Below are 141,211 nucleotides of genomic sequence, written 5' to 3' on the forward strand. Positions count from 1 at the left end.
TGTGCGGTAAAGTCTAGAGGAAGAGATGCAAGGAAAAGGTAAAGAGGACATATTATGCTCTTTTTCAGGTTCATAATTGTATTGTTTGCCTCTACTGTGATGTGTTTTTAATGCTTTAAAGTTCAAACCATGCTTTATTTTTCTCATACTGCACCTCATTTCACCCTCTGTCTAAAACGAGAACCGCTTAGAGAATTGTCGGAAAGTGTCTCAAATTTTTTCCCGTTAAATGTAATTATAACATTAAAAGAGAGCGGTTACATTATATAATAATTTGCCTAAATAGTCCACATTAGCCTTCATTTGGTAAAATGCAGAAAGAGCTAATGATCATTAACAGAAAGCAAGATGCCTAAATGATTGAATACAGCTCCAGTTTCAATATTTCAATTCATTATAGTATGTTTTGGGGTTTTTAATACATTTTCTTTTTAGCAATTAACATTATAAATGCATTTATGTATCACTTATATAAATGGGGTTAGGGAGTTAGTTTTTTTTTTTTTTTTTCTAAAAAGGTTTGTGCTAGGGATATTAACGTGAACACAAGCTAAAGTTCTTTAAATGCCCTGAGCAATACATTACAAAATAAAGTATTTGTTGCGTCCATAACAGACCAAAGTCAGAAGAATGAATTTCCAATTTGGGAATGGTGACCATCCGATGAGTGACAACAATGCACCATGTGCATCAGATACATTTTTTGTCCTAAATTAAATAAGGCACGTCTGCGTGTTTCTAGCTACAAAAAACATCACTGTACTGCATTCCTTCAGAAAGTATAATAGAAGCAATGAATGCTCAAATTATTGTTATTGTAAAAGTGTCAACATGAATTGACCATTGTGGTAAATTGAGTAAATTGCTAAAACAACCTAAGAGATAATAGTTAAAACATATTTTTTTTGTGAAATAAATACATTGAGTGTATAAAGAGGAGTTCAAAAGCAGTGGCCTTTCAGAAGCTAAAAAATTGCTTTAATATCTATGTCTGTTCCACTGCGTACAGTGAAATTGGATCATTGTAATCTCACAAAAGGCAAGGAAAAGCTACTGCTGCAATATTTCATGAGAAATAACTACATTTTCAAAGCGGACATCTTAATATCCCCTGCCATTCTACCCTGTGGAGAGGATGTAATCTGTTCGAAGCCTACGCTGTGATCTCATCAAAAACTAATAAGCGGGGCACTGCTTTCCCGACTAATGGGGAAAAGCTTTATCCTGTGGGATAAAGAATGGAAATGTGTTCGGAGGCTGAGCGAGGGGACTGACTTGACGACGAAGGGCGAGCGAGCCTCGGCGAGGATCTTCCTCTCCGAGTGGATGTGCTCCTGCTGCCTGTTGTCCACCACATGCTTCTTCTTGATGACTTTAAGAGCGAAGGTGACGTCCTTGCCCTGCACCTTCACCTGTCGATGGAAGCACAGGGTGGGATGTCACAACAGCAATCTTTTTCACTCATGTCAACAATAAAACAGGTTTTGGTTGCTATCAAAATATTCTGATGAACTTTTAATGTTAGGGATGAGGGTCCAAACCTACCAAAGAAAATGTTCTGTGTAAAACTATATCATTACATTTTCAAAAAGTCATAATGAGGCCTTGAATACAGCTGATTTGGGCCAGTGTATGTAAATAAACACATCTGAGTCCGGGGAGGGGTGTTATATTCTGGCAATAAATTGTAGACATAAATCGACAAGGGAAAAATTACATTTAAAAGAAAAACTCAGATTATACATTTGCAGGAAAAACTCAGTAATTCTGTAAAACTGTAGTCGAAGTTATCCGCATCTTTAATGTATGAGTCATTCTCTGGAATAATTGTTTCATTTCTCTATGCGCAAAAGATATTAAAAAGCCCTACTACTCACTTGATTTATAACCTGAGTAAAAATTGTCCTTGCACGTCTCAACCGCACATTTCAAGTATTTTTCAATACAGCACAATGTATTTCTTTGACTTATAATAATAATAATAAGAGATTTATTTTGTTAGCGCTTTTACAGGTCCTCAAAGTCGCTTTACAAAGATAGTGAAAATAAAAGAACAACAAATAAATATAGTTAAATTCATATTAAAATCAAGCAATACAAGAACAATCACACATTAAAAGCCAGATTGAAGAGGGGAGTTTTTGTGAGTTTTTTTAAGGTGTTGAGGTCAGTGCAGTCTCTGATGGGTTGTGGGAGTGAGTTCCAGAGGGAGGGGCAGCAACGGAGAAGGCTCTGTCCCCCCAGGTCCTGTGATTGATGTGGGTGGGGATGGATAGGAGGTTGGCTCCTGATGATCGGAGGCAGTGGGAAGGGGTGTGGTGGCGCAGCAGGTCTGTGAGGTAGGGGGGGGGGGGGGGGGGGGGGGGCTGATTGATGAGGGCTTTGTGCGTTTTGAGCAGGACTAAGGAAGTTGATTATTTGACGGACGGGGAGCCAGTGGAGGTTCTGGAGGACGGGAGTGATGTTCTCGGGAGCGGGTGTGGGTGAGGAGGCGGGCAGCAGAGTTCTGGATATGTTGGAGTTTATTGAGGAGGTTGGATGGTATACCGTAGAGCAGGGGTTCCCAACCCCCGGTCCGCGAAATAGCTGTGAGTTTATCGTAATATTTTCAGAATTTTTATTTTTGTATTTTCGCACCTATACCAGTCATATTATTTCATCCAAAACATAAAAAATAAATCAAAATTGGTTAGCATAAGGTCTCAGCCTCTCGTGCACCGAGAAAGTTACCGGTGCGCCAATAGGAAGTGGAGCACAAAGGAGACAACCGTTTAATCGCAGACTGTTATGTTTATGTGGGGAAATGGCAGTGCATACATTATTTGAGATATATTTCGAACTCGGACTTCATTTTAAAGATCAACTTCCAGGTTAAAGACACCTGTGAATAAATGTGTAGGGAAATGATGAATACACTAGATTTTCAAAAAAATATACAGAAATATAAACTACAGTGACATCTGGCGTCGTTTTTGTAAGAAATGTTCACTTCCGCATAAAAAAGCCAATCAGGAATCTCCCGCCCGCCCCCGGCATACAAAGCAAAAAAAAGCCCGCTTCTTCAACGAAGTAAACTGGATATAAACTCCCCAAACAGTTGAAAACCTACCACTTTCACCAACTGTCTCTGCCACCTCCCGCCATGTGTAACGGAGTTAAAAATGTGTTGACATAAATATAGTTATAAATTACGATTTATAATGGGTTGTGAATTTTATTTTTATGAGATTGTTTACTTTTGATGTTTTTGAGTTATGTTTCTGGTGGGAACACTTTCCCGTTGCACATATTTTTCCCTTTCCTGTATGTCATTTCCGCTTTCCCCTCACATTGAAGTGAGTGCTGCGGAGGGTAAGCTGTGCTGGGAGAGGTGTTACAAATCATTGCGGTTTTGTGTGATGGACCGGCTGTTTGGGTTGATGGAAGTGATGTGTGTTGTTGAGTGTTAATTTGGGTACCTTGTTGACTCGTTTTTGTTTGGTTTTCACCGTAGCAAATTGTATTTTTTTAGTGATATCTGTGGTGTGGTTTTGGCGGGAATTAGACGCGATCTGCGTCATTTTCTTTGTTTACATGTTAACCCTTCCTTTCTTTTCTTTTGTAAAGATGTGCAGCGTGGATTTAAGGAGGATATTGTGTTCTGTTCTCAGGTATGTTTGTGTTTGTATTTTTGTGTGATTACTTGATAAGATTTTCTTGTTAATTTCTTAATCTATAAATACTAAAGAAGACATTGAAGTGAGTGCTGCGGAGGATGTGCAGCGTGGATTTAAGGAGGATATTGTGTTTTGTTCTCAGAATAAACGCCAGAAAAGACACCTAGATGCTTCGCTGTGTTTCCTGATCGATAACAGGTCGCTTACGGTTGTGACCCGTTACACTGGTGCCGTGACCCTTTGGATCGTCAGATCAGCTTGATGCTCATCGCCGCGGATGCTGTGCAGATATCCTGATCTTCACTCAAGTTTACTGTGTGGTTAGTTTGTGAAGGAATGTGGATGTAGGGTTCATGTTTTACATTGCCTGTCCTTAGTGTATTACTCAGTGTCTTTCCATGTATGCTTAATTCATTTTATTTAAAAGTTAAACACAACGCTAGTACATTTTATGATCAACAGTCTCGACAGTGAACATGGAAAATTCATTTTCAAGTCCTATTTTGCCAAAAGGAAGAGGTGCTTGGCTTAGTGACCTTGCTAGTAGTAGGGAAGTGGGACATTCAACAGCTAAACCGGATGGTTATGCTGAAACTGGGTTGGGTCAGAGCCCTGGTTATACCCCTGCTAGAGTGTCCGTGAGGGAGGGTCCATATACTTCCACCCCTGGTAGTGATGTAGAAGCCATTCATCATCTAACAGACATGGTAGGACAGTTAGGAGCACAAATCGGTGATGTCAGCTGGTGTTGTAAACATGAATACTGATTGTAATGCTGCTTCTGTGAATAACACTACACAATGTGAGACTACAGTACATGTTAAACCTGACAGAGAGTTACAGAAATTCAAAGGTGACAGTACTGACAAACTCTCAGTCCACGACTGGATTGATGTTATTAAGATCTACATCAGAAAACAAGGTGTTCCGGTGCAGGAACAGTCTGAGGAAATAATTAGTCATCTGATGGGCAAGGCCAGAGACACTGTGAAGATTGCCCTGCGCAGTAATGCAGCGCTTGATGTAAAGAATAGACCAGAACTGATATATGACATTCTTCTTCAGTATTTCAGTGATGTTTCCTCATGCCTTCCCCTTGCAGACTTTTATGCCACAATGCCTAAGCACAGAGAGAGCCCAGTAGATTACTGGATAAGAGTGAACAGAGCCGCTGACCTAGCCATTGAGGGCCTGCGCAGACAAGGAAAGCAGACAGAGGACATGAACAATGAGGTGGCTCTCATGTTTGTTAAGTACTGCCCTGATCCAGAACTTGCCTGTGTTTTAAAGTGCAAACCAATCCACAAATGGACTTTGCGTGATGTACAGCTGAGGATTGATGATTACCAGAGGGAGATAAGAGCTAACGGCAGGACTGCTAATGTCGGTCAGTTAAAAAGTCACACTGCCACTGTCACCTCCGAGCAGCTCAGTTCACTAATGGAAATCCCAGCAGTACCTGAGCAATGCCAGGCTCCAAGCCCTATGTCCCTCTCTCCCCAATCTCAGCCGCATATGTTTCACTCCCCTTCCCCTTCCTCATCTCCCGTACCAGCTGTGTCCGAGCCCCGCTCTGCTGCATGTTATGCTCCGGTGCCAACTCTGGCACAAAATCTCCAACAGTCAGAGGAGAAGCTGCTCTCTAGGATGGTGGACATTTTTCAGGGAATGATGGTCAAAGTACAGCAGCATGATACAGCCCGTCCGACCCAAGCTGGGAGGTTTCACCCCAGCTCAAGTGGCAAACGTTCCAGAGAGCCTGCCTGCAAGGTCTGTAATGATGCTAGCCACACAACCACTTCACATTGTATGTCTGAAAGACTATGCTTTGGCTGTTTTGCTCCTGGCCACACCAGACCAAACTGCCCCACAAAAGGCTCCCAGTCTCAGGGAAACTAGCGGACCTGTATTCTGAGGGAGGAAGTACAGGTCATGTCACTAGCTCCCACACTGATGATATGTCAGATGCTGAGACTGTTTACAATTCAGTAAAAGACTCTTGTGATGGCTCTGTTGTTGTCTATCAGAATATCCAGAGGGTTGATAATAGTGACAGTCTTTTCTACACACCTGTTATGATGAATGACACTGTGATTGGTGGCCTGTTGGATAGTGGTTCGATGGCCTACAGCAGGGGTTCCCAACCTTTTTCACCCAGGGCCCCCCCAAATGACTCCTGTTGGAATTTGCGACCCCCCAAAACTTTGAAACTTTAATTATTGCTGTTGCCGATCTGCCCCCCTACCCGATCTGTACTGCGCATGTGCGAGATGGTCTGCCATACTGGACAACTCCGTACGGCAACCCAACTAGGACACTTGACACAGTGGCGTTTGGCAAAGCACAAAAAGAAAACAAAAAAAACCGAGAGAGATGAGTTATTGTTATTACAACGTGACTTCACTATTATTTAACAACTATTTTTATTGGGTTCTTTTATTTGGGGTTAAGTACATTGTCAGAATAAGTGAGAAATGGATTTAACTTCTGTTTGGCAGCTATCATACTGAATAGATATTTACTGTGAATGTATGCAAAAATATATGGCATATAGCTGTGTATCAGAAGTTAAATCTATGTCTCACTTATTCTGACAATGTACTTAACCCCAAATAAAAGAACCCAATAAAAAGAGTTGTTAAATAATAGTGAAGTCACGTTGTAATAACAATAACTCATCTCTCCCGTTTTTTTGTGTTCTTTTTCTGCTTTGCCAAACGCCACTTTGTGAAGTGTCCTATTAGAGTTGCCGTATGTAGTTGTCCAGTATGGCGGACCATCTCGCACATGCGCAGTACAGATCGGGCAGGGGGGCAGATCGGGTAGTGACAGCCGTGCCTGGTAACAGCGGTTACCAACCCCCCCCCCCACACACACACACACACACACACACACACAGACACACACACACACACACACACACACACACACACACACACACACACACAGACACACACACACACACACACATTCAAGTTTAAAAGTCTCAAAAATGCTACAACTACTGTCACAAACTGGATGAATGTGAAGTATTTTGTTAAAGGAGGATGAAAGCGTAATTAAGGAGCACTATAATTGGAGTGACTTTGATGGTTATTGGACTCAGGATTAATTCATTTGGATGCCCGCTGTATGAAGAAATTAAAGGACGACGCAAGTGGAAACAATTCACAAAGGGATTCAACTGTTTAAAACACATGCTCAAAGTAAGCCGGATTTTCGCGATGTGTTTATGTGGATTCAAAAATCGTAAATAATCTACAAAATGGAGGAGACCGATCTGATCGGAGCAACTGTGACAAATAATCCAACTGAAACCGACAATTTACGCGCAGAAGAAACATTTCTATTAAAGAAAAAAATGATACATTTCTGTCTTTGTATGCTTTTATTAGCTACTAACTTGCAAAAGTATGCATCATCATTATTTCAAATGTCGAAGAACAGGACACTTCAAAAGAATAGACTATGTCTAATAAATAAATGGTAATATGGTGGCATAGGCCTGTATAAAACAAAAATGAAAAACTGGCATATTAAGCAGGTAAATCAAATGCTTGTCTGCCATGGAACAGGTAGCAGAGAGAAGACGAGGTTCAAGTAGGTTCATTAATGTGAACCTTGGGCTTGCACGCCCGCAGCCAGGGATGGAATGTCCGGTGTAATGTGAGTGACAGCCAGTCTAAAGTCGTTGTGAACGTCCAGTGTGTTGCGTGCTTTTGTTTTGATGGCAAGTGAGAGCCAGCGCACCTCGGTGTGCAGGAGGAGGGTTTGGTGCGCTTCATCCTCGCACAAGTCTGTGAATAGACGCTTGTTGGTGGGGCGACCTTTGATGAAATTGACTATTTTAACAACAGTTGAGAGTGTTTCGCTGAAGTCTTCTGACAGTTTCTTGCTGGCCAGGGCCTGGCGATGTATCACACAGTGAAATATTGTGCAGTGTGGGGCCTTTTCTTTCAAGTGACTGTTAAATCCCTTGTTTTTCCCCATCATTGAGGCAGCTCCGTCTGTGCAACATGCAACTAAATTCTCATAGGAAAGATTGTGGGATGAGAGGTAAGAATCCACTGCAGTAAAAATGTCCTCACCCCGGGTGGTAGTGGTAAGGTTGACTGACATAAGAATGTCCTGCTTCAAATCTTCCCCATCGATATATTGCACATAAACGATCAGCACAGCCTCATCTGCTACAGTTGTGGTTTCATCAAGTTGTATGGCAAATGGCCCCTTTCCAAGCTTTTCGAGCAGCTGCAGCTCGCAGTTACTTGCCATCTTGTCAATTCTGTCTTTCACTGTATTGTTTGACAGTGGTACAGTTTTTAGCTTCTCCGCCATCTGCGGGCCGCACAGTTTCTCAACCATCTTAATGCAAGCTGGCTTAATGAGCTGCTCGCCAATGTTGTGCGGTTTCTTTGCCTTTGCTATTAAAAGTGCACATTCAAAAGAGGCCTCGGTGGCCTTCTGTGCATCGCTGCCAGCCCTAACAAATGCTGTTCTAATATCCATTGGCTTGTTTGCCTTTGCAAGGTGTTGTTTCTTTATGAAAAAGTCCCGATCACGCCCGACTGTTTCTGGGTGCATGGTCTGTTGGTGTCTCTTCATTTTGCTGGGTTTCATGCTTTCGTTGGCTAGCTTCTCTCTGCATATCACACACTCTGGGCGGGTTTTGTCCGTTCCCTCCATGAAACCGAAGTTAAGATAGCTCTATAGGTAGGTCCTCATTTTCTTTTTGATTGCAGATGAGCTGTCATCTCCTTTACGTTTTTCAGAGATTTTTAGACGAAAAATATTCACCTTATGAAGTCGGTCGCTAGCTAGCAAGCGCAGCAAACTGTTATTATTATGAAAGCTGACACAGTAACTTCAATGTTGGCGCCAATTGGAGGAGTATCAGATGAATTTTTTGAATTTTAATTTTAGTTAATCAATTAATTTCTATATGTTATTGTAATGTAGACAACGCTTTTAGCCCCAATCATGTATTGCGTTACAATATGTAAAAAAAATGATATGTAAAAAAAAAATGATATGTACATTTTTTTTTTTTTAATTCTAAATATGATATTAGGCCTCAAATCATCTGAGGTCTGGCGCCCTCCCTGCGATCTTTGGCGACCCCCCAAAAACGCATTGATGTAGATGTGGTTCTCATTGGATGTGGCGGACTACGTGTTAAGCCTAAATGTGCGTTTGATGTGGAAATGGAAGTGTATGGCTGTAAAATTCTGGTTCCCACACTTGTAGTCCCAGGGCAGCACGATGAGTTGATATTAGGAACAAATGTCATAAAACACGTTCTGCATCAATCTAAGCTGTGTGAGTCCTATTGGAAGACTGTGTCTGGTCTTTGTCCAACTGTTGACCCAGAGACTGAACGTTTCCTGTCCATGCTGTCAGGCTTGGACCCTTGGAAAGGAGAGGAGGTTCCCTTCAAGGTTGGTTTTATGTCAGATGTAACTCAGCCATTTGTCTTGAACCTGGTTGTGAGTATCTCATATGGGGAAAACTACCCAAAAACACAGTCATTTCACCTGGCAGTACTGTCATGACAGAGCCGACATCGTCCCGCTCTATTCCCAGAGGCATCATGGTTGCAAGGCTTGTTACCGTGCTTTGGGGAGATAGATGGGTTCCACTGAAGCTTGTCAACACAACAACCAAGTCTATTCTGCTGAGGCGTAATGCTAAATTGGCTGATTTATTCTCCTGTGTTGCACTCGAAGACATGGATGTTGCTGAGAGCTTGGATATTCACCTGTCCTGTCACACGCAGACTCAAGTCGATTGGGCTCAGTAATGTTGACATTGACTGGTGTGAAGTGTCGGCGGATTGTGTTGGAAAGATGGCTGACCTTGTTCTACAGTATGAGGACATATTTTCACGTCATAATCTGGACTGTGGTGAGGCGAAGGCTTTCGTTCACCGCATTCGCCTGTCAGACAACAGACCGTTCAGGCTCCCATACAGGAGAGTGCCCCCTGGTCAGTACCAAAAACTATGCCAAGTGCTGAATGAGATGGAGGAGAAAGAGATAATCCGGAAATCAACCAGTGAATATGCTTCCCCTTTGGTGCTAGTTTGGAAGAAAAATGGGGATCTCCGCATCTGCACAGATTTTCGGTGGTTGACCAAGAGGACGCTGAAGGACGCCCACCCTCTTCCCCACCAAGGGGATTGTTTGGCAGCATTGGGAGGCAACTGTCTGTTCAGTACGATGGATTTGACCTCGGGTTTTTACAACATGTCCCTTCACGAGGATGACAAGAAGTACTCAGCCTTTACAACGCCAATGGGCCTGTTCGAGTACAACCGGTTGCCACAAGGTCTATGCAACAGTCCGGGCAGCTTCATGCGCATGATGACCAGTATCTTTGGTGACCAGAATTATCTGAGCTTGCTGTGCTACTTGGATGATTTGCTGGTGTTTGCACCTGATGATGAGACAGCTCTACATCACCTGGAGATGGTGTTTAGCAGGCTACGCGGTCATAACTTGAAGCTATCCCCCAAGAAGTGCTTCTTCCTGCGGAGAACAGTGAAGTTTCTCGGCCATATCGTTTGTGAGAATGGTGTTTCAACTGATCCATCTAAGGTGAAGAGCATCTCGAACATGACGAGTGCAGACCTCATGGAGCTGGATGGCAAGACACCGTCTCAGAAGAGGATAAGATCTTCCCTTGGGATGGTCAATTATTATCAACATTTCGTGCAATGGTTCTCTGCTGTTGCCAAGCCGCTGTTTGACCTGTTGAAAGGTGTGAAAAGAAAGAGTAAGCGGCCTAACGTCAAAGTGTCGAGCAGGAGGTTGTGTGAGTCTGATTGGACTCATGAGCAGGGGCAGTCTTTTGGCGACCTAAAGGCTTCACTAATCTGCAGTGCTGTCCTGGCTCACCCTGACTTCACCCGTCCATTCTTGTTGTCAACTGATGCATCCCTGGATGGATTAGGGGCTGTTCTGTCTCAAGTCCAGGAGGGTGATACACGTGCCAGACCCATTGCTTTCGCCAGCAAGTCACTCTCTCAGTCACAGAAGAACTATCCAGCGCACCGGTTGGAGTTTCTGGCTCTGAAGTGGTCCGTGTGTGACAAGTTTAGTCATTGGCTAAAGGGCCACAAGTTCACGGTTTCGGACGGACAATATCCTGCTGACTCATATCCTGACAAAGCCAAAACTGGACTATTGTGAGCAACGCCGGGTGGCCAAGCTGGCCAGTTATGATTTTGACATCAAATATATTCCCGGTCCGCAAAATGTTGTAGCTGATGCTCTTAGCCGTGTGCCCTTTGTCAGAGAGAGTGTTGGACACAGACTACTTGTGGATGCTTATGATGGTCTTCTCAACGAAGTTTCTAAAGTATCATGTGTTTTGGTCCGAGATGCATTCAAGTCATCTTGTGGTCACGATTCACACCGTCAAGGGAGCTGCAGTCCTAAGTCAACGTGCACACCAGTTCAGGTGCAGGCTCAGTCTGTTGTGATGGAAGATATTGCAGCGGTGTTGCAGTCGCATATTGAATGGGATTCTGGTCCGAGAGTCCGTGCTGTTGAGGTGTTGCAACACTTACCTCAGTTGGTTCCACCTTGCTCGGGTACCCTGCCATCCTATACAGAGAAAGACCTTCGAGACAAGCAACTCCATGATAGAATCCTCTCTCGTGTCTTGTTCTATGTGGAGAGGCGTCGGAGACCTTCAAGGAGAGAGAAGTTCAGAGAGCCTGTTACTGTCACAAAGTGCCTCAAACACTGGGACAAATTAGTTGTCAATGATGGTGTTTTGTACAGAGTTTCGAGAGACCACAAGACGAAAGCCAAACGTTTCCAGTATGTTGTTCCTGATTCACTCAAGACAATCGTTTTGCAAGGGGTCCATGACCGAGCCGGACACCAAGCCCAGTCCAGAACTCTTAGTTTAACACAACAGAGGTTCTTTTGGCCAAGTTTGGACAGAGACGTGAGAGATTATGTGCGTCAGAGATGCATAGTGAGTAAGACAGCTGGGCCTGATGGGAGAGCCCCTTTGGAGAGTATAACATCTACAAGGCCGCTGGAATTAGTCTGTATAGACTTCTGGTCAGCTGAAGACTCCAAGAACAAGTCCATCGATGTTCTAGTAATAACAGACCATTTCACAAAGATGGCTTAGGCATTTCCCTGTAGGGACCAAACAGCTTAACAAGTCGCGAAAGTGCTGTGGGATCGGTACTTATGTGTGTAAGGATTTCCTGAGAGGATCCATAGTGATCAAGGTGCTAACTTTGAGAGTCATCTCATAAGTGAGCTTCTCAGAGTGTCTGGCATCAGAAAGTCACACACAACCCCCTACCACCCCATGGGAAATGGGAGTGTGGAACGTTTCAACCGGACCCTAGGTGGTATGATTCGTGCATTGCCGCCTGAGGAGAAAAGTGACTGGCCAAGACGGTTACAGACCCTAACATTCATGTACAACTGTACAGCCCACGAGACAAGGGGATATGCGCCTTTCTACCACATGTTTGGCCGCGTCCCTCGCCTACCTGTTGATGTGCTTTTTAGTACAGTCTTCCATGACTCTGCTGTGATGAGTTACGACAAATATGTAGCCTGTCTTGCTGTTGACCTGAAAGAAGCAATGGAGGTCGCTCAGGCTGATGCTGGAAAGGAGCAGCGCAGACATGCACAGTTGTACAACAGGAAAGTGAAAGGCTCGACCATTGACTTTGGTGACAGGGTGTTAATGGCCAACAGGAGAGACAGAGGCAAGAAAAAGCTTGCTGACAGATGGGACTCTACTATCTACACTGTCATGGACATGAACAAAGGGACACATACATTCAGGATCTGTGACACGGTCAGTGGTCAGGAGAAAGTTATCCACAGGAACCTGTTGATGCTGGTTAGTTTTCTCCCTGTTGGAGACGGATCAGACGTTAGAGAAACATCTGAACTTGCTTCATCCGAGCCTGTTACAGATTCGTCGACTTCAGAGGCTGTCCTCGTGAGGGTAAATGAAGAGTCCGAATCTCAGGGTGGTGGAGTGTCTCCTAGTGCAGCCGGTGGGAGTCTTGATGTTGAATGTGACATGAACTCATCTGTGCCTGTTGACTGGTCCAAACTCTGTGGATTCTGAAAGGAGAACCATAGCATGGATCACAGAACTGTCCACACCAGGTCCATCAGAAGTTGATGTCTCTGACCTGCAGAGCACGTCCTCTAACCCCCGAGGCATCTCGGTTCTGCCGGATGACACTGTATCCTGTGTTTCTGGGCTTGTGACTGCTGTGGACTCTCGATCGCAAGTGGGACTGTCGGAATCTGAGACCGTGACTTGGGGTACTGACGCAGAGGTGTTAAATTCCGTTGACCAAATTTCACGAGCACAGTCTCTCCTTTCCACTGTGCAGACTCAGTTTAGAACACGACTTGGCTGGCTGGTCAAACCCGTGGACAGACTGATACAGACCATGTCCCGACAGGACGCTATACCAGTCAGGTTTAATGTTAAGTCTGTTTGAAGGTCTGCATTTCGAGCTTTTACTGTTTAAGGGTCTTGGACAGTAATATGTGTTTATTTCTATTTTTGTTTGTTTTCCGAGATATTGACTTTGATGTTACACTCTGCTGATTTTCTTTTCTTTTGTGATGAGCTGTACTACATTATGTGTAGGGGTTTTAGTGGGGGTGTATAATGCACTCTGTTACCAGTTGCTGGGTTGAGAGATACGCGCTGCTCTCATACCACTTCATCCTAAAGGGATACATTTCATGTTGGTTTGTTTTATGTAAAACCCCTCGGTGTTGTTTTTTCTGTGATGTGGTGTAATGACAGGTGACTATTATGTATTCTATGCTCATATTCGGTAAAATTCAGTGGGGGTGTGTGTAACGGAGTTAAAAATGTGTAGACATAAATAGTTATAAATTACGATTTATAATGGGTTATGAATTTTATTTTTATGAGATTGTTTACTTTTGATGTTTTTGAGTTATGTTTCTGGTGGGAACACTTTCCCGTTGCACATCTTTTTCTATTTCCTGTATATCATTTCCGCTTTCCCCTCACATTGAAGTGAGTGCTGCGGAGGGTAAGCTGTGCTGGGAGAGGTGTTACAAATCATTGCGGTTTTGTGTGATGGACCGGCTGTTTGGGTTGATGGAAGTGATGTGTGTTGTTGAGTGTTAATTTGGGTACCTTGTCGATCCGTTTTTGTTTGGTTTTCACCGTAGGAAATTGTATTTTTTTAGTGATATCTGTGGTGTGGTTTTGGCGGGAATTAGAAGACGCGATCTGCGTCCTTTTCTTTGTTTACATGTTAACCCTTCCTTTCTTTTCTTTTATAAAGATGTGCAGCGTGGATTTAAGGAGGATATTGTGTTCTGTTCTCAGGTATGTTTGTGTTTGTATTTTTGTGTGATTACTTGATAAGATTTTCTTGTTCATTTCTTAATCTATAAATACTAAAGAAGACATTGAAGTGAGTGCTGCGGAGGATGTGCAGCGTGGATTTAAGGAGGATATTGTGTTTTGTTCTCAGAATAAACGCCAGAAAAGACACCTCGATGCTTCGCTGTGTTTCCTGATCGATAACAGGTCGCTTACGGTTGTGACCCGTTACACATGCCTGGTTCCTCCGGTTTAGGTCCCGGTAGGTGAACAGAGTACAGTCATACAGAACTGGGACACTTGCCACGGCAATGATTAATTTATCCTCCATTTTATGACATATGACAAATAGTCAAGAACTGCGGTATCAGCATACACGCGGTTTGATTGGCTAGCGCTTGTACTGGCGGGAATTGCATAAACGGGATTTGATTGGCTGATGCCAAGCATCAAGCCTCAAAAGTTGAACATTGTTCAACTTTTGATGCCGATAGATGCTCGTGATGCTTGCAAAGCCATGCCACGCTCCCCACAATGCAGTTCGGCAAAGATTAAAAATCTTCTACGTAACCCCATTCAAGTGAATGGGCAAAGCGTTGAAAGCATTTTTCGATGCCTGTAGTGTAGACGGGCTGTTACGGTGCCGTGTACCGGAGGGGAGAGAGAGAGAGAGCAGCGAAGGGGGGGGTGAGATGTAATACGGTTTCCTGATAAAGCTGTGGCGAGTATGTGCTGCAGGGAGGTGGATATTGTGGTATTTGTGCAACCTGCACAAACACAATACTGCACCATGATTACAAATGGTGAAATACAATGTAAAGCTACAGAAAAATACCAGCTCACTAAAACACAACCGGTCAACGCAACTACTAACTATACCCGCGGTCAGAGAGCGGAGATGTTTATCCTTTGTGATGTAATATGACGCGTTTGACGTATGACCAGAGCTCAAAATTGCTCCTTTCCCTCTGAATTCCTGCCCTTATGTCTCGTAAAACATCAAATCCTACATTCACTTTTTTAATTGTAATTTTCAAGCAAGTTTAAGCATAAATGTAGAAAAAAAAAACCCTGCAAGATGCTCTTTAAGGACATTGCGGCCAGGGGTGTAGAGCTATTTTTTTTATTTCTAAAACCTCCTTCACTTCAGGAAATGGCTGCAGCATCAGGAGGCAGCCTCTGAGAAGTGCAGCACCAGCGCGTACACACCGCCTTCACTGTGTTCCCCACTGCAGGCTGCTACGTTTCACACACACACATCGAACGGCCCGATTATTCCCCCTATTACTCGTATGAAGGAAATGTCTGGTCACAAAGGCGTGTGTGTGTGTGTGTGTGTGTGTGTGTGTGTGTGTGTGTGTGTGTGTGTGTGTGTGTGTGTGTGTGTGTGTGTGTGTGTGTGTGTGTGTGTGTGTGTGTGTGTGTGTGTGTGTGTGTGTGTGTGTGTGTGTGTGTGTGTGTGTGTGTGTGTGTGTGTGTGTGTGTGTGGCTCTGCTCTGCTCTGCTCTGCTCTGCTCTGCTCTGCTCTGCTCTGCGTGTATGTTCGGTGTATTTGTGTGTTTCCAACAACGGCATTTGTTTTCAAATTACTATGAACAGTAATTTACGCACATCTGGCCAACTCCGTAGGTACAGTATGTGGGTGTTCCCAAAAGAAGTTAGTTTAATCTTAGTCTCGATGTAGTGCTAAATGCTGTCGGAGTGCACCGGAACGAACGCCCCGGTATGACGTTATTATGGCTGGCAAACAAGCCCAGGGGTCTCCCTGACATTTCAGTTATATCAATCTGTGTACAGTGGTCCTAATTTGTTTTAATTGTATCCTGGTTTTAAACGTTGTTAATATGTTTTGGATGCATATTGTCATATTATTTGTTTAGGCTGTTACATACAATTAGCCACTGTTGCCACCTATATTAGGCTATTATTATATTATATATTATATTAATATTTGTAAAGCGGTCCTAATTTTTTGTTTTAATTGTATCCTGGTTTTAAACGTTATTAATATGTTTTGGATGCATATTGGTATTTCTTCAGGCTGTTAAATACAATTAGCCTCTATTGCCACCTGCTGGTGAGTAAATATTAAAATCAGCCAAATTGACAACAGGTCCGCAAATTTGTTTTAATGTATCTGCCGGTCCTTGGCACAATAAAGGTTGTTTACCTCTGCCGTAGAGGATGCTATTGCAGTAGTCGAGTCCTGATGTGATGAATGCATGGTTTCAGCAGCAGAGGAGGAGAGTGATGGGCGGAGACGGGCAATGTTTTTGAGGTGGAAAAAGGCGGTCCTGGTGATGTGATTTATGTGGTGATTGAATTTGAGCTGTCTGTCGAAGATGACTCCGAGGTTGTGGATGTGAGGGGGGGAGATAGAATGTGGCTGTCAATGGTGAAGTTGAAATTCTGGATGGTTTTGTTACGGGATGGGGGGCCGATGGGAATGTCTGATTTGGCACTCTTCAGTTGGAGATAGTTTGTTTGCATCCATGCTTTTATTTCTGAGAGACAGTTGGTGAGAGTGGAGTGTGTTGTGGGGGTGATGGTTTTTGTTGAGATATAAAGTTGGATGTCATCGGCGTAGCAATGAAATTGAAGGTTGTGGCGACGAATGATTTTGCCAAGTGGGAGGAGGGGGCCAAGCACCAAACCCTGGGGGACGCCTTGGGACAGAGGAGCAGTGGAGGAGGTGCAGTTGTTGATGTTGATAAACTGATGTCTGTCGGTGAGGTAGGATTTCAGCCAGGAGATTGCAGTGTCGGTGATGTTGAGTGATGATTCGAGGAGGGACAGCAGGATGGTGTGGTTGATAGTGTCGAATGCTGCGGTGTGGTCGAGCAGGATGAGGATGTTCAGGTTGCCGGAGTCAGAGGAGAGGAGGAGGTCGTTTGTGATTTTCAGAAGAGCTGTTTCGGTGCTGTGTTTTGATCGGAAACCGGATTGACTCAATGGCTCAAAGAGGTCATTGGAGCTGAGGTGATATTTTAGTTGTGAGGCAATGGCATGTTCAAGTATTTTTGACAGAAAGGGGAGATTTGAGATGGGCCGGAAGTTGGACATGATGTCGGGTGTTAGTCCAGGTCTTTTGAGAATGGGTGTGATAGCATAATGATGGTGGCGATGAGTTGGGAGATGGCAGGGAGGCTCTCTTTAACACATTTGGAGGGCATTGGGTCAAGTGTGCAGGTGGAGTTAATTCCAACTTATGGTCACATTTAGAATAATTTATAATAATATAGACAATTAGGGCAGGGCTACCTTGTGATTGACAGGTCGCTACTATGGTGTTCACTGTTCTCAGTGCTCAAGTTACATTTTTGACCTAAATCGCATTGACTTTTTTTATTTATCCTCCTCTCTTTTTCAACCTATAATGGCCCTAATACCCCAATGTAGTAGCTTTGACAGGGTTTTTAACAAAGTGATTAGCTTTCAATATGCGTTCAAGATTCCTGCTATAACATTACATTACATTACATGTTACTTGTTAGACGCTTTTATCCAAAGCGACTTACATACTCAATGCTGTGGGCAATCCCCACAGGAGCAATTTGGGGTGAAGTGTGTTGCCCAGGGACACAACGACATGCTGACTGCAGTGGGGTTTGAACCTGTGCTCCCCTGATCCGAACACCAACGCACTAGTCCACTGCACCATAACTGTGATTTACATGCATTCATTTGTTTTGACAACTCTGTCAGTGTTGGCAAGAATAATTGTATAATAGTATAATAAAAATAATCTAAAACATTTCTTATCTTCAGGTCTTACCAGTTCTACTCGTCCAAAGCCACCGACCCCGAGAGTAGCAACGACCTCCAGCTGGTCGAAGGGCGTGGATGTAGGAAACGTGGAAACCATTTCCTTCAGCTGGATGACGTCTGAAGACAGCGGATGGCTCTGGTGGCGCGACAATGACCTTCTGAGGGGAGACAGAGAAAGGGCCTCGTCTAAACTAACCAATCACAGGTATAGATGTTTTAATGTTTTTTTCTTAATATGTTCAACTTCATCACTGCAAGTACCTGGCATGTCTCTTCTTGTCGTCACGATCAAGTGTTGCCACGTAGCCTTGGAGGTACTTCTGCAGCTCATTGAAGGTTCCCACTGTCTGATCAAATGTCCTTAAAAAACAATAACCACATGATGTCAACGCTGCAATGTTGACTTTGGTTTAACTGATGTGTCTTACTGAGATAAAGAGCATTTGAGAAGAGGGTAAGAAAGTTTTCACTGATTCCACATTGTAAGTTTTTTTAACGTTTTACTTGTTATTGGAAATAGACTGCTGGGTAATGGGAGGACATTTGGCCCTCTCATGTGTATCTCTGCCAAAAAGCTTTCGTCATGCTAATAGCTGTGGGGAGGGACAACACTTTTGTGAGTGTCCAGAAAACCACAGTTAAAATGTCAGAATACTCACTCTCTATCGATAACTAGGCACTCCACACCGTCCTCATCTGCGATAATATTAGCTGATCTGACATCATCACTGAAAAAAGACAGCAAGATGTACACACACATAAACACACATACATTTTTTTATTTTCTATGATAATGATTTTGGGATTAGTAGGTCTTTTTGCATTTAAAGTCAACAAAGAATGGCTCTGCAAAACAGTCACAGCTGTGAATCAATATGTTCAACATCTTGTATAAAAAAAAATATTTAACCTAAAATAGAGTATAAATGTATATTTGATAGCTGCAATATCGTACCTGTAATGATAGTTAAGGTGCTTAAACACAGTTAAAATGAAATTGCACACTTCTTTAGTTGTACGATTTTAAAGATTTTGTTGACCAATATCTGATTTGTTTATGTATTAACGCATATTTGGGAATTTACGGTAATGTCTGGGGCTGTTAGAAAGTGCTGGCTGTATGAGTTTAACAACAGGGGATTAAATAATAATTGTAAAATAAATTATGAGAGCTAACAATAGCGAACAAAAGCTAGTTAACTAGTTAGATGGATAGCTGATGTTTGCTATTCAACAATAGATTGATGGCTAAGTTCACTTGCCAGCTTGTTAGATAGACAGCTAACCGGTCGCTAGTTAGCTTGTCAGATAGAAGGTTTGCAAGCTAAATAGCACACTGGCAGGTTAATTGAGTTTGGTTTACAGGTTTACTTGTTTTTATACATTTCATCACTGTGAACCTTTGCAAACCTTTGCGCAGAGATAGTTATTAGAAACTGTGGACATGAGCTTAAGTGAGCCTGACAGCCAGGGGTGATTTGGTACTTTTCTTAGTTCTTCATAACGAAGCAGTTTACATCAAGACACCCTATGGACTTATTAAAAATGTGCTCTTACGAGATTTTGAACCATTTAATATGTCATCCTGCCAGCCGATATTAGAAGATGGATGTGTTACTGTTTAATCCATTCCAGTTTAACCGCAGTGTAGCTGTGAATAATCCCAAATAAAATCACATGTTGTCCGGACCTAGGCAGCCCTCAACAGTCTCACGGCATTTCGTGTTATAGTCACGACATTAATCTATTGATTCGTGTTCACCAACATGATTTTCGCATTTTTTTCGTGTCACACAGAACGATTTTAAAAGTAATGTAAATAATAACAAATATGAAGGAAAAATACATAAAAATAACAATTTTATAAGCAATGTATTTATATTGGTAGTATTTTTCGTGCCTGCACCAAATAATAACAAATAGAAGGACATTTTTTTATACAGATTTCAGTATTCTGAGGCTCTGAGCCCCATTTATTTTCCTCGCGGACGGCAAAAAAACTCCGACATTATACAATTTTAAATAAAAGGGTTAGGCTTAGGATATTGAGTAAGAAAATGTTTTTATGAACCACACAGCTTCTGATCTTCCAAGACCCGACCGGACAAAAAGACGTGGTGCAGGCACGAAATATACTACCAATAGAAAGACATTGCTTTTGAAATTGTTCTGTGTGACACGAAAAAAATGCAAAAATCGTCTTGGTGAACACGAATCAATAGATTAAATTAATTTCGTGACTATAACACGAAATGCCGTGAGACTTGGTTGCAGCCCTACAAAAAAAAAAATGTTGTTGGTACGCCCACTATAGACCCAAATATATGTGCACAAGCACTGAAAAAGGGAGTTTTTCAAATACGTTCCCTTTAAATATAGTAAGCAGGCAACGCTAATGGCTGGGTTGTGGATTTTTGTGTATTCATGTTGTAAAAACCTTATCTGTGATAACAATAAACATGACTGGGATAATGGAACAGTATCTCTAACCACCCAAAAATATCTAAAGGCATGAAATATATGACAATCTATGGTGATGTGAGATGTTTGTTTTTACCTTATAAGTGCTTTCTCTCCAAAGTAGTCTCCCTTCTGCAGCGTGTTGATAATCTGCGGGAGCTTGTGGGCCTCTGTGCTCTGGGTCACTTTCACCTGCACAACACATGTCAGCTGGATCTTTAAAGCACACTTCACTTATTCAGTCAGCAGCTTTTACAGGTGCTTTCAATTTTCTCCAAATATTTGTACATGCAATGTAAAAAGTTAGAATCCTAAGAGATTGCAATAATCGACACATTCAATTATAGTAATTGGAACATGATGGCTACGAGTGATTAAGTGGGGTTGATGATATTTTAGGTGACATTCTGTAAGATAAAACACATTCGTTGTGAGGTTTTAATTAGCTGCCTCTATTCTGCTGTATAGAGCAGCAGTTTTTTTTTTTACAAAAATCCAACAGCAGGATGTTATAGAAACTTCTCCCTAATTTGTGAGGCTTTAAAAACCAAAACGCCGAAATGATATCACAGCCATAACGGCCGGGGTGTGTTTTAGCTAAGTGCCCCGTTCGACCCAAGTGACCTTCACTTCCCCTGTTTTTCCTGGTGGCAAGAGCTCTCAGAGCGTATCCCCTCCCTTGTCAGGGGGTACGAAGGGAGCAGGGGGGTGGAACCATTTCCTGTATGAGCCCCCTTTCACCCAAACAACATGTGTTCCTCTCTGGTTTAGTTAGCTTAGCTCAGAGGAGGCGCTGTCCCGCAATGCCTCATAATGGCATTTTGAAAGTCCCCTGTGGACAACTCTGGCCTCTCTCCATCTCCCCTGGCTCCCCGGTGTCAGGTTGCTGACTGATCAGACAGACGGGCGGGTGAGTCATAGTCCCACACCCCCCAAACTCACATACAGCTTGACCAACATATTGTTTTGTTGGAGTATTGACCAAAACTGGTCTGTTAAAAAAGGGAAACCCTAACCCTATTTTTTGTGTAAGCAATTTAGTCAATTAATCAATGAGTCAATTGTTTGAATTTGCCACAAGTAAATTCCTCTTCGTTGAATTGCAGATTTGTTGCAGGATGACATGTATTCACTGTGGTTTGCAGTTTTGTTTACACAGATGCTGCAACCCAAATTGAAGGAAGAATGAAAGCAGAAAGGGTTCCAGTGTCCAGCAAGACAGACCAGCGGTATTGCTGTAGCTCCCCAGCACTCATGCTCACTGATAAGAAAAGCCTTTGGTGCTGGAGCATCATCCTTATCAGTGCAATAGAGACGTCATACAGAACTGTCTAACTGAGGCATGAGAAGATTTATTGTACTGTTGAAAGGACAGGATTAAGGGCTTGTGTCTCCAGCCCTAATGAGTGCAGAGTCTTATAACGGCTTAGAAATCTCTGCAGCCCGTGTGTAACAGGTTTTCATAACCAATGGGAAACACTGCAAAAAAGGTTTTTAAATAGCTTGATTTGACATTTGCCTTGTCATTGTGATTACTATAGCATATTGAAATTAGCATTAATTCAAAGCACTGTTGTCATTCTCCAAATGCTGCCTCCACATTGGGTAATGTTGGCCAATATTCGCAAGTGCCTTTTGAAAAGAGAGAACATTTTCGGTTTGTCTTTTGTTACGGTTAGTACCATAATGTTAAAATCAGCAAACAGTGTTGCAAGGGTAGCAACTGAGGGTGCTGACATAAGTTATAAGCTCAATGATGTGCTTGTGTGTTTGTCTGTGAATAACATACATTACCTTTCCCTGTGCGATGATGTAGAAGGTGCTTCCCTCCTCTCCCTCCCGGATGACGTGCTCTCCCTTGTCATAGTATTCCTGATGGGAGACAGGAGGGTAATAATGGGGAAAACAACAGTCAGAGCTGAAGCATTACATTGATTTAACCATTGAACCAGTTGGTCTGATTCCTGGTAGCCGGTCCCCTCGGGGATGAGAGCTGGAGTTCAGCCATCAATACTGCTCCGTCATTCAGAGCTTCTCAGCATAGAGGGGATTTTGGGAAACTCATGGGATTAATGATACATGAAGTAAAGCTCGATAGTCTGTTGATTAAGATGTTTTTTAATGTCTGTCATGATGGCCTCCGATTATGGTGATCATAGGATTTGACAATGGGTATTATCTAGCAGAAATAGCAAGAAAGGCTTTCACAAGAACAGATGGGCTTGGATTACAGGGTTTTAAAATAAAGACCTTTTTTGGTATCAGGTTGCCTTGCACATATCAAGATAAATGTCACTGGTTATCTGCTCTCAGTCATAAAGTATAGAGAACAGCACTTCTCCCCATGCTACATGATATTATAAAAGCTGGGGTAGGCAGAATATTATTGGGATCAATTTGCCATGGCAACCTTTCAGTATATTTTAATATATGTCTGACAAACCTTTAGACTTCTGGGCTCTGTTTTCAGGCCTTAGAAAAGCTAGCCAGTGACTTTGGTCAATCACAGGACATTTCAGAAAGAGTTCCTCAAGACAGTTTTTTGTCCAATTAAAGGTCCACGTTCCTATTGGCTTTGCTACAAAATGTAGTTTGATAAACAGCATAATATGGTGCAGGAGAGTTGCTTACCCAGCATCGGCAACAAATGACTTAGCTGCAAAACAATGCTGCAAGCTAGCCTCCTCAGCTACCTTAGCTACGTTAGTAGCACCAGGCTAGCAACACTGTCCCTCCATCTTTCTAATAGTTTACATTCCGTGTCAACTCGCCATGGCTACTACGGTTAATGATGGCAAAAGGCTAGCTATCTTTAGCAACATTTCTCTCCATCTCTGAAACCCTTTACCGATATTGTAGCAAGCTAGACGCTCAAATCCCAGAATCAAATCTCAAAGAGTCCGACAGGGCCTCCTTTTTTTCATCAAAGATGTCCGTTGTACTGCGCAATACAAACAAATGCATGCCAGCCGATATGACTGGAAAGTATAGGTGCCCATAGCATAAAAAGGGGTATTCTGATATATCATGTTCTGGTAAGTCATGAAATCATGTGAAGTGAAGACCATCGCATTGCAAAGTTGGAACAGATTCCCTTATTTTATATATCATATTCAAATAGTAAGAGTGTATTTTCTTCCTCGCACCACATACACTTATATCAGGCCAAAAGAAAACCCATTTTTATTGTGTTTTAATTTCATCAGTAGGAATTCAACGGTAACATAGCCTTCGGTATCAGTATTGTTGATTCCTGCAGAATATACCCTTTTCACAGAATCTGAATGTTTGTTTAACCTCAAAGAGTCTTGATTTGATGATAACTGACACCTCTCAGCCAATCAGACACAAGTGCTTCCAGTAGCCATGGTATAGGCTCAAAGACTTCGCAAGAAGTCCGCTCTCACTCGGACACACTCCAGTTGGTGCTGCTCACACTTGATGGAGAAAGACTGTCTCAATGTTTAGATAAGTTTTACAAGCATCATAAAACTGAATGAAACCTTAAAATACTCTTGAACATCGAGGTGTAGTGTGTTCTCTCGCTCATTCAGACACATATTCCTCCACTTTATGCCACCAGTCATACAGAACCTGACGCACCATCCTGACTCAGCGAGCTGCCAGATCACCTTTCCTTTTAAAGCTTTTAGGTGAAAGAAGGTGGAAATGCAGAGAATGAAGGTGACCAGGAGGATAAGTTCTCTGGGACAGATGCCAAATTTGCTCAACTGCTGTAATCCATTCGACTGTAGAGGACTTTGGCCGAAAGTGAACAAACAAATCAGAGCAACCATGCGTAAACATTCCCGGGTGTTTACGGACAAAACTCTTGACACAAGTGCCATTTTTCTTGAGCGTCCAAGCTTTTATTCGACACGTTTATGCTTTATGAGAGCCTGTTTAAACACCTGTCGGTGACAACGGAAACAAAATGCCAAGGTTTTGTTTATAACGACTGTCTTGATGACACAGTGAGTGTGCAGGAGAGCGACACCATTTGAATTTTGCCTCGGGCAGGGCTTCAATTTGGTTTACTTATGCAGAGAAAGCCACTTATGCTCAGCTGTGTGTGTGTTTTCGGTTTGGTTGCACTATTTTTGGAGACTGTCAATCGACCAGCCACATCACATATTCAACTGCACGCCTCTCACTACTTCCAGGGACAGAAACACTAAAACTAAACTTGTTTTTAAGACCACCACAGTCTGCAGCAGCCCCCAAGGTGGACTATTTGTCCTGTGTTGTCCTTGAAAGCATCTCGCTGCCTTCAAGGAGCCGTTCAGGAGCCGTTCAGCACACATGAATGATCTAAAAAGACAGTGACAGATAAGTGATATTTATGGACCAAGAAACAACATTTTAAATACAAAAGGATTTATACGTCACAAGGTCACACATTCCATACTGTATTTGTGTTCCATTTACAGTTTTTCTCGAATGCCAACACACTACAATTATACATAAAGCACAATTATTTTAACTGACACTCAAAGAGCAAAACATCGGTTCAAATCTCCAAAACTCTAAACACGTTTTCAGCTTTTCACACAATTTGCAAATCAACATGGCACTTTGTGCAAACCACTGCACACGTTTCTCCACGTAAGACACAGGAATCTGACATAAAGTCACATGTTAGCTGGTTTAAAACCCTGATATTCAAAATGCCTCACACATGGACCAATGATCAAGAAACACGTTCCACCTAACCAAACACCTGATAGCATAATTATTGGCTCATCAATCAGGATGTTAGCACTATAAAAAGACCACAGGTGAGTACTTTCTTACAGCAACAATGGAAGCCAACATGGAAGCAAGAGCAAGAGGAAGAGGAGGAGGAAGAGCTGGGCTGAGAGTGAGACGAGGAAGAATGAGAGGTAGAGCTGGAGGGAGAGGACGTGGACGTGTACAAATAAGAGTAATCTCTAATTAAATGAAAAGTTATCAACCAGGGTTTGACGATGAGAGAGGCTAGATAGAGGGTTCAGTCTAATCTAAGCCGATTCACTGTTGCCTCTGTAATCCGGACACTTAGACTTGAAAACAGGTTAGTTACCAATTTTAGCTCTGCATAATTCATGATATATCAGTGCTTATCTCTGTTGTGTGAAACGTATTTACTTCATTACTGTAACTGATTTGTTGGCATGTTGCATACTATAACTGTACAAACATCCTGCACAATGTACTGTGGTAGACTTACTGTTATGCAACACAGACACACTGACCAACCACTATATCTTTGTTTATCTGAAGGACTGAGGAACAAAGAGGTGCAGGTGGAAAGCTAAGGATTTTCAACGAGGCACAGGAAGCAGCAGCTACAAACTGGGTTTTGGCAAAAAATGCATCACACTCAGAGAGATCCGAAGCATAGTAACTATGTGCTGAGATGCATGTTGCACAATGTTATTTTTGAATAAAATATGATTTTTTTCAACAACTCATTTGTATTTCTTCATTTAATGTATTTATTTATACTCAAGCAATCTTTCTCTGCAGAAACCTCTATGTACAGAGCATAGCCCATAACAGATGAACGTGCTTTAGATTATGCTCAGCAGTAATGGATGGTCAAACGATCTAGTATTATGAATGAAGTGTGTTATATTTGGTGCTAAAGTTTGCATTTGGTAAGTGCTTACGTAGTTCTGAGTGCAGTTCTTCATTTAGCAGGAGAAATTAGGTGTTTTGCACTTTGGGTGTGTGGTTTTGTGAATTGTGTTTAGTGTTTTGAGAAACTGAGCAATTAGAAAAAATGTGTTAGCAATCGAGAAAAACTGTAATCTTAGGGCTGGCCTACACTCCAATATTTTTCAAATCTTCACAGATGTTACAACTCTGAGAGACCTAGCACATAATGATATCAAGTAGTATATTTAGTATTTGTGTCCTTAAGGTGTGTAAACATTGTCCTTTATTGTGCTTAGGGTTTCCCCAACACAAATGGATATTTAGAACATGTTAAATATTTGCGATTGATTGATTTGAAATCAGTGTGGCTGGGATGGTTGACTACGCAGCTGCACACCAAGTAAAACCTGGCATATAATCTTAATGGGGCCCTATTATGCTTTTGGGGGTTTTCCCTTTCCTTCAGTGTGTAATAGTTTTTGGTCTGTAAAGGCTAAAATTCCAAAGTTGATTCTCTCCCACTCACTTGCCCGCTGCCTGACATTCCTCCATTGGACTCCTTTGTTTACTTCCGTAAAATAATGGCATCACTATGTAACACTTGTTCTCCTATTGGCTAGCCCTCCAACACATTGTAAGTGATAGGCTTAGGTGCGATTGAAAACCTGATGGAGATTCCTACAAACACGCACCCCCCCCCCCCCCCCCCCCCCACACACACACACACACACACACACACACACACACAAACACTAAGAAACTACTGTACAGGCCAAAACACACACACCAAATACCAGGCCCTCACTGTTTGACAAGAAGCTTCAATATTATCTAGCCGATTCTCTATGAACATCTGCACCACTATTGGGTTACAGGCAACATAATCAGCTCCTTTAGAAATGACTGAATAAGTAAATTATCCCGTAGTGGAAAGTAATGGCAGTACCAATGATTGCCAGGAACGTCCTTGAAGTTTTCATTGTGAAAAGATGCTGAGAAAGGCTTTTTCTGAAGCTGACAAGCCCCGCTCTCCGCTTTCTCTTTCCCCGCTGAAATACAATGCTCATGGAGGAGAGCAGAGGCGAGCTATTCTCCTGGATTGTTCAACATACACACACACACACACACACACACACACACACACACACACACACACACACACACACACACTTGTATGTTCTCACACCAAAAGCCTGTCACTTGCACATCTTTAAGAAATCACTCGTCCCCCAGTTGAATAAACACTTTCTGGGGCCTTGGTCAAATAATTATGGTAACAATATACAGCGCCCAGCGATGACAGGAATAATATCGGCTCTGTTCATCAACAAGGTAATTTGTGAGTTCTTGCCGACTGGAGGTAAAAAGAATATGCTGACATGCAGTAATGGTATATGGTCAAATGGTAATGATATTTTGACAGCAGCTATCTGTAATGCTGGGGCTCCCATGAGCTTCGAGAGGTTTGTGAAATAATGAAGCAATACATTTAAAAGTCAAATTGTCCAAGCAGCAGAATGAAGATAGTTTGACAGAATTACTTACCACCTCGAGGCAGTCCACTATTTTGCTTAGCTTGTCTTCTGGTAGATTAGTCAAGAGTGAAACACTGACAGAAAGGACAAAACACAGGTAATGAGCATTAATTTCTGTATGTAATAAAACAAATCACCATACACAAGATGCCAGGAACCATCAAGTAATGCACAAGGAAAAAAAAGAAACATGATCTAAATTCAATCTAATATACTGTATTTGTTGAGTTTTCAATTTTTTAAGGTTACTCATATCAACAATCTTTTCATACTTGGACCCCTAAAAAGAGTTATATTCCTCAATGTTTTCTCAATCATATATCTGCTGTCCAACTCTGCAGCTCTTTGCAGCTTTTAACTTATTTTAGACCCTGGTTTTTGAGAAGAAAACTCAGTGTAGACAGGCCTTCACTAGTCACCTGAATTAACGGAGTTGGCAGTGTAGAAAGTTGAACATCCAGGCAAAAAGTAATATATTGTGCACAGGAACACAAGACTAACCACTGGCAAAAAAAAGTAAAGTAAATATTCGACTGATTAAATGTATGCAAACAAACAAGACAACTAAATGTTATTTCTTTAGAATGAGGAATTTGATCTTGACTATTAAACTATAGTTTGTATGATAAACTGATCAAGGGACTTGTCGAGTAACCAAACCAAACTAGTAATTTGCTTGACGTTGGTAGACATTTTGTACTCTAAACATCCAGTCGTTTGATGTTTGATGTTATGTTTGGATTTTTAGCTGGTATTTTTCTACAATGTCATTTTTACTTACTCATTACTTTCATGAGAACATGTTTAGTGTGTGTTATTGGTTACAAGAACTATACGAGTGATGGGACGCTAGCAGTTTTGCTACAGCTTGGGACAAACCTTCGGAGGAAGTTGCGGTACTGTTCATGACGCGTCTCAGCCGTTCTCCTCATGATGTTCTGAAACACCTCCCGGTCCAGAACCCACACCTTCACTTTGTTCACCGCTGTAAAAGCAACAAAACATGAGACCTGAGACATGGTCCAGGTTCTGACCCCACAGCCAAAAACCTGTGCCCCTGATTACTAAGTGCAGAGCCACGGCTAGCTTCAGAGGGTCTAGAAAAAGAACCAATTATTTCCTCTCCCTTATCTTTCATAGTATTTTAATTTAGTTTAATCAAAGCCCTCTATCACTACGTATAAATTACATATTGTTTTATTTTGTCACAAGGACAAAGGAGAGGAGAAAAACACTGTAATCTGTCTTGCATCTTGGTGGTGAGTCACTCCAAATCTACAGAAACTCTGAAACAGGCTTTTGTTGGTCCAAGGAAGAAGTAGCTGTGAAAGATTAACATGAACCGGTAGCAAAGAAAGGGTTCCCCTTTGTCCCACTCAAAGACTTTTTCCAGAGAGTTTTTCCAGTTTTACCCCGAATATTGAGGTCAAATAAGTGTCACTACCCTAAGGGCCGCAAGTCAATTACTTGTTTAAATATACAAACCCAGACAAAGAGCACTCACATGCTACATGGTATGCGCTTTACAAATTCCAAGGAGTTGAAAACCAATCAGAATGCAAAGCTGTGGATATCATGGAAAGCCTTTGTCAACACAACCAATGCAAAAGCTTGTTTACTCGGGTCTAATGACTTATCTGATTCTACTTCCATCACTATCAGGTGATCCATTCAAGAAGTCACTGCGACTAAGATAAAGTGTCAGATTACATTCAGAAGTCAGGATTGGATTGGGAAGATACAAGAGAATTAGATGCTAAATGGTACAGGACATAATGGAAAACAAATTATTGTTGAATACTGTGGCTGGTATAATAAAACAGGTATTTCATAATCTAAACAATGCAACCCATATTCATATTCATGAAAATGCATTGTGTGTCATAGAATCAAAATATATATATTGTTTTAATGTAGCTAACCTTAGCATAAAAGAAAAATAAATTGAAAGATGTTTTGTTTTTTTTGCTTATGTTGGGGTTCTTGGCAGTCTTCTTCTCCAAATAAAGATATGTTGTATTAGAATGCATAGTTGACATGATCTTTACCATATCATTTTAAACATTTGCGGCCCAAACCTGGAGGGTCTGGAGGCGTCCTCCCTAAGTTTGATTGTGTTCCCATATACGGCAGCTATTTGCAAAACTGTTCAAGGCACTTAATAATACCAATACCATCAGCTTGGCTATCATTTGGGGAAAGCATGAAGGTTGCAGGAAAATTGTGCTGTTGTTATCCAGCTGTCCATCCGTTCATCATTTCGAAACCTCAACACAGCAAATGTTGGGCATATCTCTTTTTCAGTCCTGCCAAAGAGGCAACCTTTGTTTAATCTTACTATTTTCAAATGACAAACTATAGGAATAAGCATTTGGTGTGAACAGCATTACTTATCTTGAAACACATTTTTACATGTTAAGTTGACAAATATACATTTCAATTATACTGGGCTGCTCTTATTTTTAAATCAAGGATCCCCAACAATGCAAAATAAATGTGGAATTAAATGTTTAGGCCAACAGAAGCACATTTACTATTATTATTATTATTATTATTATTATTATTATTATTATTTATATTAGATACGGATATCATAATATTTAGCATAATAGCTCATCTGAAGAATGGCAACACAATACAATACAAAATGTTGAAGTACAATCTAATCAGGAGAACTACAAATCGTTACCTCGCACTGATGCTGTCCGTGTGCTGTTGTACAGAATGGCTAGTTCTCCAAAAGTGGTCCACACCGCTATCGATGTGAGCAGCTTGTTGTGCTGAAACACATCCAGCTTCCCATCTGTAAACATAAAATACAGACAATCAGTTGTATTTAAACACATATTAAGAACATACACATGTTACAGGCAGAACCAATGCCATTAAACTTAAAATTAAATGTTAAATATAATATATATTAAATTCAAAATGTATATGTTTTTTTAATGACATGGTACTCAATGAAAAATCAATAACATTTTGTAAAACAAAAAAACGACAACATTTTTACGAATTTCCATGCACCTTTATTCCTGAATTACCAATCTTTTTTTCCGTTTTCTGTTTATAATGCCTTCTGTTCAACTTCAGTAGGCTATATGAAATCTTGAATTAATACTTCAGCCTTTTACTGAATCAGCTGATTCCTGCCTGCTGTTTAAAAAACTCTATTTTGCTGGGGTAAGTATTAAATACTTATTTGAAAGTAGGCCTACTGAAAACTTAATTTGCAACCATGACATATCTGATTGCGTCACAGTTGAGTGAGTTACACGTCCTTGTCCAGGGTGAGACATCTCTTTAAAAACAGAGCAGCATAACAAACGGGACATCTTGGGCCTTTCTTATTTCTCTAATTTCCCCTCCTCGACTCCTCGACTCCTCGAATCCTCGGTCCTCCCGTTGTGACCCGGAAATGGTTTTCGGCGCGCCATGTTGAAGGACATCTCATTTCTCTAAATGCACATAAAATAATCGAGGATACATTGATAGTCTTTCTAGTTGCGTATTTTTCATAGTCTTATATTTCAACAGTTTTACGACAAACTGTGACTTTTATGACATGGAAATTATTTTTTAAGATTGACAAACACTATGTGTGATTCGTGGCACAATTCAAACAGGATCGAAAGATACGTTTTTTCTCGCCATTGACTTCAATACATAATTTTTCCGAAATAAGGTCCCATGAGGTCCACCGGAAAGGGAGCGACTTTGCCTCTCTATAGACAGATGTATCGGGGGCGTGTACATTGAGGACCCATTGTTGAATTACCAGGAAATAAACATTTTGATCGCCTCGTCTGTCGTTCACATTCATATCTCCATAGGATCACTTTGATGCACATTCAGTACTCGTATGTGAGGTTGTGGGTGAGATGTCAATATCGTGACGATTATGCAGCGTCCACACGGCGGCGTGCGTTGAAGCTTGCCAGGGGGCGTGTCTGAAGCTCGACCAACAACCAATCACATGAATCTCCCGCCCCGGACACACAAGCACACAGTTTGATTGGCTAGAGCTTGTAATGGCATATGATTTGATTGGCTGACTCTTCCCTCGAAGCTTCAAAAGTTGAACATTGCTCAATTTTTGAAGCTTGAAAGCGAAGCAACGCGAGCAAAGCGAAGCGACTCTCCCACAATGCAGTTCGGCAAAGTGTGACGTCACCCCATTCAAAGTGAATGGGTTGAAGCGTTGAAGCTTCAACGCACGCCGCCGTGTGGACGGGCCGTTACAGGGAGGTATCGAAAACTACATAGTAGGTGACTGTGTGGATGCCTGTTCAAAACATTGCAAACATGAATAAATCATTTAAATTATATATTTGGGTCCGACTTTCATTTTTACATCGTTCTTAATGTGATAGTAGCTTTGATAGCTGTCTATACCTTCAGACAGCCTAAAAGTAAAACTCAAGTTGTTTATTCACAGCCCGAAAGCAGCATCAAGATGACTGGATCATCTGTGACAAGTTGTGATCAGCTCCGTCTAAATTGTGATATAAATTCTGTAGCTATTCTCCAGCAAGCAATTTTTTTTTATTAAATACCAGTATCCTTCTCATCACAACAAGACTGTACACTGTGCAGGAAAACAAATTACATGCATGAAAATAACCTTGATGCATAGCTTTGAATGAAACAAACAAACTATCTTCCATGGCTAATACTGATATGTCACAGTAACGGTAAACCATAGAAAAGTAGGTCCAGCGGGGCACAAGTTGAATCCATATAATACAGTAGTTCTATTATGCCTTTAAGCCTATACGTTTAACCCATAAGAAGCCGGACCCATTTCTACTTTTGGGAAAATTAAGGGGAACGTCATTTAGACTAAATAGACCACCTAGAACACATTTCTGACAAGTAACCCCCCCTAGTGTCCCATATCTGAAATGTGACATATATGTCACATTGAGGGTAAAGTAACTTTTATTTATAACTTAATTAATGAGGATGATTTTTTGGTTTACATTTGTTTGAACATACTTTGAATTGAAGAATAAAGAATATATTAACTAAATATAATTTAATCAGCTAAATTAACTTGTTCTGATGAGAGGGATACAGGTATTTCATAAAAAACTTGCTCGCTGGAGAATAGCTACAGAACTTATATCACAATTTAATCGGAGCTGATCACAACTTGTCATCTCGATGCTGCTTTCGGGCTGTGAATAAACAACTTGTGTTTGTGTGTCTGAAGGTCTGAAGGTATAGACAGCTATTAAAGCATTAACATTAAGACCGATGTGCAAATGAAAGTCGGACAGAAATATATAATTTAAAGGATTTATTCAAGTTTGCAATGTTTTGAACAGGCATCCACACAGTCACCTACTTTGTCATTTTTTGATACCTCCCTGTAAGCGTCACTATATCGACATTTCACCCACAACCTCACATTTGAGTACTGAATGTGCATCAAAGTGATCTTAGGAAGGCAGATATAGCAAAAGATGAATGTAAACGACAGACGAGGCGATCGAAATGTTTATTTCCTGGTAAGTCAACAATGGGTCCTCAACGTACACACCTCCGATACATCTGTCTAAAATAATAGAATGACGCCAGTTGTCATGACTCTAGTTAAACTAGACACCGGCAAGTGAAACCTAACTTTGACTCTTGTCATAATTCTCCCCTATTATCAGGTACGCACTATAGATAGTACAAAAACATAGCAAATTGGGCCAAACTATAACGTAACATGTGTAAAGAGGGTTATAAAGCGGTTGTGTGAAATATTGAGTGTGTTATTATATGTTTTATCAGCTTGGGCTGATGTGTGTGATAGCCGAGAATGTGTGTAGTAACGTCTCCATGGTTACATGAACAGACACTGCGTAGCGCGCGCTTGCCGCCATCTTGTGTATTGTGTATGCACACAGTTATATGTAATATGTTGTCTTTATCTTTTAGTTAAATAATTATGTGAGGGTTTTACTATCTTGTCAATTATATTATCTTATCAATGATATTGTGGTAATTAACGAGTGTCATGATTTAAATACAGTGTTACTAGACAAGTGTAGAGGTATGTACTATTGAAAGGTGTTGCATTTGTTGACTCTCTCGAGTAAAGTACCGGCAAGTTAAACCTAACTTTGACTCTTGTCATAATTGTCCCCTTTTATCAGGGGCATAACATATGCAATACGTTAAGGGGTAGAACATCACTGCATAAGTCACAGCGGAGGCACACAATACTGATATGAACCTGTAAATGAGCATTATAGGGCCCTTTGACTGGATGATTACATTAAAATCGACTTTTTGTTCTTTCCTGTTAAGAGTTGATAAACCAGAGGAATTTGTACATCTACCAAGAATACTTTTCACAGGCCAAAATAATTATAATCTGCATTTTTCAAAGAATAACATTAGGCTAACCTCTCAGACTGACATAACGTTTTTGATGCAAAAGAAAGCTTGCTTGATGAAGGGCTGCTGTTCGCTTTGATTTGATTGGCTCGTGGTCAAAGAAGCTGAAATTATTTGAGAAAGAGCCAAGACCAAAAAAGTCATCTGAAAAAGCTACATGCCGTTGTGGCAGGTGACTTGGTTTTTCCTACCAAAATCGTTTTTTCTTTGTTAATTTCTGACACTCTAGCGCTGCAGTCAGCACTATTCCAACTCAATAATTGGCCACTTAAAATCTATTCAAATGTAAGATGATACACAAATTTGGAAGTATCAGCATAGGGAATAGACAAAAAAAAAATCCCTCAGTTTAAATCACAATTTTCTTCTTTCATTTTCAGGATTGTTAGTAACAGAAGGCCTGTTTTTGGGAATACGTGACAATTACACCAAATGTTGTATGCTGGTGTTTGATCAAATAAATGTAATTGAAGACAGAAAAAAGTCAATATTTGGCTATCAATTTACATCAGGTTGTACATTTTCAAATCTACTCTAATATTCTCGCCTCTTTCAGCTTGGATACAATTATTTTAGCAATGAATCCAAACTCTACGGAGGCCGACAGGGGCAAACGCGCTTCAATGGCCCAAAACAATTCCATTTGGAAAATGCGCTGCAGTTTCCAAAACGATGCAAAAATCTTGTCACACTTGGCAACACATGCACAGCATTTAGATGTGCCAAGAGGATAGGGGCCCTAATCATTTTGCAGGACTTTCTACATGATGTGCTTGTTTTTCAATATTTTGTAGCAGATGAAGAGCCAACAGGTTTTAATTCATTTGATTACCACCCAGCAAGCAGAAAATGAACTCATCAGTAAAATCACCTGCTGAGGTTGTTGCTTCTTATTGGTCATTGCCTGTCAGCCACTGCAGGCCACGGACAGGAAAAGTGAAATACCTTATTTATTTCTAGCATTAGTAAACTAGTTTGGACGTACCTGCCAGAACAAACAGATGGTTCCCAGGCTCTCCCTGCTTGATGACGTACTCTCCCTGTTGGTAGGTGCGCTCGTACATACACTCCACCATGTCTTTGATCTGCTGCAGCTCCAGCCTCTTCAGGTACTGGTTCTTGTTCAGGGCGTCCGTCAGCACCCTCTTTACACTGTCATCGGCAACAACAGAGGAAGAGTTAGAAATGTGAGCTTTTACTGTGAAAATAAGTGGAGTTTTTTAATGTTGCTAAGGTCAGTTTCCTTTTGTTTTTAGATTTGTTGTTTTGCCTTTTTTTGTCCCTTAGGCAAGACCATAAACTGTATATAAGAATTGGATTTAGTCATTTTGTTGTCAGCCATTGATTTGTGGACCAAGATTTTGAAGCCTTAGCTTCAGACCATTTCAGGCAACCTAAACACCATTAACTTTGAATAACTGAAAACTCACTGTAAAGGGGTAAAGTTGTCAGATGAAAATCACAGACAACACACAAACCTGGCAAAACAATGAACGCTACCAATCACAAGGTAGCCACGTCCTAAACTATAACCTTAATTTATACAGTATTTGTATGGCAGTGTTAAACTGTGTGCTTTATATTCAGAATATTTAGAGCAGAAGGGACACGGTTTGGGGTTTGACACATTTGTTAACCCTTTGAAGTTTTGTGTTATGAGTTTTGGGCAATTGAGCTATAACGAGTTTAAACGATTGGGAAAAAAACTGTAACTAAAGGACAGTTCTCTCACCACAGCAATGTGGTGTGTTCCTGGGCCCACTGAGCCACCAGGACACCCACATCCACATTACTCACACATTTTTAGTCTGAGTGATAAATACTTCTAGTGTCTCCTGTGGAAAGATGACTACGACGATGAATCAAGTAAAACAGCGAAAACATAAAATCATCATGAGCTGTCAAAGTTCACCGCTTCGCATTTTAACTGCTGTAGTGAGAAAAATACATCAGTTCCTTTGGGGAGTTGTAAAGGGAAAAGGTTAAGAGCCATGGTTGAATGTAAACTATAGATCATGAGACCGCGTCGCTGCTGGAGTTGGGTGGTCTGTTTATCCACCTTATCGTGTGTAATGAATTATCACTTTAGGCTTCATAAAAGCAGAGCAGATGACATCCAGTCCTTTGTTTTGTTTTTCAACCCACATCCTCCCCTCCCACCTGGCTGTGTCATTACTCTGCCAGAGTCAGCAACATGTTACATTATCATTCACAGAAGATGAGTCTTCTGTTTCAAAGGGCCAGTCTGCAGGAGGGTACCAGACCTGCCTCATTTACATTAGTTTTGGTCATATAATACATGCTGGGCTTATTAGCCACAAATGTTTTAAACATGAGGATCAGTTTGAGAGGGGTGGACTCTGCATACTCACATGTATTCACTGCAGAGCACTGTATTCGTGTTGTACAATATGAACAACACTGTGACAAAAGACCAACTGACTTTCATGTCTGAAGATCGAAGAAGACTGCTCTCTGGAAATAACCTTTTGTGTTATCTTTGTATTATTGTGATATTAAATGTATGTGCACTAAGGCTACATAGCGGGTTCATCAATTTAATCTGCTGATGTTGTCTAGTTTAAGATACAGTAGAACTAGTTAATCGATTGGCATATAAAATGTCAGGAAATAGTGAAACATTTCATACCTTTTGCTAAAAGTCAAAGTTGATGTAATTACATTTATTTTGCTGTCTGTCCAAGACTTTAAGATGTTAACTTTAATATGATATACCTATGATGGTCGACAGGTGCAAACGTACTAGAACGGTCCCAAACATTTCTGTTAGGTTCAAATTAAAAACACAAATGTGCCAAGCACATGCAGAAACATCTTCACCATTTAGAAAAACTCAACATCTGAAAAAACATGTGCAGCGTTTACCCAAAGTGCTGAATAAAGGAAACACAGCAGATACGAAAGCTGCAAGAAGCTCAAGACACAATGGACACTAAAAAGGGATGCACACTGGAGCGCTTGTTGGCGTTCTGGGATTACAAAATTGGCCAGCTGTCACTGTTGATGGAAAGTTATCTAAAATGAGTCATTTGGCTTTGAAATGACCATACTTAGAAACACCTTTACAGATTTGTGTTTAATAAATGCAATATTTTTTTAATCTATCTATCTAAATGGAAAAAGGTTTACAAGCCACTAGGCGGTTTGACCTACACAAGCTTACTGTCTAATCTCTTCGTTCTTCAGAGTTCTTTCATTGTTTCAAAGCTTAGCTTCTCCAGTTATATACTTGCCACCATTATTGAGCATTTATCTTATCTAAATCATTCTTTATGTCGTTTATTGAGGCATGAAGCTTTGCAGTCCCCAGAGGCAGCATTTTGAGATCAACTTACTTCCTTAATTTGATATTCATCCTGTCGGGATGTAACATAGACCGCTGGAAAATCAATAAATAACAGCTGGGAGAAAGGTAATTGTTTTTTTTTAATGGGACGGGTAGAGCTCTTACATTTCTTTCGAATATCATGAGAGAAAAGATTACATGGTCAAAAGCGTTTTTACACCTAAAGTTAACTCCTTTCTTTATAGTCCTGGCTTTTGTGCACAGAGGCATGGTCCCATTGGAACAGGAAATGGGAAAACACAAATTATGTTTTAATATATCACTTACACTGCATTAACTTTGCTTTTCTTTTACTTTATCACCTTACCCTTAAGAGCTCATCCATAAAGGGATTATCCACATACTTATGGCCAAATAGCCTAGAGCAGGTCTGAGTAAATTATTTACCACATGAAGAAATGCATTCATTCACCCAGACATGAAATTAAATAGTAATGTTTGATTTGTGTCAGTCAGTTGTGGCACAGACCAGATGCTGACCTTGGACTGAACATTGAATAGTTTTGTTTACAACACATTTCGACAACGTCATGTCTCGCCCACCTCCGTCTCCCACCCGCCCCTACTGCTTGCACCAGGCTGAGACGGAGCCTGAGGCCATCTTGAACCTTTCATTTCATTCTCCCTTTATGTGTGTTCAACCTTCCTTAACAAAAACATCTCACCTCGCATCCTTTGATACCCGGGCCTTGTCGAAGGAGAACTTTGGCAGGCTGCTGGAGTCGTAGGTCCTTGATGTGGGTTCGGCCGACACCCCTGCTTTGGCCCCTTTCCTCCTATTGAGGGACTCCTTGATGCGAACACTGAGGTTGGGGCTCTTGTGGAAGGCTTTGATGGAGGGGGCCCTTGATGGCAGAGGTGCCGGGGCCCCGCTCTGGTTCTTCATCACGTCCTGCAGCTTGTTGAGCTGGACGCTCTTGTTCTGCAGCTCCTCGTCCAGATCAGCCAGAGCTCGGCTCTCTTTGGCCAGCTGCTCATTGAGATGTTTGATCTGCTGCTCTCTGGAACAAAGCTCCTCATCCTTCCTCTTGCCCTCTCGCTCCAGCTCGTCCACTCGGGCCCTCAGGTTGTCCATTGACGAGTATTTGAACCCATGATCTTTGTAGCATCGGCTGTTGGACGAAGAAGTAGAGCCGTCCGCGTGTTTGTAACGCTTTGATTTCATTGAACCATTCCCCATCTTGTAATCAAAAGAAACAAAATAGATCAAAGTCAATATTAGCTGAAATGATTGAAAAGTCCTTCAAAGAGGAGTACAGTGACATTTAGCATGAAATGGTATTTTTGAGGAAGCTTGGGGTGAGGTTTCACACAAAAGAGCTGACGCTGTGAGGGAAAGAAAACCAGAGAAAGAGAGGAGAAACAGCAAATCAGTATATGACGATCAATGAGTGTCGTCTCTATTTATTATTCAAAGGCAGGAAGTATTACATTACATCAACAGTCCCTCCCACCACTCATATGCAGTGGGACAGAAGCTTGGGAAGAATAAAAACTTTGTAAGAAGATTTGATTTCCAATGTCTTTTCTATTGATTTTAATAAGTAATGAAAATGGATAAAGTATTTTTTTCTGAATTTCCCATGTCACTAAACATCCATTGGACCAAAAAAAACACACAGGCAAACCAGCTGACCAAAGATCTGTTGTAAATGTTTGATAAATAAAGTAAAAACTGAGAACATTCCTATAATACACAGTTTAATATTAACAAAAACGTTGTGAAATAATTGAAATTGAAAAATAATAAATACGATAGAAAATACTCAGAGATAACTGTTTGGTCAAAAATGTCAAGAAGGAGACCCACACTTTTTGTTCTCTCAGCTCCCCTAAGTTATCCATATGCTCTAGATTCATGCAGAATGTAATGTCTCTATACGCCATTGTGAGGTGTTATTACATTATTAAGTGATATTTAAAAGCATGCTTCTGTAATGAAAGCGGGGAAGAAATGTCAGAGAACAGTCCTGTTCTTGTCGTGTGGGACTGATGCCCACTCTCCCATACAGTACACTTCATTCAAAACATTCCTGCTGGGATACAGTGAGTGGACGTCAGATCAGCCTCTTCTCAAACAATGTTCTGAACACTATTGAAAATGAATGACATCATAAATAAATCTATAGAGAGGATTATCAGCAAATTCTCCCCTTTTTTAATCTAAACTCCTTTACTAGCACTAGATATTCAGTAACAGATTCTCTGACGTTTTAAGAATATTACCGGACTATTTTTGCGCACAGGTGATTAAGAATTAGTTGTGTTAAGTTAGAACCATCTCCAAGGAGGAGCGTGCACCTGCTCCTCGCGCTGCCTCGTCATTCTCCTCCTGAGATAAATGAGTCCGTGTTCAGTACAAAGAAAATCGTTACTCACCTGAATCACTTTTCACCCTTCAGACGAGCCAGGGAGAGGATTTAAAAGAAGAAATGCCGTGTTTGCACATTCGAGCATCCGCAGAGAGCACTGTTTGCGTCCTCTCTCTCTCTCTCTCTCTCTCTCTCTCTCTCTCTCTCTCTCTCTCTCTCTCTCTCTCTCTCTCTCTCTCTCTCTCTCTTGTCTCACGCTCTATTTCCTCCGAGGCAGTGCGCGTTCACGCGAGCGCGGCAACCGGTATGATTGGCAGGTGTGAGCGATGTCGTCGCGATCTTTTAATTACCCATTTAAAATGTATAATTATAGAAAGGTCGACTGCATTTGTTAAAATAAACTTTAATAATAACCACTTTTCATTTAACCAACGTACGTATTTGTTAGTAGGAATAGCTGTTCTGTAGAAGATTGCAATAACAATGGCAATAACAATGAGTTATGGGGAGTTTATAACATTGGCCTACGTTAAATTATGCAACAAAATCAGCTTTACACAAATATGTTATATATCACAAATGAAAAAAGTATTATTACATCTTAAAAACAAAACAAAGGTCCCCTTAAAATAACCAATAGTTAGAAAAAATACATAATTGCATTGGTGAAGCATGCCAGACAAAACACAGCAGGTTGTTTAACATATAGGCCCTGGACACGTCATAATCTGAACAAAATAAGAAAAGCGTTACATTTGGACAGCATTACATGCGTGATTGGGGATAATATGGTGCAGAAATGTATGTGTGTGATGCGTTTGAGGTTTCTTATTAAGGATTAAAGATTTTGTATTTTTGTTTATAAAAAGGAAATCATAAAATGGACATCCAGGCAGTCTAGAATGTAAATAAATTAATTACTAACAGTTTAGCCAAAGTTGTTTTTTGCATTTGGTATCTAACAGGCATTACAGAGTCAGTTCACTCGTAATGATTGTTATCTCTGTGCTACTAGCCTCTGTGTTAGCCCTTAGCATTATCCTCCATAATGTAGCATCTGATTTCATTAGACTCTCTTGAAGTCATGTCAACATTTCTTAATATTCTACCCTCCGCGTTGCATTTCTCAAATTATTTCAACTTTGACCTCGATTACCAATGACTATGACCAAGGGTGTAACTTTGGTTTGAGAAGTGGGGGGGACACAAAACAGGGGGTCCTCCGCAATGAAACATTGTTCTCTATTTAATTCCATTTCCTGCCTTTCTACAAATATATATTCGGGACTATGGTGTTAACTAATCCAAGAAAAATATGTAGTGTATATAATGAGTGTGCAAACTTATCTATCCATGAACCTGTTTTATTTGTGATTACCTCACATCCGATAGGGGGGTCCGGGGGCATGCACCCCCGGTAAGATTTTTTTCTTCAAATTGAAGTTAAAGCATCAATCTGGTGCACAAATTAAGAGATTTATGGATACAACTCTCAACACTCATATGAAACAGAACTGTATATATTTAAATACTCAAAAAACCATTAGAATATGCTCACAACCAATAACACATCCTTGATATACTCCTCTCTCCTATCTTTATCTTAGCTAGTCTGCATTCTTTTTTTTAATTTATGCATATTTTATTAATCACTTCCCATTCAAACTGTGTTTTTTTTTTTTTACTGACATTGGAATTATTTTTTAACTTATTTTGAACAACTATATTAAATAGATGGAAATATTAGTTTAGAGCAAACCGTTTGAGACCCACTGAGATAACTAAAGTTTACAATCACTCAGCGAGTCCTTTACCTCCCTGAGCTGACGTTATCTCAGCCTCTCAGTCCGACAGGAGAGGACTCTCCCTCTCCTTATTGTTGAAAAAGCTTCTAATCTCCGTTAGCTCCGAGCTAGCATCAGATACTAACAACAACCCCTGTAACTCTCTCTGTCTCTCTCTGTCTCTCTCTCTCTCTGTCTCTCTCTCTCACGCAAACTGCGCTCCTGCCACACACACAAACAGACGCTCCTCCGTGACGATGACCACTTGCGTAAAAAAAACACACATTTGAAAAGTGGGGGGGACACAAACTTGATTTTGAAAAGCGGGGGGGACATGTCCCCCCTGTCCCCAGTGGAAATTACGCCCATGACTATGACTATGACTATTTTGAGTCCAATAGCAGGAGAACTATCCCTCCAAATTAAACATATTAGCTGTTTTTAATACATCTCCAAACGATATCTCCCTTCATCCATTTTAGCCTCTTTAAGCTCTGGTGCTTTCTTCACCAGCTAGTTGCTTACTTGTCAGTCTGCTATTTGGTACTGGGCAAGTATAAATTAGTTTGTTCAAATATGTTAACTAAAAACATCTGCCATGCTGCTGCTGGAAAAAGCGGGAAAACTGATGTGAACCATGGGTGGATTATGAGACAATGGGCCCCTGGTGACAGACTTGCAAAAGGCCCAACCACATGTTATCCATAAGAGCAAGAAACAGACTTTACAGTTGGTTTGCCTGTTTCTGTGGTTGTATTTTCACATATTTAAAGTACATTTACATTTCTTTTGTAGTTGTTCTGTCTCCTTGTGTGGTCTTTTCTGTGTCTTCTATCTATCTATCAAACTGAGTCTCTTCCTGGTTGTTACCTGCCTCTTTGGATCACATTTTGTAATCAGTTTAGGCCTGTTCAGTCATCCATCCATGGCCTTTTCAATTTCAGGTCAGAAAGTTAAAAAAACAATGAGCTAGTTGCACTGGAGAGCTAGGAGGGGTGCCTTGAGTTTGCTGATAAAATACTGTCACTGCTCCAATCATACTTATTATTATTATAATAATAATAATAATAATAAGTGTAATGTCTTTTAAACTGATTATCTTCCTCACTTGAGCTCAACGTTGTATGCGTTTGACTTGTTCGGACAATGTCTGTCCCAAAGATGCTGTCTTTTTCACTCAGAAATGATTAATTGGTTTTCCCAGTGCGTATGTCTGAGGCAGCCAGGCCTGCAGCAGGTTTTATTGACGGGCACAGAACAATAATGGCAGGTGGCCAATGCTGATTCATCTGCAGCACTCACAGCACAACAAAGTAATAATCCAGGTCACTGACTCCCAACCTGAATCTGAGAGCAATCGGAGATCCTGGCAAATGATCTGAGGACATCCTCTGAATGAGCAAACAGGTTCACACTCACAGAGTCTGCTGAAAGCCAAGAGAGTCATCTTTTAGCAGACTCTGTTGTACATTCTCCCAGTGGTGGGTAAGGCTGCAGCAATTTGCTCAGGGGCACTCTGAGACAGGGTGCAGCCAAATCAGCCAATTATTCCGATATGAACATGTGCTTGTCAGCTTTTAACCCTGTAGTTGGTCCTGCCTTTGTGTTGCATAATATCCTTGTGTTTACCTGGTTTTCTTTGTATTGTTGTTTTTAGCGTTTAACCATCCCACAATGCTGGCTTGCTGACAGGATGTTCCAGTAGATGGTTAGTTAAAGCTTAAGACAGGATGTTCCAGTAGATGGTTAGTTATAGTTTAAGACATTCTTTATTAAAGTCAATTATTACACTTATGTTATTTACAAAAAATCACACACCAAGGCCCAAATACACACATACACAAACAGGACCTGTACACATGCATTAGTGAAGGGGTTTTAGAGCAGAGGAGTTGCAGGGTTTGCTGCATTGCTTATCAAGAGGCGATCTGGAACCTCTCCAGTCCACTGTTCTTGGTTCTGCAACCATTTGGTTTCCAGCCAGATTGAGCTACTGCCGGCCCCATGTTCAGTCCCAGGGTAATATATGGAACCAAAATCATGATTGATTAATAGTGAGATGTTGATGCCTGGTAATGTATTTTGGAAATACTTACAATTGTTCATATTGCAGTCTGCTTTTCCATAGATTTCCATCTCCAGTTGCCACTGTGTTATTGCTGTAGCTGCATTTTTCTGTATGTGAAATGCCTGTTTTGTTGCGGTGCAGCTCAGTGGTTCATGAGATGTTAGGCTCATCAAAGTCTTTCGCTTGGTTGGGAACCACTTGTGATTTGCGGTGTTTAGCAGGCTAATAGTTATTTTTACCATACTAAAGTAGTGCATGTGGTATAACTTGTGTATCTTGCAACAGAAGAATAATAAGGATTATTTGTTCATTGATGTATCATTTTATATTAGTTTTTAAACCATGAAGACTTGGATAGTAATAGGCAACATTTTGGATTATTAACGATTTACCTTTTTCTTCATTTCACGACTGACCTGACTGTAGATGCCTGTAATTTGACGGATGCTAGGACTGTCACTCAAAGATAGTTGTAGTAATTAGGGACCGAGCACCGACAGAGTCTTAGCAAAGGGCCTATTGAAATTGCTAGGATTATTATTAGAGACCAGGCACCTATAGAGTCGGAGCGGAGGACCTATTGTAATCTGTCAGGTTTTTATTATTATTTTTCCTAATAGTAAATCTCTATTCTGAAGTCCTAAACGTTTAAAAAAATGTGGTCTGGTCAGGTCTGTTGAAAAATATGATATTTTGGAGGTCGCGTTCTCAGGGCGTCTATTAAAATATCTACAGCACCCGATACAAAGTCGCTCAGGTTTAACCTAAACATTTGAAATTTCGTAGGCATATGCAGCAACTTGAGACACACAAAAATGCCTATCGGAGTCATATAATTAACCAAATAGGAAGTCTGCCACTTGTATCCAATTTACATGACAATTACAATGTGTGGTCTACACGTGATAAAGTGAAACATACTGTTTTTTAAGCGTGGGTTACCAGTTGACACATGTGTGGTTGATTTGATGGAACACACAATGGTAAAGGAAAGCGTTTGCAAAAATATTTTTGGTTCAAATGCAAAAAATGCAGTTATCAAAGAAGCTCAAATTGTACAGTTCTTATGGGATATGTTGCTTTATAATGCATCACACTTCTTGCAATACGTGATGTTTATTCATGCGGTTGGTCTCCAGCGGTCATGGCATTTCACTGCTGCATCAACTCCCATCCGAGAAGTACCCCGACGTGCATGGTCCGTTAAAGTTGTACCTAGTAAGTAAGCTTGTTATTACTATACATATACAGTATGGAGCTTAATGACAGGTATTTATTCCAGGAAAATATAAATGTTGAATGCCATGAAGACACTATTTGCCATTCTGTCTCCAAGATCACAGATTATCACATTAGAAAGATAGGGCTCATGCCACGTGTAACTTGGAACACATAGTTAACGAACAACAGCATGTTTGCAGGATCGAAAGCCTAATTTAATCGTGACTACCTACACAATTCTCCTTTACAAGAGTAATGTATTTTTTTTACATATTTGTCTTACTTTTTATCACCTCAAATCTTTAAAAGTTGTAAGTGTCAAGTGTAATTCAGCAGCAAACCTTCTCCATTGCATTGACTTAATTTGGTCACCTGATGGAGCCAAATATACATTCTTATTTTCTGCATCAGAGCAGAAAATTCAGCCCCAACATCAGCCGGAAAGATGTTGTTACTCCACTCTCACAGTACCTATTAAATATTGATCGTAAAGAGTTTAATTTTTCTCCCACAGCATTTTGTAATGTATTCCGACTATACATTTTTTATTTACCTCTGAGAAGGCTCTGTAAATTATTTAAAGAAACATTGAAGAGCCTTTTTATTTCTTTATAGTATTATGAGATTTTTGTATGCTCTGTTTTTAATAGAGAGAAGAACTATAATACCATCAATAACTACGTTTGATTTGTAATACTTTGTATTCCGTTGAACTATTTATGATTCAGAATATCATATTATATTTACAATATATTATATTTAAGCAATAGCTCACGACAGGCCCTGGTATGCTCATTATATCACAGCTAAGGGGCGTGGTTCGGCCCGACGCGAGGCCTGAAAACAACACAAACACGTATGTTAAGTAAAAAGCTGAACCCCACAAACAGAAAACTGTGTATGAAATATAAATAAGCATTCTTAAACCATCAACTGCAGTTTAGAGAAGCAGATTTGCTTCTGTCTGGCTTGCCTAATTGACCAATACTGCTTTAAACTGAGATAAGGACCTCCAACCTTATCAACATACAGAGCCTGAAATACAGAAATAAATAGTTGTACAAAAATGTAGAAATAAATTAAATCTAATAAAGATAGTTATCCATGTATGTCCTGTTTGCTTATCAACTTTTACTTATTTATTCATACATTTACCTATTTATTTCTATATTTATTATTTTATTTATGTATTTATTTCAGAATCTATTTATTATTTTATTTATTTACTCCTGTAATAATTTAAACATTTATTTCTGTTTTTATTTATCCATTCACCTACTTATTTCTATATGTATTTCAATATTTATTTATTCGAGAATTTATTTATTTCAGCATGTATTTATTCATCTCTGTATTAATTGATACGTTTATTTATTGCCATATTTATTTATTTATGCATTTACCTACTTATTTCTACATTTAATTATTCTTAAATGTATTTATTTCAGCATTTATTTATTATTTATCCCTGAATTAATGTATACATTTATTTATTCATTAATATCCATATTTATTTATTTATTTCCTTATTTATTCCTGTATTTATTTTTACATTCGTTTATTTATTGATAATAATAATAATAATAATAATTTTAATTTTTACAGTGCCTTTCAAGAGACCCAAGGACCTTTACAATGGGAAACAAAACAACAAAATAATAATAGTCACAAGGATACACAGGTTAGATACTTAAGTAATACACACAAGCGAGAAGTTGACATTATAGACATCTAGCCTTGGGTATGAATGGTGGTGTGCCATAGGATGTTCTCATTATAAATACATGCCATGGTATTAATAAGTTAGGGTAACACTGTTCAACGCTACATGGGAAAAATATTGTATAAAATTACCAGATACTCCTTGAAGAACTAGTCTGGATCTTCATTTAGGTATATTACAAGGCTTCTCAGGATGCACTCCCTCCTGGTGTTGATGTTGTCACACTAAAGCAGGGTCGACAAATCAGGACAGAATTTAGTCAATGTGGGTGCGACAGAGCGGTTGTCTGAAGACCAGAAAGGTCGTATCAGTCGAAATGTCCCTAAGCAGGACATGGTATCTGACGAAAAATGCATTTGTACTAACCAAATCTGTGATTGCAAGGACTTCCTTTATCTTTTTCCCCTTCACTCCTCCTTTGCTGGTGAAGATTTGTAGCAGCTTGTCGGAAAATACTATATTATTACACTATTTATGCTAGGTGTTTATGCTGTTAAATTGAACATATAGTTCCACTGTAATTACCTAAGAACATACCGCATCTCTGTAGTAATGGCACCGTTTGAATTGGATCAGGTCAGTTTTTGTTTGTGTTGAACAGTTTCAGAGAAATAGCGTAACTGTAACCATAGTAACTCAATCTCACTCGTGCCTGTGTTCGCACAGCGCCAGAGGAGAAGGGGAGACGTGGTGCTGAGACCCCGCTGAGTGAACAGCGAAGGAATAAATTACAATATAATAGATTGGTGTAGATTTCCCACTTTCCCCCTGATGATCTCAATAACTCGCAAAATGTTTCACTAGTCGCTTTTTAGAAATAAAGTCGCTAAGAGGGTCTGAAAAGCTAGTAAGTCCAGCGAGAAAGCAAGCAGTGTGCGTGTGCTTCAGTGGGTAGAGTGGGTCTGCCGTAACTTTAAAGTAATTTGGAGGGGGGGGCTCTGCCGCAGCACGTTAAACCGTGTGCGACCGTTATTAACATTTTCACAGAACAGAAGACACACTTACTGGAGCCCGCTGCACTGTAGGCCAACGCTGTAAATACTAATGTATAAATTAGCTCCTGTCTCTTTAGCTTTATTACAAGTTGACGGGAGTTCTGCGTTAGCTTTAGCATTAGCCATTGTGTTGAGTGTGGAGACGATATAAGGGGGCTGCGGAAGAATAACCCAAATCTAACAAATTCAAAGTGATGACTCTTTTTCTAAAGGTTTACCTCAAGTACGAGCAAAAAGTATGCAGCATTAAAACTACTCTGAGAAGTCAAATGGAATCAAATAAGTAACTTAGGCCTACGTTTCTGCACAATTGTGGGTGCCTGCTTGTGAGTGAGGTTACCCATAAAAGACTCAGCACATATATTATCTCATTATTTAGATTACATATTTGGCAGTAAAAAAAAGACCAGTGCCTAAACTCAACTGAACTCCTACAGTCCTCCTCTGCCTGCCTGCACTAAGGCCAGGAGAGATGGACAGACCTGAGCATTATGATATAAAATGGCGGCGCTTACCTCATGCACTTTAATTACTCTTTGCATTTTTTTGCTTGGATATAAACTCAATTTTGGTGCACTGTGTTTAATGAAAATAACATTAAATCTAATATAATACCATCCACTGATCTCCATTATCCAGCAGGTATTAAATGCTACCCACATGTAGCAAGCTAGCTTCTAGCTACCAGTTATCTGGCTAGCCATAGCTAGCTTGCCGTTTACAACTAAAAACGGAGCAAAATATAAAACGGTAGTTTCAAATATTCTTGTCGATATTATGAAAAGGCATTACTTGGAAACAGGGTACGTTCTAAACTACTAGAGACTACTAAAAAACTACTAAAATACTTACCAAAGAATAGACTTTCCCCAGTCAGTTTCCACAGTCAGTGTCAGAGAAAAGGCGGCAAAAGACAGAACGGATGTTGCGCATGCGCAAAGGGGATGTGCAAAGGGGCGGTCCCCAGATGAAAACAATTCATTTTGAGTTGATCTGTCCTAAATACATTTAATAAGTGAATTGATTAAAGTAATTTGTGTTACACTAATGAACTATACTTAGGTTTATTTCTTAATTAAAAATATTTAATAAAGCGAACATTTGTTTATTGTGTCAAGTCTAAGAAGGGCTTGAATCGTTTTTATGAGTGTACAGGATGAGACGTTCATGTGTACAGTGATATCAAGACTAAATGATCTTTTGGAGGACGTAAAGCAACACACCCCACATGACAGTAGTCTTCCTCTCACCTTCACGCCCCCCAAACACAAAAGGCAGAAGAGGACCATAACACCTCTCAGTACCAGCCATCGTAGACACCCTTTTTCAGGCCGGGTGGGTCATAAAGCTGAGGTCATGAGATCCAACTACAGAGTGGACAGCTTGAACAAGATTTTAAAAGCTAAGTCCCCAGAGTCTAATGCGGGAGGAGCAGGCAGGGGTACGAAGAGGAGGATAGATGCTTTAGGTAAGAACAAAGTATATTTACTTTTGCCATCTCCTCTATATTCAAGAAAACACAGCCAATCATCCATTCCAATCCTATGTGACATGGCACAGTTCATTTCACTCCAATAGAAATTGGTATAAAAGAGACCATTAGTCTTCTCATTGTGCTTATTGCTGTGGATAGGTGTTAACTATTGTTGTTGTATTGTATCATATCAAAAGTTGTCTTCATCCAAGGCACCACCGCCAGGTGAATGTTGGAAGCTTGGAGATGAATGGAGCTGTAAAGAGGTGGTAAGTAAAACAACGTTTTTAATCCATTGCATGTGATTGATGTAGTTATAAAAAGTATATCATAAGCTGTCATTACAGTCTAAATATCTAACAGCAAAAGGAGGAGAGTCTGAGGAGGAGAGGAGATGAGGAGAACAGAGGAGAGGAGACAGCAAAAGGAGGAGAGTATGAGGAGAGGAGAACAGGAGAGGAGAGGATACAGCAAAAGGAGGAGAGTATGAGGAGAGGAGAACAGGAGAACAGGAGAGAGGATACAGCAAAAGGAGAAGAGTCTGAGGAGGAGATGAGGAGAGGAGAACAGAGGAAACAGGGAAAGCAGAGTAAAGAGCAGAGTTGAAAGAGAAGTTGAAAGCAGAGCAAACAGTAGCAGGAGAAGTAGAGCAAATGTAAAACTAACTTTGAAAAGTATCAGCAAGAAGATCAGAGTTGCATAATGTTATTTTGTTTTATTCGTTACTGTTATATTAATGTTGTATGTTAATTTTTGTATATAGGATAATAAAGATGATCTTAACCTTGAACTCGATTCATGACCTCATTTCATTATTAAAACCTTAATATGAAATTACAGACTGGATTCAAATTAGGATCTCCAAATGTGTTGATGTAATGTTTGTGATAAACTGAAGGATAAAGTGTTCCTTTATGTGTTGAGAAAATTCCCCTCCCTCTTAAGCCAAGTAAGGTGTTTAAAAAGCCTCTTGGATCAGCTGGAAAATGCATCATCACAAAGCTGAAAACAGCTGTTTCACTTTACTTTTGAAAGATACGACAGAGACAAAGCCACACATATATGATGATATTATAGAATATGATGCATTGCTGCAGATTAAACTACCTCAACGGGATATAAAAGAGGTAAACACATCTACAGCAGTAACATGCAACATACATTTTATTGCACCAGGAGCTATCTTGGGACTTTTACTGCAACAACGTTGACTTGCCTGTGAATACAAAATAAACCATAGTGTTGCTGATCTACAGTGTTGTCATTCTTCTTTCAACAGCAAGACCGCTAACAAGTATTTACATACTTAATATAGTTTAGTTTCTCGCCATCCCATACGTAAACATTCAGCCAGGTGACTGCGCTTCCGAGCCGCTCCGATTACAACCGAGCTGCTCCGATTACAACGAGAGTTAGAACGAGAACGTGACGTCATATTTACATTAGACGGATCCTTTCTAGCCATAACCTGGCGGCCGGCCCATAGGGGCGCTAGGGGCGCCGCCCCGCCTCTTCCCAAATACAAAAAAAAAAAAAAAAAAAAAAATTAGAAAAAAAAAAATATATATATATATTTCAAAAATATACATATTTTATATTTTTTATTTTTAATGAACAATGTAAATATCATACAATTTGTATCAGTGAAATGTATAATCTACAATAAAATCTTGCTTAAAATTGTGTTACGATGTCTAAAGTTACTGATAAGTCACATGTTTCCTGCCTGGCCTTGCCCTTGGCATTAGTTTATCATTACGGGGCGCTGCCCCCGAGCCAAACAGCAGCAACCAGCACGTTGCAAAAGTCTCAATAGTAAACTGTGCCGCCGAAACATAATTTCAGCCAATCAGCGCCGTCAAATATTTTCGTCACGAGAGCGCTCACGTTGGCGCCCACGTTGCTTACGTGCGTTGACGTGAGTTGTTTTTTAGACTCGTGAGGAACTGGGATAGTATCTATAGTAACGCAGTGTAGGCGGAGCCGTGACGTCATCTTCAGTGAGCTCCCCAGAAAAACAACACAGCCGTTAGCTCTTAGCACTCAGAGCTCACAGCTCTTCATATCTGTTCAGAAACTAGACAAAAGTTAAACAAGTACAAACCACATACTGTCTGTGTCATGGCGAATACAGTCGCTGGCAGTGGCGGCTGGTGGAAAATATTTTTGGTGGGGCTGTTGATATAGTGAGTAAAAACTTTTTTTTGGGAGAAATTACCCCTTAAATTGGGACTTCTGGTGATGTAATGGCCCCATAAAATCGTGGTTCTAGGGCCAGGAACAACCAGGCTGAGTCGGGCTGAGTATGCTAAACTAACTGCGGTCAAGCCAGCGTCCACTCGGGAAAACCTAGTCAAGCCAGCCCTCACGTGATATTGTGGTGCGCGAATATCCTATACATTACGGTAGAGTCAAACAAGATCATCCCTCTGTGTTTAGATGAGAATAAAACTAAAACTGTCCAGTATCAGAGACTCATTTCACTTCAGGGTGATAGCAGGACATCCCATCTAGTCACTCAGAAAAAATCAGGACATTCTGATGTAGAGTTTCAAAATAAAAGACCTTTGAAATCTCTATTGTATGAGCTATCATCCCTGTTTTTAGATGAGAATAAAACCAAAACTATCCAGTATCATAGATCCATCTCACTCCAGGGTGATAGCAGGACACCCCATGTCGTCACTCAGAAAAAGTCAGGACATTCTGATGTAGAGTTTCAAAATAAAAGATGAAGTCTCATATATGAGCTATCATCCCTGTCCCCAAAGGTCTTTTATTTTTGAAACTGTACATCAGAATGTCCTGATTTTTTCTGAGTGACTACATGGGGTGTCCTGCTATCACCCTGGAGTGAGATGGATCTATGATACGGACAGTTTTTGTTTTATTCTCATCTAAAAACAGGGATGATAGCTCATATATGAGACTTCAAAGGTATTTTATTTTGAAACTGTACATCAGAATGTCCTGATTTTTTTTGAGTGACGACATGGGGTGTCCTGCTATCACCCTGAAGTGAGATGGATCTATGATACCGGACAGTCTTTGTTTTATTCTCATCCAAAAACAGGGATGATAGCTCATATATGAGACTTCAAAGGTATTTTATTTTGAAAATCTACATCAGAATGTCCTGATTTTTTCAGAGTGACTAGATGGGGTGCATTGCTATCACCCTGGAGTGAGATGGATCTATAATACTGGACAGTTTTTGTTTTATTCTCATCTAAAAACAGGGATGATAGCTTATACAATAGAGATTTCAAAGGTCTTTTATTTTGAAACTCTACATCAGAATGTTCTGATTTTTTCTGAGTGACTAGATGGGATGTCCTGCTATCACTCTGAAGTGAAATGAGTCTTTGATACTGGACAGTTTTTGTTTTATTCTCATCTAAACACAGAGGGATGAATTTATTTTTACCGTAATGCATAGGATATTCGCGCACCGGAATATCACGTGAGGGCTGACTTGACTAGGTTTTCCCGAGGCTGTCTTGACCGCAGTTAGTTTAGCGTACTCAGCCCGACTCAGCCTGGTTGTTCCTGGCCCTAGAACCACGATTTTATGGGGCCATTACATCACCAGAAGTCCCAATTTAAGGCGTCATTTCTCCCCAAAAAAATTGTTTTACACAACAGCCCCACCAAAAATATTTTCCACCAGCCGCCACTGCCCAAGCCAATCCATTATTTGCTCATTGAGCTCATACACTGCTGCTTTGACAAGTTTTGAATTGTTTGTATGGACATTGTCATTATCAAACTGGCAAATAATAGTGGAAATATTTAGAAAAAAACAATGACATAGTATATTATGTCCAAAATGTCAGAAAAATCTGAATAGTATAATTTCTGAGTAATATGGGAAAAAAGGAAAAGTGAAAATATGACTAAAAAACTACGTTGTAAAGTATGTCGAAAATAGCAGAAAAAAAGACATAGTATAATATGTCAAAATAAAATAGAAAATAAGCCAAAGTATAGAACGGGAAAATATGCAAAAAAAGACATGGTATAGTATTTCAATAATATATTTTTAAAAAACATAGTATGTCAAACATATCAGAAAAAACATCACAGTTTAGTATGTCGAAAAATAAATTTTAAATTTTAAATTTTAAGTCAGGAAAACGGATTTGTTTCTCGTGCGCACGAGAAACGAATCCGTTTTCCTGACTTTATTTTTTTTCTCTCTCCATTCTTTTTTTTTTCCATGTCCGTGTAGGGGCTCCGTAGATTGCGGATGCAAATTATGCAAAGAGGAAGAAAAAACATTCTATCTAAAGCTAGATAACACAATCTACGTATTTACAGTATGAGTACAACAAAAGCAGTATGCATGTTGATGCAAACGACGATGTTCAGTAAACGATCAATCAAAATCGAAGGATCCAATGTATTTTTAAATGGAGCAGAAATAGAACTAGTCCCCCAGTTCAAGTATCTTGAACAGGGAGTGTCATATTGGACTCAAACTTGACTTTTAAGAAACATATCAAGAAAGTATCCAATACCATTAAATTCAACTTGCAACATTTTAAACAGATTAGACATTTTCTTAACTGTCAATGCTGCAAAGTCATACCTCCACTGTATGATTCTATCCCACATTGAATACTGTTTTACAAACTGGTCATTTGCTTGTGCCACACACACCTGAAACCCATAGAACAGCTGTTCAAGAGAGCTATCCAGGTGTTTGACAGAAAGCCACAGTCATACCACCACTGTACCATCCTTGAAAATCACAATTTCTTGAGTTTTGACAATTTTAAGTCTTTTAAAAGTATGTGTTTTTTTTTATTAATATTTACATGGGCTGGCCCCCCTCCCCTTAGGGGAATTCATCCACAGAAAACACACTGGACGCAGCACTAGGTCAGAAACCAGAGGAGACTGTGAAGTCCACCACAGAAGGAGCACCTTTGGACAAAATGTCCTCTCCATTAAAGGCAGCTCATTGTGGAATAGCCCCCCAACTGAGATACGGGATTGTCCCACTCTCAATAGTTTTAAAGGTCAACTTAAAGAATGGTTGAGCAACAAACAGACGTGTAATCACCGCTAAATAAATGCACTTTAACACAGGGGTATCTCCTCTTGCACTTTATGTAGCGCTTTTATCTTATCTTGCACTTTATATATCATAGCTGCTACATTGTACTGCCATGTGGTAAATGCTTGTATGCTGCTCATGCTCTTTCAGCATATCATGTATTTATTTTTGCTGTATATATAAATGTCATGTTCTTATATGCTGTATGTGACGGGACTACAGATGGAAATTAGCTCAAAGCTAAAATCCGGCTCATTTACACTTGTAAGCATTATTTTTTGTTTTAAAGTGTTCATCAATGTGCACTACGGTGGCTCTGAAGAAAATTAAACATTAAAATATGTTATCGATGTCCCCTTTCCCAGTTTGTTTGGGAATAATTGCGATGTTTACTATGTTTTGGTAGCTCTTAACAAAACAGAATTTTTGTGTATGACAACTTTACAACTGGTAGAAAGTTAAGTACTTTTTCTGAACAGATTTTCTTTAAGACTGTGACTCTTAACACACCATCCCCCCGAGAGCCGGACATACTCATCCCCTTTTCAGCCATCACAACAACAACCAAGGTGGATCTGTGAAATGAAACACCTCTTCCCAAAGTGGGACTTCCCTATTGAGAGCATGCGTCTAGGGCAGTAGGGTCTAAACCAATTGGCCAGATATACTAACATGCAGAACGTACGGTATGTTTGAAAAAGACTAACCATTTATCCAGTTCAAGCTGTCTTTAAGATGTGACATCCTGCTCTTACTATTTCCCGTAAAATCGTGACAAACTATTACTTATTCTTAAATTTGACCTCTTGCTGCTTGGTTGAAAATGATAGATGAAAAATAACTTTTAAAAAAAGAGTCAAACAGCGAGGGACATTATACTGGTGAAAAAACTCTCGATATTTTGTTTTTGTCTTTCTCTCCTTTTTCCATTATAATTTAGAAAAACTACATAGTGGTTTTTAGCAAAATACAAAATACAACATGCAACTAATACATTATACAATATTACGACTTTTTGCGATATTTTCAACACAACATACTTGTACCTTTTTTTGTGGTTGTAGGGCTTCAAGATATTTTGCATGTTATGCATAAACACGGTGTCATCTTTTTCTTGAAACTGACGTGTTGTCCGTTTTACAAAACAAGTTTTTCTAGTTTACAAACTTCAGCCATTCTGTTTACAGGGGGATCACTATTCACTCGGTTTTCAATCATCCTCATCACCACACTTATTAAAAAGGTATTGACTACATTCTGATCAATATATACCGAGCGTTTTGCATAGTAGTTCCCCATTTTTATTTTACTTTAAAGAAAAAGTCAATGTATCGAAAAAGAAAAAATCCCTGGCTTCAATCAACCGCAGGTTATTAGTCTTCTTCTTCTCCATCCAACTCGGCATGGATCTTTTCAAGTCTCTCCTTGAGGCGTCTGCAATTTTTGAGATTATGCAGAAAAGCCTCCGAAGCGCCTTGGATCCTCCAATCATCCGTGAACATTTCTTTATCAATAAGAGTCTGGTCGATCTCAGTAATGAAGTCGGTGAGCCAGAGTCTTTTCATTAACGCGTTGTAATTGTTTCTGAAGAAAAAATCGGGCATGTCATTCAGACAATCGTGTTGCCTCTGGCCGGGGTGACTGACTCGGCATCCGTTGCATATTTCTTCTCTGTACCGATGTATCACCCCCTCCACAATATCAACCAACACTGATTTCACTGTGTCCATAAACAGAGACGTCTTGGCCCAAGGAGCAAAATAAGCAGCAGTAGTACTGCAAGATTCGGGTGTCCAGAATGGTGGTGATGATGGTAGTCCTGGAGTTTGTTCCTGGCTGCAACTCGCTGGGGGAGACTTGGTTTTTCTCAGATCCATGGCTATTTTTCAAACTGTGGTCATAGTGGGGGTCCTTAGTTTTAGATGCTTTGCTGAGTGGAGGGAGGGACTTATTGCGTTGAATGGGGGGAGTCATCTGTAGAATTGAGAGTTTTTTCACCAGTATATTGTCCCTCGCTGTTTGAGTCTTTTTTTTAAAAGTTATTTTTCATCTATCATTTTCAACCAAGCAGCAAGAGGTCAAATTTAAGAATAAGTAATAGTTTGTCACCATTTTACGGGAAATAATCAGAGCGCAATGTCACATCTTAAAGACAGCTTGAACTGTATAAATGGTTAGTCTTTTTCAAACATACCGTACGTTCTGCATGTTAGTATATCTGGCCAATCGGTTTAGACCCTACTGCCCTATGCTCTCGATAGGGAAGTCACACTTTGGGAAGGGATGTTTCATTTCACAGATCCACCTTGGTCGTTGTTGTGATGGCTGAAAAGGGGATGAGTATGTCTGGCTCTCGGGGGGATGGTGTGTTAAGAGCAGTGTTGGGTGTAACGCATTACAAAAGTAACAGAGTTACAGTAATATATTACTTTTTGCTGTAAAGAAGTAATGTAACGCATTACTAATGAAATTTGGGTAATATATTACCCGTTACAATGCTCATTAACGCAGTTACAACACATTTTAACCCGAAATTAAATGGTGTTTTGTTGAATGTACTAAAATAGCGAGACATTCCGACACCAGACAAATTGTGCGGGTAGATTAGTAAACCTGGTGTGTTTCACACCTTTAGGCTTCGCGTCGGGATCTTTGGGGCAGTTAAATGTTATGCACCCTCTATTCAAAAAAGAGAACAGAGCGAAAAATACAAACAACAAATTGTGTCCTGCTCCGCTGCGCGTGCATCATTTCAAAAGTGCTTCCACAGCAGTGACACACATCTGTGGATAATCAAATACGAAAATGGTTAAAGCAACCATCACTAAACGCCGGCAACACTGCATCTACTGCAGACAGTAGCAACAGGTCAGATGGGGACATCACGTTACCCTCCGTTGTGGACACTAGCTTACTCCCGCCTGACTCGCCGCCCTCGCCCCCGGAGCGGCAGTCTTCGTCGCCCGAAACTACGCCGCCCCACCGCGGCCCGCAGGTGGCAGGATACCACGGCAAAACAGAGCCTGCCCAGGTATGTCTAAACAAGTACCCGCCTGTACAGTGGGGTTAGGCGGTCATTTTGCAGCTCGTGGTATACAAATGGACAATGGAATATTCATGTGAAAATAGTGCCATATTCTGCCATGCCTGTATAAATGTTGGGTCAAAAATAATGCATACAATAGCACAGATGCCTTCACCACGAATGGCTACAAAAATATCTCATATCCCAAGCTTATCAACGAGCTAATGTTGCAGCTGAAATGTTCTCCAGGTCACAAAGTCAACCTCACATGATGATGTGATACCAGTTTTTAAGCACAGTAAATATTCTCTTCCCAGAGATGGGACCAAGGTGATGATGTAGTACATGGTTTTAATAATACTTTTGCTTTTTAATGTTTGCCATTTCAAACCATGAGCTGGTTCAAATAATATTTGCCTTGATTTACAATATGTTCTCATTTGTTTTATCAGTACAGTTTTGAAGCTTTTGTGCTTTTCTTTGCCATAGCCCACTTTGGACTATATGAAATATTTCAGGATTGCACTTTTAACTCACTTGAAATGTTCTCACTTGCTTGGTTTCAAAACATAACAAATGCCATAATCTGTTCATTGGGGACCATCAATGCTATTTTTCATTGCTGTTGCCAGCCACTATTGCTCATGTAAACCTACTACTGCTGCGCCCCCTGTAATCTCAGATGCACCCTGAGTCATTTTGTTCTGGAACCGGGCCTGTACATGGCCATATACTAAACAAACTACAGAGCCCATTCCGTGTCCTGTTATGGTTTACTTCCTCTCTGCCTTCTTCTGGTGATTTATCTGACGTCCAGCGCTCCGTCTTTTAACCTCTTTTCCTTTCTCTTTCTTGATCCTCCTTAGAAATCTTCATTATAGTCCTTGACAGTGGCCTGCACTGCTGTATTAACAACGTGTCACATGTTAAGAATTTACAATCAGAATCGAGTATTCAACTAAGCCGTGTAATAAAAGTTGTTAGTAGCCTTAAGGACCTACAGTTGTTATGCTATACCACATTGCCCTTCACTGGATGTACAATAACTACATTTTAGCATTTAAAATACCTAGCCATTCTTTTGCGGTTATTTTGGTGAAAGTAACTAAAAAGTAACTAAAGTAATGTAACTCATTACATTTCAGAGACAGTAATATTGTAATGTAACTTATTACTTTCAAATGAGAGCAATAAGTAATATGTAATATATTACATTTTGGAAGTAACTTGCCCAACACTGGTTAAGAGTCACAGTCTTAAAGAAAATCTGTTCAGAAAAAGTACTTAACTTTCTACCAGTTGTAAAGTTGTCATACACAAAAATTCTGTTTTGTTAAGAGCTACCAAAACATAGTAAACATCGCAATTATTCCCAAACAAACTGGGAATGGGGACATCGATAACATATTTTAATGTTTAATTTTCTTCAGGGCCACTGTAGTGCACATTGATCAACACTTTAAAACAAAGAATAATGCTTACAAGTGTAAATGAGCCGGATTTTAGCTTTGAGCTAATTTCCATCTGTAGTCCCGTCACATACAGCATATAAGAACATGACATTTATATATATATATATATACAGCAAAAATAAATACATGATATGCTGAAAGAGCATGAGCAGCATACAAGCATTTACCACATGGCAGTACAATGTAGCAGCTATGATATATAAAGTGCAAGATAAAATAAAAGCGCTACATAAAGTGCAAGAGGAGATACCCCTGTGTTAAAGTGCATTTATTTAGCAGTGATTACACCAGGGCCGTATTCACCATATACGTTGGGGGGGACACATCCCCCCAAATATTCAGATACACTCAAAATGTCCCCCCCAATAAATAGCAAAAAAAAAAAAAGTTTAAATGTTTTTATTAAAAATAATATTGCTATTCTATGACTTCTTTATTTTGGTTATTTGTATACTGGAAACTCTATATTTTCTGTTATTGTGAACTTCACCAAAATGGTATTTCTTTTCAAATGTAAATTGGTTCCTTATTTTGTACCCGGGGGTGTCTTTCGCTGTTGCACGTCTGAGTCCACCTTCAGTTAGCTTGATGCTCCAAGCAGGTCAGTCATGTTTTAATTTGCCCTCCATCAGTTCTGGTATCTTTTCTAGTTAGCCCTAAAGTAATCTATATTATTTTTATTTCCTAATGGTAATGTTAATGAACCCTCCGGTTTAGCTTCTTTGTGTAAGTAACTTGTAGTTCTGATTTTAAAACCGAACTTTTCAGGAATAGTAGCTAACTAGCTGTGGGCTAGCTGGTTTCAGTTGTTAGCCAGGGTTTGGCGGGCTAGTGTCAGCTATGTGGAAAAGGACGGTGTCGTTTTGGATGTAATCCAATAGATATTTATTCATGTGGATTATTTCTATTTTATTTTGTAATTTGTAGGGTGTGGAAAGATTTAAAACTGTGATGTGTGACACCTATGGAATACCAAAGGTGCCAGAATTAATTAAATAATAAATACTCTACAATTATTATGAAATAGTATTTCATAATCGTCAGAAGCATTTAAAAGATACTCACACGCAGGAGGTTTGCAGTGTGCATCATAGCTTGTGCTGGGTTTAGAATGCTCAGAATTGCAAATAAACATGTTTAATTATCTTATATCCAGCGCTGCTGACCCGTATTAATCACATCAGCAACTGCAGATTGCCGAGGTCAAGCTGTAAGCATGAGCAAGAGGAAGGGTGGCAGTGACATTAGACAGTTTTTTGGGCAGCCTCAAGTTAAGAGCAGTGAGAAAGTGAGTATTGTTACCAGTCAGATAGCTTGTTTACTGATAATATTTATTTCATGTTCACTCTGGTGTGTTCAGAGTAAAGAGAGAGAGGGAGAGAGAGAATGTGAGCATGGCGACCGGACAGGGAGAGTGTGCGCTGGTGACATGGAGGTAAGCCAGAAAGGAGCTATATTGATGGTTAAGACAGAATAATGACAACATAGCAGTCTAATGTTAATGTACAGACTCCTGTGTCCCCCCATATGTATAATGTGTATCAACAGTCTTTCTAGTCAATAGTTTACTGATATTTCTTCCATGTTCACTCTGGTGTGTTCAGAGTAAAGAGAGAGAGGGAGAGAGAGAATGTGAGCATGGCGACCAGACAGGGAGAGTGTGCGCTGGTGACATGGAGGTAAGCCAGAAAGGAGCTATATTGATGGTTAAGACAGAATAATGACAACATAGCAGTCTAATGTTAATGTTAATTTAAGATGAGATCTTCCTCATATGTATTTCAGATAATACCATCAAGCAGGGAGAGTGAGTTTGACAATTAGAGAGAGAGCAGCCAGGCCGGCGAAAATGAAGGTACAGGAAAGGAAGGGGAGGAGCTTGGACTTTGCCCAAATCATCCAAATGTCAAAGTCATACCCAGTCAAACCCTATCAAATAGAATACTCTACTTTCAGGAGAAGTGGTTTGAAGATCATACATGGCTCCATTACAGCCCCTCTGTAAAAGGGGTCCTCTGTTTCTATTGTGCTAAATACTTTGCAGCACAAAAGTCTAAGCTTGCATCAAAAGCAGATTCAGCGTTTGTCAAGACTGGTTTTAACAATTGGAAGAAGGCACTGGAGAAATTTAGTGTGCATAAACACAGCCAGTGTCACAAATTAGCTGTGATGACTAGGATTCAGGAGCCAGAGCCTGTTAATGTGCAACTTTCACGTGAGCTTGAAAGACGGCAGCAACAAGCAAGAAGAAATCTGATGAAGATTGTTGAGGGTGTGAGGTACTTGGCGCGGCAAGGTCTGGCTTTTCGAGGCGATCAGAAGGAGAGTGGGAATTTAAGCCGGCTTCTAAAGTACAAGGCAACGGGCGCTGCAGAGCTGACCTCCTGGCTAAAAGGTCCCCTCGATTTCACCAGTCCGGAATTGCAGAACGAGCTGTTGAAGGTGATGGCCAATACAATCATCAAAGAAATTGTGTCGGAAATAACATCAATGCCAGTGGTCCAGTTCTCAATTACCATTGATGGCACCCAAGATATATCAGGAGTTGAGCAGGAGTCAATATGTGTGCGCTCTGTAGATGCAGATCTACAACCAAAGGAAGAATTACTGGGAATCTACCAAGTGTCATCAACAACAGGGCAAAATATAGCCAAGATGGCATGTGATGTGATGATGCGCCTACAGCTTCCTCTGTCTCAACTCCGAGGACAAACATGATGGTGCCGCAAACATGGCTGGACGATTGCAGGGAGTACAAGCCATTTTAAGGAAAGAACAACCGCTGGCTGTGTATTATCACTGTGGTCCCCACTGCGTGAACTTAATTACGCAGGCTGCCTGTGGAGCCTCTCCACTAGTAAGAGATGCAATGGGTTTGGTCCATGAATTGGGGGGCTTCTTTAATCAATCTGGGAGGTTCAAGTTGATTTTCCAGAATATTGCAAAATCAGAGCATGGTTCAACTTTCACCTCATTGAAGCCTCTCTGTCCCACCAGGTGGACTGTACGTACCCCTGCCATCCGCTCAGTTCTCAAGCAGTATGAGTCAGTGCTGATGGCCCTTGAAGAAATGGCATCATGCAGCTCACCGGAAACTTCAGCCAACGCCAATGGTTTTAATGGAACATTTCTTAAAGGGAACACTGTGCTCTGCCTTTTAATGGCTGAAGACCTGATTGGGGATTTGGAGTGCCTGAGCACCTCCCTGCAGCTTAGGAAACAGACTGTTTCAGGCATGTTGGAGGCTGTAGACCATGTCAAAACAAGCATGCAGGTCAAACGAACGGAGGAGCATTTTGATGTATTGTTCTCGAAAGCAACTGCTGTGGCAACAAAGTTGGACCTACAACCAATTCAGATCCCTCATGTCCGCAAACCTACAAAGCGTTACACCGGTCAGGCTGCAGCCCATATCCCTCCCGATGCCCAGTCCTTGTACAGAGTCCAATTCTACAATGCCTTGGACACAGTGAATACTCAATTCATAGAGAGGTTTGAACAAGCTGGATTCCACAAGCTGCAGTAGCTTGAAAATGTGCTGCTACACGGAGACATGGACAAGGTGGTAGAAGAGTATCCTGAATTGAATTCAAGACTACTGCAGGTGCAGCTGGCCATGTTTGGGGCTAATTACACCTATGAAACAAGCTCAGATGTTGCTAGCATTATTCGGGAAATGGTGCCAGAGGTGAGAGGTCTCTTCGGTCAGGTGGAAGCTTTAGTAAGGCTTCTGTTGGTCGTCCCTGCCTCTTCTGCAGAGGCTGAGAGGAGTTTTAGTGCCCTGAGGAGGCTTAAGACATGGCTTAGATCATCGATGAGTCAAACGAGGCTGAATAATGTGGCCATATGTCATGTGCACCAGAAGAAACTGGACAGACTGGACCTTGAAGGAATATGCCAGTCTTTTATCAGTGCCAACGATAAGCGCAAAAAGGCTTTTGGGTCCTTTACTTGAGGGTTGGGCTTTTTGGGCGGGTGCCTGGGAGGAAGTTGGGGGTCTTTTTGATTTTGAATGAGCGGCAAGCAGCTAGTGCGAGTCGTGGCTGTAAAGCAAAAGGCAGGGTTCGTACGGGTGCTTGAAATCCTTGAAAATGCTTGAATTTTTACGAGGTGTTTTCATGACTTGAAAAGTGCTTGAATTTTGGGAATGGTGCTTGGATTTGAGATAAAGTGCTTGAAATTGTAAATGCTTTACTTTTACAATAAATTGCTGTCTGACTGAATAGTTCGCTTTTTAGATTAAAAGAAAATAAAGAAGTCGGAGCGAGTTTAGTTGCTTCGCTTCTACATAAAACAGCTCCGCTCCGGCCTTCCCGCGCTATGCGCGCGACCTGCAAGTGTTTTATTTTGTGTGACCTGGGCATTCTAATGAGAGAATGACAGTATGCCAGGAGGTTGCTATTTTAACGAGCGTTGGCTATCCGAAAAGAAATACAAGCTGTGGCTAAAACGAGGATCAACTCAACGATTCGCCTTCTGCACAGTTTGCCACAAAGAATTTCAGTTATTCGCGATGGGAGAGTCTGCGCTGACGGGCCATATGAAAGGTAAGCCGTAGTAGAGCATTTTGGATTAGGCTAACGTTGCATGTTACGTTTGTTTAAAGAGCCTGTGACACGATTTCCCCCCATCATCCAAACCCATCAATTTGAGTAAATATTGTCCCCTTGAAAACCGTTACTGAACTGATTTTGGATATTTGTACTTTGATAACCATTAATCTGCCCTTCAATTTTGACCATTTCCTGGATCTTCTCGGGGATTCTTCAAGTCCCGCCAAATTATGGGTGACGTCATTGGGGGCACAGCGCTCCAGCTGCACCGTTCAGGATCCCAGCATCTGCATGTAAACGCACAATGGCGCACACAGCAGCAAGCTCAGACAGCGATGACAGTTTAATTTTGAACGTGTCTGAGAGCTCATATGAGGCTGAAGGATCGGTTTATTTTGTATCTGTTAGAAGTTTAGGTATTAGGTGCGTCAATATGGGCGATCCTACGGTCATGTAGCCAGTGGTGGACAGGGACTAAAAACCTGCCCGGGACTCTCGACCGGCCCACTTCGGTACAACTAGTAAATTGTCAACAGGGGGAGTGGGGGATGTGCTAGTGACTTATCCGACCGGCCCACTTCGGTACCGGCCCATCGGGATTCCTCCCGATGGCCTATCCGCCACTGCACTCAGCCCAGCCCACGTAAACTGTCAACGGGGGGAGCCTCGCTGCGGGGAAACGGTGGACCTAGTGTCCCGATCGGAGTGGGAATAATAATAATAATAATGATAATAATAATAATAATAATAATAATAATAATAATAATCCGTGCATTTTATCCATTAATTTCCCCAACATTGTGGTAAAAAAAAACACGTTTAATCCATGTTGGTGTACTACTACAACCAGTGGTGTAGTGGTGATGTTTTTACTGGGTGTACGGGGTGGTGGGTGGACGGGAGACACTATGGACGCGCTCGTGAACTGTCAACGTGGGGGGGGGGGGGGGGGGGGGCTTGGGGACCTCTGTGTTGCCTGTCAGCGCAACTTACATGATGCCGTTTAGACAATATAATAATAAAGGGCGGTGCCGGCTGTCAGCGAACCGATCCGGCCTTTCTGCGCGACTATCACTCAAATGCGGAACATAGTCTCAATGTGTGGGACGCGGGACAAATAATAAAAATGCTGTGTGTGCAGTCCCGCACAGTGCGGGACACCTGGTCACCGTACACACACAGTTCTGCCCCTCACACACACACGCTTCAAATCAAGTTGCATAAATGCTTGAGCTACGTTTTTATTATAATTACTGTGAAATCTGCCTATTATGTTTTCGTCATTATTACAACAAACACACACTTGCAACTGATAACACTGGCAATGATTTTAGATGTATTAGACTATTAAAAAAAGAAATCATGCTTCAAATAAGTGGGGGTACGGCGTACGGCGTACGCCCGCGTCCAACGCCCACTACACCACTGACTGCAACTACAAAAAGCTAAGGTTTGTTTTCTCATCAGGAAATGCAGACCGGCTCAAACAAAAGATTTTTACATCATCATCCTCACGATCATTTAATGTATCATATGTTCGCCGAATTGACATGAAAGCACTAATAAATATAGTTTCATCCACTTGAGTTTACAAAAATAATCGATTTGTTTTTATATCACATCCGACGGGAGGAAATTCAGCAGCTCTCACTACCGATTTTTAATCCTAATTTAATCATCATTTTTACCACGAGCATTTATGTTTATGTTCACCGAATTGACACGAAAGCACTGACAAATATGAATATACTGTATTCAACTTAATTAAAACGTTATTAATGTGCCTAAACTCAGTAATTCACCATTTCTACGCATGACAACACACTTTGTCCGTGTTTGGCTCTCTCGCCGCACAGTGAAGCGTTCCCTCATTGACGTCACTTCCGGCTTCCCCCAAAACCTCAAAATGAGTCGAAGGAATTTTCCCGCGATGTTCGAAATTATTGATATTTATCGGAACGGTATCGCTTTTTCTTTTTTAAACTGACGGTTCGAGATTACTAGTAGCCCACTATTTCATTGCACAACAGTTGTTGGGTTCGTGTCACAGGCTCTTTAAGCTAGTAACGTTAGCGAACTCGATTTGGGATAATTGCTTATGCAGGTGACAATAATAAAAAGGAGCGTACCTATGTCAGTATGTGCGACAGTTGCCATCCTGTGGTTTTCAGAGGATGAAGCACATAAAAGCAATGTATTTCTACTGGTAGTATTTTTCGTGCCTAAACTTGCTCCATCGAAATCAGTCACATTGACCCGAAGACACATTTTGAGTTATACACTGTTGGAAAGAGGATATTCCTAGCTTTCTAACGGAGGAAACATATTTTCGTTTGTATTACTGGTCTGGGGGAAGCTCGCGAGTGTGTGTGTGTGTGTTTGTGTATTTTTGAGTTTGTGTGTATTGTGTTAGTTTCCCGGGGAAAACACTCACGAGAAACACCGGCTGTTGTTATGCCTGCTTTGACGTAAAGTTACTCCGTTCTCCACTTGTAATTATGCCGTTACAAGCTTCAAAGTTGTATTTATCATCTGAATTTGCCGAAACAAGTTTAATATTCTGAAAGCCAAGACTTTGTTTATTTGAAATCAGATGAAAACAAACTGTAACGGACCCTGCCGTGTTATCTATGATTACTATACGCCATACATTCATAATGTCAGCGGGAGGAAGGGGGGAGCATCGCTACGTAAAAGCATTAGTGCGAGGGAGAGCTGTCATCTTCCCTTTACAAGCTTCAAACATGTATTTATCGGGAGATTTTGGCAATAAAAGTTTCATATTCTGAAAAAACTTCCCTGGAAACCTCCAAAACTCTTACACAGAAAGAGGATCTCTGCACACGCTTTTTTTTATATCAGCTTTGTGTTTCAATGGTTTTGTCCTAACCTTGGAGAGCCGTATGTTTACTGCCACCCTAAAAGGACCTCAAAAATGTTAAAAATGTTAATAAAGAATTTATTGAAAAGTTAGTTGGCTGATTGTTTTATATTGGCTCAGCCAGGTTATATGGGATGCCCAGTCTACTATATATGATATGGGTCACTCATTTTACAATATTAAACTTTGTTTTCTTATCTTTAATTTTTCATCCTTATGTAGAATGCTATTACGAAACACACATTTGGTTGTTTATAGCATAAAGAACATCTGATTTAATGTGAGGTAGGGAAATAATCATTTGAGTATAAGTATGTGCATATAAATATGTAATTTACAACAGCTGTACGCTGCTTGAAAAGCTTGAAAATGCACCTTGAAAATGCTTGAAAAGTGCTTGAATTTGAATTTGGAAAAGGTGTAAGAACCCTGAAAAGGGCAATAAAGTGTTCCTGTTTCTACTGAAATTGTGTGGCACAGACCTTTCTATGGATTGAAATGCTTTAAATGTGATTATGGTTATAGTTGTACTTTATTCATCCCTAATCTCTGCCATTACAAACAACAAAACAAGAAAAGCTAAACTAGATAAAATAGGGCGATGTAATACAATGCACAATTAGACATTATGGTAAAACATTTTAACCAGTTAAGCCCCAAGCCTGTTTTTCAGGTCTCAGGTTTGAACATGACATTCCCAGAACAATTGACTATATCTTCACTTCTAAAAATGGTTAAATGAATAATCTTTTTTCTCAAAGCAATGATAAACCTGTGAGTTGGATGTAGAAAAAGTCAGAATAAATATAGATGTTTTTAAAGTAAATTCAGATTGAACATAGTAAAAAAATGTAAATGATAGTGTCCGTGCAAAACATAAACCATTACTTATTGTGAAAACCACTCTGGATTATAGTTTTACTATCCCATCATTCAAAACTATAACATATAATAAGTACTCTGTATCAAGATTGATGCAAAACAAGTATTTCCAAGGCACACCTTTATATGTTCATTATAGTTATACAAAATAAGAGAATAACAGAATAACAGGTATGAAATCATTCCAACTCATACTACAGTTTAAAAAGGGAGTGATTTGTAAAATATGCATAAAGAAAAAGTAAATCTGTTCAGTTCTGTTTCACATGGGTGTTGATGAGATGTTTCCATAGATTTCGTCCCTAATGTTGCTCTCAAAGTGCACCAGATTGATGCTTTTAACTTCAACATTTAAAAAAAAATCTTCCCGGGGGACCATGCCCCCCACACCCCCGTAAAATTGTCCCACCCACATTGAGGATCGGTCCCCCCCAATGTTGACTCCATGAATACGGCCCTGGATTACACGTCTGTTTGTTGCTCTACCATTCTTTAAGTTGACCTTTAAAATTATTGAGAGTGGGACAATCCCGTATCTCAGTTGGGGGGCTATTCCACAATGAGCTGCCTTTAATGGAGAGGACATTTTGTCCAAAGGTGGTCCTTCTGTGGTGGACTTCACAGTCTCCTCTGGTTTCTGACCTAGTGCTGCGTCCAGTGTGTTTTCTGTGGATGAATTCCCCTAAGGGGAGGGGGGCCAGCCCATGTAAATATTATTTTAAAAAAACACATACTTTTAAAAGACTTAAAATTGTCAAAACTCAAGAAATTGTGATTTTCAAGGATGGTACGGTGGTGGTATGACTGTGGCTTTCTGTCAAACACCTGGATAGCTCTCTTGAACAGCTGTTCTATGGGTTTCAGGTGTGTGTGGCACAAGCAAACGACCAGTTTGTAAAACAGTATTCAATGTGGGATAGAATCATACAGTGGAGGTATGACTTTGCAGCATTGACAGTTAAGAAAAGGTCTAATTTGTTTAAAATGTTGCAAGTTGAATTTAATGGTATTGGATACTTTCTTGATATGTTTCTTAAAAGTCAATTTCGAGTCCAATATGACACTCCCTGTTCAAGATACTTGAACTGGGAGACTAGTTCTATTTCTGCTCCATTTAAAAATACATTGGATCCTTCGATTTTGATTGATCGTTTAGTGAACATCGTCGTTTGCATCAACATGCATACTTTTTTTGTTGTACTCATACTGTCAATACGTAGATTGTGTTATCTAGCTTTAGATAGAATGTTTTTTCTTCCTCTTTGCATAATTTGCATCCGCAATCCTTTGCCAGTAGGTGTTTCCACAGTACTTGCGGTTTTCCAATAGTTCAACTACTTGGGAGCTACTGTAAGCTATTTGTATTTGCATTTTAGCACAGTACTTCCTGCAGTGATTCAGAAAGTATTGTGTTTGGGCTTTTATTGTGAAAGGGAGAACACTACTCAGAGCCAGACATAATTTCATAGAGAAAGCGAGTCTTATAGGGAGCCAATTTAAATGCTGATGTCGTCTTTATTCTACATCCATTACAAATTTGTGCAATCAACTACTTCATTATGATAAGTTGTCTACAGCCACTTTAAATGCAATCAAATGTATATTTCTAAGTGCTTACAACTTAAGAAGTCTTTACGTACAAATGACTGTATATTGAATATATTTCTGTACCCAGTGTTGAACAGGACCCAAACCTTTGAGAGATGAAAAAGGACAAATCTGCTTTAATAAACTGCCAAGTAGTCAAGTCTGCATTTGTGTCTGTTCATTTGTAAAACGTGGACAGTTTTTTGGCTGCTCTGACTGAACTTTTTCAAAGCTGTGATTTGAGTCTAGAGATAGACTTTGGGGCGATGTTGAAAAAATATGAAAAAAGTAACGTTGTGTTAAAATAACATGAAAGAAATCAAAGTAAAGCATCGAAAACATATATTTAAAAAAGTAATGTTAGTCAAGTCAAGTTATCAAGACTGCATTGTTTCATCGAAACAGTGTTATATGAAGTACTTTGTAAGGAATTTTCTTTTTAAGGGCCTTGGCGGATTTTGGCTTTTTTCTCTTGCCAAGATACTTTAGACACACTTTGAAGTATGCAAAACCTTAGAACTAGAACACTGATGGCTGGCTTACGCTGCAAACTTCATCACCTTTTAACAAGAGAGTAAGTATATAACAGGTTATTTTGTATATTTTACACATCAGCAGACACAGAGAGATGGCAGGAAGGGGGGAGACAGTCTCCCCCACCTTTACAGACACAGTGTTTTAGAGAGAACAAATACAAGTGTAAGGTAACTGTTTTTAAATTCCATCCCCCCTCTGTCTAGTAATAAGATGGCAGGAAGGGGGCAGGGCCAGGCTCACACACACAGTGTCACACACACACAGTGTCACACACACACAGTGTCACACACACACACACACACACAGTGTCACACACACACAGTGTCACACACACACACACACACACACAGTGTCACACACACACAGTGTCACACACACACACACACACAGTGTCACACACACACAGTGTCACACACACACACACAGTGTCACACACACAGTGTCACACCCACACACACAGTGTCACACACACACAGTGTCACACACACACACACAGTGTCACACACACACACACAGTGTCACACACACACACACAGTGTCACACACACACAGTGTCACACACACACAGTGTCACACACACACACAGTGTCACACACACACACACACACACACACACAGTGTCACACACACACACACACACACACAGTGTCACACACACACACACACACACACAGTGTCTCACACACACACACACACACACACACACACACACACACACACACACACACACACACACACACACACACACACACACACACACACACACACACACACACACCTTATGAATCATAGTGCTAATACACAATAAATAAAATATATACACAGAGGTTGTTTAAAACACAACATACAACATTTAATAATTTTATGAAGTACTTACCAGAGTTTTTCAGGATCAGATCCAGGTCAGGAAAACGCAGAGAAGAAATGCCAGGGTGGTTCATCATCACTTTCTCTTGCTTTAGAAACTAGATAACCTTATAAACCCTTAGCCAGGTCAATGGCTCAAAAACATTACAACCATCAGTCTAATCCTTGCAATGTAGACAGAGACTTCCTCATAGCTAGTAAACTAATTAACACAAATCATATTAAAACCTTAATCTAATTTAGATAGGACAATAAAGTTTGTATGGTGACTTTAGTATAGTAGAGAGGGGCAGCATTTGCCTGCATCACCGCAGAAGGAAGGAGGCTTTGAGACGAGAGTAGATGTTAGCCTAGATTCCCGTTAGAAAGGGGCTGTCTGATGAAGAAGGAAAGTGGTAACATACATCGATACTATTTTTAATTATTATGTTTATGGTGGGCTTTTCTTTAGGGGCTAAAATAAGATTTGATGTAGCCCCGGTCCACAGCAGGGGTTCACACACACACACACACACACACCTTTTTATGCATACTAATGTGATTGAAACAGTATTTTATTTTACACCACAAGGCGCTACAGTGGGGGCTTTTTCACACCTGTGAATACACATCACCCCCTCCTATCGACAGATCTCACACCTACTTGGGATATCACACCTCGAACAAAGGGAGGCGGGACTTAGCTCATTTGCATAATTGGGGGAGGTGTGACCCTTCACTTTTGTATGCACTAATTAGACGAATGCGGCATGAATTTAACTACTCATTATTTTATTAACTTTCTTCTTCTGAACACTACTAATTCATTCATCATCCTGTAATCCATTTTGTACAGTCCAAATACAAATGAATGAAAGCAGGGTGGAAAAACTAGTATGTACACAACAAACAGCCTTCTGTGCTGAGGGAGGAGCAGTCAAGGCAATGCAGACATCCGTCATTTAACTTCATACTCTGAGGCAGTACCTTGAAAAATAATTATCTCATACAAACGTTTATATAAAAATAATAGTTCAACCAACATCTGAGAACTACGGCATGTTATGTAACCAATGCAAAATTAAATAACAATAAAATAGTAAATATTGGCATGAGGACATAGTGTGACTACACAAATAGATTTATAAATAAAAACAAATATGGAGAAAAGTCTACATTTTAACAATATCAAAAAATAAAAAGATATTATTTAGAATGTGTAGGGTTCAAACAGAAATTCTCGGTTCACATTATTCGACCACAAAAATCCATTCACTTTTCGGACTGAACCAACAGGGGGCAGCACAACCACACACTCATGTTTTACATTGGAGCAGGAACAAAAGAGAAGGTAAGAATGGTAGTAGTCTGCCCAGCTTATCCTCCCAGCAGCAGTGGGGCTTTTTTAACACTGGAACAACAGGAAACACACTATCATCACACCATCCATTTAAGCTCACTACTTAAGGCCTTAGTACACTTCCAAGAAAGTCTTTGTCCGAGGGTCCAACAGCAACTAAAAACCCAAGTAGGGCTGGGCAATTTATCTGTATTATTTTGATTATGATAGCCAAGATATAGTCTAAGATTTTTAGTATCTTAATATCATAAGTGTTGACTTTTCTTGGTTTTTAAGTCTGTACCACATTAGAGTTATGCATTTTCCGAATTTACCAGACTCATAGCTCAACCTACACCCTATTTGCTAAAAAAGTGTTGCACATATGATTTTTCTTCATATCGCCCAGCCCCAAGTGGAAGGGTTTTTTTTTATGCTCTTTGCCCGTACAAAAAACACGTTGGTTGAAGTTTACTGATGCCTCTGTGGTCAAGATAAAGGAAGGAAATGTTGCTTCCTGCATAACGAAATCACAAAATGTATACTACGCAAACAAAAAAACATCAGTTACAACTTTTAAATGCAACCAGTGCATTCAATCTTACACATAGAACAAGCTCCTTAGAAACATGAAGCAAGATAAATGTAATGTAACTCAGGTAATGTACAAAAGGAAGTAGACAAAATAAAACTACAAATAATAGCTAGCTTAATCATAAACAGTGATGTGGGTAAGTTTTCAGTTCGTACAAAGGATGCTGGCTTATGGAACCAGTGCGAGTAGCTTTTCCGTTGAGTTAGCCAACCAGCGGCTAACTATGTAGCTTCAGTGGAAAAAAACAGGTTGAAAACTGGCGGGGGGAACAAACGACCCCATCGACTCCTTTACGCTCAGAGAAGGTCTTTCAGGGCGAAAGGCTTCAGACAAGAAACCTTGGCACCCTTTGGCATTTAATGGGAAGGTTTGTAGCATTTCTCTTTTTTAAAAAAGAATATAAAGTCATACAAAGAGAGGAAAAAACAGCACAAATAGCAAGAGTGTAAGGAAAGGCGGAGCTGGATAGAAATATGAAGCTGGGGGGGAACACAAAAGATCCTTGCCAGCCAAAGTAGAGATTGTCGGTTCCCTTATAACATAGGGATACTTGGTTTAGACAACGGCTCATTTGTCTTGTTTTTTTTCTCCAGTTTAGACCCTGCTTAGCAGAGTGGATCTGTGGAGATAAAGAGAAACAGCTGTTAGTCTCTGGTGTATCCTTTGATGCAAACAAGAAGAATTATCTTTACAGCCGCAGTTTAATAATGATTTTTGACATATTTTATTTTGATAAATGTCTTACATTGCAAGACTTTGTACACAACATTGTAATAAAAAATAGACAATGCTCAGATGATATATGGTATATCCTCTGAGCATTTTCCTACTGTTCCTTAAAAAAAAAGAAATCTTAAAAGTAAACAATTGGTTGACGTAATATATTAAATTCCAACACAGAAAAAGCCAAGAAAATAGCTGACAATACACAATATCATTTAAAAAATATGTTTTGCTTTGTTAGCTCATTGATAAATTAGATTATATTAAAATGTTGAGCTAACAATTCTTTTTTTTACCTTTTCCCTCATATTACATTCAATGGACAACCCAATTTTTCACTTTTCCCTCTCCAGCCATAACAATTAAGGAATTGCGATGTTAAAAAGCAGCAACAGTTTTTTCGTTTTCACTGGAGGAAAGTCACAGATCGTGTCGCAGCAGAGGCAAAGCTCAGGCTCTGGGTCCAGAACCTGTTGCCACCTCTGACCTCTGCCAGCAGATCTGAGTCGTATATCGCATACATGCGTTTTTGGCCACCTGTAGCATTACATCCTGAATTCCATGTACTACAGACTTCTTCCATATAAATATTGAGAAGTAGGCTCAAGATAAAGTGCACAAAAAACATATTTCTTTGTGAATTTGGCTGCTATATTCTGTTGTGAAAATCTATATCTCAAAATGCTGTCGTCTTTTTTAAAGCTGGTTATTTTTCATAGAAACTTGTAGAAACTGACCAGATAGTTTGTTCAAGAACCATTAAAAAGAAAATAAATCCTATGCCATTGTTAGAAAAACAGGGATATGTTGATATGATAATATTGTGTAAATAATACAGCTCCTCTTACATCATCAGTTAAATAATAATAATACAAAAATTGCTTTATAAACTAACATAATGTTCTTTCAAAATGCACAAAAATGTCTTATGTGAATGAATTAAATTTCAACTCTTCACCAAAATAATCGTAATGAAGATTTTTGGCACACACAAGCCTCAGTATCATCTGTAAGAAGATTCGGCTCCATGTGGCGGTAACAAAGTAACTATTCACATACTTATTGTTTGCACAGCTAACAAAAATAAAGCCTTTAGTGGCAGTTATGCACCGGACAGATCTCATGATTGCTGGACGACCCTTTTTGTCACTGCGGCAAAAAATAAACGCCTCATACTCTGTGTCAATTAAACTTCAGCGAGTGATGCTGAAGGAGGAAGAATTGTCCTTCCGTCAGCTCTCTGGGGCTTTCTTCAACGAGTCAGAGACAACTGATCAAAGCTGATTTTCTCTCATCCATCTTCAACACACACACACACACACACACACACACACACACACACACACACACACACACACACACACACACACACACACACACACACACACACACACACACACACACACACACACACACACACACACACACACACACACACACACACACACACACACACACACACACACACACACACACACACACACACACACACACACACACACACACACACACACACACACACACACACACACACACACACACACACACACACACACACACACACAGCTGTGTATTAAGGGAGTACGGTGTGTGCGTGGGATGTAATTGTGTGAAAATGACTGATGGGACTTGCAAGCGATGGTGTGACAAAGAAGAATGATGAGCACCTGTGTGTGTGTGTGTGTGTGTGTGTGTGTGTGTGATGCATGTTTTGAATAGAGCGCGGGTCAGCATCCGTGTGACCTGCATCCCTCTAGGTCTGCCTGGTCAGGACGGGACGTGGGGTGACAGCCGTGATTGAAAGACTGCGGTGCCCAGCGGGTGAGTGTGTGTGAGTGTGTGTGTGTGTGTGTGTGTGTGTGTGTGTGTGTGTGTGTGTGTGTGTGTGTGTGTGTGTGTGTGTGTGTGTGTGTGTGTGTGTGTGTGTGTGTAAAGATATAGACAAGGGGGGTAAATGCACACCTCAGAGACTTCCATCTGTCCTTCTCCATGTTGTTCTCAGGACCTTCGCTCTCGTAGGATGCCACATACAATGCTGAAACCAGAAAAATAAAGAAACATTAGCATTTTAGTGGATAGTGCCCGAGCATGGTCCTGGTGCGCTCCTGCAGCACTACACCTATGGTCGGTACACTTCAATGTCAGAAGATTTGACAGAACTCCTGTCTATCTCTAATAAGACAGCGAGAAGAGTCGGAGTCAGTGACACGCGACTTTGAAGTGGATTAGAGGAGACCCAAACCATCAGAGCTGAGTCGAGGAGGTGATAACAAGGTGGGAGTGGATTTAAGCCTCAGCAGGAGAAAAGCCATTCTGATGACTGGAAACACTTTGTCAGTCCACAGCAATACATTACTTTTACTGACGGTAACGGTAGCAGCCGATGTTCACTTCATGTAGGATGGGTAATAACTAATCATATAAAAACTACCGCATTTTCTAATTAAAAGTCTGATCGTAGATGTCCCACATGTCCCTACATTTTCACACAAATTATTATATTTACATTGCAGTAGTCATTACAAACTGCGGGAGTTGCACTTCTTTTCTCCTTCATTTATAAATCCTATGCACTTTAGCATGACTCATACTCAGAAATCCTTTAAAAGATACTTACAATGGAGATTACATCTTGTGTCATATTGTTAGAAAGTGAAAGCCGGATTTAAAAACATATTTTACTATTTCTTAAAAAAGTGGGGTTAGGATTTTTTTGAAGTTCCTACATAATTAATTAACTGATAAACGTACCATCTTCATTGAACACTGGAGCAGTCAGCAGGTACTGCAGGATCTTGCGATCTTTCTCAAACGGACACTCCACTTTCTTCCAGGCCATGAACTCACTCACTTGTTTGGCGAGTTCCCAGAATTTCTGATATAAAACCAAAATATAATACATGTTAACATTCAGAGAAAATCGACATGTTCATAGCTCTCTGCTACGCAATATACAGTTAGCATAGGTATATAGCCTACTCCCAGTTAACTGTGGATAAAGCCTGTTGTTTCTGAAGGGCAAAAGAGGGGCCTATATGCTCAGTTTCAGGTTTCATTATATTTAATAAGAGTTTTATTTGTTTCATACAGCTGCAGTACCTCTTTTCACCCTGTTTCACCCAATAGTAGCGTGAGTGATACCGATGTCACAGAATAATGGAGGGGTTTCAGGTAGGGGGGAGTGTGTGGGAGAGAAACTCCCTCTGAAGGGAACTTTGGGATCTTAGCCTTTGCAGACCATTTACGTGCACTAAAGTCTATATTTCACACTACGGGATAGGGAAAACCCCAGAAAGCAGAATACGGCTCTTTTACTGTGATCTTATGTACTCTGTAAAAGTCCTAACAGGGAATCGGCAGAGTTTCCCAGGGCCTTTTTCAGTGTAAGAGTGAGACCAGTGGAAACGCTTGAGTATTTGGTCATTGTTCTGTGTTTGTTCCATGGAAACACACTTCACACACACAGGTCTCACTTCTTCTTTCTCTAACACTCTTTAGGGTAGTGGAAATAAATAGCAACAAACCCGTCGCCATGTGTAGTAAATAGTGACGTTTTCTGACAATTCAGCTGTGGGAGGAATAAAAAGGAGAACATGTGTTCACGAGGGGGAGAAACTCTTCTTGGGAATTTTAATTTCAGTATACCTCAAAATTGATCTGTCCGCTCTTCAGCCTGTTGGCACATCCCTCGTTGAGGAAGTAGAGGTCTTTTATGAGCAGGCTGAAGAAAGGGATGACAATCTGCAAGACAACAGAAAGAGAAAGGGATTTCATTTTGCTGAGAAAATGCAGGGGGGTTTCCACATGACTCACAGGGGTGTCATCTCTATAAACATTGATTCAAAGAAAAAAAGGATTACAATAGAATACAGTTTGATATTAAAACCTTTTCATCAAAACTCACGGGCCTGTAGCAGCGAGTACTAATACAACCTTTAAAGAGGCCCCATTATGCTTTTGGGGTTTTCCCCTTTCCTGTACTGTTAAAGGTTTATTTGCATGCAAATGTTCTGCAAAGGCTAAAATCCCAAAGTCTCCCCCCCCCCCCCTGCCTTAAACGCCTTGATAGGACTCATTTGTTTACTTCAGTAACATAATGACATCTCTATGTAACACTAACCTTGTCAGAAATGTATCACCAAATGATCATTGTGAGAGTGATATATTGATTCAAACAAAGTTGGGGTGGATACAGTTAACCTATTGTGAGTGAAGTTGTGTGAATGGTGTACGACACCTCCACATTTAAGAGTAGCCTTAATAATTTCCTTGCTGACTTCCGATGAGCAATTTTCGATCTTTTTTTGTTTTATGTCATTAGCGTCTCTCTTGTTTAATTCTTGTTACCTGATAATAGACTTTATTAGTTTTACAATTATTTTGTTGCCTTTTATAAAGTATTTTGGGATCACTGGTTCTATTATTATTAATCAAAATCATTGTTGTTATTATTATTATTATTATTATTATTATTACTACTGCTACTACTACTTCCTGCTGCCTTATGTCCAGAACACAACATCTCTGTGTGTCAGAGAGCTTCTAGTATTGTGATTAAAAACAAGCATCAGTACACACTGTTATGTAACTGGGTTTAAAGGGCAAATTCTTCATTGTAAAATGTCTGAGATCTGTTGCTGCTCAAACAAACATGTGAAACTCCAGGGCTGCTTTCAGATCAGCGCTTCGGCATTTTGTTAAAATGTTATTTCAATCAAATAACTCAAAATAGCAACGAATGATTACACTTTCTGTCCTCGCAGAAAACCGCAGCAAAACAGGATGAATGGAGCATAAATAGTTGTGTTGTTCCTCTGACAAAGACAACATAACAGTGGATGCCAATAAGAGATCATAAACAATCCCCTCCCCCCCCTCTCTAGAGGTCACAAGGGCGAGAACATGCCAGAATTCTTGGGAACTTTCCATTTCACGACCTCTACCTCTGCGGTTTGTGTTTGCATTTCTGAGCTCCTAAATAGCATCCCTAAAAAAGTTCAGGGAGCCAGATACATACTGACGGTACACTGTGTCTCTGTGAAAACACACATACTCAACAAATGATGTATGAGGACGAGACTAAGCGCTTACAGGCTAATAACTAGTTCAAATACGGTCAGGGAGGCATCTCCAGAGGCCAGGGAACAGTATGTGATCTGGCATCCGCCGTGTGTTCTTTTCCCTCCCTCGCCGAGGAGAACACAACATGTTTGATGAGGAGGAAACCAAGACCCAACTCATATCTTGACCCACGTGTAACGCACCCTCCGTGTCCCCTCGGAGCCACACTGTTATGTAACCGCTGTCCCTCGTCCAGGCCCAGCGCAGCCGGCTGCTGATGGCGTAAACACTGAAAGCAGCTCCCAGACGATAACAGGGCCCAACGAGGGACAGCGCTACGGTTTGTTTTCCTACTCCGCCTTCCTTTTCTTATACGCTGCAGTGCATAAAGATAACGGCTGTGTGATAGCCATCTTACATAATTGTAATCAGCGCATAGTGCTCTATCTGAAGAGGTCACTTTAGATTCCTCCAGCAGCTGTCTACTACTCAGATTTTATACTTAAAGAATGTCTTTTTTGTGTGTGTCTTTACTGGGACATGTTGACATGCTTTGATGTTCAAAAAGTGCTTCATGTTTCCTCATAATGCCTGAGCTGCAGCACCTCTTTTCACCCTCAATGTGTTGGAGCACTAGCCAACAGAAGGGCAGTTATTACATAGTGATGTCAATATGCTAGGGAAATTACTACAATCAGGCGGGGGGGGAAGAGACATTTTGGGGAACATTTACATGCACAAAAACCTATACAACAGACTACACACTACAGGAAAAGGAAAAGCATAATACGGCCCCTTTAAGATATGTTGTTTATCACCCGACCCTAGAAAATATTGTTTTTGATATACCGGTAGTATACTCCCAGATGATGTCCCCCAGCTCTTAAACACAAGCATTTGTTTGTGTGTGTGTGTGTGTGTGTGTGTGTGTGTGTGTGTGTGTGTGTGTGTGTGTGTGTGTGTGTGTGTGTGTCTCACCTTCTCTCTGCTGCTGTTAGCAGTGATGGACCTCTGTGTGGCTCCTCTCAGTGCTGTTCTGTAGTTGTAGAAATTGCTTGAAGGGTCCATCTGATGCTATGGAGGGAAGAAAAAAAAACAGTCAGTTTGAGATAAAGCAAAAAAACGTTTTAGAAGAGCCACTAAATGAGGAAAGTAATCAAAAAGCTCTCAATTTAACATATTAAGCAGTTTTTTATCCCGTTGAAAGTCTTGGCTTTCGGAAATCTTCAATTTAAACTGTGCTTACTCAAAGCCTTAGTGTTGTGACAGAAGCCTGTTGGAGCTTTGTGATGCAGGAGAAAGACAATGCTATGGAGTCTGTGACCTCAAACAAACTGAGGAGCACATTAACTCCCTGCACCCATTGCAGAAAATTACCACTTGGGACAGAATGTTCAGCGTTCAACTCAACTAGGACGGAAGAGGAGAGTTAAAGTAACTCATCAAAGGGGTAAAGAGATGAGGAGGTGTGTGATTGACAGAAGCAGAGAGACAGAGATGAACTCCGGTGAGACATGAGGGGAACCTAAATAACCGAGTCTGTGAAAAGAAACCCAGCCTGACTCGTCTCCGCCTCAGATCTCTTCTTTCAAAAGAACGACTGATGTCCTACTGCGCTCAGAGAGCATCCCCCCTGCTGTGTCTGTGGATTCTCCTCAGGTAGCAACACCCTCTATGCATACAAACATACATATGCATAGAGCATGGTGGAAGGAAAGGTAGACATCTGCTTCTATGAACTATTTCTAGGGTTGCCTTTGGAAAATTGAAAACTAAATAAAACTACGCCTCACAAAAAGAAACCGATTAGTCAACCGCTTAGATATGTCCCACCCCTTAGCCTATCACGTACAATATGGTTGAGCGCTAGCCAATAGGAGCGTGAGAGTTACGAGGTGATGAAAGCAGAGGAAACTCAACAGTGTTTATCAACCTATGTGAGCTCTATGTGAGTCACAGTCACATCTCTGCTCTGCTCTCCCACTCAGATCAGTTTTATTTTCCCCTCCAGCTTTAACTTTGTTCATCTGCCTTTATCATTGCACTTAACCAAACAATTGACTGACAAAAGAAGAAGCTCAACCACACACTCACACCGTGGTTAGTCATCAGTGTTGAAAACAACCAACCACGGAGTTGCTAGTATGTGTGGGCATACAGGAGAAGCGAGAATTGGAAAATTAAAACTGAAAAGAAGATGACATAAATGTTGAAAATGCAACTGCTTTTTATAGATTTTTTGAAGCAAACTTACTTCTAAGATGTCAAACTTGGCCGTTTTGATCTTACTCCATGTCTTCTTTAGCCGAGACACAGGACTCATGTTCATCCCAGCTGCAAGATAGAGACAAAAAGAAAACGAAAAAGACAATGAGAGAGATATCACACATTCAAGAATACACCCTAACATGACCGCATGAACACATGTTATTTTCCCATAGAACCAGACAGACGCACAGCCCCCCCTCTCCGCCCTTCCTCCCATGTCAGTCATCCTTGAACATCCCTTCACCTCCCCCCCCCCCCTTTTCTTTTTATTTCCCACTGTTGTTTCTTCTGATGCAGCGAGGCAAAAGGCCGCAGTAACAATAGAGTTAACACACGCCTGGTTTCCCCTCCAGGCTCTCTGCTTCCCATATGGTAATTCTGTGTGTGTGAGGTTCAGGCACCAAAGGTCACCACCAGAGCAGAACAACACAAAACAACCCTCCAGCACACACAAAAGAAGTCCTATCCACACAGAGAAATATAAAACCCTACACCGCTAAATCTCATTTTCTTCCTGAACCCATTCAACTTCCCAGGAGACACTTTGAGTTGGACATAACACTTCAGAACAGCACAGGCAAAATTTCAGATCATGTCATGCCAGTAAAACGGCTCCATTTACTCACAGACACTAGTGTGTGTGTTGTGGACAGGTGTGGGGTGTGGTAGTCGCCCCGCTGGGACCCACACTCCCCTTTATGGGAACAATAATATACCGTTTATGTCTTCTCCTTCTCAGCACCAACACAATGTTGCAGAAGCAATCAAGAGACACTAACAGTGGGTATCTTTTAATATTGTATTTAAAAAAAAGAGTAGGCTAAGCCCTTACAAATCTGTTTTTCTTTTGATACAATTTATCGCTTCTATAGATATCAATACAAAATCTGGCCAATTTGAACCTGCCTGTATTCCTCTTTTCGAGTACGTCACATATTCTCTATTATTATTCTACAAATTAAACATATTTTTATAAATGTTGGCCAACCGGAACCTGCCTTTAAAAAGATTTTCGTGGGCAAGTCATATACTGTAAAACATTTGTAGATACATTTGACTAAATTCTGGAAGCATCATTTTATTTATTCTACCAAGCCACACACAGTTTCTGTTTGTTTCACCCAAGTTTTGATATTTTTCTCTAAACTAAAGGCTGTTCTGATCCTGGCCTGTGATGGGTTGGGTCAAGAAAAAAAAAATCTGTTAATCTCTTGCTAACAATAAAAGAATCCAAGCAGACTTGCTCCTCCAAGAGCCAAACACAGATGAGTCCGGCTAAACCCAGATAAAAGGTGCGGTTTATTAGCTTACATAATTTGTGCGAACTAACCCTTTAATTAGATCCCAAACACATCTTCTAACCCTGGTGGTTTCCTGGAGGTGGGTTTAGCCTGTGGCTCTCTTTCTATCTCTCTGGGGAGAAGGAGAGAGGACAGCTGGCACTCCAATATCCTCTCCTCTCCTCTCCCTCAGTCCCTCCCTCTCTCCCTCTCTCCCTCTTCCCTCGTGGGCTCACTCTTTCTGGTCAGTGCTGACCATCTGCCTGTATGGTTTGTTCTGCGTCAACTTCCAGCTTCAACCCCCTCCCTCCCTCCCCCTCATTGATCTTGACACACAGGGCCTCCCCCCTCTGGCCTGAGAGGATGACCAGATGCCCTGTGCAGTAAACCCTGGGACATCTCTTGGATCCCCAGAGCCCGTCCTGCAGCGAGGTCTCTAAACTGTGTTAAGGTGCTTTTGGACTGCTTGGAATATTATCATGTTTAAGGTATATTTTATCACACATTTACGACTCAAAGCTATTAAATACAACTTAAGAACCCTTTTTCTTTTGGGAATACAAGGCAGCATGGGGTGAATAATCGTTACATACATGGTAATTTTGTGGGTGATGTATTCCTTTAAGTAGCTTTGGTAAAGGTGAAATGAAAAATTAAAGGTTTTACTTCATCACTAATAATTATCCAGCCATAAGTCTAATTCAAAGTTTGCAAGAGGACATATTATGCAGTGTTTCCCACATCATTTTAATCTATTTGTGGAGGCACCGCACCCCACCCCGGCAGGAAAAGCCAAAGGCCCCTTAACCTATTCGGGTGGCCCACGCATCCACCCCCCCCCCCCCCTCAAATAAGAAAATACATGCGAGATCATGGCTACTGTAGCAGACAACGTTCTTGTTGCTCTGTGTTGCGTTGTTAACAGTGTTGGGACTAACGCTTTACAAAGTAACGCGTTACTGTAACACCGTTATTTTTGTCAGTAACTAGTACACTCTAACGCTTTATTTTTTAAATCCAGTAACTCAGTTACCGTTACTACATGGTGCGTTACTCCGTTACTTTTCAGTACTTGAGTAAATGTACTTAGATACTTCCTGTGTCACATGCGGAGACGCGCTGTGGGCGTGTTTGTGTTTACTAACAAGACTATCATGGTGGCAGCGGAGCTCAAGTCGAGTTTCTCCGCCTGGAGATATTCTCACTATTTCACTTTTGTCGAGCACAAAGAAAATAACGTTTTAATTAAATGTAAGTTGTGTCTTGGCGGGTCAAAGATCCTATCTACTGCCCAAAACAGCTGTTGAATCTGTTGAAACATCTGCAGAAACAACATGCTGGGACGAAGCTAGTAGCCTAGCTAAGACCACAGACCCAGACTCATCCGACGCCACTCCACCTCCACCTAAGCAACAGCGGCTGGATTTGAACCGAGGGACTGCTAGCCAGGGAAAAGTTGATAAAGCCATTGCACGGTATGTTGTAGAACACATGCAGGCTATTTCTACTATTTCTATTGCTATTTCTTGATCAACATATTGTATTATTCTCCAATGCAATAACAGTACTGAAATGAAGGCTATAAAAGGGCATTAATGGGAGCCCTTTTTTTAAGTAACTAATGCGTTAGTTCTTTTTGGTGTAAGTAATCAGTAAAGTAACTGAGTTACTTTTGAAATGAAGTAACTAGTAATGGTAACTAGTTACTGGTTTTCAGTAACTAGCACAACACTGGTTGTTAATGAGTGACACACTGGAGTTGAGGATCTGTGGGGTTTATTCTCCCAAAAATATAATTTACAATTTAGCAGACGCCTTATTCCAAAGCGACTTACAATGACCAATTACAGGGACATTCTCCCTGGAGTAACTGAGTGCCTTACTCAAGGGCACACTAGTAGTGGTGTTCCAGGCGGGATTTGAACTCGGAACCTTCCGATCATCAGCACACCTCACTATCACCAGGGATTACTTTTTTATGAGAGCTCTTTGTGGTGGACGATATTTAATAACCAAAAGTTATTTATTTTGCTCACACCGCCCGATTGGTTAGCTGACTGGCTTCGTTGTGATTGGTCAACCATTTAGAGATGATTCGACCCTTAGTCTATCATGTAGAATGCGTTAGTGTGTGGGAGATAAACTCCCTTTGGAAGGAACTTTTGGATTTGAGCCTTTGTGGACCATTTACATGCACAAAAACCGATATAACACAATACGGGGAAGGGAAACCCCCCAAAAGCATAGTAGGGCCCCTTTAAACAAATGCTGCTGCTGCCTGTCCAACTAAACCCTTGGATAGTTGTAGACTTCTGAGGGAGCCCCTCTCTCACCACACATGTTGCAACAAGGCCAAAATGAAACCAAAAATAAAAGCTTTTCACCCAAGTATTAGTCACTTGCTGACCTCACAGTACCCATAATTCTCAGATGCAGTCTGAGTGAATATGTTTCTGTGTTTGTAAGCAGTGGAATGCCAACGGCAGAGGCCACAAAGACAAACAGACAATTATCTGCATGAAGTGCTGCAACGTTCCCTCTGTTTCTGAGCCTCACTAATATCATTAGACTCGAGTACATTACGTTCGTTATGAGCGGTTACTGCTACAAGGGAAGGATAAATAGCAGACATTCTAAATGAACAACAAATTGTATTTGCACAGCTGATCTAAATCGCTGATGTCCAGATAGAGGAACACAGATCGGAGGGAACAAGTGCAAAGAACAAGTCCTATGGTCCTATTTCATGGGAAGAAAGAAGAACACAACTTACATATGATGGCCATGAGGGAGTTAAAGTTTCCGATGTTGAAGCATTCACGCGCCACGTCAATGAAGAACTCCATGACCCGAGCTCGGTGCTTCTTCTTCACGGGCTGTTAACAAAATGAAGAGCATTGGAGAACACTGTCTGGTAATTGTTCTTTTTTTTTTTATCAGCTTGCTTAATAAAAGTGTGGTTTGCTTGTACTTGAAGATACATTTGTTAAGGTTTGCTTTTGATGTATTGGACGTTTTTATGGCAATAATTTCACTTTTACTACCCATTTGATGCTAAAGCAAGCAATTTATTAAAAAAGAAAACATTAACTGGTTCCAGTTTCTTTAATGTGATGCAGTTTTCTCAGTTTGAAGTAATATAATAAGTGTCGAGGTCGCCTCTAACACTGGAATGACCAGTTTATTTCCAGAAAAAACAGATAAACAACAACTTTGATAATAAATTAAGCATTCAAGTCAATTATTGAGGAAAGAAATGCTAAACATTTTAGTTTTGAGCTTCTCAAGACTGAGAATTTGCCGTTCTCTCTTCAGTTTATAAATGGAAATGTTGGTGGTTCAGATTTTTGATTGGACCATACAAGCTTTGTCACTATTTTGTTCATTAAAAACAATCAGTAATAACAGTCCTCATGCATAGCGCTGTTCTTTTTTTAATTCAAGTGTGGGGTTGGCCGGTTGGCCTCATGTTCTTTACTCACCATGCAGATTTCTGTAGCCACCAGATAACTGAGTCTGTTGAACCATTCCACATAAGCTTCCAGGTTGCTGGCCTTCTTGTGATCACTGAAGCAGCTCTAAAACGACAACAACAGACTTTTTAATTAGCATTTTAGCTTGTCGCAAAGCATGAAAAGGGATGAAGTGGAAAAAATATAGCTGATATCTGCTTTTTTTCCCCATTACCCTCAGTGAATGCATACAAATTAAACTATTTGGCTAGAAAGACCTGTAGCCAACCACGGTTAACTTCATGCTGCTTCTATACGCACAATAGTGGTCAATGTTATTCACATTATGCATGCTGGTCCTTTGTGTGGATTCCTCTTGATCCAATTCCACACATTCCTCTGGCCTTACGCCCCACACACACACACACACACACACACACACACACACACACACACACACACACACACACACACACACACACACACACACACACACACACACACACACACACACACACACACACACACACACACACACACACACACACACACACACACACACACACACACACACACACACACACACACACACACACACACACACACACACACACACACACACACACACACACACACACACACACACACACACACACACACACACACACACACCTCGTTGCAATAGAAGGAAGGCTAGCCTGAGGCACAAAGGCAGCCTTAACCCCCCGTCACCTCACTTCCAAAAAAATGGGGGACTGTTGCCTAGCAGCCGAATGCCAGACAAGAGAACCCCACGGCCAGACACACACATTAAGAAACGAACACGCCCCTTCCCTAAACAAACGCTTGGCAGCAGCGGTTGCTAGGAGATGAGGGTGCATGCATGCACATCCAGCCACTGGAATGATTTTTGAAAATTGTCGGTGAGGTGTGTCTGAGTGTGTGTTTCTGAACGTGTGTGAAGAGCGGATATTTGGTCTGCTGCTACGGTCTAGAAATCCGCTGCCCTCACTTTGACCTGTGCGGGGGCCGATCTGTGTGTTGTGTAAACGTTACATCTGTCTGGAACAGAAACTAGGCCGTCTGTCTTCTAACCCACATCAGGCGCAGATTGATCAGGTCTGCACACAGGATTACAGCCAAAAGAAGATTGCATAACTACTGATCCGTATATACTCCTCCTATCTGCCGATTTGCTGATAGAAAAGCATGCAGACATTACCTTATCGTTGTCCAGAGGGTCTTTCTGGACAAAAGCCTGAACAAATTCTTCAGGTCCGATGTAACTCAGTCTCTCCTGAGAAGTAAAGGAACAAATATTTAGTTTGCCGGACGATGTGGCCAAAATCTTTTATCCTGATATAGGTATATTCTTAACTGGATATATATATATATATATATATATCTCATGATAAAGCACATTTGTTGGTCATACAATCAATACATTTACATGGACTAACCACATGGAGATGCCTTAACTCATTTGGCTGAACACAGAAATCGACAACATCTGTACAGTGTGCGTCTACTGTGACATGTTTCAATGCTTGAACAGAGCTTTGAACATTGAAATGCTAGCCTTTGAAGACCATTTACATGTACAAAAACCTAGATAAACACATTACAGGAAAGGAAAAACCCCAAAAAGAATAATAGGGCCTCTTTAAAATCTAAAGTAAATTAAGTTTAATAAACAGTGTGTTGCTAACAGATATATCCAAGAGAATGTGACTACATTACATACTTATTCAAGCACCGGTAATTATGCTACATCACAAGATTTACATCTCACATAAGTACGTTTCAAAACTAATAGGAGTTCATCTTAGCTTGAATTTTTGTTTTACAATGCATATGTAAAAAAAATGCATGGGAACATGTAAATTAGGAGTAAACGTTATACATCTCGGTAGACAACCTTGATGTTTACGATTGACTGATTTGTTTTTTCAAAGACAAACTGACAGGTAATGAATATAAAGCTGTGGTCAACGACAGTGTTTAAAATCAATGCTGTGGTAGGTCAGACGTGGGAGGAACTGTGGCGTTCGGTGCACTTCGGCGACCACACGGATTTCTAAACCATCATTCATGTCAGCTCTCCCGTTTCTCTCACATGTTCTCCTCTTCAGCATTGATTTATTCTCTTTGCCACAAATGTCTATATGAGTTTAAGTCATTGGTTTGACAAATCATAACAAATAATTTAGAGAATGGATTTTAGGACGAGGCAGAAAATTGGTGTTGTGGGCCAGGACTGGCTCCATAACATGTTTCTGTAAATCAATGGGGATTGTCCTTGACGTAAGAAAGGAAAACAAAACAACAAATCGAAATTAAGAATATAAAGACTCACCAGTTCTATGTGTGTGAGCTGTTGGGCCACAGTGAATGGGTCGTTGCAGATGGAAAGCATGTCTCTCTGGGTGGCCGCTTGGGGCTTCGCCTTAACAGCCGTCAGCCGCTCAGCAGCCGTGGCGTTGATCTTGACCAGCGCCTCCTCGTACTGGCTGAGCACCGTCAGCCTCCTGATCAGACCCTGGCTCATCTGACCGACCGCCTTCCTGTAAACCTGGTGGATGGAAATAGTTGAAAAGGTAAAACAATCTGTAAGAAGTCAAGGTAAGGAGCTTCAAAAGAAAGTTGTATTGATTAACTCAGGCCCCAACATATTCCCTGATGCACACCTTCAGAAATGGTTATTAGTATTTCCATAAAGCTTCAGCATATCAAGGTTCCTTGCATGACAAAACTCTCTTTCGATCTTTGAGAAACCCTATAGTACCACAATCTCTTAAATCACAATATCAAGATGGGTGTAGGTCTGAAGCGCAATGGAGACACTTGAACAGGTACAACATGGACACTACAAAGAAGATCTGTTGTATTTTTTTGCTAAGGGTGCAAAAACAACCCAGAACCATTTCTGATTGAAAACAATAAATGTATTCCTGCTGACAGAAAAACAGCTCAAGCCGTACATAACCTCATTGGCAAAGGTAATCGAGTGGTCCAGTGATGACGTATTTTCGTAGGCCATCCCGAATGTAAGCATCGCAAGGACTCCCTCGACAAAAAGCGAAGGGATTAGCTCGTAGAATTTTGGAATATTTCAGAAAATAAGATCTGTTGCAAACACACATTTACGATGCTTAACAGGTTTTGCTCAGCAGGATCATTTTTACATATTAGCACCACTTTATGATTTTGTAGATGAAGCATGAAATGTAATAAAGTAATAAAAAGCTAACATAATGCTATAAACTAACATCACAGTCACATGGCTGCAAACCGGAATGGTTAAATGCCAATTTATTTCCGGGGTTCTATGAGAACAAGAACAAGTGTTATATAAAGTGACCTAAACCTCCCGTTGCATGCGTGCGGCCACTTTGTTGTGCTCAGCTGTAGGCATTTAGGTTAATCCCTAACCACTCATTTTTGGCAGAGTGATAACAAGCTCACTGGAATTTACAACGCTCTTGTTGACTACATGTCAGCAGAACTAACTGAGGCAAGCTTTCGTCCCAAACCGCAGAACGACCCTCAAATCAGACACCTCCAGAATTTATTTTGGCTTTTTGTTCATGTACAGGGAGGGTCACTCACAACGTTATGCCTCTTCCTGCTGGCCTCATTTAGCCTCTCGGCTCAACAAGTGGCAAAGGGGGGAGGGGACTCAGAGCTCTTGCCTCCTAGATTAATATATCGTCCTATTTTGAACCTTGAGTCCAAACTGACCAAGATTAGATGATCCTCACTGACAGCAGTTGCGAAGTTGGCAAAAAGAGGGAATAAGGACATGTGTATTTGATTGTGTACATTTAGAAGAGTCTGTGTGTTATTGTATGTACTTGGAAGATCCTGTTCCTGGCCTCTTTCCATACCACCGGTATGTGCTGCTTTTCTCACGACCACATCCCTCCTCCTCCTCCCTCAACTTTCTGTCAAATCAGCCTCCAGGATCTGGGTTTTACAAACAAGACTCTATTTCAACAGGGTGGGTAGAAACACAGCAGGGCATTATAATTGATGTGGAGGTCCAGAACATTGTCAGCATCAAGTTTGAAGGGGAGCTGTCAGTGGGGGAAAATGGGCAGGCGCTCATCACTCTGCGGGAAACAGCCAGGGCAGGACCCTTTCTGAAATTCACTTCCCAGGGCATGACTAATGGATCTGTCTGTGTGGTGCTGGGGCTGTGATAGGTATGATGGAACATGAACAGACACTGCATGTCAGCCAAGCAACTGCAGCTCTCTGGATATTACATTTTTGGAAAGGGTTGATTGAAAAAACACTTCACAGAGTTAAGAAAAATGAAGCTGTGGAAGAAAAAATATCTAATAGTAGTAGGCGCCAAGACGGATTGGAGATCAGAGAAAACATCTAAAACATTTTTAACAAAAAACAACTAAGGATACTACTTAAGACTATTACGAGTAATGTAATTTATTTGAAGTTATAATTTTTTCAATAAATGGATTAAGTATTAAAAAATGGTTTACATTTAAATGGTGACGACCAAGTCTTTATTTTGCTCTTTTTTCAACCAACTATCTAAATTCAAATATATTCCAAGATAATCCAAATAATGTACTAGAAAAAAAGCCAATCCTAACATTGGAAAAACTGTAATCAAATATGTTTGGCATGAAAAGCAAATTAAACAATCAGAATTGTCAGTTTGTTTGTCAAATTTTCTTCTGTCTTTCAACCAATGGTTTTGGTATCAGATAACTCTCCTTTGAGTCCTGTACACACTCAGCAAAGGCTTGACCACACCCACAGTTGGTCAACAGTGAGACAAGCCACCAGTGGAAACCGCTCCAGTTACCACACCAAAGTCAGCCATCTGCCGAAGCTTCTGTCCCCGCCACAAACAGAGAACGTGCCAGGGTCAGATATATATAGTCACCAATCTTGGAGACAACAGCCCGTCTGACATTTCTGAGCAGAGGGCTTCACACTTGTTCATTAAAACTATTGGCTTTATGGATGAGAGTGTCGGTTAGGGGCATGTGGTTCCCTACGCTATTGACCCTGGCAGTGATCCTGAGATGGCAGACGGCTGCTCAGTACAAGTCACAATGACTGAGCGTGTGGTTGCATCCTGCCATCATATAGCTGGAGGTCCTGTTTTCTTGGCTGCATGTTTTTACTTCCTGTGGAGTTCCACCTGACCCACACAAAAAGCCTCACTGTTTTTAGCAGGTTAGCCAAGCAGCACTAATGAACAGATAGTACAATCTGCAATGAAGGGAATTATCTACAAATATATCCCTGTTGCCAAGACATCATCAGAAAGAAATGCCACCCAACCGCCTACCAGTGATGCATTGGCATGTAGCATTCGGCTGCTTCAAGTCCAGGTCCCTTCTCAAATCATTCAAGCCAAGTCAATGTTTCGTAAGCGATTTGCAAGTCATGGAGCTCTCTGAATGCTGACTATTTTGAGTCAAGTACTTGTTTTTCATAATTTAAGTCGACCATGAGTCATAATACTCAAGCCTAGAGCTCTGGAAAATGACCACCAATTACTTTACCCTGAAGTTGATGTTCAACACTTCGAACAAACCGTGGCACCTGCCATGAAATGGTAACGTGCATGCACAATTTGTCAAATACAGAAATGCCTTGCATCAACTGTGCCAGGCATGCACACTGGATTTATAATATGGGAGCTGTTTTATATAATAAAGCAGAAAAAAATAGCTTAGAAACTGCACATTTTGAGGGAAGGCAAGAACCCATAACCATCAGATGAAGATCACGGCACTTGTTTTCTTCTTGACTGCTGCTTCCCTATATATCCAACCACATCCATAATGACAGTCTTGCAACAGAGATCAAGGTCCTGGAATGTTTTGAGTGTGGTCTGGACACGACTGACCAGATGTTTGGGACATCTATTCTGGACTCAAACCCTTTCCCAGAGCGCTGCGGTCAATGCTCTTAAACGCTATACTAAAGACCTGCTTACAGTTGGACGTCTAGGTTAAAGCAGCGTTCAGTTATTATGCTCCAAATATCTGGAACAAACTCCCAGAAACCTGCAGGTCCGCTGCAACTCTTATTACTTTTAAATCCAAGCTGAAGACTTATCTTTTTCTCGCTGCTTTTAAATTGAAACTGAGCCGTTGTGTTAATCAGTAAAGTGGAACTTCTGTGTGAACTATTCATATCTTAAACTGCACTGTAACTTTTTATTCATGTACTTTTTATTCATGTACTTGTTATTCATGTATTTTCTTTTAATGTTTCTTTTATTATCTTTTCTTTTTAATGACTGTTTTTAAATGCCTTTGTCTGAATGTCTTTCATTTTTGTAAAGCACCTTGAATTGCCTTGTGTTGAAAGGTGCTATATAAATAAACTTGCCTTGCCTTGGTTTTCTGTGAGAAACATTGAAGCAAATGAGTTCTGATCACACTATTGGACTGCGCCATGGCGTTCACACTTTCCAGAGCAAGGAATCATGCTTTATTATCATGGGGTTATCATCTAAGGATATGCATGACAACTTTACATCCCTCAACTTTTGCTTTTAGCGATTTTGTCAATGTTCTTTTCTTTCTTTTAATGGCATAAGTCAAAAGTTCTGTTCATTCAAAAAAGGCAGCATCCACATTGGTTAGGTTTCCCACACAAATGATTTATTGACTGTCCAGACTTTAAGGAAAGCTCATGCTATTTCTTAGAAAGCACACATTTGGGCAGTGTGTGAAATTATAGCCAAAGGTATTTCACAATTCTCCTGTTAAACCAACTTTCCGGTTGAACTTTTAACGCACTTTTCTTGCACTGATATGTGTTATATAATGAGTAAATATAGGCAACTGTTTGGTTGCTATCACATTCATTTTAGCTGGAGACGTAAAGACTAAACATGAATAAAGTGGAGAACCTAAGATACTGCAAATGCTTATTAAAGACCTCCGAATGCATAGTTTGGATCCTCTTATCCCCATACAGTTACAGACCAGTGCAAATCGACGGTAAAGTGACCCTTCATAGACGATTGTTCAGAATATAAAGACACTTCTTGTTGCTTTTTCCCATAATGTGTAACCCATCTGTAGCTGAAATATCTAAGCGCTGAAACAAAATGCCTGCAGTTATCTACACCATTACCTAATGGTGTATAGACGCCATTACCTAATGGTGTAGCCATTGATTATTTTAAAACACCTGTGGCTTTCAAAACATGTATGGATGCACTTAAACAAAGCACATGTTATCTTATTATGTTAAATAAACCGAGCATAAAATATCACGCAAGGTAAAGTACAGAGGAATCTTCCGCTACATGGCTTTCTGTTGCCTTGGGGGCAAGAATAGATTTTTCCATCAAAAGTCTCTTTGGAGGCGTGTTGTGAATGTCACCTGCAGCCAATCTAGTGTGAAATCAAAGATGTTTTTATGACCAGAAAAAACACAGCATCTATGTCTTTGAGCATGACTGACTGAGAGTGTATTACTGGTGGTGGGTGTTTTATGTGCAGAGGTGTATAACAGAGCAGACATGGGAGCTGTTAATGTGTCCAAGTGTCATGTGAGAGGGGTATTGATTTGTAGATTCAATTGTGGATCAATACTACGGCTTGTACTATTGATGAGTCATGTGAAACCGGCATTAAAACTCTGGGGATGGGTGTTCTTGTGTTGAGCCGTGGATGGGGGATGTCTATCATAAGGATAAATGCATGTTTGTGTCTTCCATCACCACCCTCCCCCAAAGATACACAAACTTGGTACGCATTACCGAGCAGAGCACAGCAACCGGCGTGTGAAACCATCAGGACATGCACTAAAACCACCCTGATTCATCATGACTAACCCAATAATATGTCTAGACTGGAGAAAAGTGAAGTGGGAACGCTTCCACTAGTGACACGGAGGGGAAAGAACATTAGATATGAAGTGTAATTAGAGTGTTAAGAGACGAAGACGGTTTGTGAAAACTCCCTGAGAAGTACAGAATAGGAAAACTTAAACAAGGATTTTTATTTGAGGGAAATTATTAGCGTAATAAGACATAGCAGCAACAAATAGTTACACCTGATAACCTTTAACACTTAAATTTATTTTAAGAGTTTTATTTGCCATATTAGCATTTCCCTTCATGGCACACAATGCATTAGTCACTTGTTTTTAAAAACAACGCTTCTGAATCAAACCCAACAGTGGAGGGTCTGCATGTGCAACAAAGATAACAGAGTGTGAGAGACAAGCACAGTTTTACCGAGCTAAATAAACTTTGATCCAAACAGCGCAGCAGAGGCTAACAGGACGCTAAGCCATGGAAATTCAACTCTGCAGGCGTGAAACAATTAAAATGCTGCCTAGGAAGGATCACCAAAGAGGCAACAAAAAAGGCCACCTAGCCCATGAACAATGGGGCTTTTCTCTCAACTCGGCCAGCCTAAAAAATGGCTTTGTTGCCAGAGATACCCCTTCACCACTATCTGCAAAAATCTGCCTGTGCCTGTAGCTTTGTGGCACGTGCAGTCTAAAAAACAGCATCCATTAGCTTGTGATAACACCCGCACATATTATCAGCAGACAAGTCTTTGGTTACATTTCTAATTTAGTACGGATAACTGTTTTGTTGCATCTTTACAGTGAACATCACTAAAAAGACTGACCTCGTCTCCACTGGCCAGCCGGTGGGTGAGCTCCTTCAAACTTCGCATCATCCGCTCATCCCTGAAGTCGTACGGGAACGTTTCCAACCACTCAGTCAGCAGCTGGAGGATCTTGGGAGCGATCTTTCTGACTCGTATCTGAAAAGGTGCAAGATAACCAAATACATTTGACTAAACAATAGGGAAAACCAAGGTTAAGGTCTAGATTTGTTAAGTAGGAGTAGGAGTCCTGTTGGAACACAATATTCTACAAATTCCTAAACTTCATGCAGAAGAGCTAGAAATTACCTTGTCAGCTTGGGAGTCGCTGAGTCGTTGTTGCTCCATGCAAAGGTGACACACCTTCGACATGAGTTCGTGTGGGCGGATAAAAATACGTGAGCTGAGCAGGAAGGTGAAGATGAATGTCCTCTGTGGAAATAAAAGATACAACATTTACCACAAAACTAACTGCGTGATGTTAAATTGAATGTTTTAGATTTAAAAATGGGCTATTAATCAACATGAAATTAAAACGTTTACATAAAGAACACAATTTAAAAATTCCAAGGAGGGGGAATTACAACTTTGAATCCCTGTGCTATGGAAAGTAAGAAAGAAAAATACGAGTAAGCCACTTTGGCATCAACAGGGTCAAGACAGAACAAAAAGAAGAAATGCTATACTTTTTAACTTTGATGAGGCAGCAAAGAAAAAGAAAAACACCATTGGTAAAAATAACAGGAAACAAAATATAAAAGCAATACTCACATCTGGATAATAGTCTAAAGTTGGGACCAGGTGATGAATGAGGGCCTCCAGGGACCCAGACGTTAGGTTGTTGTCATGATAATAGAGGCCAGAATAGCCTTCCTCTTTGGTCTGGTACATATTCTTGTTGTAGCCGCTGGTGTTCAGATGCCCCGTGAACGGTGGTGTCTGAGGCATGTTGTCCTGCAAAGAGAAAGAGGACAAACACAAGAACGGTAAACCACCACGCTTCTCCGATAGATATCTCACCGCAAACGCTGATGCAGAGTGGCCAGACAAATCCAAAATAGCTCTCAGACAAAACACAGACGGTAAAAGTTTGGACGAGGTCAGTAAACACCCTTCCGCCTCTGGATCTCTGCGGTTTCTGAGTTTGCATTTGGTTTATTTGGAAACACCAATGGTTGACTAAAAGTCTAGGGTTGAAATGCAAACTGTGGTTGAGTCACAAAAAGCATGAGAGAAAAGAAACGTAGGAAGTTCATGAGTGAGCCATACAATGAAATCATTGAGAATAGACACTTTTAAAAACTTTGAAGTGAGCTGTCCACGGAATTTAACTCGCCAAAACCGGTTACAGCCAAGTGCAAGGCAAACTTTTGAGCATCATCTCATGGGAATAAACCGTTAACTAAAGGAAATAACATAATTCTCAGAAAACAAACCAGATCAAGGTTTTACATTTCACATATACTTTCTAGAAATCTGTATTGGGACAATACATTTATTCAGAAGGCCGAACTAAAAGATAGTTGGCCTCCTGACGTCAGGGACATAATGGAAGTTCTGTGTGGAAATGCGCAGACAGAGATAAGGACATGCAAGAGATGTAGCCCTGCAGGATGTCCTGACACTTGGTTTACCCTGAAATCACTTGGTATGATCACATTGCTTGTTTACTTCCACTGCTACCACGTGCGTGTGCGTGTGTGTGCGCATGTGTCAATGAGGCACAACAACTCATGATGTAGGGAAGAAAAGCGTCTTCCCTACATCATGAGTTGTCATCGGTGCTAGGGTCTACTAGCACTGATCAAAACATAGCATATTTTTGGAGAAGTTGTTAAGAAAGTAGGAATGATTTGTAAGCCTCAGTAAACAGACCTACTTTTTTACCGAATGAAAAATCTTGAAAACCTTCAAGTATCAATCACAGTGTATTTATATAGCCCAATATTACACATGTTTCTCAGTGGACTTCACAGTTTGTACAGAATATGAATAGGACACCCTCTGTCCTTGGACCCCCACATCAGACAAGGAAAAACTTCCAGACTTCTCTGTATTTGGAATCCGGATTCATTTATTCTTTGATCAAACTGATTTGAAACTGTTTTCAAATATTGTACAGTATAAGATTAGGCATAGCTGTAGTCTGCTTGCATGTGTTCAGACATTTTACATTTGAGAACATTTATATCATTGGTCAAAGGAAAAAGGTATTTTGCAAGTACAAACATGTTCATAATTCTCCCATTAAGTTACCAATGCAAGCATTGTTTGATGGAGGATTTGTTTATGATTTGTTTCAATGTTTCATCTTGCATCAATAATATTGGATCCTTGATCATTGTATGAATATATCGATCCAGATTTATATATTGTTACAAACATTGTGTTGAACTGAGCAAAGGTGCATTTTGCGGCTCATTAGTTTCACTTTCCATTTGCAAGAAAAGGGAACCCTCAAACTGCCAAACATCTGAATGTCATAACTTATAAATCTCAAACTGGTCCTCACAAAGATATAACAACAAGCTCATACACACTTTCCTCTGTCAGCCTCCTGACCTCTGAACCTGGCACTTTGGCTCAATCCAAAGCCAGGCAGACTTATGGCTGGGGAAACACAAAGGCCTTTTCACACAGGGAGGGGGTCGCACAGGGTGCAACCACCCCACACCCCATCACAGCCCTCAACACCTCCCGCCTTCTGGACAATATGCCACCCTGTGGCTGCCTGCAGAGTCAGGAAGCCTTCAGGAGCTGCCAGGGACGGGTACAGTGATGCCAGGAGGAATAAAATGCACCTGCCCACACACTGCCACAAGGTTCAAGACCATTTAGGGTTTCACCGTCCTGTGATGTAATGTGGGTTGCACAGGCGGCTTACATAAGAAATAAAATAAAATCAGAAGGAGTGAACATCTGCTGAACAGACCGGAGGGGAGATTTACAGGAACTATTTACCAGCTTTTAACACCTTGACACAGAAGTCCTGGGGCCTCATTTATAAACGATGCATACGCTCCAAAAATGGCGCACGCCAGTTTCTAAGCAAGCGATTTATAATTAAAAAAAACTTGACGGGAAAATGTGCGGTCCTCCACGCAGACCCATGCGTACGCATTACGCACAAAAAAACGGGAGAGACGAGAAACTGCGACACCGTTGGCAGAAGGAAGAATGGAGAGAAATATTTGAAAATAATACCATAAATAAAATGTTACCTCATGTATCATATATGAATAATTAATTCTCAAAAATGTATTGAAGCCAATCTTAAAATGATTAAACAGACGCCTGTTTGAGACTCCTCAGTGCACACAAAAACATAACTTGGAGAAATAAATATATACGGATATGTTATTGAAAACCACCTCGAATATGTTGTCTTAATGTTATGACAATGCGGTATGCAGAAGGACAGAATTACGTCCATTTTGCATTTCTATTGGTTGTTATACGAGCATGGTTTATACTATCATGTTTAATCATGTGTTATGCCCTTTGCTAAGACTTGATAAGTCCCTCATAAAACACAGGAGGTATAGAAACTAAGAACACCATATATTTGGTAGATTTGGCAGCTGATATAACTCAACACTTTTGTTTTATTTCCTTTAACTGGTGGATATAGAGTTGCTGCGGGGGGGTTGAGACGCACAGGCTGCAGTGGAGACGCTGCTCACAGCTGATCGAAAGCTGATTGACAGCTGGAACACAAACCACCAAATAAAAAAATAAACATGACTCCACTCCTCAGGGATCCCCCGACTTTCTTACAGTTTCTCATCAAGGGGGGGGGTCTCCTGTCCCCGGCACAAACACACTGACACACTGCCTGAGGAAGGTTATGTGTATTTTGTCATTCACTTTTTTCTGACCACTTATTTATTTATTTTGGTGACGATCAGACCTCCATGCTGTTACTCTGGTTCAAACTGCATCCACCAAACAATGATTTATCTCCACCTCCCCAAAACCCAAAATAACCAAAGTCTGACACGTGTGAGATGTTTTTTTTAGCTGTTCTGTCGTCATTTCCTGCGATCTTCTTCATGCAGTCAGTCTGAATGAATATTAATATGGGGCATTTCTTTGACTATTATAGGCAAATATGCGTTACGTGTAGCCCGCAAAAGCTGCGCCGCATTTCGAGTCGATTGTGATTTATAAAGGGAAACGTCCTATGCTGATATGCAGTGTTTTATGAATCAGAAAATGTCTGTGCGTATTTATTTGCTTTGTCCTACGTAAGCAACCTTCCCACGTGAATCCTACGCAAGGCTTTATAAATGAGGTCCCTGAGCTCTAAAAATCACAAAGCACCATCATGTGTTCTTTGACCGCTCACTACAACTACCCAAACTAGCCCTGTTTATTCATATGTTGCCTTAAAGCCTCCAACCACGAGACAAACCTCCCAACCCTTTCACTTTCACACGCATGCCGGCCCATAATGCACGCATGCACACACAGACCATCGCTATTATTCAGACAACCGTGGGCATTTCCATGAGAAAGGAGAGTTTGAGGAGTCAGAGCAGCGGCCCGAGCATCTGCTGCACCATGTGGCTCCCCTGCAGATAGGGAGAGACTGCAACATCATGAGTCTGGTGAAGGGATAACCTGGAAACTGTATTTGAACCTTTGTTTACTCCACTGAGGGTTTCTTGCTGAGCCCAAGTGCTCTTTTCTTTGACGCACGGAACCGCAAGTTCTTACTTGGTGGCATCTAAGTACAAACAAATAGATGTACTGTCCACAAAGCAGCTTCACATACTACTGGGGGTTCAGATGGAGAGCACATCAGCAGCAGGGGATGGAGGACTGAGAACAAGCATCATTCACTTTTCCCAGCTGGGATGTAAACCACCAACGGCCCTTATCCCACACTCGCTGTCCTGATCATTGATGTGGGGGTCGTTTTGGTCAGACGGAGAATTAACAACAATTTTAACACTGTAATTTTTCGTAAAACAATATTATTTCTTAAAAGAAAGTTGATATGTTAATCAATTCAGAATATATACAAATAATTCTTATGACATCCTCCAAGTGTGGTTTGCTGGGTTTTTAATTAAGGGAAAACTGGAGCACTTGTGGAATCGGGAATCTGTGTTTTCCAGCATAAGTGCACTCCTGGTTGCTGCCCTACTTTAACATTGGCTCCAGTTTTATCATCCAGTTCAGTTTGACTGGAGTTGATCTCAAGAAGTCTGACTAGTTGGCGTTTTTTTCAGATCTGTTGAGTCCAACTGCTCAAACCCACACATACTCTAAAAGGGAAGTGGACCTACACATGCGGTGAAAGTTGAATTTAACCGTCAGTATAGTGACACCAATCTTCCTCTAGGATGTCTTTGAAAAGGCACTCCGTTTGGATTCATCTTGTGCTGCCAGGGCCATGTGGGCCTCAGAGATAAAAGCTGTGTTGCTAATACAAAGAAAAAAATGATGTCTTCTTCCCTTTGTCTCCTATAGTTGAACAGAATATTTGCCAACCAGCTCATGTAGGTCCATAGTGAGCATTTTAAACCCAATTTAAAAGACAAACCTGTGCATGTTGTATTGATTGTACTTTACTCTTTGTATCCATATAGCGCTTAACATAAACTTAGGTTAGAGATTTCTTCACGAAAACTAAAGAAAGACAGATAATGAAATGAACCTGTACTTTGAAAGATAAGGGACATGTATGGCAATAACTAAGATCCTATTCACAGACCTAACGCCCCTCTCACACCAACACAGTTCCCTTTCTAGCTCCGTGCTAGAGTTTTTCCGGTTGAGAACCGGTTATTCTTTTCATCCCCCATTTTGTTCACACCGCCCAGAGCCCGACTGGTGCTGCTGCGTCATGACGTCACCGTTTACATCGCTGACTTTCTCCCCAATGGCGTTCACTACAACAACAAGGGGGGACTGCGTTGGGTCGATGATCGTGTTGCTTTTAATCATACGAAGCCAGATTAGATTAAATAACGACTTCTCCAAGCTTATACTTTTCTCCGGAGTGCCGGGGTTCATTGTTTATTAATGTGTTTCAGCAGCATTTACCGACTGCTGCAGTGCTGGCTGCTCTTCCACCGGAGTTTATACTCCCGTTAACTCACGCGGCAGTGGCCACTGTAAAGTATTCACTGTCTGACTGTCACACAAGCAGCTGATACATATCCCCAATTCCCCTTAAGTGAATGTGTTTCAGTCTGAATTGACGCTGTTATGAAAGTTTCTCTGGTATAAATTGGGTGATGTTAGCATAGCAACCGAAGCTAAACTGACTATCTTGACTACTTGTTGCTATCCTATTGTGGCATAAGCCTTTTTCTACAGGCACATTTTACCGGCGTATTTTTCATTATGATTCTACTTGGGATAGTTGGACATGACAACCTGTGCACTGTGCAGCCCATGTATTGATTCCATCCGATAGCTGCTTTAATACAAAACAAAACGTCTGCCTGCTCTACACAATGATCAATAACAGCAAACGGATGGCCAAATTAAGGTACAAATAAAAAGAATCACACAAAGCCTGGTTAGTGTTGCCTGACTTTATAATGTGATTTTTTTTTAATAAGTGTGTGGTTGCCTTCTAGTCACTTTGCTCAGTGCTACTGCTTGTTACACATTGAATTGCCGTAGGCTACTCGCCATAAACTGTTTGCTCAGGTTAACCTCGCCCTCCTCCGACGTAAGCGTGATGTATGCGGTTCTTGCTTCTAGACCGACAATTTTTTTGGGTGCTTGAAACGAACCGGATTCCGGAGCTTAGAGGCGGCTCCGCTGCGGTGTGAACAGAAGAAAACTGTGCTTTTCAGGCTCTAGCTGCGAACCGGCCCTGGAACCGCGTCGGTGTGAAAGGGGCAAAATAAATGCTAATAGGTTTGGTATAAGCAAGACGACACCACCACTGTTATCTCCGCATTAGATCCAAAAGTGTGTGTTCTCACCAGCTGCAGCCTTCCCCCTAATCCTAAACCCAAAGTGCAGCATGCTTACAGGCAGCAACAACTGTGTCACAGGTATATTTGGCTTCCAGGTGGCTTGTGTAATAGTAGTAGTAGTAGTGAGGAAGAGGGGGGGGGGGGGGGCGGGGGGGGCCACATGTTCCCTGGCCTGACAAAAGCAAACTCTTAACACGTTGCTGTTGGTTTAGCGGGGCTGCAGGCTGGGTGGCAGTAGAAGGTAAACAAACAAAAAGCCACAGCTTGCCTTCCCACTTTTGGGAGGAGGGTGTTAAGGTTGGATAGATGGTTTTAATTATAGCCTTGCTGGCTGTGTGCATACTGCATAGCGAACTACCTTAATGTGTCTGGTTAATCTGGATTTTAAACATTTTCTGTCGGTTTCTGCTCATCAATAAAGGTTTATGTACTCAGCAAAAAAGAATGAAACTGTAAACTGACATACACTTTTTCACTCATTAGGCGCTTTCACACCAAGTACTTTGCCGTACTTAGTTCATCGGAACTCCACCGATCCCATGTTTTTTATTGTGTTGCCATAAGTTATTCTCTCTCCGTTGGTGCACGGGGCTAGTGCTAATGCTAATAATGCTAATGCCAGGAAATAAAATGGCGGCTTCACAAAACTTTTCCGAGTTTTACGGGGCGTGGTTGACAATTCGCCCAGCCAATCAGAAATTGGAACCTTTTTCTCCCCAGGAAAGTCCCTGCTCTCTAGCAGGGACTAAAAAGGGGTGAAAAGGTTTCGCAAAAAAAAGTTCTAGTTCCAGGTCTTTTTGGTGTGAACGCAAAATCCGAGGAGCTATCGGAACTATTCCTGGAAAAAGTACTATTGGGTCAAAACACCAGGAACTAAGGGATGACGACTTCAAAAATATATACCATGTTAAGATTGTCATACCATCTTTAAATCGTGTTATTATTAGAATAAAAGTATATTTTAACACTCTTTTAGTCACTGTTCCTGCTTTTTTCATCGGCTGAAGACCTAAATGCTGATTATCACATGGCACTGAGTCTCTGAGAAGATGTAGGTATGTCTCGTGGTACTCTTAGGGGTGGAGACTTTCTTCACTGCTTCCCAGTATTTATACTCTGCTAAAACAGGAAACTTGGAAAAATTGAACTGAAAGAAACAGGGGATTTTTTGTTTCAGGTCATTATTAACGTAAAGGTTACAGACATGTCAAAACAAATTCCCCTTTTTTCCTGGATGGGGACTTTCAAAAGAGCAGGCCAGCACATAACCTCCTCGGGCTCATCTCATATCAGGAGTAACAAGAAACTGCCATTTACGTGAAATTTCCATCAGGAGGCCTCCAATGACTTAAGGTAATTTTGGCTCAGAATGTTAAGGTTGGGCTGCCTCAGCAGAGGGACACTGAGGGAGCCTGGGCTATCAGAGCCGACGGAGGCTCTTCCCACCCCGCCTGCAAAGTTAACAACCCCTTATGATGAGCGCCCATCAACAGTTCAGAGGCTGTAAAGAAAATAATCCCTGAATACACAGAAAATCAGTCCTGTGGCTCAAAAGATGTACACAAACAGCCAGACACTCACATTTACTGCTTTGAGCACTTCCCTGGTGCCTTATTACTGATTCCAAGATTGTCCTGCAACCACTGAGTCAACGCAATACAGCTCTGAGATTTGTGACGTGATAAAACATCCATTGCAGCAATATGCTTGAGAAGTTGTTTCAACAGAAAAAGGAAAAGGTAAAGGAGGTACTTGTCTTTCCTTCATTGGGGCTGGATAAGGAGGCTACTGCAGTGTGGGGAAGGCACGATTTTAGAGACTTTGAGGGACCAACAGTAAATCAACAGACACACCCCCCACCCCCCCTTCTACTGCGTAAACACTTAAGGGCATGAAGAATCTCACTCCCCCATGGCTTGAGGAAATGAGGGTGAGAGATGGCTGAGTGGCGGCACACCGGGGTGAAGAGGCCAACATGGAATACTGGAAGTAGTCTAAATAAAGATGGCAGCTTGGTATTGTTTTTTGGAGCTGGCGTGAGGTCGGAAGTACTTAAAAGTAGACTAGGCTTAAGAATATTAAGTCAAAATTAACCTGTCTTCGAGGGTTGCAAGGACTAGGGGGCTGTTCTGCCAAAAGTGTTTTCTCTATTGGTGTCTACAATAAAAAGAGAATAGCTTTTAGCCTTATCCCCAAAGTTTTGAAGACACTTTATCAATCTTCAGTGCAGGTGGGGGATAGCCATTTATGTTGCCTCAGTCAGGTACCTTAACAGCATCACACTGTTGGTGTGAGGGTTAGAATTACACATTTAATGACTTGAATTAGAATAAAACCATTATTGAACGTAGGATGTGGACAGACTGGTACATCTCTGCCATTTGATCACAGAGACATTCTGAGATTTCTATGGGCATTTCTTTCTTTGGCCCGGCTTAACTTCACTTGACTCAGGGTACGACAAATCACAGCTTCAATATCGACTTTGTCATCTGAAGTCGTCGGTCCTTGACAGCCACAGAACCTTCCCTGAAGACAGTAAAACATCCTTCACACGGGCGGCGCTATGACAAAAACAACATCCCTGTGGCTTCTACATCGGAGTTTTCCAAGTCATCTTTAAGAACTAAGAATAGCAAGCTTCAAAAACAGGTATAGTTTGGGATTAGATACTGAAAACTATATCCACAAAATCACCACATTTAAAACATGGCTTTCAATATAGTCACGACTTCCTTCACAGTCATTTAAATACGACAGTTACATAAAGCAAAGCTTTCACTTTTCCTGTCAAATTGAAATAATAAAACCCCAAAGAAGCCTTTTAAATTTTTCGATGCACCTTTTGTATACAATAACATCGCATATCAGGTTCCTGTGACTTCCAATACCCATTTCCACAAAGTATCCACTATTCTGCATTTAATCAGGGAACCATAAACACTACTACACGACACCAGAGTACATAAGCATTAAGCAATCATGTAATCCACGGTCCACCGCAACAATAACTCAAGGGTTTCCATAGGAGGCCCTCTCGCATTGTCAGCCATGCAGAGTCCTGCCAAATCACCAATAAACGGATTTAACTTGTCAGCACATTAGGGTAACCCCAATGCATGCTTGTACTACAGAGCAGTGGCACGGAGAGCCAAGGAGAGTCGGCCAGAGGTCCTCAAGAGAGATGCCGGATTAACTTCACTGATCCTCACTGTCTTGCAAGAGAAGAGGCAGGGAGAGGGGGAATCCTCTTAGCCAGAAGATATTGGGGAGGTGGGGTGGGGTTAAAAATAGTCTGCTATTGACACTGATTAAAAATCCTATTACTGCGATGCATTTAGGAGTCACTTAGGGGGAATACAAATACCGACTCATATTTACAGTAAATGTGGGGTATAATTTATCTGGTTTGTTTTGTTTCACAGGTTTGGATAACTCAATGAAAGCCGGCATTCACACAGCAATATATGGCTAATTTAAATACTACATCAATTAAAACATGTGCATTTAGGTTCAGATTTAAGGATATATCAGGGGTGCATTCGTTCACAAATGCTACCTCTTAAACTGGCAATAAAGTGCGCTCTTTTACCACCTGCGCGCATTTTGGACAAGCTCCACCGCAGGTCTCCAAACAACATAGCATTCCATGTAAAGCCCTTAGACACAAAACGTTCCCACATCCACTAGGCTCACCTCAACAGGTCAGCAATCCACGTGCGAATTCCCTTCGTATCCTGCCCAAAATGTGTCTTGGAACAGCAGACTATCTCCTTTACATGTGAATAACCCCAGGCGGTGAAACTCAGCGGTGGCTGCCCGCTCCGGCCACTCACTGCAGCATTATTCAGGTGCAAATGAAGAAGAAAGAAAACGTGTATTCTCGGTCTCAGAGCAGCGCGTTGGTTCGGAGAAGACAGCTACCCTGAATGAGTGGCAGCTCCGGCTGAGTTGCTCCGCAGACGCCTTCTTGTGAGAATGAGCCCCGGAGCCGCGAGCAGCCTCAAGACTTCACTGTGAGGGGAGAGGCAGCAGCCAATCAGAGGAGAGAACTCCCCCCTCCTTCTATCGCTCATCCTCCCCCACCTATCTTGTTGTCAATTTAATTTCCCTTTCCCTTTCTCCATCTAAATTTCCCTCTGACTCCGATGTCTCTTCCATCGGTCTCACTCTTCCTCTTTTAAGTTTCGATTTGCATTTCCGTGTGCTTTATTTAGCCTCCGGGAATGCCAGTCAGAGTGTTACCAAAAAATTCAAAGGATAGTATCGACATGAAAAACTATTTCAAACCTTTTCTATATTCTCAGGTTTAAAGATAGGCTAAGTTTCGGTCTGTGCGTGTCTATGTTTTAAAAAAAAATGTTTTTCGGTAGGTTGGATTACTCTTGTATTATTTTACCTATACTATGAGCATGGTTGTGTGTTTTTCTATGCATTTTAATGTAAGAACACTGAATCTTCTAAATAAACTCTTTTTTTTTTTTTTTTTTCTTTCTTAATACTGAGCCATGATCATTCTCAACTGCAATTTGCTAATTGTTGCACACATGTCTGCACAGCCCTCCCCTTTAAAATATAATTCACTGTAGTTTGCCATTGTCATATTTTCATTTTAATAAGTGTTTTTGTTTTATTATTTTTTAAGGTTCTTTGTATATTTAAGTTTAATATATACAGGGGTGCACATGACTGGTACGCATGCGCGGCAACAATCCGAAATGCGTACCGTCTCTTGTGTCACAACGCGCATTTGCGTACCGACGTACTTGTGAAGCTTTTCCAGAAGGCGGTTAGATCAACGGACGACAGAGTCGGTCTCCATATGCACAGACAGGGCTGCTGTTAACGTCGGTCTGTAAAACGGAATTGTGCCAAAACTACGCCAACCGGCTGCGGAGGGAGACTCCCCCCCCCCCCCCCCCTTCACTGGAGAACTGCGCTAAAACAGCTGATCTCCCATCCCCCCCCCCCCCCCCGTTGACGTTCGCGATACAGAGGACTTCATCAAATAACTTGGAGTGGAGCCAGAAGTTGGAGTACCAAGCACTGACTCCAGGTACTCATCTGAGTACCTCACTGAGAAAGTTATGTGCACCCCTGTATATATATATATACATACCTAGGTTGTAGCATAGGTCTAATTGGACATTGGCTAACGGCCTGACGACGACTTAGCTTTCTTTTAGCTAAAAATGTGCCTATAAACTGTTGCGTTTCTAGTTGTCAAAAGGACATCAAGCCGCACACATAAAATAAAGTTTTGGCCAAGATTTTTGCTGGGTACAACATAACCAGGGCCGTCCCTGGCCAACTTGAGGCCCCACGCAAAGTTATATGATAAGGCCCTCTGTTTCCCACGCGTCAACGCGGGACAGGGGTGCTAGTGGAGCCTCGCAGCGGTGAAACCGTGCCACACTAATTGCGCCGCCTAAGCTCAGTTGAGGCTCCCTCCGCAAAATGAGGCTCCCTCCGCAAGGTGAGGCCCCCATCTTCCTGTAGGGAGGGACGGCCCTGAACATATATCACAAATATCACTGCTTTCCCAGAGGTTTATCATAACCTGACTGAGAAATATTGGGCTCTATGGGAATTTATATATATTAACCCTCTGAGACCCACATAGGACATTTCCGTTTGTGTATATTTTTGTGTTTTGCCTTATTGTAATTTCTTTACAGTATAATCAAGTTTTACACATCCCAGAAATCAGCACAACCTCAGCTAATGCTATATGTCACTCATTAGAGAAAACAGAACTGCTAACCATAACATTGAAAAAAACATTCAACACAGACGATTGCACACATTTATTATCATTGTATCAGAACTGACTAGAAGATTCTAACTTGTTCGGTTCATTATGCCCATTCTTTTGGGCAGTGTCCATGGGCGTTTTTTTTTGCAAGGAATTGTCTTTTTTTTTGTCAAGACTACACATCATGTATAGTTCCTGTCCACAATCACACATGGCATGCTGAGCAGATTCGTCTAAATTTTCATCAATATCGTCCCTTCGAAAAATCAGCTCCAAAGCCTCAGCCGTAGTAAACTTACTTGCCATACCTCAGTTTACTTTCAAAACACAAACAAAATGTATTCCAACTGTTATGTTGTTGTCGCGCGTGGAATTATACCGGCTCTCGTTTTAGTACACAAAACAACGGAACTGACTCTGAACCAGACTCCGATTGGCTGTGACTGCATCCACTCAGAGTGTCCGATTCAGAAACGTGACTCTTACACTATTTACGTCACAAACAAAGATGGTCGATGAGAATAAACCTATAACACAGACCGAAAAGGATAAGCAATGCGCCAAAATCAAGGTGAGACTATCTGCATCTTTTAAAACTTTACACACATTCGTTTCACCGAAATAAGTAAACGCCTCTCAATGAAAAACTTAATCCTCTTGTGTCAATGAATCTCTGTACCATATGTCATGAAAATCCAACAGTTGGTTTCAGTTTTGACAAAAGTGTTAGACCAACAGGCTGACATCATCAGCCCTATATAGACTATAACAATAATACAAATAACTGCAATAACTATAATAGAATGGTAATTTGTGTCCTGCAGCGTACAATTTGCTCTGAGCTAAGGTAGCAATTTCATGCTTACCCACAAATATTTTAAATGTATTCTCTTTATTTTCTCTTGCACCCTTCCCTCTGCCTTTCTCCCAGTTTTATCTCCATCCATCCCTCCCCCAGCCTCTCTTTTGTTTTCCTACACGCCTCATTCTGAGTTCAAGTCATGTAATCTGAAGCTCCATAACCAACCGAAATAAACAAATTATAATTGTACAGATTACATCAGTGGGAAAAGCTGTCGCTGGAAATGAAACTGAACAGCTGAGTTGCTTTCTTTGTATCGCATCAAAATTAGTTCTTAAGACCCGCAGAGACGTTAGTTTTTGTCCAAATAATTCAAGGTGACAACAGATTCTGCATTTCCAAGCGGAGTAATAAGCCATGGTAAAAAAAAGCGAATCATTCCAAATCTCGCCACGATCCAGAGGTATTACATGATCTGGAATTAAGGCAGATTTACGTATATGCACTAATCCAGCTTTTCTCTCGCTTAAATGATCACACAGAGTCTGACGATAAAGACCAGGATTGCAGTCATTATGTTGGACACAATCACAATATACGTATGGCCGCAGACACCACAAACATGGTCATGCTTGAACCAGGATGTAATTTAAGGTGGACATTTTGGGTGTCGAATTAAAAATGTATAATTAGAATCAAGAAACAGTATGCATTTGGCAAGGGTTAACAAAACTTTTAACCAAACATTCACTTTTAACCAAGCTAATTCACTTTGAGGCTATGGTGACAACTCACTATAACGAGAACACTACATTTGACAGAGGAAGAGGTTTATTTTCCAAGTTACCAGCATCAAAGGACATTTTGCAGAAGAACAAGACCTAGAACATGCAGGCTTTCTTATATATATAACACATATATAAAACATTGATATATCCATACCATTTTCTGTCTATCAATACTCCCTGTTTTCCCGACCCTGTCCGATAGTGAGCTGACCATTTTTGGAATTTACTAAAAATATTAAAGGGGCCCTATTATGCTTTTTTAGGCTTTTTCCTTTCCTGTAGTGTGTTATATAGGTTTGTGTAAATGATCTGCGAAGGCTAAAAATAAATCCAGAAGTTCCCTCGAGAGGGAGTTTTCCTCCCACACACTCCCCCCCTGCCTGAAAAACCTCCATTAGACTCCTTTGTTTACTTCTGTAACATAATGACATCATTATGCAATACTCAGTTTTATTGGCTGGTGCTCCAAAACACTGTACGTGATACAGGAGGGGCAGGACATTTCTGAATCATCTTTAAGCAGTTGACCAATCACATCAGAGCCGGCCTACCAATCAGAGCAGACTGTGCTCTTGTTTCAGACAGAGATGAAAAGAGGTGCTCAGCACAAGAAGAATGAGAAAAATAAGAGCTTTTTGAATATTAAAGCATGGAGACATGTCACAGTAGAGGCAAGAAATATAATTATGAAACATGAAAATGAGCAAAATAGGGACCCTTTAATTGACTAATTTTAATGGGACTTTTTGTTTGTACTTTTAACATACATAGGGAGCATATAATGCATCAAATGAGTAGACTAATAGTGCTTTTTTATAAAGAGGATAAGATGTTATTTACCGGCTCCTCTCTCCTGTTATTTTGCAAAGGTAGCGGTCTATTTTCAGTGGTGGATGAATTCACATGTGTGGCTCTATTGAATTTTGAAAGAACTGTGTGTGTGGAAGTAAAAATAATCCATATTGTTTGTGTTCATGGTAATAAAGAAACAGCCAAGAGAAAGACTGCGCCTAAAACAAGTTGTTGGCTTCGAAGCTCTATGGTAGGAAAATGGTAAAGAGTATCAGGCTTTGATACACACAAAGTAGGATGCATGTAGAAGAAGAAGAAGATATACTTTATTAATCCCTCACATGGACATTTTCTTTTCTTTCTCCATGTATAGTTAGCGTTGGTCTTTTCAAAGGATTTGGTGGCAATAAGAAAGTCATATCCTGTAAGTACTCCTACAGAAAACCAGCCTGACCAGTGTTGATTACGTTTCAGCGTATCAAAAGGTTTTCCATTCCAACTCGTTCACGCTAGCTTCAGGGGCAGCCTGTGTTGGGTGGCAGAGTGAAAGATTTCCTGTTTGTCTATTCAGGTAACAATCAGCCAGGGCAGCTTTCAGCCTGGGGGTTTTATACATAGGATTCTTGTGAGTGTAAAGCAAGGCGTCGCAGGAAGAAACTCCCGGTTAAAGCTTTAACAGCTAAATTATATGGCAAATCAGACTAGGGCTGCTCAATTAATCGTATTTTAATCGCAATTACGATTATGGCTTGCAACAATTACGAGAACAACGTAATCGAAATAAAACGATTATTTTGTTATTATTATTATTTAAAGTTCAGGGTAATCAACTGTTAAAAACATACTGTTCACATTTTTTCTCTCCAATAAATTGATGTTTTCAAAGTAAATGGATAATCGTTTTTTAATAATCGTGATATAAATTATTGACCCAAATAATCGAGATTAGGATTTCTGCCATAATCGAGCAGCCCTAAATCAGACCAGTGTCCACAGCGTCATTACCATGCTGTGTGACTGAAGACATCAGATGCTTACTCTGGAGAAAGCCTGTCTGGAGTGTCAGAACTGTGCTAAAGGTCTCTTATGCAAGTGTGACATCCAGGCTGATGTGCTGGATTTTAAATGACAAACATTGACTTTATGCTTTTTTTGTGCTACATTCCTCTTATAGCTCCGACACAGAGTAGTTCAATGTTTCCTATTTGTGCCATCCCTGTCACAGTTCACTATGTCGCTCATGCAAACCTGTTTAACAATTGTATTTTTGACACCGAGGGAAATAAACTTGTGAGATTTTCTTCCATATTGGCACTGATGACAAAAAATAAATACTTGTTATAGTCAAGATATTTACATTTGACTTTGCTTCAATAATATCTTATTGTATATCTGCGCTCCCAGGTGAGGTCACACAAAGCAGGGTTAGAAAGCAATGTTGGTGCTTGATGAATAGGGCAGATACATACCTGGGACTACTGTAATCTATTGTCCCGGGGGCGAATGCTTAAGACAAAAGCCAAATGTTATTGGGTGTTAGTGGAAAAGGGAATTAACAGGAGTGAGGGATTCTTCACTAGGGCTGTTAAGACCTTTGCAACGTGTCAAAATGGCCAACTATCGGAACAGATTCCATTAGTACCAAGAGGCAACATACAGATTCCAGTGGAACACAGAATGTGGTTGAACATTTCTCCGTTTTTTATTTATTTATAGCAAGTGTATGAAACAGCTTTGTTTGATTAGGTGCAAAGAAATTCCCTCAAAGACAGAGAACTGACAGAAGAGAAAAATCTCCTTTGGGTAACTGTAAAACAACTGTGGTTTCTGCTTCTAAGCTTTCTCAGCACTGACCACTAGCTGTCAGACAACAATCATCATCTTAAAGACTTAAAGGTCCCATGTCATGCTTTTCTTTTTCAGGACAGAGATTGAATACACATACTATACAGAGATGCTGTATGAGAAACCAATGTGAGTTTGGAAAATTGCACAGTATAAATCTATTTTAGTAGACCTCAACAATGGAATTATGATCAGTAGAAATGGCCATGACATGGGACCTTTAAATATTAAGGGCATCTTCCGTAATTTGGTTGAAATAACAATTTCACTCCGTATTCCTCAGCGTCAAGGATTATAGTTAGCTGCCTTAAATATAGCCGTTTCTGCATTACAAGTGCCATTATTTGGTTCTTCCTGAGTTTGAAAACTTTGGATAAACCGCTGTAAGAAATCCTTGGTGCGAGTGCCTCCTACTTTTCGCCTTTGTTGCAAGTGTGATTTGGTGCCTCTGCTACTGTCTTATTGCTTCCACTTTTACAACCTCTGTCTCTGGCTAGGCTTGTCAGCAGCTCCAGGACTCTGATCTCGTGCTCCATGCGAGCTTTCTCCCTCCTCTCCTCCCTCTCGGCCGTCTCCCTCTGCGAGCGCTCCTCCCTCTGCAGCCACTGGGAGAGGAGCTCCTGATGCCAACGGCCCTGCTCCTGCCGCTGGCCCTCCAGCTGCACCATCAGGCCCTGGGTCTGCGACACCAGCCGCTGGAAGCACTCTGACAGTTGCTTGAGGCCTGAGGACTCCGAGTGAAGGTGCCCACAGGTAGGGAGTGTGTTGGGGCTTGGATCTGAGGGTGTGGGGAGAGGAGAGGATTGGGTAACAGCAGCTGGAAGAGGAGGAGGAGGAGGAGGAGGAGGAGGAGGAGGAGGAGGAGGAGCAGCAGCAGCAGCTGGAGGTTGAGGTGGCACTACATGTGTGGAAGGACTGCTGTTTTCCACTAGTGCACCTACAGAGGATATAAAACAGTACAGGTATCTGAGTATCGCTGATGACAGGAAATATTAACTCAATGAATCACCAGCAGAAAAATAACCAATTTTTTTTTTTCATATTTTAAGCAAAAATGCTTATTTTGGCTTCCATCTTCTATAATGTGTCTTTTATTCACCTAATTTCATAGTTAACTGAATATCAAAAATGTTCTCTGCAGTTTGTTAGAAGAAACCAGCAATAAAGATATTTAATGCAGTGTCTTTAATGTGCCTATGTTGACATAATAATAATACATTACATTTATATAGCGCTGGTGCTCAAAGCGCTTTACAAGCAAGTAAAGAAAAAAAGAAAAGAAAAGAAAAAATAGACAGAGTGAAGGGCTGATGAGGAACTTCTTTACTTTATGAACATAACAAATAGCTACACTCACAAAATGACACTTTAATTTTGTTGTCTCATTTGGTACCAAAATACACAAACATCTGACTGCAAGAAATTAAAAAGCACCAATAGTGGTGATGTCGTTTTTTTAAAAAAAATTTTTTTTAAATATCTTGGATTTATACTGCTATGTAGAGTTGCTGACCTTGCTTAAACAGTCTTTTTTTTTTAAATAAAAATTATTGAATGACAATACTTTTGTTGCTCATTTAATAAAAGACTACACTATAATATTTTAATAATAATGCAATGATTTAAATCTCAGGTTAGGTTATAAACTAGTTGTCTTTTTTTTCAGCAATGCGTACCTGTAACAAATAAATCCTGTGATTCTTTTACTAGGTGAAATTTACAGTCAATATGGACATATGAGTTTGAAAAACAATGCACATAAAAATTTAACACAAATGTGCCAAATTACATGCAAATGAAGAAGCATCTTCACCAACTTGACGAAACATGCGCAGCGTCGACTTAAAGCACTGCATAAACAAAACGCTGCAAATAAAAAACTGGAAACTGAAACATACGTTTTATTGGCTTCTTATACCCATGTGATCGCATGATAACTTCTGTTATTATTGCAGATTGCACGGGTCGGCCACCGTAGGTCAGGTTTGTAATTCATCATAATTAGCAACATAGTAAAACTATAGGACCATAATAAAATCACAGATTCCAGATTACTTTATGTTAAATACGTGTTTTTTTATTCAACATGTAGCATTTGTTGAGTGTTATTTTGACCCTCTTATGAATGACATAATAAGCACAGTACATACCGGTAATTTCACGATGGATGGATGATTCTGTGTAAACTTCATGACGTTGCTGAGGGAATCCTGAATTGCTGGTCTCAAACTCATCCGTTGAAACTTCTCTGTCCTCCATTTTGACTTCAGAGTCAAACTGCCAAGACTGACGGCCTGCTCTCTCCTCTAAAGAGCTCACACTTTGACTTACTGTCCTGCCCGGATAACCAAAATGGTTTTCTATGTTCAAATTCAAATCTTTTGGGATACTTCCTGTCCTTTCAAAGGAGTCAAGGTAACGCCCTGCCATGCGTCCTGGAGAAACAAAATATGGCCCTCCTTCCTCTGCCTCTGACCTCCGGCCCAACACAGCGTCCATCTCGGCAAAATATTTAAAAGTGCAAGGCTGCGAGCTACTCCTTTGTAGTTTGGCTCTCACGTAGTTAGCCTTGAGAGTTTTGACACGGAGCCGGCACTGGTGTGGACTTCGAGAGAAACCCATTTCACTCATGCGGATAGAGAGGTGTTTGAAGACATGGCGGTTGCGAAGGTTTTCCGCCAAACTCTTCTGGATCCGCTCGTCGCTCCAGGCGCACAGCAGCACCTGAGTCTCCTCCACCGTCCAGTTTACCGAGCGCTCAGCTTCCCGTTTTCCTGTGTAAATAGAAACACAGCTGAAAACAGGAAATGACTTCACAATTGACCCTGGTGTTCTTGGGTTATGGTTCATAAACATTTAAACGTAATGAAATGCACATGAACAAGACCAACCCATGATTTGATTTGAGGAGAGGATCTTCATGTATTAAACACTCTCAGTGAGATGCCATACCATAACACCTCTCCAAAATGAATTGGTTTAAGCTAGATTTACCTACACGTCAATTGCTGAACTTCAAGAGCGGATGCATCCAATATGGAATACCTTCTATAAATACAACATTCATAAGGCAACATTATGTAAATTATTATGAAATATGCTATACAATCAAGAAACAAAATACATTTATGTTTCCGAAATTGCATATTAGGGTCCACTGGTGTGAAAAGTACATTTTAATAATCATCTTAAACTTCAAATTCTGGACTTCTGATCTTATTAGAAAGTGAGAAATAAAGGGATATCAGCTAAGGTAAAGATGGATGTTGGGTCACCATGAGATATGGCACATTAGCAGCTACGTTTACGTAGTTAAATAGTTATTTAATATACATACATAACAGTGTGCATGTATTTGAAAAGTATGGATTAAATGTACTAACAAACGTATCAAATGGCTTAAAATGATAGGAGCACACATTTAACTAAGCTGTCCTTAGAAAATATCACATCCTTAAAGGACGTATGCTTGCTAATGGCCAGATAGCAAGCTGTTAAAAGACACTGGGTGTTAATAAAGATGTATGTCATCTAACAGTTAAGAAGTTGGGCGTTAGCATTTAGGCTAATTCAGATACATACATAATGATAATACGATTTATACAAAAGGGTGTCATTGTACAAGCCTGTCAATTAGCAGAGAGTGTTTAGCAGCGGAATAACTGAGTGAAACCAGACCAGGAAGCTAGTTCTGCTCGCTGTAACAAACACAGCTAGGGTTAGCGGCTAACAGTTAGCAGACCTAGCTATATGAATGATTCTGACTCGCTTCTGCCTGTTAAACAACAAATAACAGATGTCGGTTAATAGAATGGTTCTTACTTTTGGTCGTTGAAACAAAGCTGGACGAGTTTATCATCGGATGATTCATTTTAACGCGCTGTAGAAAATGTAAACAATCCTCTCAGGCACCGACAGTACTCTCTTCCGGGTTGAGTCGAGTCCAGCCCGTCACGTGGTGTGACGTGTCAGAGCTGGGTCAGAGTCGTGTGATAATTTAAAAATAATTTACAGAAAATGCAGAAGAACACGAATAATGACAGTTATGACAGCTCCCACATAACACACATTTAGTAAAAACGTATAACATAACTTAACATTGCCTTCAATGTTCCCATGTGCCCTATATTTAATTTTGTACAGATCCTATGAATATTCCCTCTGTGATCATTACATATTTATGTTATTGAGGTAGAAGAAGAATACTATGATCTTTACACTATTAATCTATTTTAGTATGCAGCATATCAATATTGTCATTTGTGTTGTACAATATTTAACAAGTAAGTTAATCATTTTTGTCAATATAATGTGCCACCAGTAGTTTTATTTAGTACAATAAAAATGATCAGGTGAAATACACATATTTATTAGATCGATTATGTTATATAATGCTAGAGGAAAAATATAAGTGATACTTGTGGATGATAAAGAAATGTACGTCTGTTTGATTATTTTTAAACAGTTCACCTGGCCTACATATGAATATTATTTAAAAGGAGTCAAAAGTCAAATTAGACATGGAAAAAAATGCCATTATTAATAACGATGTAAGAACAAGGCTTAAATTGTTAAACAGAAATGTCCTTGTACGCAGCAGCTGGATTATGGGAGTAAGGGTTAATATGCTATATGGTAAATATTGCTAAATCTGTGTGTCAAGATTCTCACAGACAAACAGCGATGCCTCAATGAATGCAGGCACCTCATTCATTTGAAGTAGCCCAAGGTGGCACACCGGGGCAAAAAAAATGCAGCCTGGGATAGCTTAATATTCATGTTGACGATGATAAAAATAGCCTTACTGTTGCATTTAACTCTATATTAGATTCTGTTGGTTTCTGTCAGAGTGTAAATAAACCAACCCACTGTTATAATCACACTCTTGACCTTGTTCTGATTTATGGTATTGAAATTGAGCAACTATTAGTCGAACCGCATAATCCTGCTTTATCCGACCATTTCTTAGTAACTTTTGAAGTACTGTTACTAGACTACAAAGCATTAGCCAAAAGCTCCTGCAGCAGAAACCTATCTGTTAGTGCTATAGCCAAATTTAAGGAAGAGATTCCACCAATACTTAACTCGATAGCATGTCTGCATGTAGGGGAGGAAACTTATACAAAATGTACACCACCCCAAATTGATCATGTTGTTGATAGTGCTACAGATGCGCTGCGAATAAAATTAGACTCTGTTGCTCCTTTGAAAAAGAAGAAAATAAAACAACATAGATTAGCTCCATGGCATAATGCCGAAACCCGCAAAATAAAGCAAAAGTCGAGACAACTTGAAAGGATATGGCGTTCCACTAAACTTGAAGAATCTCGTTTAATTTGGCATATTACACTCAATGAATATAAGAAAGCACTGCGTAAAGCGAGAGCAGCATACTACTCTTCATTAATAGATGAGAATAAGAATAATGCAAGATTTCTTTTCAGCACTGTAGCCAGGCTGACAGAGAGCCACAGCTCGACTGAGCCTTCTATTCCCATAGCACTCAGTAGTAATGATTTTATGTGCTTTTTTAACGATAAAATTGTTACTCTTAGAAACAAAATCAATGACCTCTTGCCTTTAACCAGTATAGTGTTATCAACAGCTCCCGGAAATGTAAGTTCTAATAATATTACACTAGATAGTAAACTAGAATGCTTTTCAGCCATAAACCTTGAACAATTAAATTCAATGATTCTCTCTTCTAAACCATCAACGTGTATCTTAGACCCGATTCCAACTAAGCTGTTAAAAGAAGTTTTTCCATTAATTAGCACTTCTTTATTAAATATTATGAATATGTCTTTATTATCAGGCTATGTTCCACAATCATTCAAAGTAGCAGTGATAAAACCGCTTCTTAAAAAGCACAACCTCGATCCAGAGGTTTTAGCCAACTATAGACCTATTTCTAATCTTCCGTTCCTCTCAAAGATTCTTGAGAAAGCAGTCGCAAAACAGCTGTGTGATTACTTAAAAAACTATGATTTATTTGAAGATTTTCAGTCTGGCTTTAGAACACAACATAGCACAGAGACAGCTCTGGTTAAAGTCACAAATTACATTGTAATAGCCTCTGACAAGGGACTTGTCTCTATTCTTGTCTTGCTCGATCTTAGTGCTGCATTTGATACTATCGACCATGATATCCTATTGCAAAGACTAGAGCACTTAGTTGGCATACAGGGAACTGCTTTAGGCTGGTTTAGGTCCTATCTATCTGAACGCTCTCAGTTTGTACGTGTCAACGATGAATCTTCCATGCAAACCAAAGTTAGCCATGGAGTGCCACAGGGCTCAGTGCTTGGACCTATTTTGTTCACCCTATATATGCTTCCGTTAGGCAATATTATAAGGAATCATTCTGTAAACTTTCATTGTTATGCGGATGATACTCAACTATATTTATCAATCAAGCCTGATGAAATTAATCATCTAAATAAAATTCAAGACTGCCTCAAGGACTTAAAAACGTGGATGACCTTAAATTTTTTGATGTTAAACACGACCAAAACTGAAGTTATTGTACTTGGCCCGAAGAATCTACGAAACAAATTATCTAAAGATATATTAACTATGGATGGCATTAATTTGGCCTCCAGTGAGACTGTAAGGAATCTTGGTGTTATATTTGATCAGGATTTATCCTTTAACGCCCACATAAAATCAATTTCAAGGACCGCCTACTTCCATCTACGTAACATTGCAAAAATCAGGCATATCTTGCCTCAAAACGATGCAGAGAAACTAGTCCATGCATTTGTTACTTCAAGGCTGGATTATTGTAACTCCTTATTATCAGGGTGTACCAAGAAGTCAGTCAAGTCGCTTCAGCTGATTCAAAATGCTGCAGCTCGTGTACTAACCAGAGTTAGGAAAAGGGACCACATTACTCCTGTTCTGGCTGCCTTACACTGGCTCCCTATAGAACACAGGATAGAATTTAAAATTCTTCTTCTTGCCTACAAAGCCCTTAATGGGCAGGCGCCATCTTACCTTAAAGAACTCATTATACCCTATTGTCCTACTAGAGCATTGCGTTCCAAGAATGCAGGGTTGTTGGTTGTTCCTAGAGTCTCTAAAAGTACAATGGGAGCCAGAGCCTTTTCTTATCAAGCTCCACTTTTGTGGAATCAGCTTCCAGTTTGTGTTCGGACAGCAGACACCCTATCCGTTTTTAAGAGTGCGCTTAAGACCTTCCTTTTTGATAAAGCTTATAGTTAGGGCTGATTAGATTCAGCCCCTAGTTTTGCTGATATAGGCTTAGTTTGTCGGGGGACATCTTACTTCTTCCTTCTCTCTGTCTATACCTGTGTACTCTCATGTTCCGATTAACCCAGCTTCCCCAAATGTCTTTCTTTTTGGTGTCTATATACGCCGGGATCCGGAGTCATGGATGATCCTGCGGTCCTGTGTCATGGATTGCGAGTCCTGGATCTTGAGTCGTGGCTGTGGTCCTGGATCATAAGTCCTGGATGGATATACTCATGGATTCATCTTCCTATTATACACACATGCATTTCCAAACATTTGGACTACCTATGTTGCAAATGTATTATCTTTTCAATTTACACACGGCATCTATTGCACGTCTGTCCATCCTGGGAGAGGGATCCCTCCTCTGTTGCTCTCCCTGAGGTTTCTCCCATTTTTCCCTTTAAACTGGGTTTTCTCTGGAAGTTTTTCCTTGTACGATGTGAGGGTCTAAGGACAGAGGGTGTCGTATTGTCATACTGATATTCTGTACAAACTGTGAAGTCCACTGAGACAAATGTAACATTTGTGATATTGGGCTATATAAATAAACATTGATTGATTGATTGATTGAGCTTCTGGCGCCACATACCACGTAATCCAGGATGCAACCCAATTCATAGGGGCAAACAAATACATCATACTCTTTACCTTTTAATGATACATAGTATGAAAAACGTTTTCAGTGTATTGGTCCCTACTTTTAGTCTAAATGGCATTCAAGGTAGGGTGACCAGACGTCCCCGTTTTCCGGGGACAGTCCCCGTTTGTATTGGCCTGTCCCCGGTTGAAACTATCCCCGGAAATGTTCCCGTTTTTTAATATACGTTAAAAACACATAACAAGGTGAAATAAAACGTTTAATGTCAGGAAACACTGGCTAAACAGACCGTGGTCAAACCAGACCCTACTTCGGAAAACACAGTCAAGCCTGCCCGCACGTTGTATTGCGGTGCGCGAATATCCTATGCCAGGGGTACTCAAATACAAATCTTAGAGGTCCAATTTTTTTTTTTTCAATAAGACAAAGGTCCGTTTATTACGGTCATTCAAACTTTTAAACAATTACAACAAGATTCTTAACACGAGGTTGCAAAAACAAAAAATAATCTGTATGCAGCAGTTTTCCTTGTTATTGTGTCTGTGCTTGATCCCTCAGGGTCGCAGTGTAAGAGCTGCAGTTATGAATAAAGGCAGCTGCACCCTCTTTCATTCAGCATTCCCATTATTGCTTTATAAATGTCTTGCCCCCTTGTGTGTCCACTGAGGTTCGTCAGGCCCAACACATCTTCAACAAACCCCCCCTTTGCCTAATCATAAAAACTCACAAACACCAGCAACTGAGCATTGTCAGTGGACTCATCCACAGCTAAGGAAATGCACCGTGCTTTTTGTATTCCATCACAAAGCTGATTCATCAAATCACCAGCCAGTATTTATGTTCTTCTTGTTGCTGTGGAATCTGAGAGGGGGATTTGCTTGATTTGACCTGTTATTTCCTCTTTTAGTTTGCCTTCACACATGGTCTCCATCACTTCAGTCATGCATTATTTTATACTTCGGTTATGATCCAGTGGAAAGCCCTTACCTACTGGCCTAGTTCAATCAAAGTGGTTACTTTCTTTTGGCTGGGCAGTGTAGTTTTACATACCGTCTTATTTGACTTTCTCAGGACTTGAAACTGTTTTTTGGGGGCAGACCCCCACAAAGAAAAACATATATTTACACACGTAAGGTCATCATCTTAACAGTTTTGTATGCTCATCCGTGAGCAGAGCATCAAGTTGACATGTCTTTTACAGCTGAATGCGGCGATTACCATCTTGTTCAGCAAAACGCCTCACACACGGATTAAGATCAACAGCTTTAGTGCGTTTTGATTCAATGCTGAGTACAGCCAACCTGACAGGCTCTTCTCTGTCATTGCAGACCGCAAATACCTCATTCCTTCAGTACTTGGGTCCGAATGCTTCTCGTTTTGCGCCGTACCGTTCAAATGAAATCGCCGCCTATCATATTTCCAAGCTCGCGCCAGGGCCGGGGGAGGGGTTACAAGGCGTGCGTCTTGTGCTGCATTCACTTGTACTCGGACATTAGAGACTTTCTCTCCGATGAGCCACAACTTTTCTTTCAAAACAAAGCTGCCAACTGGGGTGGCAGCTGGGGTGGCAAGGCCTATTTTGAGGGTAGCAGTTGCCCCCCCATGCCACCCCAGTAGGTGAAACTAGGCTACTAGAGCTCTACAATACAGATGCAACTAGATGAGCTGTTAACTCTCTGACTTTTTTTTTTTTAAACACACGCATTTTTCCCACCCGCATTCCGCGAAGACCCGCCCTACTGTGCCTCTGATTCGCAGACTGTTGGTGGGGGAAAACAACTCTGCACGGATGCTGAATGGGATTGGACCAATGTGTTGACAGACACACACAGACAGTGGAACAGTCGGACATGCAGAGCGCTGTTTGTTGTTGGACACAGCGGAACATTTTGACTCGTTGCGTTGTGGCGATGTCTCGCATGTGAAAAGTATAATTTGCTCAGAGTCCAGAGACAGTTGTGGTTCGGTCCGGATCCGGACCGGAGTCCGGACTTTGAGGATGCCTGTCCTATGCATTACGGTAGAGGCCTGTAAAAACTGCCTTCAAAATAAAAGCGTTTACTCGGTCAATAACAAATATACCTAAAAAACACACCAAACATATTCATATATACTGGAGCTTAAATTAAGAAATATGTAGGCTACTATATAATGTGATCAATAATAATTTAAAACAAACTACGTATAACTACCACATTATAACTGAGTGAATGTAAAATGTAAGGATACAATTATGAAGACATATCTGACATTTTCACTGGGTGACTATTAAAATGTATGCTGTTTAAAATCTCAAATTAGATCGATTGATAATATTTTGATTATTATTTAATGAAAACCATCCATAATCAAAGAGTCATTCGAAGTCAATCAAATACTTATTTCACTTCAGGGTGATAGCAGGAGACCCCATCTAGTCAATCAGAGCAAATCAGGCAGTCTGATGTAGAATTTCAAAATAAAATACTTTTGAAATCTCATATATGGGCTATCGTCCTTCTGTTTTTATACAAGAATTTAAAAAAACTGTCAAATCATCAAAGACTTATTTCGCTCCAGGGTGATAGCAGGACACCCCATATAATCAGTCAGAGAGAATCAGGACAATCTGACGTAGAGTTTCAAAATAAAAGACCTCTGAAGTCTCATATATGAGCTATTATCCCTCTGTTTTTAGATAAGAATAAAACAAAAACTATCCAGTATCAAAGACTTATTTCACTTCAGGGTGATAGCAGGACACCCCATCTAGTCACTCAGAGAGAATCGGGACAATCTGATGTACAGTTTCAAAATAAAAGACCTTTGAAGTCTCATATATGAGCTATCGTACTTCTGTTTGTATCCAACAGTTCAAATGTTCGAATTACATTGAACCAGAATTGTCCCCCTTTTTTCTTTTAACAGCGAAGAAAATTGGATATGTTAATGATATATTGACCGCAAAACTCAAAATGTCCCCGGTTTTAATTTTGAAAATCTGGTCACCTTAATTCAAGGTCACGTAGAGAGGTGCAGAAACGCGTCCAAAAACTCGAAAATATCTTAGCATTTTAGCACTTCCGATTTCCTCGGCTAAGTCAACAGCTTTATGAACATGTTTGTAGTTAGAAACCTGAATAAATTCCGTGGTTAAAGCAAGCTGAAGAGATTTTCATGTTTAGTTCTCCGCCAAAAATAATTTAGTAATAATCCCATTTGTGAATGTCTGAAGCTTCTATGTGTCCTAAAAACGACTGTTGCTAACAAGTGACTGAAAGAGACTACAAAACAGCATCACGCCAACATGACCTTTAGCTTAGCAGTGGTGATGCGCAGCCATGAGACCGTTATGTAGTTTGTTTAAAACTAATGTTAGCTTTTAGATTTTTTGCTCTAGCATTGCATTTACACTTCAAAAATCACAGTGGTGTTAATATGTGGAAAAGATCCTGCTGAATAAAATGTATTAAGTATCATGAATGTACGTCTTTGCGATGCTAACTTCTGGGTCGTTGTACAAAAATACACCATCACTCTAAAGACCATGTTTCTTGTATAAAGTTTTATCCAGATAGAGCTAGGGTTTAGTTGAGACTGACTTGGAATAGAATGGCTTCAGAATTGCTTTGTTACAAAAACTATAGTTCTCCTTTGGCCAGAACCTTTATTGAAAAAAATGAACACCACCAACCAAGAAACCTTGTGAATATGTCAAATTTGGAAAGGCATATCCATATTTAAAGCTGTCCACACGCGATCAAGAGGCTTTTTAACAGCCAAGTGTGAACACGTCCTCCAGAGGCCGCACATTTGTTTAAACATTGAATAATAAGTGGGAAACATTAAGAGGAAACAGCTCCTAAAGAGGCTGTGAGTGAGGTGCTAATGGGTCGTCTTGTGCGTTCTGTGGATGTCTGCTGAGATCTCTGGTGTCCCTCCCTCTATTTCACATCCCCAGTCTTTCATCCACAAAACAGAGCAATTAGTTTGGGGGAGTCCTAAAGTGCTGCTAATGCAAATTCAGTCTGCTTTCCTGCTGTGACATTTGCATTTAGAGCTCAGTCTTTGTTCTGTTATAGTGACTTGGGATGAGTTTAACTGTTATCTTGAAGAGAATGCCGGTCTTATTTCCAGTTAGAGACAATTCTCTTCTTTAGAAATATGATTTTGAAAAAACACACGTTTCAACAACCTTAATAAAGTTGTGGTGACAACAGGCCTGAGAAAATATAAGGGGATAAAGGTTTTTCTTCACAGCACAATGCCAAACACTGACTGCTCGCAGTCACACACACACACAGTTGTATAAACGATTAGGCGGCTGCAGCACAGGTAATTACAGAGGAAGAGGACAGACAGTCAACTGGACATCCGTGTCATTACTCACGCATGCCTCTGGGCTGCTGAGGAGCGTCACACACTCCTCTCTCACACAGAGGCTTTCACATGCACATAACACACAAATAAAGGTAAATCCTAGAAGAATACTATCCCTCTTTGACCCTGACTGTACACTCACATGGATGTTTGATTGTTTTGAAAGGATGAGTGGTGATGCAATATTATTTAATGACAACCTTTTTTTCTCAACTTTGATTTTCTTTGATTCATATACCGTATTTGTCTTTTTTAAATATTTATATTATGTATGTATGTTGTATGTTTTTATTATTTCATTTATTTACTTTTGAGCAAGTGCATTTTTGGCTTCATGTTGACATTTTGAATGCAATATAATTACTATTAGAAAAAAAAGGCAAACAATAGTAAAGATTCAGCTAACATACCGATATTAATTATAGAGAAAAGATACACATGAATGTATAACAAATAGAGGCAAATAAGTACACATCCACAGCTTAAAATGTGTATTTTAAAAGCGTGAATATGAAAATAGTGAAAATTGTATGTGCACGTAACAGTAAATAATGCACTGTATATTTTCCAAAAAATAAATATATTGCACATCGAAGGTTTAATACACAAGTTTGTAGCAGTCTGTATGATGTGGTGGTCTACCAAGAGCCGGTAATTGTAAAGTCTGATCGCTGAAGGTTCTACAAGTGCTACGAGTTTCAAACCTCTGATCTTTCTAGTATGATGTAAGCTCCATTATCAGTCTTTGTTCTCTTGGGCTTCAGGGGATGAAAACGTTACAAAAGACTATCTGAACAACGAGAAAAAGAGCCAGACATTTTATATATGTCTTCTATAAATACATATATAAGTACAGAGCCTGTGCTGTCCCCCTCTTCTGGCGTGTCTTCCTCCCCGTCCCTCAAAAGGGAGAGACAGGCTGTAGATCAGGATATTCAATTAGTTTGGACTTGGGGCTGATAAAAAATAAGAGGCCAGGAAAAATGTGGCTTGAAATATGAGCTATCACGTTAATAGCTGCAGATACAGTAAAGTATTACAACAGCATATTGCATATATTGTTGTGGGTAAAAGCATGAAAGCAACATGCTGCATTGCATTGAAACAAGACACATAGACCTAAAGCATTTCTGCATTTATAAGGCATGTTCAGAATTAATTTTAAGTGCAAACAACATTGTACACAATAAAACATGCTTGTGTGCATATGGTATTGAAGAAACACATCAGTATTTTATAAAGTGAAAATATAAAGTGCACCAGACAGCTAAAATGACTCCATCATTAGAATTTCAATCATTTAACTAAAGTAATTCAACCTAAGTGTACACAACAAAAATAAAGCATGCTTCATAACATTTCAGCATTTTATCAATGGACATTTTTTCTATTTTGAAATTGCATCAGACCTGAATGATCATTCCATGTGAGCCATGGATAATTGAACTAACAAAAAACAGTACTTTAAAGATGTTTCCTTTGCTTAGCCATGTAATGTGGAAGGTGAGGTACAGACGGCTCACACACTGGAGAACATTTACATCAGCCCAGGCTGCAAGAGAACTGAAGTATCCCACTGTGGAAGCTCAGCGTCCCCCCCCTCCTTTTTTTTCATGTGTCCTGACAACCAGCAGCAGTGGCGTTGATTAGGTCAGTGGTGGTTAGCCAACTTCCACACCAGACCCCAAACAATGACTCAACATGGGAGCCGTGCAACAATTTGTGGAATCTGTGGTTTTTTTCTTTTTTTGCTTGTGGCCTCTATACAATCAGTGTTGTCAACCTTGTTGCAAAGCACTCATACTGACTTAATTGAATAGTATTGTTCATCGGCAAAATTCTACACAAATAAAAGCTCAACAGAGCAAAAGGAAGTATAACAAACACGCTTCTTGAGCAGCCAGTCTCGTAGGTTCAATCACTTTTACTTTTTGTTTATCCTCTACTGGAGACATGAACCATGTCTTGTAATTTTTTGTTTTGTTTATCGTTGCAGTGAAGGGACAGGCCAATGACGACGGCTGTTGACAAATGTTGTGTTTGAAACTGAGTATCTGTAAATTGCAGTAAATGGTGCAAACTAAAATGTCTGCTCAGAGAGGTAAAGTTACATTACATTGCATTTAGCTGACACTTTTATCCAAAGCGACTAGGTAAGGTAAGGTTGATACATTTGAAAACATTCACTTTCTTAAACAGTAAATAAAGAAACATGTTCTCCCTAGCATCCGTAGCAATAACACTTCATTTATAAATTAAGTGCTACTTTTAACATGAATAGAGAATCTTGTGTCTTCTGGTTGTAATTGTAAGCTACTCATTCCCAGTTGTTATTGCAGCACCCCATGCAAAAAACATTCTCCCATAGCTGTGATTTGCAGCTTTAAAGCACATGCCTTTTTCCCAGGGTAGGTTGCTGAACCACAGACTTATAAAACCCACATGGAGAAACCACGGCAGGTCATTTATCAGCCATAACATTGAATTTCAGAGCTGTTATGATGTGGAGTTTTGAACCCCTCTTTTTTTCAAAGCTGTGCTCCAGTCTTTCAAATGAATTACAGAACTCTTGGTCCCATGCGTGGACACCCTCTAATTTGCTCTCATTTTTTATAGTAGCCACCAATTTGTAGAGGCCACTTTGACCAACAGAGATCTTATGGCAGCGCATCTGAGTTTCAGAACACTTCCTACGAGAACCAGATGCTTCTTCGTGGCCAATGTAATAAATGCATCAACAAACAGAGATAGGAACAGAGATAATCTGTAAAAGTGTGTTGTAACCAAAGGCTGATTGTAATGTATCTTCAGGATATCTTCGGGCTGATCTTTATTCCCAGTCCGCCCCTGCACGTAAGGCTAAAATTATCTGCAGTCCAGACCAAACTTCCTGTACGTGAGTCGCAGTCATTTGCAAATCTGTGTGACTCTATGGGCATTTCCACCTTAAATTCCTCTTTCCTTTGTTTGCTTCAAACAGGAACTGACAAGCTAAAAGTTAAACAAAGAGTTAAAAAAGACTCCAAAAATACCTCACGCTTTGTTGTTCCATGTATTTACGCCCATTGATAACAACGTGAAATTCCACAAAGTTATTCTTTACCAAAAAGGGTAGGGAATTCTAAATGGTAAAGCCAGTGATATGTGTTCACTGTCCATAAGCCAGACACTGAAATCAAAGGGTCGGATGGCGTATAATGCCCCAGTGAACAAGGCAGACTAAGACTGAACATGTAAACAGCTGAATGAATGATTCCCTTGTCATGTTTCTACACCATTGACCGGCCGTAGTAAACAGCTGAGAACACACCTCCTCTTTGGTTAATGATATTTGAAGTGTCCTGAATCAAGAACACTGCATTCCATAATGGATCCTCATTGATATATTAATCCTGAGGCAAAATATTTAGGTAAAGACTGAGCTGAATTCAATTGAACAAAGCAGTGGTAGGCAGTCCAGTAATGTCAGTACAAGTTTCCTTTCAAGGCCACTTTATAATCTACTCGATCAATCATAATTATACAGAAACGGAAGCTGTTCATCCAATACATTCACATTTGCCAGCAGTAGTTCGGAGAGGACATCTCATCTCATCTAATGCCACACATAAAATGTGCCTTCTATTCATCTATAAGCAGCATTTATTTATTAGTTGTATTCCCTTTACAGATGTATATTTTCCATACAAAACATATGTCCAGTGGATATTGGCACATTCTTACTGACACTTTGGCCTCTATGGAAACTTGTGGCAAAGCTGAAGGATACACTTTGTCAACTTGGATAAAAGCCTCTATTCTCAAATTCTTCCAGATATTTTCAATCACTTATGGATCAGTTTTATAGGGAAACACCTTTTGACCTGTAATGTATTGTTATAAGTTCTAATTGATTGAAAATCATTCCAGATTTACTGTTGCATGAACATCAATCTCTTTGAATTCAGTGCTCCAGATCCCAGCATCAGACCCCACCTCCCCCTGCTCCCCCCTGCGTTTGGATAACAGGGACTGTTAGGAATGCGTCCCACCTAAGTTACACAGGCGACCCCCTTTTGGTGGCAGAGGAATGCCTGGCGTTTCCCTGGCCAGGCATTCGTGCTGTTTTCACAGCGCGCACAAGCGTCCACATTTCTTCTGGTAAACTGATCCCGACCACACAAGAGGAGCCCCCTCTCCTCCCCACCTCCCCTGTACAGCCATCTCTCCCACATCTGACCCCCGCTACTGTCAATCAACACCTAACACTCAAAGCACAGCTGATCGAAACCACTTGGAGGGACTGCTGGTTCCAATTGAACCAAGAATGTGCTTGTATAACAGTAAAAACTGGGCCAATTCCTTCTGCTGTGGGAGGGGTATTCCTATGGCTTTGAACATATAAAGGTCCTTACACACCAAGCCAATTTTCGGCGTCGATAGATGTCGATAGACGTCGATAGATGTCAATAGATGTCGATAGCGTTGTGTCGCCCTTCTCAGATTGGTGTGTCTTGGTGTGTAATGCACCGTCGTTGTCTTTTCGGCCGTGCCGACACCTTCCGCCACCGATTCGACATGTTGAATCGGGAGGCTGTCGGCTAAAGGCCATCGGCAAAATAAATCACTCTGATTGGCTGTTCAGCTAGCGAATCAGTGCATGAGAAGCGAAATGGAAGTGAGGGATCCAAACAAACTATTAAGAAGGCAAATCTGAGATTTCATTTAACTCCAGCTCTCGACACAGGTTCTGGAAAGCCCCATGAGCTTCTGGCTGTAGAGTGAAAATGGAACGCACATGCTATTTGTTGTTTGTTTATATCACGCAGTCTGTTCTTCTTCTCTCGGTGTATCACGCAGTCTGTCTTCTGGGTTGTTGCCTCTTTTGAATGAAGAATATACACTACCGCCGCCTGCTGGTAAGGAGAGTTATTGCCACTCACGCATGCGCAGTTCGTACATGCAACTTGGCCGTCGGCTGAAGTCTTTGCGGTGTGTTCCAGTGCGACACATGGCCAAGATGCAGGAGACGTGAGGCGACATTCCGGGAAATTAATGGATAAAATGCACGGATTATGATTATTATTATTATTATTATTATTATTATTATTATTCCGACTCCGATCGGGACACTAGGTCCACCGTTTCCCCGCAGCGAGGCTCCCCCCGTTGACAGTTTACATGCAGATGCTGGGATTCTGAACGGTGCAGCTGGAGTGCTTGGCCCGCAATGACGTCACACATAATTTGGCGGGATTTGAAGAATCCCCGAGAAAATCCAGAATATGGTCAACATTGAAGGGCAGATTAATGGTTATCAAAGTACAAATATTCAAAATCAGTTCAGTAACGGTTTTCAAGGGGACAATATTTACTCAAATTGATGGGTTTGGATGATGGGGGAAACTCGTGTCACAGGCTCTTTAAGAGGGCAGACAGTCGAGCAGATCAAAGACGGTGAAGTTAACTGAAGGCAAACATGAAGCATTAAGTAAAACCAGTTCTCAACTTTTGCAATATGGCATCCTTTGAAAACCTTGCCAACATTAACAAGCTGAACGATAAACAGTAAGTGTGATGATATTTATCTTGCTCTTTGAGGCAGTTTTACCCCAATCATTCCAGGAAGGAGGCCCTAATGCAATACATTTCGACAACATATAACATTTATTTGAATATTTCAAAAATTGTATTATGTGGAATATAAAGTCAATAAATCATCCTATAACCCCAAGTGAATATTCTGGGGGGTCTCAACCCATTTTAAAAACCACTGACCTTTCTGTGACGCATTATTCAAATGCACAAACAATCTGGATTTGTCACCTAACACTGTAAATTGAGCAGAAATATTTTGTAAGGAGGAAATTAAAATATATATTGGCCGTTCATATATATTTGGGCTGAAATGGTGTGACTAACATAAAATTACCAAAGCTTTGTTCACTGTTTATTTATAGTAAAATCTCAGTTTGCAGTCTCTTCAAAGCAATTTCACCAAAGCATCTGGATTTTGGGGTGTTTGGTGTTAATCAGACTAAACCGATGTTCAAACGGGGCTTTATCTCTCCGGATCATTGGGTTGAATCTGATTGCTCTCCCCATGTTTCTCCATTTTCTCCAACAGTGCCGTCTTAGATCAGAGCAGAGCAAATCTATCTCAGACTGTCAGGGTGTTTGGTTAAATAACGCTTAAAACTAACAGACTTTTACTGCTCTCAATTACTCCCCTCCGGCTTTTTTCTTCTTTGTACAGACATTAGCGTGTTAGAAGGGCAAGGACTAGCTCAAATAAACACCTGAGTGGACATAGTTTAAAATAAGAAAATAAACAAATCATTGAAGTAGAACTCTCCGCTAATGCTCCACTAATGATAAGGATAAGGCAAGGAAATGTAGAGCTTGCTTTATCTCTGCAAATTTGACCACTGGAGTGCGTTAACTGTCAGGCTTGATTGTATGACAGCTCATGGTTGTACTAAACCCAAAGGAACGTCAGTTGTTTCTGTTATTTTACTATTTTTGCTATCCTATTGTACACTAATGATGTAGAGTCGTAACATGGAATTGCCAGGATTGTTTTATCTCAAGTTGCATTTTTCGATTGGTTTTCATTAGGAAAAACGTGCTGCAGCTTCAGAAAGGGATGCAATATGAAAAGCTGCAAGAAGCTCAAAACACAAGGAAAACCAGGGGACACTAAAAAGTGATGCACACAGCTGGGACCGGAGCGCTTGTTGGCGTTCAGGATTTTAAAGTTGGCCAACAGTCATTGTTGTTGGACAGTTATCTATTAATGAATGTTTTATCTGATTATTTTAACAATGGGATCGGATGATTCCTTGTGATATGACTAGGTTATCTAGGTTATCTAGCGTAGCTAGCTGCAAACACCAACAAGTGCTCCGGTCCCAGCTGTGTGCGTCGCTTTTTAGTGTCCCTGTTTCCATTGTGTTTTGAGCTTTTTGCAGCGTTTTTGTAATTGCAGGGTCTCGTTCATGCAGCGCTTTTAGTAAAAGCTGTGCATGTTTCATCAAGATGGTGAAGATGTTTCTTAATTTGCATGTGTTTTTTACCATTTGTGTTTTTATATTTGCATCGTATTAGAAGTTGCATATCCTTTCTCATAATGGAAATGTGTTGGGCTGTTGAAGCACATTTGCACCTGTTGGCCACTGTAGATTCTGACTCAAAACATATTATTTTGCTCATTTGATATAAAACAGTGACTCAGAAACTATAGTTCGGTCTTTAGACCATATGGTATATTGTGTGTTTCTGATATATTTGACATACTACAATTGGTTATTTTCCTGATTTTGTATTTATTTAAAGTTAACCAACAACAATAGCAAAACATCCCACATTGATACAACAAATCAATTCCCTTGGCTTTAAAGCAACTACATGGCTTACGGAGAGAAAGCTCATACTTTAGCAAAGCCTGTGTTATGTCAGAGGCTGTATGTGACTTCTGACACAATGTACTGTCAGCCAGAGGGATAAGTGTTTCAGACTGTGTTGATATTTGACTTTATAATTCTTTCTACACTGCCCTATGCGGACATTTAAATCCCCCAAATATTATAATGTTCTGTCTCTATTGAGACCTATGACAGCCACATTGATTTTCATTATACTAGCCTGAAGAGAGATGTAGAAACTGCATGATTAAAAAGAAATGGGGGAAAGAGTAATAATCTGTAAAAGCAAATCTGTTTCCAAACTGGCCTGTGTGCGTTTCTCCAGCTGTCCTCACCCCCGTCTGGACTCACAAAGTGCCCAGATTGTCCCTGTGAACTGTCATAAACAATGTCTATCCCACCTAGACACACTCATTTGTACAGATCAGCCCAGATTGTGTTTGTGGAAGAGGGTAGAGGGAGATGGAGCGGGAAATAGACTTGTTGGGCTATAAACTCAGTAAAAATGAGGAGCTTTTTAGTTTAGGTATTTCGTTTATTCTCTAACTGTTAAAGTTGATACTTTGCCAATAACTACATATCCTTGGGTCAGGTAAATAAGCCTGTCTTCAACAAATTTCAAATATATATGTTTATTTTGTGACATCTCACATGACGTCTCTATTTTAGAGATATTGTTGTTCTAGTTAAATTACAACATAAAAATAGTCAGTAATAATCTGTAATCCATAACAGCACTGAGTTCTAAACTATTAAATGTGTTGCCTCTAAATTCTGTCTGATGGGTCCATGTTTAGAAACGTTTGGTGTTCAGCTATTAATTAGGTATGCAAGTTAACTTTTTTGGGGCATAAAAAAACAGGAGTCGAAATGCAAGAAATTCCAGCAATCTTGAAACTCACAAAAAGTTGTAATGCTTTTTGTTGATGTGAAAAAGTTTAAGGATAGATACAAAAGAAAATTGCAACAGAGTAAAATGGAAACAGATTAAGTTAATAAATAATGATGTACAAGAAGCATGTGAACCAAATGTACAAACCTGACATTTTGTGTTGGATTATAAACCAAAGCTTTATAGTGTTGGAAAAACACAGTGTAGTTGTGTCTTCCAAGCCAATAGGTACCCAAAGTCATGTCAAAAGTCAAAATCGAAATAGTAAGTGCGACCTTGAACATAAATCAATTTCAAATTGAGAGTGTGATTTTTCTTAGAGATATAATAAGGATATTTAAATTGTGTTTTTTTTATAACATATATTTTATACAACTATAATGTGGTTGCCATTCCTCAAATGCTACAGTAGAACACTTTTTAACACAAGATAAACCCCCATAGGCGCATAGGTCCGAACATCTCGCCACTTTGTGATGTGGTTTGTTTGTTAAAGATGAAGAACAATTGGTAGTTTCCTGCAGTAAAGCACCTCCTTTTGAATAAAACAACTGCCAATAATACTGCCAGTCATTTTCCACCTGCCGTCAGCAGTGTTAGGAGGCAGGTGCAGTGGCATTAAGAGGGGCAACGAAGAACCAGCAGTGTTGCCAGACAATAATATCATTAAAGTGCATACAAACACAGAGGAGCAGACTGCAGGCCGGGGTTACTGGTCTGGGAACGCTTGTAATTAGCCTGAGCAGCTGCAAGGCAGAGGTGTGTGTGTGTGTGTGTGTGTGTGTGTGTGTGTGTGTGTGTGTGTGTGTGTGTGTGTGTGTGTGTGTGTGTGTGTGTGTGTGTGTGTGTGTGTGTGTGTGTGTGTGTGTGTGTGTGTGTGTGTGTGTGTGTGTGTGTGTGTGTGTGTGTGTGTGTGTGTGTGTGTGTGTGTGTGTGTGTGTGTGTGTGTGTGTGTGTGTGTGAATTATTCACTAAAGAGACCATAATAAGAAATTATTTATCTTTTGTTATTTAAAATCTATTTCAGCTTTTGATGCATATTGTTTTGGGGGCAAATTACATTTTGGATTATCAGCAAGTTTCATTCATTTATTATTTGATTAAAATATCATTTTCCAACCACATCTACAATAGAATAGGACAAAGTAGATGAATAAATTACAATGTTACTGTCATCATCCATCGTACATTTTCCTGGGTTTTCTGTAGCGGAGCATGGATATTAATGGTCATAAATTAAGATGTAGGATTCAACTTCAACACTCGTAAATATTCATAGTAACACTTTATTATGAACATATCCCCAAACAAGTACTACAAAGGCCTTTAAGTTTACATATGTTTGCCTAACTGTACTTCTTTATTTTTTTAAATCTTTCAATACAATTAATGTGGAAAAAAAATATTGTGTGTTAAGGCTAAGTCTAAAGTTCTTGAATATTGACAAAATCAAAGTTTTTCAGCTAAATCATTCTTAAACTATCATCTTCTATCTATCTTATCCAAGCAAAAGTTGAAATATTTAGCATTGAAGCGAGTGATATCCTCATCTGACTCCTCCTCTGTCTGTGTCTGACTCATTGCATCTCTTTGTTTATCTCATATGTTTGCATATGTGGGGGAAGTGACTTGAGGAAACTAGGGAAACAATCAGACACCGCCCCACCCAACATGACCCCACCCCCCAACCCCCCTTGTCCTTTACTTCCCTATTGCCCTCCTCCCACCACAACAACAGGATGAATGAAGATGCTCCGCCCTGGATAAAAACCATATAGTATATTAACAACCAAAAGCAAGTGGATGACATTCACTGGTTAATATGAAATTGCTATTTAACTTTTTTAATATATTGATGAAATGCATTACAAAAAAAATAAAACCACTGTCACTGGCATGTCTTTTCAGTCTTGGTTTAAAAAAAAAGAAATGTATTTAAAAAAACAGAACAAACCATAACCAGTCATCTGCTTTCAAGACACTACATCAAGTTATAAGACGAGTAGAAAGCGGCCTATAAGCTTACTACTTTTTGAGATTTATGCAATGGTGCGACGTTGACCATCTAGTGCAAAATGTTGAGAAGATTGTGGAGATGGTACCTGGGAGTTCACATGATAGTGAACTAAGCTGGAGGGTCCATGTTGACAGTCAACAGCGGATATATATTTAGCTTAAACGTAGGGCCATCAGAGTTAAGCAGAAGTTTATGCTTTTATTTTATCATGCTGTGTTAGAGAGCATCATCAGATATGGCATCACAGCTTGGTAACCTGACAGTGCAGCTGAGATCAAAGATCACTCGCCTGGTACAGACTGCTATTAAATAGAAAATGGAAATGATGGGGATTAAAAAACATCCATCTCTCCAAAACATCTATAAGCAGTCCATCATAAGACAGGCACAACAAAATATGTCTGTTCCCACCCACTTCCTTCACTAAGAGCTCCAGCTTGTACCTACTGGTAGAAGATGAAAGGTCTCCCAAAGCATGCTAAACCGTTACAAACACTCATTCCTGCCTATGTCCATCAAGCTTCTCAAACATCAAATGTAATGTATGGTTTAAATGTTGGCCTGTGGTCATTAGGTCTGTGTGTGTATACAGGATGCGTCTGTGCAAACTGTGACAAGGCTCCACAGCTAACCTTCGACAATAACTTATTAACACATGACTAATCTACTAGAACAAATTTCAGTAAAATTGATCATCAAGCCGAGGAAAAGGCTCTGGCTGACCCATATATGACTACAATATTGGTTTTAGATTTTGGTTTGGTTATGGTGGTTGAGTTCTTTGAGGTGATATTCAAATGTTAGTATCGCACGGATCATCTTTGGCCACCAGAACTGGACCATTCAACTTAGGCCAATTCACATCATTCTTCCAGGATTCTGGTAACAAGGTGTGATGGATACAGGATTTTGGTCCAAGAGTACCATAACATATTTAGTTTGTGTCTAAATTCGGGATTACAGGCAATTCCTAGCAGAGTTAGATCAATCCTGCCTGAGTGTCAAACAACGTGTTTTGGATCAAATTGAACAAAGAAGTGTTATAGCATTAAATATAACCATGTGTTACACCTAAACTACATCGTCTAGTTTGACAGCTTTGGCAAAGTTCAGTGAGCGACTTGCAGATTTACTTGCATAAAGTCGAGACTTTCTAACTTTTTGAAAATACACGTTCCCTTCAACTTGTTGCAACCCTCCCACCATGCACTGGGCAACTGCTTCTACTGCTTTCCATAGCAAGAGAGCGCCGAGCCGCCCTTCGTTGCCGGATCTGGTGGACATTGCTTAGCAATGTTTGGGCCAGCTATGAGCTACACACCTGGTATTAGACCAGTGTTCTTGGGCTGAGCCGTGCACATAATTCATCATGGGTCTGCCAGATAACCTGGCATGACATTGGGGACTGTTGATCCAAACCATTTTTGAACATGGAACCTTAATATTTCATCAATTTACTGACTCTTAAATGTTCATCGGGAAAAGAGGTGGTGAGAAGGAAAAACCTGAAGTAAGAGAAAATAGATGTGTTGAAGGGAAAGCAGTTAAGTGGCAGGAGTTCTTTCTTGAAAAATGTGTTTTGGTAGATGATAGATGATGGGACTGCTTCTGTTCCATTACCCAGAGCTTCAGTCAGTGTTCACTGAAGGTCAGTCCAGGTAATTTTCTTGTTAAATGATTCTGAAGTCATCCAGTTCATCAGAGAGAGTTTTTGAAGGCTGCATTTTTCTTTGAGATGGAATGAGAGGCACAAAGGCTCATTCATGAAGCCGACCATGCTCTCTTACCTCTGAGTGAAAATAAATGTTTTACCCAGCAGATCAATACAATATAACAATCCATGTATTTATGAGAAGGTTTTCAAAAGTTTGACTTTTAAATATCAAAGAACTTTAAACAGCATATCTAAAGAAAAATATAGTATTCATACAGCTTTTGGGAGCACTTGGGCTGTTAAAATGTGCATATAGAATGACTTGATAAATAGTATTACCTCTGAAGAGGCCCTTTTCTAAATACCTCTTTTACAAACTGCCTTGAAGGTAACATTATTCTGCTTGACTGAAAGAAGCTATCAATCACACATCAGCAACATTTTTATTAAATGGTGAATTTATCATGCCTATGCGTCGATAGTATAGGCATGTGCACTACAAGTGACAACTGATGCTATATGCTACAGTGTCGCCCAGAATTTAATATTTATTTTTGATTTATTACCTTTATTTTAATAAGGAAATGTGCCCATTTTCAGCTTCATATATTTATTTTGTGCCATTTAGTCTGACACGTTTCCATGCTTTAATGCTCAAAAAGCTCTTTATTTTTCTCATATGGCCTGTGCTGCAGCACCTCTTTTCACCCTCTGCTCTAATTGGTTAGCTGGCTGGCTCTGCGGTGTTAAGTCAACTGCTTAGAGATGTTTTAGAAAGGTCCTGCAACTTAGCCTATCACGTACAATGTGTTGGAGTGCTATAGAAGCGCAAGTCTTACATAGAGATATAATTAAGTAACTTTGGGATTTTAGCCCTTGCAGACTATTAACATGCAAAACAACCTCAATAATCCACTTCAGGGAAGGGAACACCCCAAAAAGCACAATAGGGCCACTTTAAGGGGAAAACATGGGGACAATGGTGAGAAAGACAAAATATCTCCTCTGTAGGTGCCCTATGTTGTTTGTACTGTATCCACCAGACTGAAGAATGACATGATGTAAACTTCAAAAAATGTCAGAGCTCTTCCTTGTCTTTGAATCTGTTGATGCACAGAGGGAAACAATGGCGGAACAGTTAGAACCAGAGATTCTCAGCATGATCATGTCTTCTGTTTGTGTGTGTGTGTGTGTGTGTGTGTGTGTGTGTGTGTGTGTGTGTGTGTGTGTGTGTGTGTGTGTGTGTGTGTGTGTGTGTGTGTGTGTGTGTGTGTGTGTGTGTGTGTGTGTGTGTGTGTGTGTGTGTGTGTGACTAACTAATTAAATTCCAACAAACACACCATCTCTCATAAAGTATGTGAAGTCTTTCTCCGTCTCTCTCTCACATACAGTATGCGCTCACCCCAAACACTTCATCACCCACTGGCACTGATTTTATATCTGGAGGAGAGGCTCTGTCTCTTCAGTGAAGTGCCACACAAAGACTTAAGGCTGCCATTGTCAGGTACAGCTAAGGAACTCGAAAAAATATAAGCACCCACCAATCTGGCTAACAGTGCTACACGGGTACTCTCTACATCTCCTTTAATCACACTGCCCAGCCTGGAGAGATGGAGCCACCCACACAAAGAAAATGGAAGACTGGGCAAGATTACATAATTTGGAGGCTTTATGTAACAACAAGGGCAGCCAGTGAGTCAGAACAGGCCTATTTGGGGCTCTTTTCTCCCCCGACCATCGCTATTTCCTTTTACAAGATGACGACGGATGAACGGATGGAAAGATGGATGGTTGTGTGCCACTGGAGATGCCCCATAGCGGTACCTCTGTGACAAAGAATGGCACAGATGGCAGCCCAGGGCTGGCCGGCGTACAGGGTGCCAAATGGCATGCCACAACAGGTCCAGATGGACTCAGACTTTCTGGTTCTATTTTTGCCTTTGAAAAGATGCTGGGTAAACAGTGAAAAAAGACAGAGGACTAAAGAAATAAAGCGAAAACTGTGAGGCAGGAGGGCAAAGAGACAACAGCTTGCCTATAATGTGAGAAAAACTTTTTTAGATCAGGAGGAATTGTGAGTGTGAAAAAGTAACAAGATAAACAAATCAGTCAAGTTAACTTTCCTTCTGCCCACTTTTTGTGTTTAACTATAAAATAAATCCACCAGCTGCACTTTTTAATGGCCACCAACCTCTCAGCTTAAGAGTAAAACAACTAAAAGGACGCCCAATGTACCATTTTCCGACTCTAGCCAATGCATGCAGCACATATGATAGACAGTGTATGAAACAAGAGAAAGTCAGAACAGGGTTATTGGACTAAGCTAACTGAGTACTTCGATAAGTTTTTTTTTTTCTCACTTAATTCAAGCTTTTAACATTCTCTTTTGAATTCTCTGCAGTTTACTTGGGTACTTCAAAAGCCAAAACTTCAAATACCTTTGAATGACATCCATTTTTAAGGTCATTGACTGATGTTTTCCACAATGTAAGACCTGATCCCTAAGGGACCAAAATCAACAAACAGTATATGTAAACCAGAGAATATGAAAAATAAGATGTGCTGGAGATCCAAAATAGGGCTATATATCAACACTAAAAGATGCATAATTCTCACCAATTAAAAGTTAAATTCACACATTTCTGAAAAAACAATTTAAGCCTTTGGGTCATGGCAACTCTGCCCTCTGATGCAGAGATTCAAAAATAAGCACCTGTTTGGTAATCTGGCAAGATGTCCCAGAAGTAGATCTCTATACGTTTTTTATACGTTTATTTGGAAATCTATTTGACGCTTGCAGTGCTTTGTTCGATACCGTATTCAAAAGTAACATTTCAACCCCCAAGGTTCTGAAAGGAAAGTGCTGTAGTCGTGTTTACTCTCAATAGTCGGCAAAAATATAAGATGTTAAGGAAGTCTATGAAAAATATGACTGTATTTCTCACGTTTTTATTAACTCAGTAAACATTTGCCCCAGCCCATGTTATTATAATAACAACAACAGTATAATATTGTATTACGTAGGAGAAAAGATTACATGTTTTCCACGTCTAGTAAGATTATTAAAACAGTAGAAAATATCATGTGTCATGATGTAAGTAAATAGTAGAGAATATAATCTGCAATTATAAAGGGGTAAGAAATGTACATTTCTCGGTAAATTAACAGCTTTTTGAAACAGAGGTCTCACTCGCGCTTTTTTTGCAGCTTATTTTCATTTCACCCAGATGAGACTTCTGATAGCTGCGGTTCAAACATGAGGAGCCAGCAGCATTTGCATTTCAGAGCAGGACGGAGGAAGGGAAATGACTCCTTGGAGAAATGGAAAGCAGCTCTGTTTCACGCATATTATGAAATATAATTGTCCGAAGGCTGTGAGTGATTGAGTGTTATTTCACAGATCATCCTTCGAGGCAGCGTCCTGGGGTTCATTTAAATTGAGTGGTAAGAAAATATGATATCCTGCAGGAAATCACGCTAGAGGGGGAGTCTACTGTCCTCAGAATTTAAACCCACGGGAAAAGCTCAAATACATTTCAGCTCTGAATGTAACCTATGACAACCTTTGAGCATGTGCATCAAGGGCAAAGTGAAATCTGGGGGTGTTAGAGTTTTCGGCAGGAATTCCAAATGATAACTGCATGCAGTAGAAGATATTGTCTCATTTTTCAGGCCAATACTTCTTAGTGAAAACACTCAGTGAGGGACATCTGTACGGTCACGGTGTTGACATTTGGTGTTAGGGAACGTTTGAAAATAAAAGTGGTTTAAAGCTTACTTTGACCCATTCATTTAAGGAGGGAAACCCACCGCTCCCAAGTGAACATTCACAAATGACTTCACATTCCCTGAGAGGGAACATACAGAGCAGCTTCTTCTATTCTTAGGCTCCGTTTACACAGAAACAAAAGCGAAAACGAACAAAATTCGAAGTCAAAAAAGTCTTCTGTCCACACGGAATCGGCTCAATAAACGTGTCCGTCCACACGAGACCGCTCGACCCGCTGGAGACGCTGTAGTACATATGCCGGGCCTGTAAGTGGCGCTGTACTTCCGCTACAAAATACACCAAAAGCAGCGAATAAGACCTCCCAAGCATGGTTGCCATGGTTGCCTGGTTGCCCTTCTGTTTATTCTCCGCAGTGGATTTAGCAACATGTAGTTCATGTAGTTTTCCATGTCCACTTGTTGCTGATGGTTGTGGTAGAGGAGCTGTACAGGACTGTCTCAGAAAATTAGAATATTGTGATAAAGTTCTTTATTTTCTGTAATGCAATTAAAAAAACAAAAATGTCATACATTCTGGATTCATTACAAATCAACTGAAATATTGCAAGCCTTTTATTATTTTAATATTGCTGATTATGGCATACAGCTTAAGAAAACTCAAAAATCCTATCTCAAAAAATTAGAATAGTTCCTCAGACCAAGTAAAAAAAAAAGATTTATAACAGCAAAACACAATCAAACATTTGAAAATGTCCATTAATGCACTCAGTACTTGGTTGGGAATCCTTTTGCACGGATTACTGCATCAATGCGGCGTGGCATGGAGGCAATCAGCCTGTGGCATTGCTGAGGTGTTATGGATGCCCAGGATGCTTCAATAGCGGCCTTTAGCTCATTAGCATTGTTGGGTCTGGTGTCTTTCAGCTTCTTCTTCACAATACCCCACATATTCTCTATGGGGTTCAGGTCAGGGGAATTTGCAGGCCAATCGAGGACAGTAATGCCATGGTCAGTACACCAGTTACTGGTGGTTTTGGCACTGTGGGCAGGTGCCAGATCATGCTGGAAAATGAATTCCTCATCTCCATAGAGCTTTTCAGCAGACGGAAGCATGTAGTGCTCTAAAATCTCTTGGTACACAGCTGCATTTACTCTGGGCTTGATGAAACACAGTGGACCAACACCAGCAGCTGACATGGCTCCCCAAACCATCGCTGACTGTGGGAACTTCACACTGGATTTCAAGCAACTTGGATTTTGCTCCTCTCCAGCCTTTCTCCAGACTCTGGCGCCTTGACTTCCAAATGAAATACAAAACTTGCTTTCGTCTGAAAAGAGGACTTTGGACCACTGTGCAACTGTCCAGTGCTTCTTTTCCTTAGCCCAAGTCAGACGCCTCTTCCGTTGTCTTGAGTTCAGAAGTGGCTTGACCATGGGAATACGGCTATTGTAGCCCATTTCCCGGACACGTCTGTGAACAGTGACTTTTGATACCTGGACTCCAGCTTCAGTCCACTGTCTTTGAAGCTCCCCCAAATTCTGGAAGCGACTCTTCTTCACAATGCTGTTAAGGCTGCGGTCATCTCTCTTGGTTGTGCAGCGTTTCCTGCCACATTTCCCCCTTCCAACAGACTTTTTGTGGATGTGCTTTGAAACTGCACTCTGTGAACAGCTTGCTCTTTGAGAAATTTCTTTTTGTGTCTTACCCTCCTGATGGAGGGTGTCAATGACGGTCCTCTGGACAGCAGTCAGATTAGCAGTCTTCCCCATACTTGTGATTTAGTTTACTGAACCAAGCTGAGTGTTTTTCAAGGCTCAGGAAACCCTTGCAGGTGTTTCGAGTTAATTAGACGATTCAAGTGATTCGTTGAACACCCTACTAGTATACTTTTTCATGATATTCTAATATTTAGAGATAGGATATTTGAGTTTTCTTAAGCTGTATGCCATAATCAGAAATATTAAAATAATAAAAGGCTTGCAATATTTCAGTTGATTTGTAATGAATCCAGAATGTATGACATTTTTGTTTTTTTAATTGCATTACAGAAAATAAAGAACTTTATCACAATATTCTAATTTTCTGAGACAGTCCTGTATATTTGACGAGGGGGTGAGCAGCAGAGGTCTGTTTCTCTCCCTCCCCGAGGCGAGCGTGTGCTCCTGCTGTAAAAGGCAGGTGAACCGCATCCACTGCCACTAACTCTGAGCCTGGCTCCCGAGCAGGACGTTCTCCCTGATAGTCCACCAGAAGATGAAAAACACCCACCTCTCCGCCTCTTCCAAGGGACGAGGGTACCGTGCGGGGGCGGGGGGGGTGCACTGTCCTGCGAGATACCGGGATCTGGCTCGAAACACTGTTGTTGTTGTTGTTGGCGAAATCGACCCACCTTGGGACCCGTTATCGTTTGAGGGCTCAGTTTCCGCGGTTCCGTTATGGCCTCGTGTGAACGAACCGTCCATACGATAGAGAACTGTAGTGGATACAACCCGTTCCGTCTCTGTGTAAACGTGGCCTTAGATAAACAACTCCCTCACAATTAGCATCTATCAGTGCAGACTCTCCATAGTAACCTCTGTAGTATAATTACAAACAAAGGTCTATTCTAAAGGGGCAGCGCAGAGTGAATATCTTATACAAAGTGGAAAAGCAAACCTAGTAAAGGGAAACGCGGATTTTGGGTCCTTCGCTTAAAAATAAATAAAAAGGAGGTGGAGCTAATGCCTGATCAGAATTCTACTGGAGATAAAGTTAAATTCTGCTGTGATAAAACGCCATCCTGTTCTAAACCACATCAAGGGTTATTTCTGAAACAGTATGGAGCTCAAATTATTTTTCTCTTGCGGGTTTATCACAAGGTCAGTTCCTTTTTTTATGTCCTGCTATTTAAAAACATGTGCTCTTCAGTACAGGTTAGCTCTGAGTGTTAGCGAGGCTTGCTAATGTAAACAAATACCATATTATGTCCAAAACACGTCAGGCATTGTTTCTGATAGCAACTCTCTGTGGGTCCACCATCCGAAATTACATAATATCGTCAGCAAATCTGTATAAAAGATGTGGGTATGGAAGACAAGAGAAAGGGTTTTATTTTCTGATGCTGCGTGAGTTCCCCGACACACCGGGGACACATATGTATGCATAAAGGACATCAAAAAGTGCATTTTGCATGATAGGTCCCCTTTAAGGAGGGATGTGTAGTCTGTCTCACCAGAACACACTGTACTGAAGCATACCAGACTGTACTGTAATGAGCTGCCTCCTCTTTCTCTGCATCATATTTCAACCATGTTCACAAGTGTGTGTGTGTGTGTCTCTCTGTCTGTCTCTCTGTCTGTCTGTCTGTCTGTCTGTCTGTCTGTCTGTCTGTCTGTCTGTCTGTCTGTCTGTCTGTCTGTCTGTCTGTCTGTCTGTCTGTCTGTCTGTT

The 141,211-nt window shown here is 40.5% G+C and overlaps 3 protein-coding genes and 2 long non-coding RNA genes across 6 annotated transcripts in view; 1 reads left to right on the forward strand and 4 right to left on the reverse strand.

Moving 5' to 3' along the window:
• prkg2 (protein kinase cGMP-dependent 2) overlaps nt 1-39,668 on the reverse strand; it is a 50,911-nt gene extending 11,243 nt beyond the window's left edge. Inside the window, exons 1-13 of the mRNA XM_079690205.1 lie at nt 39,564-39,668; nt 37,850-38,364; nt 34,803-34,969; nt 30,114-30,227; nt 28,304-28,409; nt 27,435-27,498; nt 22,044-22,121; nt 20,347-20,441; nt 18,449-18,517; nt 18,051-18,149; nt 17,797-17,947; nt 1,276-1,412; nt 1-13 (exon numbers count right to left, since the gene is read on the reverse strand). The exon at nt 1-13 is cut by the window's left edge and continues 77 nt beyond it. Coding sequence (XP_079546331.1) covers nt 1-13; nt 1,276-1,412; nt 17,797-17,947; nt 18,051-18,149; nt 18,449-18,517; nt 20,347-20,441; nt 22,044-22,121; nt 27,435-27,498; nt 28,304-28,409; nt 30,114-30,227; nt 34,803-34,969; nt 37,850-38,364 — 1,608 coding nt within the window. The 5' untranslated portion in view covers nt 39,564-39,668. The remainder of the gene's footprint in view (nt 14-1,275; nt 1,413-17,796; nt 17,948-18,050; nt 18,150-18,448; nt 18,518-20,346; nt 20,442-22,043; nt 22,122-27,434; nt 27,499-28,303; nt 28,410-30,113; nt 30,228-34,802; nt 34,970-37,849; nt 38,365-39,563) is intronic.
• Nucleotides 39,669-43,109: 3,441 nt separating this feature from the next.
• On the reverse strand, nt 43,110-48,201 carry LOC307044986. The gene is made up of 3 exons (XR_013809758.1): nt 48,140-48,201; nt 46,424-46,516; nt 43,110-44,563 (listed from the first exon to the last, which is right to left on the reverse strand). It is a non-coding gene; the product is annotated as an uncharacterized lncRNA (long non-coding RNA).
• Nucleotides 48,202-59,667: 11,466 nt separating this feature from the next.
• Nucleotides 59,668-60,430, forward strand: LOC307044087. The gene is made up of 3 exons (XR_013809518.1): nt 59,668-59,755; nt 59,925-59,999; nt 60,106-60,430. It is a non-coding gene; the product is annotated as an uncharacterized lncRNA (long non-coding RNA).
• A 9,953-nt stretch (nt 60,431-70,383) lies between these two features.
• Nucleotides 70,384-103,889, reverse strand: LOC307044362 (ras-GEF domain-containing family member 1B-A). Its single transcript, XM_079689522.1, has 14 exons — nt 103,589-103,889; nt 93,720-93,902; nt 93,258-93,380; nt 92,970-93,107; nt 86,681-86,896; nt 85,547-85,621; nt 84,355-84,450; nt 83,646-83,748; nt 79,579-79,658; nt 78,303-78,398; nt 75,909-76,004; nt 75,015-75,138; nt 74,226-74,298; nt 70,384-72,159 (listed from the first exon to the last, which is right to left on the reverse strand). Exons 2-14 carry the CDS (start codon nt 93,894-93,896, stop codon nt 72,135-72,137), a joined length of 1,422 nt encoding a protein of 473 aa, XP_079545648.1. The 5' UTR covers nt 93,897-93,902; nt 103,589-103,889; the 3' UTR covers nt 70,384-72,134.
• Nucleotides 103,890-109,707: 5,818 nt separating this feature from the next.
• LOC307044363 (zinc finger and SCAN domain-containing protein 32-like) lies at nt 109,708-113,823 on the reverse strand. 2 transcript variants are annotated; one of them, XM_079689524.1, is made up of 3 exons: nt 113,697-113,823; nt 112,025-112,648; nt 109,708-110,652 (listed from the first exon to the last, which is right to left on the reverse strand). In XM_079689524.1, exons 1-3 carry the CDS (start codon nt 113,743-113,745, stop codon nt 110,285-110,287), a joined length of 1,041 nt encoding a protein of 346 aa, XP_079545650.1. In that variant the 5' UTR covers nt 113,746-113,823; the 3' UTR covers nt 109,708-110,284. The 2 variants fall into 2 exon arrangements, with proteins under 2 accessions (XP_079545650.1, XP_079545649.1); XM_079689523.1 differs by having other exon boundaries at nt 109,708-110,811.
• Between the last annotated feature and the right edge of the window lie 27,388 nt (nt 113,824-141,211).

The sequence above is a fragment of the Notothenia rossii genome (genome assembly GCF_949606895.1).
Source record: "Notothenia rossii genome assembly, chromosome: 6".
In the NCBI taxonomy this organism is placed as follows: Eukaryota; Metazoa; Chordata; class Actinopteri; order Perciformes; family Nototheniidae; genus Notothenia; species Notothenia rossii.

Excerpts from the sequence above, each read along its gene's own strand:
- LOC307044363 (XM_079689523.1), bottom strand. The coding sequence starts at position 113,745 with ATGAATCATCCGATGATAAACTCGTCCAGCTTTGTTTCAACGACCAAA. Across the intron at positions 112,649-113,696 it reads CTTTGTTTCAACGACCAAAA|GAAAACGGGAAGCTGAGCGC; the intron begins GTAAGAACCATT and ends CTATTTACACAG. Across the intron at positions 110,812-112,024 it reads CATCCATCGTGAAATTACCG|GTGCACTAGTGGAAAACAGC; the intron begins GTATGTACTGTG and ends TATCCTCTGTAG.
- LOC307044362 (XM_079689522.1), bottom strand. The coding sequence starts at position 93,896 with ATGCCTCAGACACCACCGTTCACGGGGCATCTGAACACCAGCGGCTAC. Across the intron at positions 79,659-83,645 it reads CTCCCTCATGGCCATCATAT|CTGGGATGAACATGAGTCCT; the intron begins GTAAGTTGTGTT and ends TCTATCTTGCAG. Across the intron at positions 76,005-78,302 it reads CTAACAGCAGCAGAGAGAAG|ATTGTCATCCCTTTCTTCAG; the intron begins GTGAGACACACA and ends GTTGTCTTGCAG.